At 44.7% G+C, this 144,179-nt stretch overlaps 1 protein-coding gene and 1 non-coding gene across 2 annotated transcripts; one reads left to right on the plus strand and one right to left on the minus strand.

The window, feature by feature from the left end:
• Positions 1-19,617: 19,617 nt before the first annotated feature.
• Positions 19,618-116,700, plus strand: Nup205 (nuclear pore complex protein Nup205). The gene is made up of 7 exons (XM_080285835.1): positions 19,618-19,700; positions 47,279-47,468; positions 54,551-54,638; positions 60,250-60,423; positions 92,793-97,544; positions 103,550-103,867; positions 115,560-116,700. The coding sequence occupies exons 1-7, from the start codon at positions 19,688-19,690 to the stop codon at positions 115,740-115,742; spliced, it is 5,718 nt and encodes a 1,905-aa protein (XP_080141961.1). The 5' UTR covers positions 19,618-19,687; the 3' UTR covers positions 115,743-116,700.
• Positions 61,650-61,768, minus strand: LOC145417046 (5S ribosomal RNA). Its single transcript, XR_013900390.1, has one exon. It is a non-coding gene; the product is annotated as a 5S ribosomal RNA (ribosomal RNA).
• Positions 116,701-144,179: the final 27,479 nt, after the last annotated feature.

Genomic DNA, 144,179 nt, shown 5'->3' on the forward strand with positions numbered 1-144,179 from the left:
TCGAGGTCCTTTAGTAAGTTTGTAAGTGTGGAGGATGTAAGTGGTGGATTATTAACCCATGGGAATGAAGTAAGGACCAGATGGAAAGAAATTTTGAAAGCCTGATGAATGGGAATTGAGAGAGCAAAGCAGCTGTAAACATGATTGGTTTTGCGGGTGTGGAGAGTAGGAGTGCAGTGCCAGGAAACGTGACACCCGCACAGGTGACGGGTGCTGTGAAGCGGCTGAAAAATAGGAAAGCAGTTGGGGTTGATGAGGCATATGCAAAGATGATTAAGTGTAGTGGAAAGCGTGGAATGAAGTACTTGTTGGAGATGGATGGCATGGATGAGTGAAACTGTGCCAGCAGAGTGGAAAAAAGTTGTGATTGTACCCCTGTGCAGAAATAATGATGAGCGAAGTGAGTGCGAGAATTATCGTGGCATAAGTTTATTGAGTGTGGCAAAGGCTATGAGGTGTTTATGACATTCATGGATCTGGAAAACCATGCGACAAAGTGGACAGAAAATGATTGTGGAAAGTTTTGCGCATGTACGGTGTAGATAGTAAGCTGCTAGGTGCCGTCAGGAGTTTTTATGATGGTAGTGAAGCTTTGTGTAGGAGTAAATGGGCATCTAAGTGAATGGTTCACGATCGGTGTGAGTGTGCGACAAAGTTGCGTGATGTCCACTTGGTTGTTCAATATATAGATGAGGTGATGAGAGAAGTAAAAACACGAGTAATGGAGAGAAGGATGGCGTTAGTAATGAATGGTGATGGATGGAATATCCCAAATTTGTTGTATGCTGACGATGCAGTACTACTTGCATATATCGGACAAGAACTTGGTAGACTATACGGTAGTCGCGGTGCACAACTCTGGGGGTATCACACGGTACCTGAAACCATGGTTTGCCGACGGAACGCGTTCCTAGTTTGCTGTAACCAGGCACAGACCCATCACACACGTTCCTCGAAGTCAGCGGACGGTCGGCAAAAATGTAAACAAAGCATACCGGAGTCTGTCCCATATTTATATCTATGGTCGTCCCACCGTCTCACACGAGTCGCACGTATCAGACGCAACATGGCTTGAATTTGCTGAGGGAAGAGTGATTGCTGCATTGGCTCTTGCAGTGGTGACACTTAAGAAAGAAGCGGCGGCAGCCAAAACCACGAGAAGGCGGCTGTGGAGCCGCATTCTCGTGACAAGGGAATGGCCTTGTTTTTTCAATACGGGCAATTTCAGCAGCCCTTTTCCATACTGTCTGCTCAGATGCCATCGTATCTTCAGTGCTGAATGAACGGCGAGATACATACAATACGTCTCTTTTACCCAGCGTGGTGTGCTGTATTCGCTCCTCAATGTAAACCACTGAATTATCGACATCGTTATTTCACCCGTGCACGATATAAAAAGTTATTTAAGCTTTTATAATAAATAGTATATATAATGGAAAGTAAGAGACACTCTAGGAGGGAATTATAACTTTTAAAAAATAAAATACTGCAGTATAGCCTCCAAGTTCTCCATTCAGCTCGCTCTGCTATGAGAGAAAACGTTTTGTACCGGATCTCGTCGGCAGGAATGGATCTGGACTGAATCCAGTTTTGCCGATGAAATCCTCGGCGGCTACCACGGCTTCGTGGGCGGCTACCACGATTTCTTCGGCAAACCATGATTTCAGGTACCGTGTGATACCCCTGAGGTCATCATCGCACCCTGGCAACCTACCATTCAAAAATGCGTCCGATTTCCTATTATATTATTCTTGAATCATATTATTATTCACGAATATATTATACACAAATCAGTTGCTTCTCATGTTATACATGAAATGGGACGCTCTTTTAAATGGTAGGTTGCCAGGGTACAATACTGACAACCTCGGAGTCGTGCGCCCTGAGCATAGTGCATTTTGCTGATAAGCATCGTGCCTTGAGCGTAAATGTAGAAAGGAGTAACGTGATGGTTAATCCCCTGTCACACATACGTGACTCAAGGGCCAACCCCAGCGCGACTCAAGGTCTTGTCCTCCCGACTGGCCCCGAATATGCTTTGCTCATGACTGCCTAACGACAGTGTCAGGACTGCCTCACGACCGGTCGTGACATCCTCAAGAACGCGACAAGATCACGAGGCAACCGCGAGGAGATGGAGCTACGGGTCTTCAAATTTGAAATTTAACGAATTTTTGTCATACCCAACCGTCACACAACCGCAAGACGACTGCATGATGCATTTGGGGAATGCACCCCTACCCCCTTTGTGACCCCCCAGGCCCCCCCGCGACCCCCCGCCGACCCCCCCACGACCGACCCATGGGGCGGGGCATCACACCTGAACCACCAATGACACCCAGCATGGGGCGGGGCATCATACGTAGACCACCAATGACACCCAGCATGGGGTGGGGCATCAAAGCTAGACCACCAATGACACCCAGCATGGGGTGGGGCATCAAAGCTGGACCACCAATGACACCCAGCATATCACCATGGATCTCTCCTGTGTCTAGTCAGTTGTTGAGGAACACGCAGTCATAACGTTTTTTTTGTCGGTGACAGCATCACGACATGCAACTACCGCATCACGACGCATCCGATTGAGCTGAGACTGCTTCACCACCAACGTACGACACTCCCGACTGTAATACAACTGTGACCCGACTGTTGGCAAGTCGTGAGGCGGCCACGATTTTTTAACGCATGCGTTAAAAATTCGTGAGGCTTAAGGAGTCGTCCCAGCGGCTCATGACCACCCTCAAGAGTCTGGGCTTTGTCGGAGAATCAAGGGACGACCGATGACAAAAGCCGTTACGACCTTGAATTGCGCTGCGGTCAGGCCTTGAGTCACTTATGTGTAACAGGGGCTTTACTGAGAGAGAAGGTGACTCCCAGTGTGATGTTACAATGAATGGAGAGTGTAATGCTAGGTGTTTTGGGGTCGGCTTCCTGTCCCTGTAACGCCTAGTGTGTAGCTGGGTTCTCATTCTAGACCGGAGCTTAGACAAATAGGAGAGAGGCAGGACACAAAAACTCAAGGCAACAACCTTACATGTTTATTACTAAATTCTACAGTGGAATGAGTAGATGTCACGAATACAGATACACTAGACAATTATAATTCTTAGGCCTAGGTATGGGTTATTAGTATCGTACAGGATACTACTCAGGTCAAGGTCGGGTAGGGTGAATAGCACTTAGGGCAGAGGTTTATACATTATTATTGCAGGAAGTCCAGGTTAGATGTTTGTGCAGTGGGTGGCGCTATTTCACTGTTGGTAACTATTTCTCTAACACTGGGGTCTGGGTATGATCTTAGCTTGATGCGGCGTTACTGTAGTCCGTCTATTTTATGAAGAGTGTTTGGGCGTTGTCCCTCATGGGGAGTCCCCGTCCCACAGTGTTGCCATACTTTGTACTGGGCAACTTAATCGGATTAGAGAAAAGGCACAAATGACAACTCTCCCTCCCAGGACACCACTCTCTCTCTCTCTCTCTCTCAGCATATAGAAATTGTATTTTTTGTATATTTCTTTCTATAAAAAGTCTATACGGTTTTATGAATTATTAAAATTTGGGGAGAAGCCTCCTGACTGACTGTCTCTCTCTCTAACACTATTCTTATTATGACTGTGATTTTCTCCTTAAAGTAAGATGTTTTATTTGTGGTTTATAATTTCCATTTATTTTCCACACCATTTCTGAGGTTGAGGAAAAGCCTCCTGACTGTCTTGTTGCGCTCCTATTCAATTTCCACCACATTCCCTCCCTCCCTCCCTCCGTCTTGCCTATCCCTTATCTCCGGCCCTCCAACATCCCTCCTCGCTGTCTGCCTATCCCCCTTATCTCCATTCCCTTTCCCTCCTCTCTCTCTCTCTGTTTCTGTCTGTCTGTCAACATTATGTTTTTCTTATGAATGTGATACTTTCCTTAAAGTATGATGTTTTATTTGTTCTTTATAATTTTTATTTTTTCCCCACCACCTTTGAAGTAAAAGTCAAGGCGCGTTTTTTTTTTTTTAGAGGTTTTCCCCAGGAGGCCTAATCAACAGCTTTTGAGGGAACAAGTATAGGTCCTCTGTTTGCCTTCTCTTCTAAAAAAATATTTATTTACGTTGTAAATAAGATCGTTTTCTCTACTGTGGAGCACACGAGAGCGAGTAGCAGGAGTAAGAGCATCCATCTCAGGTGGCGGCCAGAGTGGAAATGACCTGGATTAACACGGTCACTCTACCCTTACAGGCCTGGCAACGTTGGAAAGCAACGTTGCCAAGTGTTGTGGTATTTATGAAAAGTCATTGTTATTATTAGAAAAGAGACATTTATAACATATAGCCTTATTAGAGAGTTAAATATATATATATATATATATATATATATATATATATATATATATATATATATATATATACTGTAAATAAACTTCAATTAGAAGTAGTAAATGGCTGACATGAGACAAAGAGGTGTGCACATTTGGCAGAGAGGCGGCCGAGGAAATTCCCAAGAGGGACAACGCCTAAACGCGCTTCATAAATAAAATACCCGCCACCGCCGGACCGACCACCCCGCCACCCCCCACCTTGCCACCAAGCCGCTGCCTCACCACCACCCCAGGAGGACACCACGGAGGGCCGGATCATCGAGAGGCCGACCCAGAGCAAGAAGGGGGCCGGGGCTCCCCTGTCCTGAGCCCCTCTTTCACCCAACCGGTCCGACGGAAGCTACGCCGGGAAAAGACACGACCCTGCAGTCGGGGCAGCCTTCACCAGGTTCAGGGTGGGACTGAGCCAGATTCAGTCCCAGACAACACCGCGGTAACGGCCACTGTATGTGCTGCAGAGGGAGCGGCCACTGTACGCCCCTCAGTTGTTTCCCCCTGTAGCACCGCCACAATGGCCACTGTACGTGTGGTGGAAAGAGCAGCCACTGTACGCCTTTCAGCTACAGCCACATCTGGAGACGGCCTCGGAGTGTTAGCTATTGAGCGCACTCTGACTGGCAAAGGAAGGAGGAGTGGAACCTCGACAACGGCCACTGTATGCCCCTCATCCACTACCTCCTCCTACAGGAGTAACACTGCGGTAACGGCCACTGTATGTGCCGGGGAAGGAGCGGCCACTGTACGCCCTTCAATTACTTCCCGTTGGGCAGGCAGACCCGCGGTAACGGCCACTGTACGTGCCGGGGAGGGAGCGGCCACTGTAAGCCTCTCATCTACCTCTTCCTTCTTCGGGAGCAGCACTGCCACAACGGCCCCTGTACGTGTGGGGGAAGGAGCGGCCACTGTACGCCCTTCAGCTGTGGACCTTAGGAATTGCGGAACTGCCACAATGGCCACTGTATGTCTGGGAGAAGGAGCAGCCACTGTATGCTCTTCATCTGCGATTCCTGGGGTCCTCCCGGAGAAGGAGGTCCCTTGTGCGGCCGGCCTTTCACCTCTCGGCTGCGTGGGACGCCCTTTGCTTACTCCTTCCAGGTGTGGTTCCCCGGAGGTGCTGCCGGAGTGGTGGCATGGTCCTGTATCGGTCCTGTCGCCTACCCCTGGTCGGTCCCGATCCCTGATGGACGCCCAACGGAAGAGGTGCCGCAGTCTACCCCTGACGGCACCCCACCCTACAGGCAGCTGCAGTATCCGGGCTCCCAGGCCGGACCGGCAGGCCCCAGAGCCAGGCCACTTGGGCTCCACTCCCCCACGGCCCTCCGCCCGGAGTAACAGGCGACAGGCCCGCCTCCTGCAGCTGTTCGGCCCCAGTCCCGAGGGCCGCCCTTCATGTCGAGGCCCCCAGATCGGAGGGCCTCCCTGCATCCCACCGACGAGGCTCCAGCACAAGGGCCTCTCAGGTCGAGGCCCCCAGACGGGAGAGCCTCCCTGCACATCCCTGACGAAGAAGGCCCAGGCAGTGACACCCCTGTGGGTGGTGCACTGTCTCCTACAGGAGGGTTTCCCAGTAGAGCCCCCTCCCACGCCCGGGTGCCTCCTCTGTTAAGCTTAGGAAACAAGGGCAAGTAATGATCTCAACGCATCTCGTGTGTCTTAAAAACCACAGAGACGGGAGTGAACAGTGACAGTGAAAGAGTGAGACCAGAATAATATAAGTGACACACAGTGAGACGAATATCCAGGCAAAACAGAAAAGACTAGTGAACACGGGCACAGAGACGTACAGAAAGCATGGGTCAAAACCAGGAGTGTGCTAAGAAAAAACAAAAGCCTGTGAACACTGTCCCCGCGACTAAGTGACTATCCCAAGTGTCGCAACTCACACCCTGACAAGTTATAGTAACCGTCACTCTCTCGACCCCTGGCCTTTTTTACTCCTAGTGCATCTGGTTTAGACTATTAAATGCTAGTTCTGCCTATAGCCATAATACGGGTATTGTGTATTTATAACTCACCATCGGTATATAACTGAGAATACCCACTCTCTGCCTGTGCTGTGTGTGTACACCTTGTATTGAGAAGCTAACTCTGTAAACCTGTCTAAATCATATCCTGTAACTCTTTGTTTCTATATTGTAACAGTGTATTGAACTAAGACAATAGATGTGTTAAGGTGTACTTCCTAGTTTTTATGCCCTGTTCCTTTGTGGGTGCTTTATTTCCGGTCTGGAAAGAGGACCTCGCTCAGTCGTGGGCGTTTTTAGGACGAGGAGTCAGACTAAAAACATCCCGCATAACAATAAAATAGACAGACCATAGATGGTAGCGTATTCACTGTAATAGACCCGTATTTCACTGTTTGGCCGTGTTCACGGTTTCACTGCTGTTTTTATGGACTCCACCACTTTTATATTTTCACTGGTGTTTTCTCGCACTGACTACATTTAGATGGTTAATTCACTACTCTGCCTTCTTGTCACTAAGTCACAGACACTGCTTTCACTGTCACTCCTTTTCCGGTCTGGGCGTCGTGGCAGTCAGGTATAAGGGTAGCGGAAGTGGTCCAGTCTCCCTACTGATGGGACTGGGTACCAGCGGGGGCCTCTGTGTTCAGGGACCACGGGATCATGCATAGGAGCGTCCTCTCTCGTCCGGGGCTGCGGGTGGCGAAGGGCCCCGTGCTTTCAGGGCATGGGGCAGGAGTACGGCCCTTGGGGCTGGGGCCGAATAACTGCCTGAACTTCACTCTCAGGCACCTGATGGAGGACGAAGATCTCTGGCGTCTGGGTGTAGGTAGGTCCCACCTGGGAGTCCTGGGGGTGGTCTGGAGGTCTCGAGGGCTGTGGTCCCTGGTGTTTGGAGACGCTGTCAGGAGGGGGGCTGCTGCGTCGGCCTACGTTGGGGTCCCTCAGGTGGGACCTCTCTGGATCCGGCTGCTGGGAGAAGAGCCCGGTGAAAGTCACGGGGCCTCTCCAGTACTCCTCCAGGTTGGGAGCTCTCTCTTGGTCATAGGTTGATGAGCAGGAGTCAGCACCTGATGGAGGAGCTGCTACTGGCCGTCTCCTGCCATTCGGCCTGGCTACTGGCCGTCTCCTGATTCCCACGGGAGTGGCTACAGACCGTCTCCTGCAGGAGGATTGAGTGGCTACAGGCCGTCTTTTGAGGGGCACCTTCAGAGCGGTTACAGGCTGTCTCCTGACAAAGGTGGGAGCGGCTACAGACCATCTCCTGTTTGCCTCCAGAGCGGCTACAGGCCTTCTCCTGTAGGGGGATCAAGCTGCTACAGGCCGTCTCATTGGGGGCACTTTCAGAGCGGCTACAGGCCGTCTCATTGGGGACACCTTCAGAGTGGCTACAGGCTGTCTCCTGATTCCCTTGAGAGTGGCTACAGCCGTCTCCTGCAGGGGGGTTGAGCAGCTACAGGTCGTCTCATTAGGGGCACCTTCAGAGCGGCTACAGGCCGTCTCCTGACAAAGGCGGGAGTGGCTACAGGCCATCTCCTGTTTTCCTCCAGAGCGGCTGCAGGCCGTCTCCTGTAGGAGGGTTGAGTGGCAACTGGCTGTCTCAGGGGTGCCGACTGAAGCTGGAGTAACAGCTCCACCCCGATGTTGGCTGGGGATGGCTCACCCGGAAGGTAGTCTTGTATTCCTGCTATGGTGGCAGCGAACAAGCTCCAGGTCATAGGGGCGTGAGGCCCGGGTGGATTTATGTCATTGTTGTCCTGAGTCCCAGTGCGCTGTCGGTGCTCCTCTGTGGGATCCTTCTGGGGGTGTTAGGTTGCCCTCTGTGGCACTATACTGCATTTTGCCACCGTTTGCTGGGAAAAAGTCACGTCCCTGTGACTGGAGGTGGTAAACTTTGGTGGTGTAGGCGTGGTAGACTGGTTGTAGGTGTTGGAGGAAGGTGTGCCAGGCTGTGGTGGCTAAGTTCTCGTCTAGCTGTTCATCACAGGTGATGAAGGTGGATGGGTCGGTGGAGCGGAAGAGTCATAGGAGGTGGTGAGGTCCTCGGACTCGTTGTTTTCGTCCAAAGGGCGGTGCCCATACGGCTTGTCGAATCCTCATGGCGCTAGGTGTTATCTTCCATGCAGGGCTGTGCTGAATGCTGGAGATGGACGGTGAGTGTGGGGTTTTATGCCGGAGTAATGTGACGCAGCATCTCTGGGGAGTGTAGGTGGCCGGGATTTGGGCTTGGTGTATCATGAGTGTGAGATGATTTAGGGGAGGGTTAGGTGTGTGATTTTGCGGCGAGGTGGGTGGGGTGGGGGAGTGGGTGTATTGGGTGGGTGGGCAGGAAAGGTGGCCTGAGTGTGTGATGGCTGTTGTAAGGGTGGGTGTGGGCGGTGATGTCGGTGTGCGGTGTCGGTGCGCATGTGAGGTGCAGGGGGCGCACGAGGGCGGCTGTGGGGTGGTAGGAGTGTGGGTGGCACAGCGCGGGGCGTGGGGTGTGAGGTTAGTGGGTGGTGGTGTCGTAGGGGCGTGGGTGGTGCAGGTGGAGTTAGTGGCAGGGGACAGGGCAGGCAGGGTCGAGGGGGCGTGTGCGGGCGGCAGGCCGGGAGAAGCAGTGGCAGTGGTGGGTGATGGCTGGGGCAGGGGTGTGGTAAGCGGAGGAGGTGCTGGGGTGTGGGCAGGACATGCGGTGCTGGTTGTGGGAGAGGAGGCAGCGGGTGGCGAGGTGGTGGGGGAGTGGCAGGGAGTTGGTGGTGTCAGTGGGTTGTCAGGTGAGGTGTGATGCAGCGTGACGGGAGGTGAGGTGGAGGCAGCAGGGGAGGGGGAGGGAGAGAGAGATGGTGAAGGGGAGATGTAGCAGTCATAGGAGGTAGAGGGAAGTGGCGTGGGGGTAGTGGGTGGGGCGAGGTGCAGGGCTGGGGCGGTGGAGGCAGGAGCGTGAAAAGGGCGTACATGCCAGTTTCAGAGAGTGCGGAGAGTGCCGTGGTACTCGACGATCACCTGATAGGGGTTAGGGACGCGGATGATGGTGTGGGGCCCCGTGAAGTGTGGCGCGAGCTTGTGGGAGGTGGGGAGCACAGTGTCGCCCCGCTTGTAGGGGTTGGAGGCGGTGTTGGGGCAGAGGTCCAGGTTATATTGGAGGTGGGTTAGCCAACGTTTGAGATGGTGTAATGGGTCCGATGTGGGGGTTGAAGTGGGGGGTTGCAAATGCTGCCGAAGGGGCAGTAGGAGGGGTGTTTCCCCAAACACTCGTTCATATGGTGAAATTCCGTCCTCTTGGGGGCAGGAGTTGATGCCCCATTGCACGATTTTTACATGGGCAGGCCAGTCGCCATCTTTGGTGGCATCTATCCAGGTGCAGAGTTGATTCATCAGCATACGATGGCTTCACTCACATATGGCATATCCTTGGGGCCAGTAAGGGGACGAATGTGAGATGTTATAGCTAAATATGTGGCCAGCTCCTACCAGATCTTACTGGTGAACTCGGGTGCATTATCTGAGTGGATCGCTTGTAGGATACCGAAGTACGGGAATACATGCCGAATCAGGGCTTCAGCCACTGCGACAGCGTGTGTTCCTTCGCTGGGCAGACTACAACGAATTTGGAGTATGTGTCGACGAATGGGATCACATACCTGTAGCCTGATTTCAGGGGTAAGGGTCCCACTATGTCAATCGCCAATAGCTGCCAAGCTTTGTGGGCAGTAATATGGCCTGATGGACCAGCAGTATAGGTGTTGTCTTTACCGAGGGCGCATGCTCGGCAGGATTGCATAATCTCCTTGGCGAGAGTGGAGGGATTGGGCATCAAGGAGGTGTCGTTAAAGACCTGCAGGAGTTTTTTCATGCCCAGGTGAATGCCGTTGTGGGTGTGCAGGTGGCGGAGGGCGGCGGAGGGGGCTAGGATGATATGCCCGGATGGGGTAAGCAGGTGGCTGCCCTGGCAATATAGTTTATTGAAAAAGTGCTGGGGGATCCAGGGGGGTCGCTCCTTGCGATGCCACTGCTGGAGGAGATCTGGTTCCGGCTGGGCAGCATTGATGGGAAGCCAAGAGAGACAGCGTCTGCGTTAGTGTGGAGTTTGCCGGGGTGGTACAAGATTTCATAGTTGAACTCCTCCAGGGTTTCGTGCCATCGGATGAGCTGTGCATTGTGGGTGTCAGACTGCCGCAGCCACTGGAGGGACTGGTGATCAGTGACAATGGTAACTTGGGTCCCTGATAGATACGCCTGGAAGTGCTCAAGTGCCCAGATGATGCCCAGGCACTCCCTCTTGGTGGCAGCATAATTTTTCTCTGCCTGATTGAGGGTACGGCTGGCACAGGCGATGATGTGCTCACGGCCCTCTTGGACTTGTGCCAGTACAGCACCGATCGCAATTAGGGAAACGTCCGTGTAGAGCCAGAATGGGAGGGCATAATCGGGAAAGGCCACGATGGGGGCGGAAACGAGCTTTACCTTAAGTTGTTGGAAGGCGGCTCATCTCTCGTCCATCCAGATGAATGGTTCTCCCTTACGGGTCAGGTCGTGGAGTGGCTTGGCAATGTGGGCGAACCCCTTCACAAAACAGTGGTAATAGGACGTCAGGCCGAGGAAGGCTCGAATCCCATGAACGTCTTGTGGTGAGGGTATGTCCACGATGGTGCTGAGTTTGTCTGGGTCTGGAGATATGCCAGCCTGGGAGATGACGTGCCCCAGGAATGAGACGGTTCTGGCAGCCAGGACACACTTGGTGGGCCAGAGTTTGGGGCCTGCCTGTCAGATCCTGGTGAAAACCCGGCGGAGGCGCCACAGGTGGTTGGCCCAGGTCTAGCTGAAGACTATGACATCATCTATATGCGAGACAGATCTCCCATGTGAGGCGGCTGAGGATGGATTCCATTAATCTGGAGAAGGTGGCGGGGGTGTTACAGAGGCCAAAGGGCAAAACTAAATTCATGTTTCCCATTGCTGGTCGAGAAGGCAGTTTTCCCTCTGTCCTCCGGGCACACCGGAACCTTCCAATATCCTGACTGAAGGTCAAGGGTAGAAAACCAGAAGGCGTCGTATAGGGAATCCAGGGAGTCGTCTATGCGCGGGAGTGGAGTGGCGTCCTTGGTGGTCACGTCATTAAGCCGGTGGTAATCGACACAGAACGGCATTGTGCCATCCTTTTTCTTCGCAAGGACGATGGGGGAGGACCAGGGGCTGGTGGAGGGGGAGATGACTCCGACTTCGATCATCTCCGGTACCTGGCGGTCTTCTTCCCACTGTTTGGGTTTCTTCCGCCGGGATGGCTGTTGGATTGGTGGGCCCGTCGTATGAATCTCGTGAGCCAAGTAGGTGGTGTGTCAAATGTCGGCGGGTCCTGCTGCAAACAGATCCTGGAAATTCAGGAGGCGGTGGCGGAGGGTGTCTGATTGGTGAGTGGAGGGATGGTCAGAGATGGGGGCAGCGGGGTGGGGGAGCAGGAGGGGGAGGGGACGCAAGGCTCAGCTTCATCTTTCCGATTATGAGCCCTTTAGGAAGGGTGAAGGGCGAGGGGACAAGGTTGGCAATCCGGACTGCCTTGTGATGAGGGGAAAGGAAGGTTGGGGACAGAAGGCAGGCCGAGAGGGTTCCGGGTGGCAGGAGTGGGGAGAATAGGGCAGAGGTGCCTGAGGGCCGATTGAGGGGCACCCAGGCTTCATGATGGGGGGGAATGGTGACGGCGGAGGAAATGGTGGCAGGAAAAGAGGGGGGGAAGGGGAGGGAGGTTGGGGGGGAGGAAGGAGGGGGGGCATAGAGTCTTCTGGCCGGGGCCGTGGCGTGCAGGTGCACACGGCCTGACGGGGAGGGGAGGTCGGGTGATTTTCGAAACTGGAGCTGTCTGTTGTGGCAATCGATGGTGGCTCCTAACTTCTGCAACAGGTCCAACCTCAGGTATCCATCGTAATTGCGGCAGGAAGAGCTGAATATTATGAACTTATGCTGGGTTGACACAGCTGATGGGTGTCGATGCGCAGGGCCCGTGTTTCCCACGGATTGGCAGGGGGCCATCCCCCGCGTCCACAAGGTGAGTAGCCATTGAGAATAACGAGCCAAAGGTCGATTTGTGACGGGAGAAGTAGTGGCTATGCAGGCAGGATCTGGCCGCTCCCGTATCGACCAGGAGTCTGGCTTTCACCCCGTTTAGCTTTATCTTGTGGTAAACTGGTGGGCGGTATTTGGGGGAAGTGGCCCCAGCCACTGTGGGAAGGGGGCAGTCCTAAAAATCCAAGTGTCAGGGCCTCCTTCTTCTTCCTCCGGCTCCTGTTCCCTGGGTTAGGTCTGCTCCGCGGGTGCAGGTTCGTCCTCTGTTACCTCATTCTCTAGAGAGGAAACTGTACGTTGGCCTGGGGGGGTGGTTTTCCATCGGGCAGCTTTCAATTGATCTCTCATATCGTGCAGTGGGCACCTGAAGCTGCAATCGGAGAACTTCCATGGATTCACTAGGATGAGGCTGGGGTTCTGCCTGTGGCTGGGGCGCCGGTGGGTGGGGTGTGCCCTCGGCGGACTGGGTGCTGGGGTGGGGCGGACGTGGCTTGACTGGGGGAGCCGGAATATTCGTGGGAAACTTTTTTACCACGTTGATTTGCTGGGGTGTAGGTCAGGAGGCAGCGTATCAGTAGGACATCCTTATCCATGTCTCCGGTCGGGTCATGGATTGTAAAGTGCTCCTTGACCATGCTGGGGAGCACTCTCAGAAGGGTATTAAAGGTGTGTTGCTCCTGGGTTTCATCATCTGCCTCTGGGTAGGCAGCAGTGACCAGGCGTCTGGTCTGGATTAGAGTATCATCCAAGTTGCCATCGAAAGTTAAGCTATCCAGTTGGGATAGTGCCACCACTTTACCTCGTGATGGGGTGATGAATCACGAGTTTCATGAAATTCTGCCAAGTGAGCCCCCAGAACAATCTTGGGTGCTATATAAGCTGCCGCTTTGCCCAGTAGCGGGAGTGTGACTGCAATTTTCTGTTTGTCATCCTCGAAACCGATATCCAGCAAAGGTTTAATAACTGCCAGGTATGTGTGCACATTATACTGTTTGGGGTCAAATTTAGGTAATTGCACATGTGGTTTGGTTGCCATTTTGCCGGTATTTCCTGATTACCTCTCTCGTATGCTCGGGTTAAGAACCAACGCTGTCCACCAGTGTAGTGCTATATAGGTGTTTTGGGGTCGGCTTCCCGTCCCTCTAACACCTAGTGTGTATCTGGGTTCTCTTTCTAGACCGGAGCTTAGACAAATAGGAGAGAGGCAGGACACAAAAACTCAAGGCAACAACCTTATGTGTGTATTGCTAACTTCTACAATAGAACGAGTAGATGTCACGAATACAGATACAGTAGACAATTATAATTCTTAGGCCTAGATATGGGTTATCGCGCAGGATACTACTTTGGTCAAGGTCGGGTAGGGTGAATAGCTCTTAGGGCAGAGGTTTATATATTATTATTGCAGATTCAGGTTAGATATTTGTGGAGTGGGTGGCACTATTTAATTATTGGTAAACTATTACTTTAACACTGGGGTCTGGGTATGATCTTAGCGTGATGCGGCGTTACTAGATGGTAGCGTATTCACTGTCATTGACCTGTATTTCACTGTTTGGCCGTGTTCACGGTTTCACTGCTGTTTTTATGTACTCCACCACTTTTATTTTGTCACTGGTGTTTTCTCGCACTGACTACCTTTATAGGGTTAATTCACTGCTCTGCCTTCATGTCACTAAGTCACGGATACCGTGCTTTCACTGTCACTCCTTTCGGGTCTGGGCATCGTGGCGGTCAGGTACAAGAGCGGCGGAAGTGGTCCAGTCTCCCTACTGATGGGGCTGGGTACCAGCGGGGGCCTCTGTGTTCAGGGTCCACGGGATCACACGTAGGGGCGTCCTCTCTCGTCCGGGGCTGCAGGTGGTGAAGGGCCCCGTGTTTTCGGGGCTTGGGGCGGGAGTACGGCCCTCGGGGCTGGGGCCGAATAACTGCCTGAACTTCACGCTCAGGTGGCTGATGAAGGACAAAGATATCTGGCGTCTGGGTGTAGGGAGGTCCTGCCCAGGGGTCCTGGGGGCGGTCTGGAGGTCCCGAGGGCTGTGGTTCCCGATGTTCGGAGATGCCGTTGGGAGGGGGGCTGCTGTGTTGGTCTACATCGGGGTCCGTCAGGTGGGTCCTCTCTGGATCCGGTTGCAGGGAGAAGAGCCCGGTGGAAGTCACAGTGCCTTTCCAGTACTCCTCCAGGCTGGGAGCTCCCTCCGGATCGTAGGTTGATGAGCAGGAGTCAGCACCTGATGGAGGAGCGGCTACCAACCGTCTCCTGTTGTAGGGCCCGGCTACTGGCCGTGGCCTTCTAGGGGCATGGCTGCAGGCCGTCGCTAAGGCTCGGTTACTGGCTGTGGCCTGGGGAGAGGAGCGGCTACAAGGCGACTCAGGGGCACTTCAAAGCGGTTACCGGCATCTCCTGACAAAGGCAGGAGCGGCTACAGGCCATCTCCTGATTTCTTCGGGAGTGGCTACAGGCTGTCTCCTGCAGGAGGGTTGAGTGGCTACAGGCCGTCTCTCGAGGGTCACCTTTAGAGCAGCTACAGGCCATCTGACGTAGGCAGGAGCGACTACAGGCTGTCTTCTGTAGGAGGGTCGAGCGGCTACAGGCTGTCTCCTGATGAAGGCGGGAGCGGCTACAGGCCGTCTCCTGCAGGAGAGTTGAGTAGCTACAGGCTGTCTCATTAGGGGCACCTTCAGAGCGGCTAAAGGCCATCTCCTGACGAAGGCGGGAGCGGCTACAGGCCATCTCCTGTATTCCTCCAGAGCGGCTGCAGACCGTCTCCTGTAGGAGGGTTGAGCGGCTACCGGCTGTCTAAGGGATGCTGACTGGAGCTGGAGTAACAGCTCCACCCAGAAGGTAGTCTTGTATTCCTGCCATGGTGGCAGCGGGAAAGCTCCGGGTCATAGGGGCGTGTGGCCCGGGCGGACTTATGTCGTTGTCGCCCTGAGTCCCGGTGTGCTGTCGGTGCTACTCTGTGGGCTCCTTCTGGGGGTGTTAGGTCGCCCTCTGTGGCACTATACTGCATTTTAGAGACTAGAATTGGTGAGAGAGTTCAAATACCTGGGTAATGTGATAGAAAAGGGAGGAAAATGAGCATAAGAAGTGGAAAGTAGAGTGACAAGGAAGGAAAGTAGCTTGTGCTATGAAGGCCTTGACAAGAAACAGAAGCTTGACTGTTGCAGCTGCACTAGGCTTACATGAAGGAGAGTTAGTGCCAACTTTAACATATGGATGTGAAACTACGGTGTGGCATAAAAATGAAAAGTCAAGAGTGAGAGGAGTGGAGACGGTACTGCCGAGGAGTTTATATGGAGTACAGAGAGTGGATAGGATATGAAATAATGTGATTCGTGAAAGATTTGTGTTATGCTGGGTGTTTTTAGTCCGACCTCTCATCCTAAAAACGCCTGCGACCGATCGGGGTCCTCTTCCTGGACCGGAAGTAAAGCACTCACAAAGGAACAGGGCAAAAAAAACTCGGCAGTATACCTTAGCACATCTATTGTCTTACTTCAAACTCCTTATAATACAAGAACAAAGGTACACTGGATAGAGAGTGGACAGGGTGACAGCATTGTTATGACAGGCATAATGTGCCCACGAGCACAGTAATGATGTCAGGGGCAAAATACAATCACATCAACATACATAGATATTACAAGTCACTAGGGCACAATGTAGGTGTTGGAGCTAAGGCACAATTGTCATTTAATATGCTCTACAGGATGTACTATAAGTGGCCCAAGTGGGTGGAGTGAAGTGCCAGGTTGGTCAGTATTACTATACACATTACATGGGCACGCTGTCTGTACCCAAGACGCGGCACACGGGATTGTCACTTAGCCGTGGCAACACTGTTTACTGGTTCTGTCTTTACTGGCTGGTCTTAGTTAATCTCGGGGCGCCACTGATACGTCTCCCTGGTTCCGTAGGGCTGGGGTATAGGCACAGTACTTTGGTATATCACATTCGCCTCTATTCGTGTTCACTGACCATAGGTTTCTGCCCTCATGTTTATATGCACTGATCATCACTTTCTAGTATGTTATTACTGTTTCACTGTCACATTCACTTAGTTCCTGACACCACTTGAGAGGTAGGAGACGTCGTCACTAGGTCGCTTTATCCTGGGGTTAGAGGAGGTGGCACCCGGGCGTAGGAGGGGGCCCCTCGGGAGAGCTCTCCTGCAGGAGACAATGCACAGCTCTCGGGGGCGTCACTGCCCGGGCGTGTTTCGTAGCTGGGGTGCAGGGAGGCCCTTCCGTCCGGGGGCCTCGATCTGATGGGTGGCCCTTGGGACTGGGGCCAAACAGCTTCAGGAGCCGGGCCTGCCACCTCTTACTCCGGGTGGAGGGGCGATGAGGAGTGGGGCCTGAGCGGTCCTGCCTTGGGGTCTGCTGGCTGGCCCTGGGAGGCTTGGTGCTGTGGTCGCCTGCAGAGTGGGGTGCTGTCAGGAACAGACTGTGGCACCTCTTTTGTGGGGCGTCCGTCAGGGGCCAGCGTCGTCCATGGGTCGGCTGCAGGGCAGGATCAGGACCTTGCCACCACTCCTGGAACGGCAGCACCTCCGGGGAGCCACACCTGGAGGGAGAGAACAAAGGGTGTCCCACGCATCCGAGAGGTAATGAGCCAGCCGTGCAAGGGACCTTCCCCTCCAGGAGAACCCTCGAGACTGCAGACGAAGGGCTTACGGTGGCTGCTCCTTTTCCAACATGTACAGAGGCCGTTGTTGCGGTTCCACAGTCTCTAAGGGCAGCAGCAGAAGGACGTACGGTGGCTGTTCCTTCCCCGGTATGTACAGTGGCCATTACTGCGGTGCTGCAGGAGCAGCACCGCAGGAGGAAGAGGCAGATGAGGGATGTACAGTGGCCATTCCCTCCCCGACACATATCGTGGCCGTTGTTGCGGCTCTGCCTGCCCATCGGGGAGTAGCTGAGGGGCGTACGGTGGCCGCTCTCTCCCCAGTACATACGGTGGCCTTTACCGTGGAGCTACTCCCATAGGAGGAGGAGGAGGTGGATGAGGGACATACGGTGGCCGTTCCCTCCCCGACACGTACGGTGGCCGTTGTCGCGGTTCCACTCCTGCCTTTGCCAGTCGATGTGTGCTCAATAGCTAGCACACCGAGGCGGTCTCCAGATGTGGCTGTTGCTGAGGGGCGTACGTTGGCCGCTCCCTCCTCGGTACGTACGGTGGCCGTTACCGCGGTGTTGCGTGGAACTGTATCTGGAGCAGTCCCACCCCGATCCTGGTGAGGGCTGCTTCGTCCGTGAGGTCGTCTCTCATTCCTGCGTTGTCGCAGTTGGATAGGTTGAGGGGAAGAGGGACTCAAGGTAGAGGCGCCCCGGCCCCCTTCTCGCTCTGGGCCAGTCTCGCACTGACCTGGCCCGCCATGGTGTCCTCCTGGGTTGGGGGCAGGGCTGCGGCTCCGCAGCAGGGTGGGGGGTGGCGGGGTGGGGGGCCCGGCGGCGGAGGCGCGTATTTTAATTTGGAGTTATAATTCCGATTTAATTCGTAGTCGTCGCCGAGCTATTGTAACAATGTATCCTATTGATTTGTAGGGATTTTACGAAAGGAAACAATGTTCGTTGTACTTGTCGTAGATTGCAGGAGAAAGATAAAGATGAGTCTGGGGTTTGATTGCAGTTTTTCTTCAAAGGGAATAACTCAAGAGTAGAACTGAGGGGAGTAATAGTGAATATCTCACACGAGCTATACTGAGGTGAGAGCGGTTCCCGCGCGCTCCTTGCCTCGATCGATCCTCCATTCTCTACTAAACCCCTTCTGACCTGTCTATTTCATTACTCCTGTAATTCAAGGTGGTGTTCTATCGCCTTTACTATTTATATTGGTCATTGATTACATTATGAAACGCGTTGGAACAGAAACCGGTGCAGGTATACTTTGGGGAGAGAACAGGAAACTTTTGGATTTAGATTATGCGGATGATATAGTTTTGATTTGTGATGGGCCAGAAGAGATGCAGAGAGTGTTGGACTGTTTGGTGAGTGAAGGTCGCAAGGTGGGTTTGGTTATTAATTGTGGAAAAATTGAAATAATCAATATGAATATGGAAAATGCGCAGGAATGTGTAATTGAAGGTATGGTTGTAAAGCAAGTTGATAGGTTTAAATATTTAGGTACTTATTTAGCCAAGGATGGTTCTTTGAACTTTGAATTCCAGGAAAGGTTAAAGAAGGCTAATCAGGCAATGGGAATGCTTAAAAATATTTGGAATAATAACAATTTCTCTGTGCATACAAAAATCAAAATTTATAAGGTAATGGTTAGGAGTATCTTAATTTATGGACACGAGTCTTGGTACAGCACAGTGACTATGGAAAATAAATTCTTGGTGTTTGAAAATAAAGCACTTAGAAGAATATTAGGAGTTAAGTGGTGGGAAAGGATACCAAATAGTAGAATTAGAGAAATAACGGGAGTGCAGCCGATCGATGAATATGCTAGATTCTCACGATGGAAGTGGCTAGGACATGTGTATAGGAGACAGGGAATAGTACGAGGTACACCAGGGTGGGTGGCACTTGGTAGGAGAGGTAGAGGAAGGCCAAAAGAGACGTGGGTGAGGACAATGAGACGGGAAGCTGGAGATGAGTGTTGGGGAGATCTTGAGGAGTTAGCACAAGATAGGATGTGGTGGTGTGAGTTCATCGAGGCCCTATGCATCCCCGAGGGTGCCACAGGAAATGATTGATTGATTGATTGATTGTATGTGACTGGTTGCGTCACGTGTAAGGGCACGAGTGTGTGGAACCTTCCCAAGCCTGGGGAGTCTCACTAACTCCCATAAATACTTATCGTCCTGCTAAGTAATCGTCATGTACCTGTACCCTACTTGATGAGTTTGTTACAGTGTTGGTGCCTGGTTAATACATTTTGTTAACACACCCCTCACTCTCCCAGGTTGAGCTTTCCATTATCCCCAGTGTGAGTAGCAAACTACATCACACTAAAGCGCTACACAGCTAACTGGCTGTCAAACCTAAAGCGCTACACACTAGCAAGTAACGCTGAAGTAAATCGCTACAGACTATTCCCCGGTATTTTACTGGTGATTAGGCACATTTTAGATGTGACGTGCCACATTGGCCACCCCCCTTTGGCCACGCCACCAGTTTCGTGAACAGTACAATATTCTGCGACATTTTTGCTAGGTGAACGATGTTTGTTATATGGCACTGGCAACACTACACACATGCGCCAGGCGGCTGTCTTTTGGTTGTTTACAAATTACTTCACGTTGGTTTGGTCTTCCCGCCGCCGCTACCATACCTAAAATATTACCGAAAAATGCCCATGTGAAGCAATAATGGGATCCACAAGTATGTGTTTAATTGCTATGAAGTGCTTTTAATAATTCAGTAAGGACTTGTTGGTGTTTTATTTGTGGTGCATATTTTGCAAACAAGAAAGACCGACGTGATTGCATAGGATTCAAGTTTTGTTTATTGGGTCATGTGCTTACCTGTAAAATATGTAAGAACATTGACTCGAGCTGATGGGTGGTATGATGTGGTTAAGTACGGATGTGTATGCCTGTGAAGTGGAGTCAGGATACTTTGCATGGAGTGTGGGTGTGTGTGTTGAGGCAGCGCGAGGTGGCGGGCCACTGCAAATGGACAAACTGCGGTTTCATACAGCCATGGAATCTTGAAATTTCCTTTTGACAGTATACTCATCTCACCTTGTACTGCCGCATTTACCGAATACTTAATTGTCAGAAATTCACTTTTTAGTACACTAGATAAGGAGTGGGAGTTGTTCAGCTCATAGCTCTGGCTGTTATTGAATCTACGGCCACACAAGATTAAATTAGGTTAGGTCAGGTTAAGTTAGATTAAATTAGGTTAGGTTACATTAGTTTAAGTTACATGCAATGAGAGACATAGAAGCAGGAGTAAACCCTTTCACCCATGCTTCCTACACCCAGCCCCCATTCCTTATCTGCTTAGTACTAAAAAGTGCATTTGTGATGATTAAGTATTTAGTAAAAACAGCAGTAGAAGGTGAGTTAGCCACTTTTGTTGTCAGTGAGTTGGGTGTAAGTACGAAATTATACCACCTATCTGTGATTGTGATTGGCGGAAGTAAATCGCGTGTAACTCGTTTATTACCAATTTGCGAGAGAAATGCCATAGAAGAAAAGGTTCTTAGAATGACCAATTCTACTAGAAAATGTTAATGAAAAGTCGAAAATCGGATGAGGGCAACGTGTAAAATTTGACCAGATGTGTATACTGTGAAAAAGGAAATTTCAGGATACCTTGGTTGTATGAAACAGCAATTTGACCCTGCAACTCCCTCTCAGAAAATGTTGTCCTGCCCACTGAGTCTGTTCCAGTGACCTATTGGACTGGTCAGGAATATATATTGGCTGGCCTGCTGGTGATTGGTCAGACAAGAGCTAGCATTGTATGCAGCTGTTTTTGCTGCTTATTAGGGAGTGATATGGTACCGGTATATTTGATGAACAATCACAACTTGATACTACTGAACTGCGGTAACAGATGCACAGGAATGTACACATGGAGCAGGGGGAACCAGAAAAGTGTGGCTGATTTTGTGTTGGTCAACAAGGAAATGTACAAATGGTTCCAAAGCATGAGGATAGATGAAATGCAAGAAGTTGATATTACAGACCATGACTTAATACAGATCCAACTGCAACTTGACCAAAACAACACCAAACTTCAGAAAAAGGGAATGAAGAGAATGGATAACAGAAAAACTACCGTACTACTTCTTCCTTAGCCTTTATCATTCTTTTTCTGTGCCTGCCCTCCTCTCTTCCTATTTCTCCCATCTTTCCTGTCACTTCTTATTGCTTTTCTTTCCTTTACAGGTGGCTTTACATTGAATGACAAGCCAAATGGTTTCCTGTAAGCCAAGAAACCATTTACAACGCTGGGTGGTAACCATATAACCAAACCCTACGTGCTTCCTACATGTCAGCAAGTGGGTTGGTGGAGGGTTAGTGCCCCTCCCCGTAAAACAAATAACTCAAAGTTAAATGGCCACCCCTTACAGGATTATGGCGTTTGACAATAAATAGATAGAATAGACATAATGAAAGTGACGCAACTATAGTCGTTCTATTTTATGAAGGCAGTTTGGGTGGGGCTCTCTGGGACCTCAGTCTGTTAGCTCTGTTGTCACATCGTCGCCACACACGTGCTCTCTCTCTCTCTCTCTCTCTCTCTGATATTTATATTAACTAATACTAATTGTATTTTCTTTATTTTCTCTCTTGTTTTCGACTTTTTTTCCACACCGCCCCTGAGGTCTATAGGTGCGTTTTTTTTTATATAGCTTCCATGGCGGGAGACTGACCGAGTATGACCCGCTCACGCAGGGCTGTCCCTCGTGTCACTACCTGACAACGTCTCAAAGGCAACTCTGACAAGTCTTATGAGATTTATACCATACTATAGCTTTTTTATTGAATTACATCTATACAGTGTGTTTAAAATTCATTTATAAGTAGTTACTAGCTTAAAATAGGAGAGTGAGAGAGAGGTGAACACAAATAATTACACGTGTGTCGGCGGCGATGTGACAACAGAGCTAACAGTGTGAGGTCCCAAATCGCACCACCCAAACTGCCTTCATAAAATAGAACGACTGTAGTGACAACAACGAAAGCAGTGGCAGACAAGGTACTCAGAAGAAAACCCAGAAAAAAGGAAATTAAAGAAGCAGCAACAGCTAATGGTAACAGAGAAACCATGGATGAATGAGACTATTAGAGATGCAATAGAGAAAAGAAAAGAATTCAGCGGGCGAAAGATGAATTGCAAGACAGAAGATGAAAGAAATACATATGAGATACTGTATGAAAACAGAGAAAGACACACAAATATTAATAAAAGAGGAATTATACAAACATGAAGTTAACAGCAGATATTAAAGATAGCAAGAATAAGAGTAAAACACTCTGGGAAAACTGCAATAAACTAATGGGGAAACAAATGAAGAAAACAGAAGATATATTCCTATACAACAATGATGGAGTACAACTACGGGAAGCAGAAACACGAGAAGAACTAGTAAAATATTGGAGTCAGATATATAACAAGCATGATAACATCACTGAAATAGCCTATGAAGTGAGGGAACAAACAACAATGTGGTAAAGCCTCACTTTAATGGACTAACTGGGACAGCAGCACAAACTCTTGATTTGTGATATGGTGCTTAAAGAACAAGTGATGAAAAAGAGGACTTATGTACCTAGGAGGAAAATATGGAAGCTGAAAAACCAAGTAGTAAGGGATACCTTCTATAGAGAGTTGAGGAGAGTGGTGGCTGAACAGGGAGCTGTAGACAGAGGCTTTAATGAACAGTACAGAGCCCTCAAGAACAATTTCTTGAGAGTTAGTGATGTAACATGTGGTTGGACAAGAGGACCACCAAGACATAAAGTAACTTGGTGGTGGGATGAGGGTGTAGAAGCTGCAGTTAAGGAGAAAAGAAGGCTTTTCCGGGAATGGAAGAAGGGTGGTAGCAAAGAGGAATATTTGGCTGCCAAGAATAGGGCTAGAAGAGAGGTATACAGGGCTAAGTCTGAGTCACAGAGACTATTACTTGATAACCTAAATCATGGGGAAAGGAAAAATATGATATTTAGGGTGGTAGGTCAAGTGAAGAGGGATAATCGGGATATTATAGGTGAGCAGTGTGTGAAGAATGATGAAGGAAGGGTAGTGGTGAACAGTGAGGATATTAAAGATGGATGGAGAGAGCATTATAACCGGTTGTTGAATGATGAGTTTGACTGGGACAGGGAAGGTTTGGAGCCAGCAGATCCAGTGTCTGGCCCTTGGCCTTTGATTGATACTGCTACTGTGAGTGAGGCAATAGGCAGGATGAAGGTGGGGAAGGCAGCAGGTGTGCCTGGGTTGACTGCCGAAATGTTGAAGGCCTCAGGCGATATAGGGGTGAGTTTAGTCACTGACTTGATAAATAGGATTATTTATGAGTGTGTTGTCCCAGATGATTGGCTGAAGAGTGTAATTGTAAATGTGTATAAAGGGAAGGGTGATGCCCTGGAAAGAGGAAATTATAGAGGTACCTGTATATAGCTTTTAGATCAGATAATGAAGGTAATGGAGAGAGTTTTAGAAGGTATGATTAGAGAAAGAGTGAATATTGATGAGAAGCAGTTTGGGTTTATGCCAGGTAGGGGGACCACTGTTGCTATATTCATTGTTCGACAGCTTCAGGAAAAGTATATCGGTAGGAGAAGGGATCTTTATTTTGTTTTTGTTGATTTGGAAAAGGCCTTTGACAGAGTCCCTAGAGACGTGGTGAAGTGGGCAATGAGAAAGCTTGGCTTGGAGGAGTGGCGGTTAGGGTGGTTATGGCTATGTATGTGGGTGCTCACACCCAGGTAAGAGTGAATGGAGATTTGAGTGATGAGTTTTCCATGAATGTTGGTGTGCATCAGGGGTCAGTCGTGAGTTCCATGTTGTTTATCATGGTACTTGAAGCCCTTTCACGTGACTTTAGAAACGGACTCCCGTGGGAGTTGTTGTATGCTGATGATTTGGTGTTGATTGCAGAGAACGAAAGGGAGGTGGAGGAAAAGTTTAGGAAGTGGAGAGATGGTATGGGGCACAAGGGTTTAAGGGTAAATGCAGATAAAACAAAAGTGATGATATCTAGGGTTGGTGGTGGTACTGTCAAAGACGAGGGAGAGTGGCCATGTGCAGTTCGCCACAAGGGCGTGGGAAGTAATTCCAACTTGTGCGGTGTGTGTGATAAATGGGTGCATAAGCGATGTAGTGGTATCAGAGGTAGACTGCGAGATAATGCTGATTTTATGTGTACCTCTTGTCGAGGTGAGCAGGTGGAGATTGTCAGACGTGAAAGGATTGAACTTGCTGGTGAATCTCTTGAGTGTGTGGAAGAGTTTTGTTATTTGGGAGATATGTTGTGTGCTGGAGGTGGGGCTGGAGCTAGCTCTGTGGCTAGGGTGAGAAGTGGTTGGAAGAAGTTCAGGGAGCTCTTGCCTCTCCTGACATTGAGAGGGCTCTCCCTACGTGCTAAGGAGTCTTTGTATGCAGCATGTGTTAGGAGTGTAATGCTGTATGGTAGTGAGACCTGGGCAGTGAAGGAGGAAGATATTCGCCGGCTCAGACGTGCAGAAATGACAATGATTAGGTGGATGTGCAGTGCATCCCTGCGTCCAAGGCCTGGAGGGGCTGGGTTTACGATGAAAGAGTTGAGAGGTAGGATGGGACTGGAGTGTATTGGTGTTGTGATGAGGAGAGGTAGATTGAGATGGTTTGGACGTGTGGAGAGGATGGGGGATGATAATTGGGTGAGGAAGGTGAGAAGTGTTAATATTGGGGGTGGGGTTATGAGGGGTAGACCGAGAAAGACATGGGACGAGGTCATTAAGTGTGACCTCAGGGTTAAGGGACTGAACAGGGAGGCTGCAATAGATTGTGCAGCGTGGAGAGGCGCCATTAGGTGACCAAGGCCGACACATGCAAACATGTTGGAGCCTTTAAAAACAAAAATGAAAACTGGACTTCCCCCAGCTAACCTGGACTTTTTCTGATATATCAGACATTAGTCTGGATCGCACCAACAGTTTTAAAACTGTTTTCACTGTACTGTATTATACATTCACCAGAATAATCAAATGGTATAATGTAATAATTCTGTGGTTGGTGGGGGCGCATACCACCCACTCACTCAATGTAGTGCTGCTCTCGGGTCCCTGCCCCGTCCTCTTTTCCTTCCTTCTTTCCATCCTTCTTCTTCAGTCTCTCTTTCAGTCTTTCTCCTTCCTTCTGTCTATGGGTGACTCTACACTGAGTGACAAGCCAAATGGTTTCCTGTACACCAGGAATCCATTTACAACGGTGTGCGGTAACCATATGACCAAATTATGGCACCTGGTGGTTTAGCAGGCACCTAAGGTGCTCCGGTTAGATTGAGCCAGTGCAGGTTTATACCCAAGGAGTGGTTGGGGTTTAATGCACACAAAATGCTACTCGTCTGAGTGAGGCTGGTCACTCATCTGACATGTCAGGACCAACTTGCCTAGCCCTGGGCTTCTACACTTCTCATGGGGAAACAGTGGTTTAAATGATGAATGAATGACTGTTGTTCTGTACAATTATAAACATATCTTTTATTTACCGTACCTTATTGTTGTGAACATAGCTGAAGTGGTCAGGCAGGCCGGACTGCTTCTGGCTTCATCAGACTTTTTCTGATACATAAGAATTTAGTCCAGTGGCTCCTTGATTCTGATAAAAGTGAATTCGTGTCTTTTGAAGTCTGTTATATTGAGGTTTTACTGTACATAGAAGCTCTGGAAGGTTACGATAACAAAATAAGAATGAGAATACAGGCAAACCCCGATTTACAATACCGGTACTCCTAGATGTGATACCTCGGAATAGTGATGGGGGTAAAAATTCCACCTAACCCTGCCTGTTGTAGGCCTACCCCTGGTTTTGAGATGAGTTTTGATTATTTTTTACCGATTTTGATGATATTTTAGACTTACATTTTGTGTATAGTTTGATTTATGAGCTGTTTTTAGATGTAGATTAATGTTTTAGTCATAGGTGGAGTGAACACAGTCATTTGGGGTCAGTCTATCTATCTATCTATTGCCAGACGCCTCAGTCCTGTTCGGGGTGGCCACAAACAAATCGCCTCCACGTCGCCCTGTCCCCCGCCATTTCACTGCACGGTCCCAACTCACACCCCCCTCTCTCATATACCTCTCCACCCCATCCCTCCATCTCATCCTCGGCCTCCCCCTCCCTCTTCCCCCCTCCACCTCACTCACATACACTATCTTCGTCAGTCTTTCACCCTCCCTCCTCTCCACATGGTCAAACCACCTCAGTGTATTCCTCCTAACGCTTCCTATCACATCCACATCCACATCACAACGCTCCTTTATATCCTCATTTGTCAGCCTATCTCTCCATGTGATTCCACAGGCTCCTCTTATATAACTCATTTCCACTGCTCTCACTCTTGACTTGTGTCCATCCAGCAACATCCAAGCTTCACTTCCATACATTAGAGTTGGTATCACAATACTGTCATGTAGTAACTTTTTCACTTCCATGCTCACTTCCCTGCTTCATATCACTGCTTTCAAGGAACCAGCAACCTTTCTTCCCTGCTGTACCCTTTCAAGCACTTCACCCTCCAAACCTCCATCCTTATTCATCACACTACCCAAGTACTTAACATACTCACATTTGCCAATTCCTCACCATCCAACTTTGCTGTACATTCACTGACTTCACCTCTCTCAAATACCATCACTTTACTCTTCCCTACATTCACCTTTAGATACCATTTCTTACACACTATCCCAGACTCATCCACCAAGCTTTGCAGCTCTCCTTCGTCTTCACTCAACAACACAGTATCATCTGCAAACAACAGTACAGGGAGTTTCCAAACACTACCCTCTCTCACCAGGGCCACTCCAACATCCACTACCCTGCCTTGTACCTCTTTTATAACCCCATCCATGTACAGATTGAACAACCATGGAGACATGAAACATCCCTGCTTCAACCCAACCTTCAAAGAGAAAAATTCACTCAGTTCACCATCCACACACACTGCAGCCTTAGCACCATCATACATACTCTTCACAGCATTCAGCAACTTCCCATCGACTCCATATGTTCTTAATACTTTCCACAATCCTTGTCTATCCACCCTGTCATATGCTTTCTCCAAATCCATGAAGGCCGCATACAACTTCTTTCGCTTCTCTAGAAACGTTTCCACTAAAGATCTGAGAATGAATATCTGATCTACACAACCTCTTCCCTTCCTAAAGCCTCCCTGTTCTTCTCCAACTAATTCCCCTGTTCTTTCTCTAACTCTGTCAGTAAGTATCCTACCATACACTTTTCCTATTATACTAAGAAGACAGATGCCCCTATGATTACCACACACTTCTTTTTCCCCTTTTCCTTTGTACAATGGAATAAATATATCTGACTTCCAATCCTCCGGGACTCTACCTTCCTCCCAGGCCAATCTGCACATCTTCCACATCCATTCTACTACTATCTCTCCCCCATGCTTCAGCATTTCACTACACACTGCATCAATTCCTGGGGCTTTCCCCAATTAAACTTTCTTCATTGCTTCCACAACTTCTATCCTACTGATTTCTTCCTGTCTTCTCACCTCCCTCCTTCTCCCAGCCATTCCCCAGCCACTTATACTCGCATTACTTCCATCCTCCACGTTCAACAATTCCTTAAAGTGTTCTCTCCATCTGCTCACTTTTTCTCCCTTCTCCACTAGTAATCTATCATTTTTATCATTCACTCCCTTGCTAACTTCACTTCCACCCTGTCTTACTCTTTTACCCTCTTTCCAGAACATTATCTTACAGTCCCTCCTCTTTACACTCAAGTTCCTTCCAAATTCCTCATCCACTTTCTTCTTACTCTCTCTTACTAATCTTTTCACCTCTCTCTTTCTACATATAACTCTCTCTTCCGCCTCTCAACTTCTTCCACGCCCCTATTTCTCATCCATTCATTGTATGCTTTCTTCTTTTGTGCCACAACCTGTCTCACCTCTTCATTCCACCACGCTGTTCCTTGCACACCTCTCCGTCTTTTCTTCATCCCACACACCACATCACATGCTGCACATATTTCTTCTGTAAATATCCTGCACACACCTTCCACGTCCCCCATCTGCTCCAGTTCATATTTGCCCAATCGTTCCTCCACTTCTCTCTTATACTCTGCCTTTTTCTCATCCTCTTGTAACCTTTCCACTCTCCTTACAAATACTCCTTCTTCCCATCCTTCCCTTCTTCTATTTCTCCATCCTAATTGGATCTTGATTCTGGCCACCACCAAGTAATGGTCAGAAAGTCCACTCCCCCAACCTCTATAAGCTCTTGCATCCATTACACATTTTCACATCCTTTCATCCACACATACATAATCAGTCATTGTCTTCCATTCATTCAGTTCACCACCCACCCTTCTCATCACTCGCCATGTATACCTGTGGATCATTTTTTGCCTGAAGAGGGTATTGGCTATCACCAACCCTCTCCCAGCACAAATGTCCACTAACGCACTGCCATTCTCATCTGTCTCAGCAGGCACACCCCACTCACCAACTATTCCATCCACCTTCACATTCCCTACTTTACCATTCATATCACCGATCAAAAACACTCTCTCATTCCTTCCAAACTTTTCCATGCACACTTCCACATTTGTTCCGAACTCTTCTCTCTCTCTGCTTGCACGATCTTGCGTTGGCACGTGTACATGCACAATTGCCCACATTTGTATTCCAACTTTCAATCTTATCCACACAATCCTTGACCCAACTGATCCATGCTCTCTTATGCTCTTCTTCCATCTTTTACTCACAACTATACATACTCCTTCCTTTGCCCTCGCATTCTCACCTACTCCTGCACATATACCCCATCTATACTCCCATTCTTTCATACTCTCACCTCTCCAATTCGTTTCATTTATTCCACATACATCAACTTTCGCACCCTCAAGCACCTGAACAATCTCTCTCTCTTTCACCTCATCATTCACTCCCCTTACATTCCACATTCCGATTACCATGTCCTTTGTCCTTGATCGTCATCTTGTAGTCAGTCCCTGTCAGAGGCTTACTGTTTGTCTTTTTAGTTAGTTGTTTTCCGGGGAGGGGCACTAACCCTCCGCCTGCCCTTTTATTCGCCTTTTACAACAAGCAGGGATACTGGGGGAGTATTCTTGAAAAAAAAACCCTACCCCCAGGGAGTACATATCAAAAAAGTGTAACAAGTTAATGATTGGCAAAACCTTTAGGAAAAATTTGGCGCTGCCTTCCGTACTTTAACCCTTTAACCGCGGGCATTGTTTTGGCCTGACTGTCCTCTCCCGCGGGGGTTTCAGCCAAATGTAAACAAACCTTTAAACCTTAATAACTCTGCACAGAATAAAGCTAGAGAAAAAAATAAGGTACCATTAGAAAGTACTAACCTTCAGCTTTCCATTGATGTAGGTTTCATGACTCTGTTGACTTTCACAGGACGGGCAGTGCCGTTAGAAGTGAGGGGTGTAAAATCACTATTTTTCGCTCACACACCATTACCTTCGCTCATACACCATTACCAAATGCCAACCTCATTCTGATAATAATACTATAAACATATATGAACACTGCACATACGATAAACACCCACTCTGTGTTCACTGAGGCAGGTAAAAGGCACTGTAATTACCCGCACTTCACTGCCACATCAGTGGTGTTGTAATCACTATTTTTCGCTCACACACCATTACCAAATGCCAACCTCATTCTGATAATAATACTATAAACATATATGAACACTGCACATACAATAAACACCCACTCTGTGTTCACTGAGGCAGGTAAAAGGCACTGTAATTGCCCGCACTTCACTGCCATATCAGCGGTGTTGTAATCACTATTTTTCGCTCACACACCATTACCAAATGCCAACCTCATTCTGATAATAATACTATAAACATATATGAACACTGCACATACAATAACCACCCACTCTGTGTTCACTAAGGCAGGTAAAAGGCACTGTAATTGCCCGCACTTCACTATCACATCAGCAGTGTTGTCACTCACACAACTGGACAGATACTGATGCGTGTTTGGTCCGGGGTGGGGTGGGGGGCCCAGGGGGTGGGAGGTGGGGCCCCAGGGGGGGGAAGAGGGAGATGGAGGTTGGCTGGAGTGAAAGAACTTAATAGCTACTCTCCCTTGAAACAGTTGGCTCATGGAAAAAACGCGGGGTATTCAAAATATTCACAAACATTCGAGAATGACACCCGAGGTTTGGTCCAGTTTTTGCAGTGTCATTCTGGAATGACACCCGCGGTTAAAGGGTTAAGGCACAGATATAATGACCTTGACTGAAACAGAAATCAATAAGCCGCAACAAATAGAAAATGGAGTATATGGACAGATACTAGGACTTCTGAAATATGCACCAACTTGCACCCAGCAAGGAGAAGTTGGATCTTCATTCTTGAAAACCAGGGTAATGGAGAATAAGCTGTAGTTCATCAGAGACATTGAAAAAGGAAATAACCAACTCATGAAATCCATACTAAGAGAAATGAGGGAAGATGAAATGAATAAATGGATGCGAGCAGCCAACACGTACTGTATATGGAAGAATTAAAACTAAAATACAGAAACATTGTGAGATAGGAAAAAAGAAATTGAAAGAAAAAACACGACAGTGAGATAATGCAATGTGTTATAAGGAGCTGGAGTCCAAGTCAAGCTTGACATGGTACAAAGGATGGAAGAAACAAATAGAAGAAGATCCATTATATGGTAACAGATCAGCATCCATCATTTTGTACAAAACAGAACCCAACACATTACCACTAAAGGACTGAAGAAGACATGAAAATGGAGATACTGGTTGTGTACTCTGCGGAGCAGAAGAGAACGTGGAACACTTCTTACTATGGTGTGAAGCACTTCAGGAACCATTCATTGAAGACAAGAGCAGCATCATAGGGAGATACTTGTTTAATGAGGAAAAACTGCCGGAAAAGGAAGAGCTACCTGGTATGGTATACAATAATACCGATTGTGGAGACTGAGGGAAAGAAAAGTCAAAGAGCTCAGCACAAATAACAAATAACAATTTAGAAATAATTAATAAGGAATAGTATCAAAAGCACAAATCCAAAAATTTTAACTAAAATTTAAAGTTTAGGAGGCGCCATTGTAAAGGTCATTCCTTCGAACAATGTCACATCACGTCGCATATATCTGTTTATGTCTAGACATACTGGAATCAGAATACACTTTTGATCACCCTGCTCCATGAACCCCTCCCCCATATACCAGTCTCAAACAGACACTGGGCACCAATCATGAAACTGGATTTTGGTGGATTGCCATCCTGCTTTGGACCCTACCTCACCCCATCCTTAGGTGGGATAAAGAGGTCTGGATGATGATGATGATGAGTGGAAAAATATTTTAGAATTACTATCTGTCTATCTATCTATTGCCAGATGCCTTAATCCCTTATACAGGGTGGCCACAAACAAATCACCTCCATGTCACCCTGTCCCCTGCCATTTCACCACCCTGCTCCTAATTCACCCCCCTGCTCCTAATTCACCCCCCCCCTCTCTCTTATACCTCTCCACTCCATCCCTCCATCTCATCCTTGGCCTTCCACTCCCTGTCTCCCCCTTCACCTCACTCACATACACTCTCCTTGTCAGTCTCTCACTCTCCAATCTCTCCACATGGCCAAACCACCTCAGTTTGTTTCTCCTAATGCTTCCTATCACATCCACATCCACACCACAATGCTTCTTCACATCCTCATTTGTCAGTCTCTCTCTTCATGTGACTCCACAGGCTCCTCTCAAATAACTCATTTCCACTGCTCTCACTCTTGACTTGTGTCCCTCCAACAACGTCCAAGCTTCACTTCCATACGTCAGTGTTGGTATCACAGTACTGTCATGTAATAACTTTTTCACTTCCATGTTCCACGTGTTCTCTCCATCTGCTCACTTTTTCTCCCTTCTCCACCAGTAATCTACCATTTTTATCTTTCACTCCCCTGCTAACTTCACTTCCACCTTGTCTTACTCTTTTCACCTCTCTCCAGAACATTTTCTTACAGTCCCTCCACTTTACACTCAAATTCCTTCCAAATTCCTCATCCACCCTCTTCTTACTCTCTCTTACTAATCTTTTCACCTCTTTCTTTCTTTCTACATATAACTCTCTCTTCCGCCTCTCAACTTCTTCCACGCCCCTGTTTCTCATCCATTCATTGTATGCTTTCTTCTTTTGTGCCACAGCCTGTTTCACCTCTTCAGTCCACCACGCTGTTCCTTGCACCCCCCTCCGTCTTCTCTTCCTTCCACACACCACATCACATGCTGCATATATTTCTTCTGTAAATATCTTACACACACCTTCCACGTCTCCCATCTGGTCCAATTCATATTTGCCCAATCGTTCCTCCACTTCTCTCTTATACTCTGCCTTTTTCTCATCCTCTTGTAAGCTTTCCACTCTTTTTGCAACTACTCCTTCCTCTCGTCTTTCCCTTCTCCTATTCCTCCATCTTACTTGCATTCTAATTCTGGCCACCACCAAGTAGTGGTCAGAAAGTCCACTCCCCCAACCTCTATACACTCTTGCATCCTTTACACATCTTCGTATCCTTTCATCCACACACACACAATCAATCATTGCCTTCCTTTCATTCAGTTCACCACCCACCCTTCTCATTACTCGCCATGTATACCTGTGGATCATTTTATGCCTGAAGAGGGTATTGGCTATCACCAACCTCCTCCCAGCACAAATGTCCACTAATGCACTGCCATTCTCATCTATCTCAGCAGGCACACCCCACTCACCAACTATTCCATCCACCTTCACATTCCCAACTTTACCATTCATATCACCAGTCAAAAACACTCTCTCATTCCTTCCAGACTTTTCCATGCACACTTCTACATTTGTCCAGAACTCTTCTCTTACTCTTCTAGCACGATCTTGCGTTGGCGCATACACACACACAATCGCCCACGTTTGTATTCCAACTTTCAGCTTTACCCACACAATCCTTGACCCAACTGATCCATACTGTCTTATGCTCCTCTTCCATCTTTTACTCACAACTATACATACTCCTTCCTTTGCCCTCTCATTCTCACGTACTCCTGCACGGTTTTATGAATTATTAGAATTTGAGGAAAAACCTCCTGCCTGTCTGTTTGTCTGCCTCTTTCTCTCTCTCTCTCTCTGCATAAGAAATCAACATTTTACGGAGATTTATTTCTATAAAAAGTCTATACGGTTCTATAAAAAGTCTATACGAGTAGCAGGAGTAGGAACTTCCATTTTTGATGGCGATCAGAGATGAAGTGACCTGCGGATTGACACCTGACCCTTCCTCACTGACTCACCTACAAACATGACAGCGTTGGAAAGCAACGTTGCCAAGTGTTGTGATATTTATAAAAAGTCATTGTTATTATTAAAAACAACAGACATTTCTTACACTATATAGCCTTATTAGAGAATTATATACATATATACGGTACTGTAAATAAATTTCATTTAGAAGTAGTAAATAGCTGACATGAGATAGAGAGGTGTGTATTGGTTGGTATAGATTCGGCAGCGCCACGGGTCAGGGAATTCCCTTGAGGGACAACGCCCTAATGATCTTGATATTTTGGTAAGACTATAATTCCTCTCTTATTTCCCTAAAGGCCGGTTCACACGAGCTGAATCGCGGCCGTTTTCTTCGCCGATTTGCGGCGGAAAAATGCCGATTTTCGGCATTTTTCCCGGAAAGGTGTTCACACGTACGGGGACTGAGTGGCAGGAACGCGGCAACAGTGTTTACAAACAAAGATGGACCGCCGTACTCGTACCAGGTGTGCAGCCCTTGCACTTGCACTTTCTCTACTTCAAGATAAGCCGTCACGCATCTGGACTCGTCCGTGGCTGTCTAGGAGAAAAGAAGAGAGTGTGTATTACAGGCTGGTGAGGGAGCTCAGCTTGGAGGATCCCCAAACTTTAAATGAGTGGATCCGTCTTAACAAGACCCAGTACGACCACTTGCTGGGGCTTGTGACACCCTTCATTAAAAAACAAAATATGCAGATGAGGGAAACTGTGATTGCTGGAGAACGGCAGGCATGATGAATAAACTTGTGTTGTCCACGCGTGATGAAGTCGAAATGGTGATACTGTAAACACACAAAGATGTCGAATTCGTCTTCGTTCCCAGAGCTTTGTCTTGTTCGGTGCTTCCATTTTAATCGGCCCGGCAACTTTCTCCCGATTCCGGCGAAAAAAGACCGACATGTCGGTCTCTTCATACCGGCGAAAAAAGTTGCCGGAATTTCTACCGGGAAGCAAATTCCGGCAAAAAACTGCCGCGATTTTGCTCGTGTGAACCGGCCATAACTCTGTCATTAAGTATCCTACCATATACTTTTCCTATTACACCGAGAAGGCAAATGCCCCTGTGATTACCACACACTTCCTTTTCCCCTTTCCCTTTGTACAAGGGAATAATTATACCTGACTTCCAATCATCCGGGACTCTACCTTCCTCCCAGGCCAATCTGCACATCTTCCACATCCATTGCACTACTGTCTCTCCCCCATGCTTCAGCATTTCACCACACACTCCATCAATTCCTGGGGCTTTCCCCATTTTGACTTTCTTCAGCTCATCCACAACTTCCATCCTACTGATTCCTTCCTGTCTTCTCATCTCCCTCCTTCTCCCAGCCATTCCCCAGCCACTTATACTGTACTTGCATTACTTTCATTCTCTATGTTCAACATTTCATTAACCCCTAAAGCGTGGGTCATCACGTTTGCGACGCTCGCCAAAAAGGACATAACAGCGGATCATCGCGTTTGCGATTCGAGTTAATTTTGAATAAACGCGGGCAAGGATGTTCCAGCTGGTATTGTCTATCAGTACCACCACCCTTTAGCTACAATTAGCATACTTTACCTTTGTACTACTGACCTCCGTTGTTGCCAAGTATCGCATTTTTCCCCCCTCCTCCCCCCACCACGGCCCGGCCAGTCTGGCTGTGATACATGGCAGTGCTTTGACTGCTCAGAACTGTAAATCTGCGCTCTCCTCTCACAAGCAGTTTATGCTAATAGGAAACGCTTGTTTCCCCAGTTGTCACACTAGCTTTTTTTCGCACGGTTTGCCCCTGTTTAGCGTCAGTTTACTGCAGGCTTTCAAAGTGACATTATGGCGAGTTCTAGCTCTTCCGAGTCAGTGCGAGCGGCCGACAGGAACGAGAATAAAGTGAAGGGCGTAAGGTAGAATAAAAAGCGCGCTGCGGTGATCTTTTGGGAAGTAATATGATTGAAAATAATGTAGTATACGTGTTTTTAGCTGTGAAAACGGAAATGTTTGTTGAGTGACGGGAAGACCGCCGCCGCGCTGCATGTCGGCCGTACGCTTCGTTGATTTTAGCCTTATTTTCAGTGCTTATTGTACAAATACGGATTCCAAACTACCTGTACATTGTAGTATAAAGTTTACTGTGACAGAATGAGGCTGTGGTAGAGGGGAAACCGGGTTGCTGGAGGTGTGAAAGTGAAGATTTTGTTACCCAACTTTGCAAGTCTCCACAAGTCCTTGGGTAGTCCATGAAAGCTCAACACCTGTCTCTGGAGAAAGCTGAATGTAAGTACTATCTGCCATACCAATTATAATGTTCTAGGATTAATCTCTGATTTTTGGCTAATATTTTCCTACAGGTACTCAGACCGCGATACAACCCCGCCACCCGGGGGGGGGTTGGCTGTCCATTGGCCGCGTTTTAGGGGTTAAAGTGTTCTCTCCATCAGCTTATTTTTCTCCCTTCTCAGCCAGCAGTCTGCCATTTTTATCTTTCACTCCCCTACTAACTTCATTGCCACCCTGTCTGACTCTCTTTATTTCTTTCCAGGACATTTTCTTACATTCCCTCCACTTTGCACTCAAGTTCCTTCCAAATTCCTCATCCACTCTCTTCTTACTCTCTCTTACTGATCTTTTCACCTCTCTCTTCCATCTCTCAACTTCTTCCACACCCCTATTTCTCATCCATTCATTATATGCTTTCTTCTTTTGTGCCACAGCCTGTCTCACCTCTTCATTCCACCATGCTGTTCGTTGCACCCCCTTTCGTCTTCTCTTCACCCCACACACCACCTCACATGCTGCGCATATTTCCTCTGTGAATGTCTTGCACACACCTTCCACGTCCCCCATCTGCTCCAATTCATATTTACCCAATCGTTCCTCCACTTCTCTCTTATATTCTGCCTTTTTCTCATCCTTTTGCAACCTTTCCACTCTCCTTACATCTACGCCTTCCTCCCGTCCTTGCCTTCTTCTCTTTCTCCATTTTACTTAGACTTAAATTCTGACCACCACCAAGTGGTGGTCAGAAAGTCCACTCCCTCAACCTCTGTTTGCTCTTGCATCCATTACACATCTTCGCATCCTTTCATCCACACACACATTGCCTTCCTTTCATTCAATTCACCATCCACCCTTCTCATCACTTGCCATGTATACGGTACCTGTGGATCATTTTGTGCCTGAAGAGGGTATTGGCTATCACCAACCCCCTCCCCCCACAAACGTCCACTAAAGCACTGCCATTCTCATCTATCTCAGCAGGCACACCCCACTCACCAACTACTCCATCCACCTTCACATTCCCTACTTTACCATTCATATCACCAATCAAAAACATTATCTCATTCCATACAAACTTTTCCATTCACACTTCCACATTTGTCCAGAACTCTTCTCTCACTCTGCTTGCATGATCTTGCATTGGTGCATACATGCCCACAATTGCCCACAGTTGTAGTCCAACTTTTAGTCTCACCCACACAACCCTTGAACCAACTGATCCATACTCTCTTATATTCTCCTTCCATCTGTTACCCACAACAATACACACTCCTTCTTTTGCCCTCTCATTCTCACCTACTCCTGCACATATCCCTCATCCATACTCCCATTCTCTCACACTCTCACCTCCCTTTTTAGTTCCAGTTAATCCACATACATCCACTTTCGCACCCTTAAGCACCTGGACAATCTCTCTCTCTTTCACCTCATCATTTGCTTCCCTTATATTCCAGTTTGCCATCCGTGTCATGTCCTTTGTACTGTTCTTAGTTGTCATCTTTTGGTCAGTCCTGGTCTGAGGCTTCTTGTTCTTATTTTTAGTTAGTTGTTTTCCGGGGAGGGGCACTAACCCTCTGCCAACCCACTAGCTGTCACACAAGGAACATGTGTTGGTTGGTTATAAGGTTACCACCCAGTGTTGTAAATGAATCCCTGGTTTACAGGAAATCATTTGGTTTGCCACTGGATATAGAGCTACCTCCAAAACAGAGTACCACTACACTAAGTGGGTGGATGATGGGCGCCCTCACCTACTCTGTCCCTGAAATAGTAATGGAACAAAACAGATTATTATTATTATGTGGGTGTGATAGAAAAGCTTTAGGAGAAACACACTGAGCTGGTTTGGCCATGTGAAGAGAATGGAGAGAGAGACTAACAAGGAGAGTGTATGTGAATGAGGGGGAGGGGAGAAGGAGGGTAAGACCAAGGATGAGATTGAATGGATAAGTATGAGAGAGGATGATGTGAGTTGGGGGAAGGCAGCAAAATAGTAGAGGACAAGTTGTCATAGAGGTGATTTGTTTGTGGCCACCTCTTATCAGATTGAGGCATCTGGACATAGATGAATTAATAGATTATGATGATGATTATTATTATTATTGTTATTATTACTGTAGTAGTATTATTAATGGTGAAACTGCAGCAGAGATCCCATGGATAAAATTTACATATGTATTTTTCTCAGTAAACAGTAAGGGAATTATCATTGTGAATACTTTAAAAAGTTAAGGAAAGGCATAATTTTGAGGGTATCACCTATAAACTATGGTAAATGGCCACCCGCCACGTTGGACTCGTAGTTGTTTCGGCTCCATGGTCAGTCTGTCACTAATTGGTTCCTACAAACTTTTGTTTTTAGCCCAGGATCCCACAAATTATTCCTTCCAAGAAAGAAAAAAAAAAAATAGAGAGAGCCAAATTCAAGATGCGTTCATTTTGAGATGCCAGGACACACTACGTTTGAAAGGCTGGAGATCATAGGAAGTAGGAAATACAGACAAAGGGAGACAGTTCCAGAGCTGACCTGTTGCATAAATGAAAGACTGGGAGTAACGGTTAACTCTTGCATTAGAGAATTGGACAGAAAAGGGATGAGAGTTTGTTGCTAGACGGGTGCTATGTGCCTGTCGTAGAGGTGGAGGGATGCAAGCAGACAGTTCAGAGGAGCAGTGACTATTGAAGTAGTGATGAAAAAGAGATAAAGATGCAGCAGTGCGGTGAAGCGACAGAGGTTGAAGGGAGCCAGTGAGAGGAGGAGAGTTAATGAGGTGAAAAGCCTTTTACTCCACCCTTTTGACATAACCTACTCAAATTAATCTAGTCCAACCAAACCTAACCTAGCAGACCAGAATTATTTGAGAATGCATGAGTTTCAGACAGCTTAACCTAACCAAACCTGACAATTTAATCTAACCTGATCTGAAAGATTTGGAGACGAATGAGTTTTGGGTCTGATTCAACCCATTGACCACTGTGGGACACCACCACTGATGTCAATAAATCTGATTTCATGCTCTTGAGTAACATGTTATTTTTGCAGAATTAGGGTGTCATGAATGATTTATAAAATCTTTAGTAACATAAATACTGTATTCCACAGAATCTGGATGTCATACATGAATTTACAATTATGAAAGATAATCCATGTCAAAAATTGCCATGGAAATCAAGACAGGAGCAGTGTAAAACACAATAGGCTTAATCTCCACGTTTGTCATATATTGTATCTCTGTGTGTTGCTGTATGTCTTAGTCTTATAAAAGGTGGCCACAAACAAATTGCCTCCACATCACTGTCCTCTACCATTTGGGTGCCCTCCCTCCAGCTGACACCCCCTCTTTCACACATCGCTCCATTCCATCCCTCCATCTCATCCTTGGTCTCCCCCTCCTCCTCACTCACTTTCACTTATCTAGTCTGTCTGTCAGTGTTCATGCACTTCACATGGCCAAACCATCTCAAAGTAGCTGTTTCTCTTAGCACTTTCATTCACATCCACATCAATACCACAATGCACCCTAACCTCCTCATTGTCTCTGTCTGTCCTTTTAACTCCACATCATTGTCATTATTTTTTGTTAACTATTTAGGAGAATTCATGGCTACTGTTCAAGATGCAGTATTGAAGTGTATGATATGTAAAGCACATAAACATGTAAATCAAGGAATAGGCCTGTCAGAAAAGCAAATTTCACTCAGTATATATTGCTATATTTATTCCAGTTTTATTTAATTTTGTTAAAGTTTTTTTTCCTTAGACTTGTCAAATATTTTAAAGCTTCAGCAAGGATGAGGTAGTACAGTACAGAGGATAGGGTGCAAAGATAGTAGTATCAGAGAGATGTGGATGTGAGGTGGAGAAATGGCAGCCAAATAGAAAAAGGACAGAGTGACATGGAGGCAGTTTGTTTGTGGCCACCTTTTATAGGATTAATGGTTCTTGCTATAGATGGATAGATTCACTGTACAGAACTTAATATCTGTGCAGGTCGTCCCTGCTATAACGATGAGATGTGTTTGGGAAAAGCTGTTGTTGAGCCAGGATGTTGTTAAATAGGGACATTATAACACAGAAAGTATAGGGATGCCTTTGGGAGCTGTTGGGTTCCCCTCCCCTCAACCAAGTACAAAACCCACCAAAATGAGTCCAAAAACAAGTTTCTAGCTCGCCTAAAGCCCTCAAATAACTGTTAAACAAGCTAAACTATTGTAAGCCTAAAAGCAGTTTATAACTCACCCAGACCCAAAAATAAAGTCTGAAAATCATCAAAAATAAGCCTGGAAAAAAATCAGACTTAGTAAACTATACCCCAGAATTTTTTTTTTTTTTTTTTTTTTTTTTTTTTTTTAATGTGTCTGACTCTGGGCATAGGCTTCACAGCCTGCTATCAAGGCCCAGCAGTCCTCCTACATACCATACACCTCTACATGTCACCACTTCGGCGCTAACACCCACTGTCCATATTGAATACATGCTAGGGCTGTCTCATACAGGACTTGGTGTGTTGGTATTAGCGGGGGTATTTTTACGACATGTCGGCGGGTCTTCTGGTAGATCAGTAAAGCCTGATTTAATGAAATTCAAATCCTTAAACTGTTCCCTGCCCCAGCCGGGATTCGAACCTGGGTCCGTGAGGACTGCAGGCCACCTCTCTACCGGTTTACCCCACCCGTCACTAAAACACTTTAATCTAAGTCAAAAAAAAAGTTTATAAATCAGCCTAAACACAAAATTTAAGTTAAAATACAGGTATCATCAAAGTTCGTTAAAAAAACAAAACCCATTGATAACTGGGGACTGGCCATTGATAAGTGGGGAAGGGTGTTAATTTTTTCACATTGCTAAGGCGGAGTATCGTATAATGATGGATCATATGGCAGAGATAACCTGTCTTGATCTTTTATTCAAGACTGTTGTGAGACTCAGTCCAACATAAATGAAATCTTTCAGTGATTCATTTACCTATCGCTGACACCTTAATCCCATAAGGGGTGGCAGTAAGCAGATTGCCTCCATGTCACTGTCTTTAGCCATCAGGCTGCCCTCTCTCGAATTCACACTCCCTCTTTTGTATTGCCCTTCATGTCATCCTTGGGCCCCCTGGATTTAGTTTTTATCCAAGGTGAGGCTCTTGTTACAGATATCATTACACTATCTATCTATCTATTGCCAGACGCCTCAATCCCGTTTGGGGTGGCCACAAACAAATCGCCTCCAAGTCGCCCTGTCCCCCGCCATTTCACTCCCCTGCTCCCAACTCACACACCCCTCTCTCATATACCTCTCCACCCCATCTCTCCATCTCATCCTCGGCCTCCCCCTCCCTCTTTCCCCCTCCACCTCACTCACATACACTCTCTTCGTCAGTCTTTGACCCTCCATCCTCTCCACATGGCCAAACCACCTCAGTGTGTTCCTCATAACGCTTCCTATCACATCCACATCAACACCACAACGCTCCTTTATATCCTCATTCTTCAGCCTGTCTCTCCATGTGACTCCACAGGCTCCTCTTAAATAACTCATTTCCACGGCTCTCACTCTTGACTTGTGTCCTTCCAACAACGTCCAAGCTTCACTTCCGTACGTTAGAGTTGGTATCACAATACTGTCATGTAGTAACTTTTTCACTTCCATGCTCACTTCCCTGTTTCTTATCACTGCTTTCAAAGAACCAGCAACCTTTCTACCCTGCTGTACCCTTTCAAGCACTTCACCCTCCAAACCTCCATCCATACTCATCACACTACCCAAGTACTTAAACGTACTCACATTTTCCAATTCCTCACCATCCAACCTCACTGTACATTCACTGACTTCACCTCTCTCAAAGACCATCACTTTACTCTTCCCTACATTCACCTTTAGATTCCGTTTCTTACACACTCTCCCAAACTCATCCACCAAGCCTTGCAGCTCCCCTTCGTCTTCACTCAACAACACGGTATCATCTGCAAACAACAGTACAGGGAGTTTCCAAACACTATCCTCTCTCACCAGGGCCACTCCAACATCCACTACCCTACCTTGTACCTCTTTTATTACCCCATCCATGTACAGATTGAACAACCATGGAGACATGACACATCCCTGTTTCAACCCAACTTTCAAAGAGAAAAATTCACTTAGTTCACCAGCCACACGCACTGCAGCCTTCGCACCATCGTACATACTCTTCACAGCATTCAACAACTTCCCATCTACTCCATGTATTCTTAACACTTTCCACAATCCTAGTCTATCCACCCTGTCATATGCTTTCTCCAAATCATTACACATTACAGTATTATTATTATTTTTTTTTTCCCACAAGTTTCGAGCAGCTACTGAGAAGTGATTAGCTAATATTGGCACTTGGCATTGTGTCCAGTCCATAGAAAACATCAGGTGTACAATGGCCAGCCTGAGTAACCTATGGATATATACAGTATTTCTTAAAAGGGAACATGGCATCATTTGATTTAAGAGTCATTCCTTGCAAATGTCAACTTTTAGTGTCAGTCTCAGAATTGATTAAAAATATATAAATTACAGTACATATCATTTTAAAGCATTAGCATTGAAGTTGTTGAAAAGATTAGTAAGAGAGAGTAAGAAGAGAGTGGATGAGGAATTTGGAAGGAATTTGAGTGTAAAGTGGAGGGACTGTAAGAAAATGTTCTGGAAAGAGGTGAAAAGAGTAAGACAGGGTGGAAGTGGAGTTAGCAGGGGAGTGAAAGATAAAAATGGTAGATTACTAGTGGAGAAGGGAGAAAAAGTGAGCAGATGGAGAGAACACTTTAAGGAATTGCTGAACGTGGAGGATGGAAGTAATGCGAGTATAAGTGGCTGGGGAATGGCTGGAAGAAGGAGGGAGGTGAGAAGACAGGAAGAAATCAGTAGGATAGAAGTTGTGGAAGCAATGAAGAAAGTTAAATCAGGGAAAGCCCCAGGAATTGATGGAGTGTGTGGTGAAATGCTGAAGCATGGGGGAGAGATAGTAGTAGAATGGATGTGGAAGATGTGCAGATTGGCCTGGGAGGAAGGTAGAGTCCCGGAGGATTGGAAGTCAGGTATAATTATTCCCTTGTACAAAGGAAAAGGGGAAAAAGAAGTGTGTGGTAATCATAGGGGCATTTGTCTTCTTAGTATAATAGGAAAAGTATATGGTAGGATACTTATTGACAGAGTTAGAGAAAGAACAGAGAAATTAGTTGGAGAAGAACAGGGAGGATTTAGGAAGGGAAGAGGTTGTGTAGATCAGATATTCATTCTCAGATCTTTAGTGGAAAAGTTTCTAGAGAAGGGAAAGAAGTTGTATGCGGCTTTCATGGATTTGGAGAAAGCATATGACAGGGTGGATAGAGTAGGATTGTGGAAAGTGTTAAGAATATATGGAATAGATGGGAAGTTGTTGAATGCTGTGAAGAGTATGTACGATGGTGCGAAGGTTGCAGTGCGTGTGGATGGGGAACTAAGTGAATTTTTCTCTTTGAAAGTTGGGTTGAAACAGGGATGTGTCATGTCTCCATGGTTGTTCAATCTGTACATGGATGGGGTAATAAAAGAGGTACAAGGTAGGGTAGTGGATGTTGGAGTGGCCCTGGTGAGAGAGGATAGTGTTTGGAAACTCCCTGTACTGTTGTTTGCAGATGATACTGTGTTGTTGAGTGAAGACGAAGGGGAGCTGCAAGGCTTGGTGGATGAGTTTGAGAGAGTGTGTAAGAAACGGAATCTAAAGGTGAATGTAGGGAAGAGTAAAGTGATGGTCTTTGAGAGAGGTGAAGTCAGTGAATGTACAGCGAGGTTGGATGGTGAGGAATTGGAAAATGTGAGTACGTTTAAGTACTTGGGTAGTGTGATGAGTAAGGATGGAGGTTTGGAGGGTGAAGTGCTTGAAAGGGTACAGCAGGGAAGAAAGGTTGCTGGTTCTTTGAAAGCAGTGATAAGAAACAGGGAAGTGAGCATGGAAGTGAAAAAGTTACTACATGACAGTATTGTGATACCAACTCTAACGTACGGAAGTGAAGCTTGGACGTTGTTGGAAGGACACAAGTCAAGAGTGAGAGCCGTGGAAATGAGTTATTTAAGAGGAGCCTGTGGAGTCACATGGAGAGACAGGCTGACGAATGAGGATATAAAGGAGCGTTGTGGTGCTGATGTGGATGTGATAGGAAGCGTTATGAGGAACACACTGAGGTGGTTTGGCCATGTGGAGAGGATGGAGGGTGAAAGACTGACGAAGAGAGTGTATGTGAGTGAGGTGGAGGGGGAAAGAGGGAGGGGGAGGCCGAGGATGAGATGGAGAGATGGGGTGGAGAGGTATATGAGAGAGGGGGGTGTGAGTTGGGAGCAGGGGAGTGAAATGGCGGGGGACAGGGCGACTTGGAGGCGATTTGTTTGTGGCCACCCCAAACGGGATTGAGGCGTCTGGCAATAGATAGATAGATAGACATTGAGTTTTATTAATCTGGGCAGAAAAAGTTTCTAAACTTCCACTGAGAGCAAGGCATTAAAAAATGTCGTACAGTGTTTATCTATCAATCTGTTTTATTAATCTGGGCAGAAAAAGTTTCTAAACTTCCACTGAGAGCAAGGCATTAAAAAATGTCGTACAGTGTTTATCTATCAATCTGTTGCCAGACGCCTTAATCCCTTATACGGAGTGGCCACAAACAAATCACCTCCATGTCACCCTGTCCCCCGCCATTTCACTGCCCTTCTCCCAATTCACACCCCCCTCTCTCATATACCTCTCCACTCCATCCCTCCATCTCATCCCTGGCCTTCCCCTCCCTCTCTCCCCATCCACCTCACTCACATACACTCTCCTTGTCAGTCTCTCACTCTCCATTCTCTCCACATGGCCAAACCACCTCAGTGTGTTTCTCCTAATGCTTCCTATCACATCCACATCCATACCACAACACTCCTTCACATCCTCATTTGTCAGTCTCTCTCTCCATGTGACTCCACAGGCTCCTCTCAAATAACTCATTTCGACTGCTCTCACTCTTGACTTGTGTCCCTCCAACAACATCCAAGCTTCACTTCCATATGCCAGAATTGGATCACAATGCTGTCATGTAATAACTTTTTCACTTCCATGCTCACTTTCCTGTTTCTTATCACTGTCTTCAAGGAACCAGCAACCTTTCTTCCTTGTTGTACCCTTTCAAGCACATCACCCTCCAAACTTCTATCCTTACTCATTACACTACCCAAGTACAGTACTTAAACATACTCACATTTTCCATTTTCTCATCATCCAGCCTCACTGTACATTCACTGACTTTACCTCTCTCGAAGACCATAACTTTACTCTTCCCTACATTTACCTTTATATTCCGTTCTTACACACTCTCCCAAACTCATCCACCAAGCCTTCCAGCTTCCCTTCTTCTTCACTTAACAACACAGTATCATCTGCAAACAACAGTACAGGGAGTTTCCAAACACTGCCCTCTCTCATTAGGGCCACTCCAATATCCACTGCCCTACCTTGTATCTCTTTTATAACCCCATCCATATACAGATTGAACAACCATGGAGACATGACACATCCCTGTTTCATGCCAACCTTCAAATAGAAAAAGTCACTCAGTTCACTATCCACACTCACTGCAGCCTTAGCATTCTCATACATACTCTTCACAGCATCAACAACTTCCCATCCACTCCATATATTCTCAGTACTTTCCACAATCCTTGTCTATCCACCCTGTCAAATGCCTTCTCCAAATCCATGAAGGCTGCATACAACTTCTTTCCCTTCTCTAGAAACTTTTCCACTAAAGATCTAAGAATGAATATCTGATCTACACAACCACTTCCTTTCCTAGAGCCTCCCTGTTCTTCTCCAACTAATTCCTCTGTTACTTCCCTAACTCTGTCAATAAGTATCCTACCATATACTTTTTCTGTTACACTAAGAAGACAAATGCCCTTATGGTTACCACACACTTCTTTTTTCCCTTTCCCTTTGTACAAGGGAATAATTATACCTGACTTCCAATCCTCCGGAACACTGCCTTCCTCCCAGGCCAATCTGCACATCTTCCACATCCATTCTACTACTATCTCTTCCCCATGCTTCAGCATTTCACCACACACTGCATCAATTCCTGGGGCTTTCCCCATTTTGACTTTCTTCATTGCTTCTACAATTTCCATCCTACTGATTTCTTCCTGTCTTCTCACCTCCCTCCTTCTCCCAACCAATTCCCTGCCACTTATACTCGGATTACTTTCATTCTCTGTGTTCAACAGTTCATTAAATTGTTCTCTCCATCTGCTGACTTTTTCTCCCTTCTCAACTAGTAATCTACCATTTTTATCTTTCACTCCCCTACTAACTTCATTGCCACCCAGTCTGACTCTCTTTACCTCTTTCCAGAACATTTTCTTACATTCCCTCCACTTTACACTCAAATTCCTTCCAAATTCCTCAACCCCTCTCTTCTTACTTTCTCATACTAATCTTTCCACCTCTCTCTTCCTTTCTACATATAACTCTCTCTTCCGCCTCTCAACTTCTTCCACGCCCCTGTTTCTCATCCATTCATTATATGCTTTTTTCTTTTGTGCCACAATGTCACTGAAGAAAAATTCATGTCAAAATTTGTGATTTTCTTATCATCATTGACCTGAGTATATTTTTGTCAGGAATGCTGTCATTGGCTTTACTGAAATAACATCTGTTTGAGTTGTAATTGTCACAATAATTGTTTACATATATTTTGTGGTCAGACTGTGGCACAACTTTGAAGTGGTAGTAAGGTATGTGACATTTTTTTAACATTATTCCCATACACAGCTTATGAATTGGAGAAAATTAACGTAACTTTATATTATAAATAGGCATCCTAGTACCTTACCAATGTAGCCCTGTGATGTCTTGTAAGAGACTCTGGTAAGCCATATGCTCCATCACACACATTACGTGCATAGCGTGAGGAACGTTACTAGAAAAAGATGTAACATTTCTCATGAACAACTTCAAACAGGAAATTGCTGCAGTTACACTGAATTTGGGGAGAGAGGGGTGAGTACGGTGGGAGGGCAGCGTGGGTTGATGTGATGGATGGCATTGTTGGGTGAGCAGGGTGGGTGGGTGACCATGGTTAGTAGGCAAGATGGGTCGTTGGAATGTTTGGGTCACCAGGGTGTGTGGTGACATAGTGGGTCCCCAGGGTGGCTGAGAAGATTGTGTGGGTGGTTGGGTTGGTGGGTTGGATGGGTGTGTGGGTTTAGGGTGGGTGAATGTATTGTGTGGCATTGTTAGATGGGCTTGGTGGGTGGCATTCGTGGGTGGACAGGGTGAATGGCTGAGATCAGTGTGCTTGGTGGGCCACACAGGTGGGTGGGAAGAGTGAGTGTTGGATGAGTTGAGTGAACAGGTGGATATGTGGCTCCCCACATGACAAGGCAGGAGTGGTACCAGATCAGCTGTACATTTAATCCTTGTTTTGTTGTCAGACTATGGGCATCGATGGTTGCACTGACAGAAAAAGATGATTCTATAGCTCTAAATCCTTTCCACAGCAATTATTTGTGACCAGAATCATATTCTAGTGCTAATGAATTGTTATAACTTAGCGTGAAAGATGAAGAGGTGGCAGTTTTAGGCCGAGTTGAAGGATTATTGCTAACCATTGTTTAATTTTCAGATAAAGGACTATGGGCGTCAATGGTTGCACTGGACCAGGCAGTGCAGCGTGCAGTGGAGACAAGTGCTGCAGGAGGAGGTGGCACTCCGGAGGCACTGGAGGCGGCACACACCCTGGAGGTGGTCCTGCAGCGCAACCGATCTGCCTTCCTATCTCTGCTGCGTAACCCACCCAAGAGTGCATCAGAGAGGTAATACATATTCGTTGACTTCATCATGTGCTTGTTGTTTTGGCCGAAGACTCCCATTAGACCACAGAGCAATGGTCATTCAATCAGACTCTCCCAGAGATCTCGTATTGTTGTGACAGTCAGGGGCATGAGGTGAGTAAGTACAGTGCCACTGAAGGAGACAGTACTCCATAGGCACTGTAGGCTGCACTTACATTTATAGGTTTTAGGCTTATCTGGATGTGAACTCAGTGGACTGCATGTTGAAAGTCACTCCATGCACCATCCTGATTTCGTGGGGTAGGGGGGGAAGGAGGAAGTTGAGGGGTATTTGTACTACATATAATTGATCTGTCTTTCTGTCACTGCTTCATAACTCACCCAAGAGTGCTTCAGAAAGGCATGGTAGCTAATAGATATTCACTGACTTCATCCTGCCTATATTGATTTGGCCTCAGTCTCATCTGGACGTAAATGTAGTAAACGTCAGGCTGAAAGTCACCCTTCTCCTACAGTCCACCTTCTTCCTTTTGGGGGATATGGAGTGAGCCAATGGATGTTTATATAACTGGACTGGTGAGTCATCAGATTATAGTGATGCAACCATCTTGTCATTCCTGTCCATTAGTTTTTATTTATTTATTTTTTAAAAATAACCATCTATCTATCTATCTATTACCAGACGCCTCAATCCCGTTTGGGGTGGCCACAAACAAATCGCCTCCAAGTCGCCCTGTCCCCCGCCATTTCACTCCCCTGCTCCCAACTCACACCCCCCTCTCTCATAAACCTCTCCACCCCATCTCTCCATCTCATCCTCGGCCTCCCCCTCCCTCTTTCCCCCTCCACCTCACTCACATACACTCTCTTCGTCAGTCTTTGACCCTCCATCCTCTCCACATGGCCAAACCACCTCAGTGTGTTCCTCATAACGCTTCCTATCACATCCACATCAACACCACAACGCTCCTTTATATCCTCATTCTTCAGCCTGTCTCTCCATGTGACTCCACAGGCTCCTCTTAAATAACTCATTTCCACGGCTCTCACTCTTGACTTGTGTCCTTCCAACAACGTCCAAGCTTCACTTCCGTACGTTAGAGTTGGTATCACAATACTGTCATGTAGTAACTTTTTCACTTCCATGCTCACTTCCCTGTTTCTTATCACTGCTTTCAAAGAACCAGCAGCCTTTCTTCCCTGCTGTACCCTTTCAAGCACTTCACCCTCCAAACCTCCATCCTTACTCATCACACTACCCAAGCACTTAAACGTACTCACATTTTCCAATTCCTCACCATCCAACCTCGCTGTACATTCACTGACTTCACCTCTCTCAAAGACCATCACTTTACTCTTCCCTACATTCACCTTTAGATTCCGTTCCTTGCACACTCTCTCAAACTCATCCACCAAGCCTTGCAGCTCCCCTTCGTCTTCACTCAACAACACGGTATCATCTGCAAACAACAGTACAGGGAGTTTCCAAACACTATCCTCTCTCACCAGGGCCACTCCAACATCCACTACCCTACCTTGTACCTCTTTTATTACCCCATCCATGTACAGATTGAACAACCATGGAGACATGACACATCCCTGTTTCAACCCAACTTTCAAAGAGAAAAATTCACTTAGTTCACCATCCACACGCACTGCAGCCTTCGCACCATCGTACATACTCTTCACAGCATTCAACAACTTCCCATCTATTCCATATATTCTTAACACTTTCCACAATCCTAGTCTATCCACCCTGTCATATGCTTTCTCCAAATCCATGAAAGCCGCATACAACTTCTTTCCCTTCTCTAGAAACTTTTCCACTAAAGATCTGAGAATGAATATCTGATCTACACAACCTCTTCCCTTCCTAAAGCCTCCCTGTTCTTCTCCAACTAATTTCTCTGTTCTTTCTCTAACTCTGTCAATAAGTATCCTACCATACACTTTTCCTATTATACTAAGAAGACAAATGCCCCTATGATTACCACACACTTCTTTTTCCCCTTTTCCTTTGTACAAGGGAATAATTATACCTGACTTCCAATTCTCCGGGACTCTACCTTCCTCCCAGGCCAATCTGCACATCTTCCACATCCATTCTACTACTATCTCTCCCCCATGCTTCAGCATTTCACCACACACTCCATCAATTCCTGGGGCTTTCCCTGATTTAACTTTCTTCATTGCTTCCACAACTTCTATCCTACTGATTTCTTCCTGTCTTCTCACCTCCCTCCTTCTTCCAGCCATTCCCCAGCCACTTATACTCGCATTACTTCCATCCTCCACGTTCAACAATTCCTTAAAGTGTTCTCTCCATCTGCTCACTTTTTCTCCCTTCTCCACTAGTAATCTACCATTTTTATCTTTCACTCCCCTGCTAATATAATGTCATGTCATGTCATTTAAGTGAAAAATTTGGCATGGTCCTAAATTTTTAAGTTATCAATATTAGCTGACATAATTTTAATGACAGTATGTTGCGAGGAGAGTAGAAAGGTTACAAGAGGATGAGAAAAAGGCAGAGTATAAGAGAGAAGTGGAGGAACGATTGGGCAAATATGAAGTGGAGCAGATGGGGGATGTGGAAGGTGTGTGCAGGATATTTACAGAAGAAATATGTGCAGCATGTGATGTGGTGTGTGGGAGGAAGAGAAGACGGAGGGGGGTGCAGGGAACAGCGTGGTGGACTGAAGAGGTGAGACAGGCTGTGGCATAAAAGAAGAAAGCATACAATGAATGGATGAGAAATAGGGGCGTGGAAGAAGTTGAGAGGCGGAAGAGAGAGTTATATGTAGAAAGAAAGAGAGAGGTGAAAAGATTAGTAAGAGAGAGTAAGAAGAAAGTGGATGAGGAATTTGGAAGGAATTTGAGTGTAAAATGGAGGGACTGTAAGAAAATTTTCTGGAAAGAGGTGAAGAGAGTAAGACAGGGTGAAAGTGAGGTTAGCAGGGGAGTGAAAGATAAAAATGGTAGATTACTAGTGGAGAAGGGAGAAAAAGTGAGCAGATGGAGAGAACACTTTAAGGAATTGTTGAACATAGAGGATGGAAGTAATGTGAGTATAAGTGGCTGGGAGAAGGAGGGAGGTGAGAAGACAGGAAGAAATCAGTAGGATAGAAGTTGTGGAAGCAGTGAAGAAAGTTAAATTGGCGAAAGCCCCGGGAATTGATGCAGTGTGTGGTGAAATGCTGAAGCATGGGGGAGAGATAGTAGTAGAATGGATGTGGAAGATGTGCAGATTGGCCTGGGAGGAAGGTAGAGTCCCGGAGAATTGGAAGTCAGGTATAATTATTCCCTTGTACAAAGGAAAAGGGGAAAAAGCAGTGTGTGGTAATCATAGGGGCATTTGTCTTCTTAGTATAATAGGAAAAGTGTACGGTAGGATACTTATTGACAGAGTTAGAGAAAGAACAGAGGAATTAGTTGGAGAAGAACAGGGAGGCTTTAGGAAGGGGAGAGGTCGTGTAGATCAGATATTCATTCTTAGATCTTTAGTGGAAAAGTTTCTAGAGAAGGGAAAGAAGTTGTATGCGGCCTTCATGGATTTGGAGAAAACATATGACAGGGTGGATAGATAAGGATTGTGGAAAGTATTAAAAATATATGGAGTAGATGGGAAGCTGTTGAATGCTGTGAAGAGTATGTATAATGGTGCTAAGGCTGCAGTGCGTGTGGATGGTGAACTAGTGAATTTTTCTCTTTGAAGGTTGGGTTGAAACAGGGATGTGTCGTGTCTCCATGGTTGTTCAATCTGTACATGGATGGGGTAATAAAAGAGGTAGAAGGTAGGGTAGTGGATGTTGGAGTGGCCCTGGTGAGAGAGGGTAGTGTTTGGAAACTCCCTGTACTGTTGTTTGCAGACGATACTGTGTTGTTGAGTGAAAACAAAGGGGAGCTGCAAGGCTTGGTGGATGAGTTTGGGAGAGTGTGTAAGAAACGGAATCTAAAGGTGAACTTAGGGAAGAGTAAAGTGATGGTCTTTGAGAGAGGTGAAGTCAGTGAATGTACAGCGAGGTTGGATGGTGAGGAATTGGAAAATGTGGGTACGTTTAAGTACTTGGGTAGTGTGACGAGTAAGGATGGAGGTTTGGAGGGTGAAGTGCTTGAAAGGGTACAGCAGGGAAGAAAAGTTGCTGGTTCTTTGAAAGCAGTGATAAGAAACAGGGAAGTGAGCATGGAAGTGAAAAAGTTACTACATGACAGTATTGTGATACCAACTCTAACGTATGGAAGTGAAGCTTGGACGTTGTTGGAAGGACACAAGTCAAGAGTGAGAGCCGTGGAAATGAGTTATTTAAGAGGAGCCTGTGGAGTCACATGGAGAGACAGGCTGACGAATGAGGATATAAAGGAGCGTTGTGGTGTGGATGTGGATGTGATAGGAAGCGTTATGAGGAACACACTGAGGTGGTTTGGCCACGTGGAGAGGATGGAGGGTGAAAGACTGATGAAGAGAGTGTATGTGAGTGAGGTGGAGGGGGGGAAGAGGGAGGGGGAGGCCGAGGATGAGATGGAGGGATGAGGTTGAGAGGTATATGAGAGAGGGGGGTGTGAGTTGGGAGCGGGGCAGTGAAATGGCGGGGGACAGGGCGACATGGAGGCGATTTGTTTGTGGCCACCCCAAACAGGATTGAGGCGTCTGGCCATAGATAGATAGATAGATGTTATCTGTCTATCTGTAAGCCAAATGCCTTAATCCTATAAGGGGTCTGCACAGAAAAAATGCCTCCATGTCGCCCTGTCCCCTGATATTTTGCTGCCCCCCCCCCCCCCAAACTTACACCCTACTCTTTCATATACCTCTCCACTCCATCACTCAATGTAATCCTCGGTCTCTCCCTCCCTCTGCCCCCGTCCACCTCACTCACATACACTCTCCATGTCAGTGTGTCAATCTCCGTTCTCTCCACATGGCCAAAGCACTTCACTGTATTTCTCCTAGCTCTTTCTATCACATCCATACCACAGCATTCCTTCACTTCCTCATCTGTCAGTCTGTCTCCCTGCAACTGCACATGCTCCTCCCTAGTATATCACTTCCATTACTCATCGTCTTGACTTGTGTCATTCCATCAAGGCCCAGTTTTGTTTCCAGAAGTTAGACTGGGTATCACAATACAGTACTATCACGGAGTGACCTTTTTACTTCCGTGCTCACTTCCCTGCCTCTTATCACTGATTTCAAAGAAGCAGCAACCTCTCTTCCCTGTTGTACCCATTCAAGCACTTCATCCTCTAAGTTTCCATCCTTACTCATCACACTACCCAGGTACTAAAATGCACACACATTTTCCATTTCTTTACAATCCAACCTCCCTGTGCATTCAGTGACTTCATGTCTTTCGAAGACCGCAACTTTATTCTTCCCTACATTCACTTTTAGAGTCCGTTTTGTACAAACTCTCCCAAGTGCACTCAGTAAGCCTTGCATTTCTCCTTAATCTTCACTTAACAATACAGTATCATCTGTGAACGGCAGAACAGAAAGTTTCCAAACACTGCCCTCCCTTTAGGGCCACTCCAACATCCACTGCCTTACCCTGTATCTGTTTTGCAGCTCCATCCATATAGAAATTGAATCCACTGCCTTACCCTGTATCTGTTTTGCAGCTCCATCCATATAGAAATTGAATAGTCATTGAGACATGACATATCCCTGTTCATTGTTTAGATAAAAAAAACTCACTTAGTTCACCATCCACACACACTGCAGATATAGTGCCCGCATACGTACTTTTCATGTCATTCAACAACTTCTCATTCGTCCCGTCTATTTTTAATATTTTCCACATTCCTTGTCTATTCATCCTGTCATATGCTTTCTCCAAATCCATGAAGACTGCATACAACTAAACATCTTGGGATGAATATCTGATCTACACAGTGTCTTCTCTTCCTGAAACCTCCCTGCTCATCTCCTACCAATTCCTTTATTATTTCCCTTAAGAAGACAAATGTCCCTGCAATTGCTACACTCTTTCCCCTTTTCTGTTGTACAAGGGAATAATTATGCTTGACATCCTTTCCTCTGGGACTCTACCTTCCATCAAGTCCAGTCTGCATATCTTCCCTATCTTGTATTACCATCCCTCCCCTGTGCTTCAGCATTTCACCACACTCATTAGTTCCTGGGGCTTTCCCCATTTTGACTTTCTTCATTGCTTCCCCTATTTCCATCCAACTGATCTCTTCCTCCCTTCTCATCTCCCTCCTTCTCCCAGCCATTCTCCAGCCACATATACTCGCATAACCTTCATTCTCTATGTTTAACAAGTCCTAAAGTGTTCTCTCCATCTGCTCATTTCCTCTCCCCCTCCTCTCTGTGCCAGCAGTCTGTCTTTTTTATATACCGTACTTAGGTTATTATAACAACCTAAACTTGCCATCTTTCCATCTTAAGTGCTGAATTGTAACATAGATAATACCAAAATATAATCTGTCTCTCTATCTATCTATCACCCGATGCCCTAATCCCACAAAGGGTGGCCACAGACAAAACACCTCCAAGTCGCTCTGTCACCCACCATTTGACTGCCTTACCCCCAACTCAATCCCCCCTCCCTCATATACCTCTCAGCTCCATCCCTTCACCTATCCTTGGTGTTCTCCTCCATCTCCCTCCCTCCACCTCACCTACATACACCCTATTAGTCAGTCTTTCATTCTCCATTCTCTCCACATGTCCAAACCACCATTTCTCCTAATTTTCTCAACCACATCCACATCCACCCCACAACTTTCCTTCACTTCTTCATTCATCAACCTGTCCCTCCATGTCACTCCACATGCTCCTCTCAAGTAACTCATTTCCACTGCTCTCACTCTTGACTTGTTCCCCTTTAGCAAGGTCCCCTGCCTTGCTTCCATACATCAGGATAGGGATCACAATACTATCATGCAGTGACTTCTTAACTTCCATGTGCACCTCACTGTTTCTCATCACTGCTTTCAGTGTTTGTCACAAAAAAATGTAGAAAGGATGTAGTCATAGTATTGACTTTATCTGCCAAAGAGCTGTGTTAAATAAGCTGCAAAAGGACAAAAATCTAGTTGAATTTAAGGTGAAAAAACTATAACGGTGATGTCTTTCACAGGTCAACCCTACAGCGTGCAGTGAATGAGGCAGTTACGCTACCTGGTCACACCACACCAACCAAGCTGTCAGAGGCATTTGTTAAGGAGGTAATGGAAATAGGCCCATATTGTCATGCACATGTCTCTTCCTCCAACCGAGAACTAAAGAAAATAAAAATATAGCATGAAATCAACTTCCAACTTAGCGAATCTAAAATCAAAATAATAAAGTCAAGCTGTATATATGTTTGTGTCTGTCCATTTGTTCATTTATTTTTTGAGAATGGTAATAGATTTTGACCTGATTCATTTGCATTGGGTTGGGGTGATGCCCTGACCTAGTGCAAAGTTGTCAGAGATTGCAGCACACAAAAATATGAGTCTTGCAAATTTTTTCGGGCATTCACTAGTACTTGTATAAATGTCAAACCTGTGAATTATATGATGGAAATTTGTATCATTTGGTAATGAATTGAGGCCTGTCTGATTTGGATTCGTGCTGTGGCTGGGTAGTGGAAGAGACTTTGTGCATGACCTTCTTATACACTTGTTTGCCAGATAGGCAGCAAATTGGTTTATTTGTCCATTTTATTATTATTATGATAATAACAGTAATCCCTCAATTACCCAGACGTGCATTATCCGGACCTGTTCAATATCCAGATACTGGATCTTGGCTCTATTAAACCATTATCTGAATTTACTTGCTATTATCCTGATGTTAAAGTCCCTGAGAAGTTCAACCGGCCAGCTGACATGTTCAAACATTTGGTATTGTGGCTGCTGGGCGCAAGCCATGAGTGGAAAATTGGCCGTAACCCACAACCAGAGCTAAAATGTCCATCTGCCCATATACTGAATTGTCAAAGGCACACGTCGGTCTGATCACTCCCAGCGAACCTCCAGCACCTGTGTAATACGACTGCAACCCACCAGTGGTGTTTAAACATCCACACGCATCCCCACCGAATGTCCAAAGTCGCGTGGCCACTGGGCAAAGTCCTTCCCAACTGCCACCATGCATTGAACACAGGCCACAAGCCATGAGTAAATGTTCATTGACAATGGTCGTCCGCTTCTGTACCGAACGTCCAGAGTTGCCCGGTCACCGGGGGTTTTGTTTCTGAATGACCACCACATGGTCATAAGTCATGAGTAAATGTACAGTAAAAGTGCTCATCCATCTCTTGACAGAAGGGTGAAAATCCTGCCTGCAGTCTCACTCCATTCCCTCCTCCGTACCCTCCTGCCTCCCCCCTCAATCCCTCCCCTCCTTTGTGCTGATAGCACTGACTTGTGAGTTCTTAATTTTTTTGTGATTTATTCGAATACTATTGGTTGTATCAAAATTCCAAAGTGACCACGAGAAAGTTCATGAATTCTGCATCTAGACATGTACCTAACTCTTGGAAGATGCTGGCAAAATTTTGCACTAGGAAGGTGGGAAGTTTTATGAAGGTAAGTTTCACTCAGACATTATGTATTCTCACTGCATTTCTGTACTTGTATTCATCATTTTTTATGTTTTTATTAGCTTGTCTTATAGTATAAACATCAGCAAAAGTGATGATATACCATTTATACCAATTTAACCAATTTCTGGTGGTATATTTGGCCTTGGAATTTTTTTGTGGCCTGGGAGCAGTTATCACTGGTGTCAGATAACTGATTTTCCAACCATCCTGAGTTGTTTTGTTGATGTTTATTATTTATGCATTGTTTCCTTGGAATAGAGGCCCACCAAGACATAAAGTAACTTTGTGGTGGGATGAGGGTGTAGAAGCTGCAGTTAAGGAGAAAAGAAGGCTTTTCCAGGATGGAAGAAAGGTGGTAACAAGGAGTAATACTAGCCAAGCGTAGGGCTAGAAGAGAGGTATACAGGGTGAAGTCTGAGTCACAGAGACTTTTACTTGATAACCTAAATCATGGGAAAAGGAAAAACATTATATTTAAGGTGGCAAATCAGATGAAGAGGGATAATTGGGATATTATAGGTGAGCAGTATGTGAAGAATGATGATGGAAGGGTAGTGGTGAACAGTGGGGATATTAAAGATGCATGGAAAGAGCATTATAACCAGTTGTTGAATGAGGAGTTTGACTGGGATAGGGAAGGATTGAAGCCAGCAGATCCAGTGTTTGGCCCTTGGCCTTTGATTGATGCTGCTACTGTGAGTGAGGCAATAGGCAGGATGCAGGTGGGGAAGGCGGCAGGTGTGTCGGGATTGACTGCTGGAATGTTGAAGGCTTCAGGAGATATAGGGGTGAGGTTAGTCACTGTCCTGAAAAATATGATTATATATGAGCGTGTTGTCCCAGATGATTGTTGAAAAGCGTAATTGTAAATGTGTATAAAGGGAAGGGTGATGCCCAGTAAAGAGGAAATTATGGAGGTATAAAGCTCTTAGATCAGATAATGAAGGTAATGGAGAGAATTCTAGAAGGTATGGTTACAGAAAGAGTGAATATTGATGAGATGCAGATAGGGTTTATGCCAAGCAGGGGGACCACTGATGCCATATTCATTGCTCGACAGCTTCAGGAAAAATATATTGGGAAGAAAAGGGATCTGTATTTTGTTTTTGTTGATTTGGAAAAGGCCTTTGACAGAGTCCCTAGAGAGGTGATGAAGTGGGCAATGAGAAAGCTTGACTTGGAGGAGTGGCTGGTTAGGGTGGTTATGGCCATGTAAGTGGGTGCTCTCATCCAGGTAAGAGTAAATGGAGATTTGAGTGATGAGTTTTCTGTGAACATTGGTGTGCATCAGGGGTCAGTTTTGAGTCCCATGTTGTTTATCATGGTACTTGAAGCCCTCTCATGTGACTTCAGAAACGGACTCCCGTGGAAGATGTTCTATGCTGATGATTTGGTGTTGATTGCAGAGAACAAAAGGGAGGCAGAGGAAATATTTAGGAAGTGGAGAGATGGTATGGGGCACAAGGGCTTAAACGTAAATGCAGATAAAACAAAAGTGATTATATCTAGGGTTGGTGGTGGTACTGTTAAAGATGAGGGAGAGTGGCCATGTGCAGTTTGCCACAAGGGCTTGGGAAGTAATTCCATCTTATGTAGTGTTTGTGATAAATGGGTGCACAAGAGATGTGGTATCAGAGGTAGACCGTGAGATACGAGTAATGCTGATTTTATGTGTGCTGTGTGTCGAGGAGAGCAGCTGGAGATTGCCAGCCGTGAAAGGATTGAACTTGCTGATGAGTCTCTTGAGTGTGTGGGAGTCTCTTGATTGTGTGGAAGAGTTTTGTTATTTGGGAGACATGTTGTGTGCTGGAGGTGTGGCTAGGGTGAGAAGTGGTTGGAAGAAGTTCAGGGAGCTGTTGCCTCTCCTAACACTGAGAGGACTCTTCCTATGTGCTAATGGATCTTTGTATGCAGCATGTGTTAGGAGTGTAATGTTGTATGGTAGTGAAACCTGGGCAGTAAAGGAAGAGGATATTCGCAGGCTCAGATGTACAGAAATGACAATGGTTAGGTGGATGTGCTGTGTGTCCCTGCATGTAAGGCCTGGGGGGGCTGGGTTTACGATGGATGAGTTGCGTGGTAGGATGGGACTGTAATGTATTGGTGTTGTGGTGAGGAGAGGTAGATTGAGATGATTTGGGCATGTGGAGAAGATGGGGGATGATAATTGGGTGAGGAAGGTGAGAAGTGTTAATATTAGGGGTGGGGTTGTGAGGGGTAGACCGAGAAAGACGTGGGACGAGGTCATTAACCCGCCCCATCCCGACATTTTCTGGGCAGTGGTACGCCCCGGTCCCGACATTTTTGCCCCCCCCCCCCTTTTCCTCAAACATCCGCTTTTGGTGAGAAACATCGAAAATTCATAGAGAAATCGCTCACCTGAGGTTTAAAATACTCGATCTAGGTATGAGTACCTCCTTACCTGACTGGGTTTTCTAACAGGCTGGCACCAAAGAAAACGAGTTCTATGAGAGGGTAACTATTTTATCCACTCATAAACAGTATTTATTTATTTACTTGGTACGAATTTATATGTAGTACAAGAGTATATTGGTTTTCAAACAGTAATATAGGCATTATAAGCATTGTTTCACTCACTAACTCATCACTATTCATGACCTTTTTTTTCCACATTACCTGGTCATCATTTCTGACTGTTTCTTCCTCTAATGCTATGTAAACTTTGTCCTCCACATTGTCATCAATTGGGGAATCACTCTGGCCCTGAATGTCTTTATTGGCCAGGTCACTGGTAACAGATGAATTGCCGAGACAGTGGTGTGCAGGGGGGGGGGGGGGTTATGCGGTGTAAGGCATTGTCCCTGCTTGGCATTTTGTAGAGGAATAGAGGAAGGTGTCCCGTGTATACATGCCAAAAATCACTCGCGAAAATTGAAAATTGTGCAAATTAGGGACCTTGCAATGTTGCCGCATTAATTCACGTCTCTGGGATATGAGTGCACATCATGTGAGGACGTGAATTTACGTCTCCGGGACGTGGCGGGTTAAGTGTGTCCTCAGTGTCAAAAATGAGTTTAGCATTAATATGGATAATCCTATGTGCATTTTGATGTCTGAATATGGCAGATTGACCTGAAAATAATGCCAGAATTAGGAGGGGTACTGTTCATACAGTAGTGAATAGGTAGGGTGTTTTGGGGATTTTTTTTTTTTTCATGGTTTTCTTGGTGTTTAGCATTACTTTGGATATTCCTATGTGTTTTTTGATGTCTAAATATGGCAGATTGACCTGAAAACAGTGCCAAAATTAGGAGGGGTACTGTACATGCAGAAGTGTATAGGTAGGGTGTTTTGGGGGTTTCATTGTTTTTTTTTTGCCTGGCTTTCTTGGTGTTTAGCATTACTTTCAACATTCCCATGTGTGTTTTGATGTCTAAATATTTTTGAATGACCAGAAAACACTGCCAAAGTAAGCAGAGGTACTGTACAAATAGGTTAAGTATAGGTTGGAGGTTGGGTATAGGTAGGGTCTGGGTATAGTAGGGGGGATATTGTTCATTATCTGGACATTGCCACTACCCAGACATGCCTTTGGCTCTGTTATGTTGGATAATTGAGGGATTATTGTTGTATTGTTTTGTTTATTATGTAAATATTATGAATGAATGAATGAAACATATAATGTTTTACACATTTTTTTTTTTTTTTTTTTTTAATGGTACATTCATAGTAAAGTACAGATCTGTTGCCATTTAAAGTTGCAATGCTGTTTATAAAGGTGATGTGCTATTTTGCCCCTGTTTACAGAACTGGAACTGGAGAGGGACATCATGTGGTGGCACTAATACAGTCAGCCAGGCCTTATGTCCCTGAACTCCCTCCCTATCATTCAAAAGGAAGGTGGTGAACTGCAGAAGGACAGCATCAGCTTGCATTACACCGGGTTCATGTTTCAGATGAACCTGAGGCTCCAACTCTCACCACTTGTAATGGGGGTTAATCTTACTTTCTGGATCCTACTGCACCTCATTCTTGGGTGGGAAAAGGGTGTTGCTGATGATAGTGGCAGTGGCGATGGTGGTTGAGTTGGTGGTGGTGGTGGTGATAAGGGCCTGGAGAGCAAGAAAAAGCCTGATAGAAGAAGACATTTACCAAAAAGTTGGCCAGTTCAGTTGAGTAGTCTCTCTCTCTCTCTCTCTCTCAGGTGGGAAAAGAGAATGATGATGTTAAAGGTAAGAATAATAACAAGGATGTTGATATTGATGATGATATATCTGTTGCAGGTCACCATAATCTCTGACATGTTCAACCTGAGTGAGATGTCAGTGATGTCACTACTGAGGTCAGCAGAGGAGGAGGCCACACTGTACCCTGGAGTACCCCGGGGCTTGATTGCCGTGCTTTTCTACTATGATAGTCGTGTGTGTCTTGCCAACGCCCTCAAGACATTGGTGCAAGTAATATGAAGTGCATATTTTTGAAGATTAAATGTGTAGAGGTAGATTGTTTGATTGATTATAGTAAAAAGATCATGGCAGTGGCTGAATCAGTAGAGAAGTGGCCTACATTCTTAATGGGCCCAGGTTCGTATCCCAGGTGGGGCAGGGAACAGTTGAAGGATTTGAATTTCATAAAAGCAGATTTTACTGATCTACCTGAAGACCAGATGATGTCGTAAAAATAACCCCGCTAATAGCAATACACCAGTCCTGTATTAGAAAGTCCTAGCATGTATTCAATATGTATGGTGGGTGTTAGTGCTGAAGTGATAACAGGTGGAGGTGAATGGTATGTAGGAGAACTACTGGGTCTTGGAGGTGGACTGTGAAGCTCATGTCTGGAGTCTCACACACACACACACACACACACACACACACACACACACTTGATAAATGTGGATATGGAGACAGGACAACACGAGCATTGCTCAATTCCTGTATACTACAAATAGGTAAATACACACAAACACACACACACACACACACACACCAACCCCGGACCAGATGGAATCTCTTCCTAGGTACTGAAAGAATGCAGAGAACAACTGGCGGATAAGATTCACAATTGTGTATTCTCTGGAAGAAGGGAAAGTGCCTCGGGAATGGAAGAGGGCCAATGTGGTACCAGTTTATAAGGGAGGAAACAAGGAAGAACCCCTGAATTATAGACCAGTGTCCCTGACCAGCGTAGTTCCAAAATTGTGCGAGAGAATCCTGAAACACAAATGGATAAAATATCTGGAGATGAACATATTGGCTGAGATCCAGTTTGGATTCAGAAGTGGAAGGTCGTGTGTTTCCAACTTGTTGAGCTTTTACTCGAGCAATTGACAGCTGGGTGGATTGTGTGTATCTAGATTTGGAGAAAGCCTTTGACAAGGTACCCCACAGGCGACTAATGTGGAAATTGGAACACATAGGAGGACTGAAGGGAAACGTCCTGGAGTGGATGAGAGACTCCTTGAGAGACACAAATGAGGACAGTAATAAAGGACAAGATGTCCGGATGGAGAGAAGTAACAAGTGGAGTCCCACCGGGCTCGGTGTTAGCGCCAGTAATGTTCCTCATCATTGCCAGACACCATGTATCCCAAACGGGGTGGCCAAGGGCTTAGAGTTAATCGTTTTACAGGGAGGGGCACTAATCCTCCACCAACCCCACTTGACACGTAGGGAGAACGTTATGCCAACAGCATCTGGTGTTCCCAGGTGGTCACCCATCCAAGTACTAACCAGACCCAATGTTGCTTAACTTCGCTGATCGGACGGGAAGCGGTGTACTCAACGTGGTATGGCCGTTGGCAGTAATGTTCTTGATTTATGTAAATGATATGGTAGATGGAATGAACAGTTATGCAAGTCTGTTTTGCTGATGATGCAAAGATCTTGAGGAGAGTAGAAGTCGAGGAAGACTGTAAATTGCTGCAGGAAGACCTGAATAGGATCCAAGATTGGAGCCAGATGTGGGAAATTAAATTTAACGCTAAAAAATTTAAAATATTGGGAATGGATAAGAGTGCCAAGAGGCCATCACTGAATTACATGATGGGTAATGAACCAATAAAAAAAGTGAGAGAAGAGAAAGATTTGGGAGTGCTGGTCCAGGATAGTTTGTCACCGGAAAAACACGTGAACAAGATAGAGAGACGTACAATCTCTTGACTAACATACGAATGGCATTCCATTACATGGATGAGGAGATGAAAAAATTGATAGTGGCCATGATCTGCCCCAGGTTGGAATATGCGGCAGTAGTGTGGTCCCCACACAAGAAGAAAGATATAAATAAGATCGAGAGAATACAAAGAACAGCAACCAAGATGGTCCCCAGCCTGGCAGATCTGTCTTACACAGAGAAGCTGGAAAAGCTGGACCTGCCTTCCCTAGAAGAAAGGAGAGAGAGGGGCGACATGATTGCAGTGTTCAGGGCCTTGATAGGACTAGGTAAAATTGATAAAAATGATCTGTTTGTATAGGATGGGAGAGTAACAAGAGGACACGGAATGAAACTGACAAAGCTAAGTTGTTTGAAGGATATCAAGAAATATAGCTTTCCATATAGATGCACAGACCTGTGGAACAGCCTGGACAAAGAGATTGTCGAGCCTAAAAACTTAAATGAGTTCTAAGCAAAATTTGACTTAATGAGAAACAGAGATGGGACCTCACGAGCGTGGCTCATTTCCTGTATATCACAGCTAGGTAAATACATCTACATAAATATACACACACACACACACATTATGTGATTATGTTAATGAGTGTGTGAGTGGTGGTCCCAATGGACAGTTAAAAAAAAAAAACATGGTTTCGGTCATAAGAAGAACAAGACACAGTGAAAATAGAACATCTCCATGTGGTTGATTCATGGTGGAAAGGGACAGTGCATTGTTTATAGTTGGCGAGAAAGAGTTTGAGGGCTTTTCTGAAGAGGATGTGGCAGATGGAAGTATTAAGTTGAACCAAACAATAATGGCAGGTGTAGAGAAAACAGCAGAGAGGAATGTCCAGGAGATAAAAAAGGTCTGTCTATCTATCTATTGCCAGACGCCTCAATCCCGTTTGGGGTGGCCACAAACAAATCGCCTCCAAGTCGCCCTGTCCCCTGCCATTTCACTGCCCTGCTCCCAACTCACACCCCCCTCTCTCATATACCTCTCCACCCCATCCCTCCATCTCATCCTCGGCCTCCCCCTCCCTCTTCCCCCCTCCACCTCACTCACATACACTCTCTTCGTCAGTCTTTCACCCTCCATCCTCTCCACATGGCCAAACCACCTCAATGTGTTCCTCATAACGCTTCCTATCACATCCACATCCACACCACAATGCTCCATTATATCCTCATTCGTCAGCCTGTCTCTCCAGGTGACTCCACAGGCTCGTCTTAAATAACTCATTTCCACTGCTGTCACTCTTGACTTGTGTCCTTCCAACAATGTCCAAGCTTCACTTCCGTACGTTAGAGTTGGTATCACAATACTGTCATGTAGTAACTTTTTCACTTCCATGCTCACTTCCCTGTTTCTTATCAATGCTTTCAAGGAACCAGGAACCTTTCTTCCCTGCTGTACCCTTTCAAGCACTTCACCCTCCAAAACTCCATCCTTACTCATCACACTACCCAAATACCTAAACGTACTCACATTTTCCAATTCCTCACCATCCACCCTTGCTGTACATTCACTAACTTCACCTCTCTCAAAGACCATCACTTTACTCTTCCCTACATTCACCTTTAGATTCCGTTTCTTACACACTCTCTCAAACTCATCCACCAAGCCTTGCAGCTCCCCTTCGTCTTCACTCAACAACACAGTATCATCTGCAAACAACAGTACAGGGAGTTTCCAAACACTATCCTCTCTCACCAGGGCCACTCCAACATCCACTACCCTACCTTGTACCTCTTTTATTACCCCATCCATGTACAGATTGAACAACCATGGAGACATGACACATCCCTGTTTCAAACCAACTTTCAAAGAGAAAAATTCACTTAGTTCACCATCCACACGCACTGCAGCCTTCGCACCATCGTACATACTCTTCACAGCATTCAACAACTTCCCATCTACTCCATATATTCTTAACACTTTCCACAATCCTTGTCTATCCACCCTGTCATATGCTTTCTCCAAATCCATGAAAGCTGCATACAACTTCTTTCCCTTCTCTAGAAACTTTTCCACTAAAGATCTAAGAATGAATATCTGATCTACACAACCTCTTCCCTTCCTAAAGCCTCCCTGTTCTTCTCCAACTAATTTCTCTGTTCTTTCTCTAACTCTGTCTATAAGTATCCTACCATACACTTTTCCTATTATACTAAGAAGACAAATGCCCCTATGATTACCACACACTTCTTTTTCCCCTTTTCCTTTGTACAAGGGAATAATTATACCTGACTTCCAATCCTCCGGGACTCTACCTTCCTCCCAGGCCAATCTGCACATCTTCCACATCCATTCTACTACTATCTCTCCCCCATGCTTCAGCATTTCACCACACACTCTATCAATTCCAAGGTATGGGCAGTAATTAAAGAGTTACAGGAACGGACTGTAGAGCAGGAAAACAAGATCAAAAGTCTGGAAAATAAACTGAAAAAATTTTTTTACACATAGTGACAAACAAGAAAGAGAAGTTCTTATCTATCTATTGCCAGACGCCTCAATCCCGTTTGGGGTGGCCACAAACAAATTACCTCCACGTCGTCCTGTCCCCTGCCATTTCACTGCCCTGCTCCCAACTCATACCCCCCTCTCTCATATACCTCTCCACCCCATCCCTCCATCTCATCCTTGGCCTCCCCCTCCCTCTTCCCTCCTCCGCCTCACTTACATACACTCTCTTCGTCAGTCTTTCACCCTCCATTGTCTCCACATGGCCAAACCACCTCAGTGTGTTCCTCATAACACTTCCTATTACATCCACATCCACACCACAACACTCCTTTATATCCTCATTCGTCAGCCTGTCTCTCCATGTAACTCCACAGGCTGCTCTTAACCCTTTAACCGCGGGCATTGTTTTGCCCCGACTGGCCTCTCCCGCGGGGGTTCCAGCCAAAATGTAAACAAACTTTAAACCTTTATAACTCTGCACAGAATAAATCTAGAGCGAAAAATAAGGTACCATTAGAAAGTACTAACTTTCGGCTTTGCAATGATGTAGGTTTCATGATTTTGCTGACTATCACTGGATGGGCAGTGCCATTAGAAGTGAGCGATCTAAAATCACTATTTTTCGCTCACACACCTTTACCTTCGCTCACACACCATTACCAAATGCCAACCTCATTCTGATAATAATACTATAAACATATATGAACACTGCACATACGATAAACACCCACTCTGTGTTCGCTGAGGCAGGTAAAAGGCACTGTAATTGCCTGCACATCACTGCCACATCAGCGGTGTTGTAATCACTATTTTTCGCTCACACTCCATTACCAAATGCCAACTTCATTCTGATAATAATACTATAAACATATATGAACACTGCACATACGATAAACACTCACTCTGTGTTCACTGAGGCAGGTAAAAGGCACTGTAATTGCCCGCACTTGACTGCCACATCAGCGGTGTTGTCACTCACACAGCTGGACAGATACTGATGCATGTTGGTTAGGGGTGGGGTGGAGGGCCCGGGGAGTGGGAGGTGGGGGCCCGGGGGGTGGGAGGAGGGAGGTGGGGGTCGGCTGGAGTGAAAGAACTTAATAGCTACTCTCCCTGGAAACAATTGGCGCACGGAAAAAACGCGCGGTATTCAAAATATTCACAAACTTTCGAGAATGACATCCGCGGTTTGGTCCAGTTTTTGCAATGTCATTCTGGGATGACACCCGCGGTTAAAGGGTTAAGTAACTCATTTCCACTGCTCTCACTTGACTTGTGTCCATCCAACAAAGTCCAAGCTTCACTTCTGTACGTTAGAGTTGGTATCACAATACTGTCATGTAGTAACTTTTTCACTTCCATGCTCACTTCCCTGTTTCTTATCACTGCTTTCAAAGAACCAGCAACCTTTCTTCCCTGCTGTACCCTTTCAAGCACTTCACCCTCCAAACCTCCATCCTTACTCATCACACTACCCAAGTACTTAAACGTTACTGAATTAAAAGTGAGCAGTGAATCAGCCTCAAATGAAATAAAACAGCTTAAGAGGGAGAATAAGAGGTTGGAAGAAGAAAGAGACAGGATGAAAAGCAAACTAGATGAGTATGAATCCAAATCAAGAATACAGGACGAGCACATTAAAGAAATCAAGGAGCAACATAAGTGGTGGAAGAAATTTCAGGAGGAGGGAAATGTAAATTTGAAAGATATAGAACAACAAAGCAAGGAAAAAGTGGAGAGGGAAGTGGTTAGGGTGCTGAGAAGTAGAGAATCTTTAGTTAGGGATATAGCAGTTAAGAAAAAATGTGTAATTATTTCAGGAGTTAAAGAAAAATGTATGACAATAAGATCAGAAAGAAAAAGAGAAGAACTGAGTAAGATTAAAGAAATAATATGAGTAGTCATGGAGGAAAACAACGAAGCTCAAGAAGAGATTGAAGAGGTATTTAGGTTAGGAACGTACGAGGAAGGAGGGGCAAGGCCATTGAAGGTAAAGTTTAAGTCTCAGGCAACAGTAAACAAAATCATCTCAGAACATGGAAATTACCAGACAAGGAAGGGTTAAAAAATGTTAGGATAAGGAGAGATGCAAATGAGGAAGAAAGAGCTAAAATAAAGGAGTTAGTAAAGGAAGCAAAGGTAAAAAACGAACAGAGAACAGAGGAAGAGAAGACAGTATTTTATTGGAGAGTCATGGATCAGAAATTAAAGAAGTGGTACCGGCAGAAAGAAGGAGAAAAGAGGGCATAAAAAAACATCAAAAATAATGTGAAGGTGGCACATACTAATGTTGATGGTTTAATATCGGCAAGGCTAGAAATCAACGATTTTTTGAGGATACATGAACCTGATGTTATGTACTTTGTAGAGACCAAATTAAGAGAAGGTACTGATGTTCATATGGGAGATGGTAAATACAAACTGTGGAGAAGAGACAGAAAAGAAAAAATGGGAGGAGTGATGATAGCAGTGAAGAACAACATAAATGTAGATAACTTGGAAATGGGAGAAGGCAGAGCTGAAGTGATAAATATGAAATTAGAAACTGGAGAGAATAGCGAGGGAGATATGGCAGTAGTGTATGTTCCCCCTAAGACAAGAGCATGGAGTGATGATGAATACCAGGAAATGTTGTCAGACATGGCTAGTTATTTACAGAAAATGATTGAGAAAAGTAACAATATAATTTTAATGAGTGACTTCAATTGGTGAACTGGGAGGAATGGGACTCAGGAGGCAGCAAAGATTCATGGGGCACTATATTATTAAATATAACAATGAACAATGTGGTGACACAATGGGTCAAAGAAGAGACACAGTTCTGAGGTGAGGACACACCAGCAAGACTAGACTTACTGTTTACCAAAGAACCCCATGTAATAGAATCCTTGCAATATCTGTGTCCTGTTGGAAAAAGTGAGCATTTGGTCATTAAGTTCCAGATGATAACAGGGAATGTGGAGCCAAGAGACAAGCTTTATAGGCAGGGAAGATACAACTTTGGGAAACAAATTTTACAGGATTGAGAAAATTTTTCAAAAATGCAGATTGGACAAAATTCAGAGAAACGAGAGATACAGAGGAAGTGGGATATTTTTCTAGGCCTCTATAATTTGGGAGTGGAAAAATTTGTGCCTAGAGTAAGGGGGAAATCTATCTATCTATATACCTAGGCTGCTTCCCCCAAGGAAAGGGAGGTAGCCGAGACAGGACGACTCACTCTCCATTTACTCATCCATTCAAACACATTTATTCGCATCTTAGCCCCAAAGGGGAGAACGGACAGATCCTCACTGCATCACAACGCACAAGGGTCAACTGCGCAATGCAATCAGTGACATCCACAGCAGGGCCCGACAGCAGAACTGGTTTACCCCTGCCACATCATAACAGACCCATCCCCTTACCCGCACCTGACCTGACTAGCTGATCAGACCAAAAGCGGGAGAATATCCCCTCAGGGCTGCGTCATCACTTATTCATTCACAATTTCTCTCCATTTATTTCTGTCACGCACAGCCACTCTTCCTTGCTCAACAGACATCCCTCTCTCATCCAGCGCTCTCTTCACACTGTCCATCCATCCTATTCGTGGTCTTCCTCTCAGTCTTACACCTCTCACATCAGATCTAGTTATCTTTTTCACCAATCGCTCATTATCCATTCTCTCCATATGCCCAAACCATTGCAACACCCTCTGCTCAACTCTACCAGCCATCTCCCGAACAACTCCAGTTCTCCTTCGCACTTCATCATTTCGCACTCGATCCATACGCGTCACTCCACACATACTCCTCAGACATCTCATCTCCATTACATTCAAACTTTTCCTCTCTGCTACACCCATATTCCATGTTTCAGCCCCATATAATGCAGTCGGTACCACAACACCCTCATACAGCCTTCTCTTACATCCATTCTAAGCGAACGACATTTAAACACTTTTTTTCATTCCTCCCAGCACCTTTCCTACTTCATTTATTCTAAACTTCACTTCTGCATCTATTCTTCCATCCACAGCAACATGTGACCCTAGATATTTAAAACAATCTACCTCCTCAAGCAACTCACCATTCAAAACTATATTCATCCCCCTACCATCTATCAACCTCGTACACTTCATCACTTTACTCTTATTCTCATTTACTTTCAATTTCCTCCTTTCACACACCCTTCCAAACTCCTCTACCAACTGTCTCAATCTCTCCTCTGAATCAGTCACCAGTGCAGTATCATCTGCAAACAGCAGCTGCTTCAGATTCCACTCTCCTCCATCAACATTTACCAGACTCAGACCTCCACCTAAAACTCTTGCATTCACCTCCCTTACAACACCATCCATGTAAATATTAAACAACCAAGGCGACATCACACATCCCTGTCGCAGCCCCACTCTCACGGGAAACCAATCACTCACAGCATTTCCCACTCTTACACACGCTCTACTATTTACATAAAAACTTTTCACCCCTTTTAGTAACCTACCATCAAGTCCATACAATCTTAAAACAGTCCACAAAGCCTCCCTATCAATTCTATCATACGCTTTCTCTAAATCCATAAATGCCCAAAACACATCCTTGCCTTTCGCTAAATACTTTTCACACACTTGTCTCACAGCAAACACCTGATCAACGCATCCCCTCCCTCTCCTAAAGCCACACTGCTCATCACTAATCACTCCCTCTGTACCCTCTCTAACTCTCATAATTAACACTCTACCATACACTTTACCTACAACACTCAACAGACTTATACCCCTAAAGCTAGTACATTCATACTTATCACCCTTGCCTTTATACAACGGGACCACACAAGCACTTGCCTAGTCAACTGGCACCATACCTTTCTCAAAGCACACATTCAATAATCTTACTAACCAGTCAACAATATTCACTCCACCACCCTTCAGGCATTCCACAGCACACCCATCCATACCTGCAGCTTTCCCTGTTTTCATCTCCTTTACTGCCTTCTCCACTTCCTCCTTCGTGATCAAAGAATCATTCAACTCTCCCAACACATTTATTCCTTGCACCCTTCTATCTGCCACAATCTCAGCCACCCTTTCCTCCTCTACATTTAACAATCTTTCAAAATACTCTGCCCATCTCTTCCTTACTGCATCCATCTCAATTAACATCCTTCCATCCTCTGCTTTTACTCGTTCTTCCTTCCCAGACTCTCCCTTTCGCACCCTTTTCACCTCCTTCCAAAACATTTTCTTATTCTGTTGAAAATTCTCTGTCAGCCGCCTACCCCACCTCTCATCTGCTGCCACTTTAGCATCACGCACAGCCCTTCTCGCTCTATTCCTCTTTTCCTTATACCTTTCATATGACATCTCATCCTTCCTCTGCAGCCACACTTCATATGCACGTCTCTTCTCAGCCACAGCCATACTTACTTCCTCGCACCACCATTCACTTCCTTTTCTTACACCACCACCCACATGTCTCACACCACACACCTCTTCTGCATGCCCCACCACAGCACTCTTAAACAACTGCCATTCCTCCTCCACGCTGCCATTTTCCCGATCTTTCACTGCGTTCCACTCATCTCTCAATTTCTCCTGATACTCTATCTTTTTCTCTCTTTTATCCAACTCACTCACTTTCAAAACCTCCCTGCCACACCTAACCCTCCTAGCTCTCACCCATCTCTTACCTACTCTTAACTTTCCCTCCACCAGGTAGTGGTCAGGGGGAAATAAAACAGGAAAAAGGAGTGGTTTAATAATTAAGAAGGTGTATGATAGCATAAAAAGAGAGAGACACGGCGTGGAACAATTGGAGAAAGAGAGGCAACAACAGAACAAAGGAAGAATATAAAAGAACTAGAAATGAATACACAAGAATACATAGAAAGGAAGAAAGGAATTTTGAAAAAGGTATGATAGATAAATGTAAGGATGAACCCAAACTGTTTTATAGATTTGTCAGTGGCAACCTGAAACAAAAGGAAGGAATCACCAAACTGAAAGTAGAAGGAGAGGTCTATAAAGATGTGGCAATGCAAGCAGTAATAATGAACAAATGTTTCCAATCAGTTTTCACTAATGAAAAGGAGTTTGTGGAAGGGGAGGGAGTGACTAGAAATGTAGTGATAAAAGATATAAAAGTGGAAGTACAGGAACTGTATAAATTACTGGAAACCCAAGATGTAAGGAAAGCCCCAGAACCAGATGGAATCTCTAATTGGGTACTGAAGGAATGCAGAGAACAACTGGCGGATAAGATTGACGTTTTAATTGTGTGGTCTCTGGAAGAGGGGAAAGTGTTTCAAGCATGGAAGAGGGCAAATGTGGTACTAATTTATAAGGGAGGAAACAGGGAAGAACCCCTGAATTATAGACCAGTGTCCCTAACCAGCATGGTTGCAAAATTGTGCGAAAGAATTCTGAAAGATAGATGGATAAAATATCTGGAGGAGATGAATATTTTGGCTGATAGCCAGTGTGGATTTAGAAGTGGAAGGTCATGTGTTTCCAACTTGTTAAGTATTTACTCAAGAGCGATTGACGTGCTACAGGAGAGAGATGGTTGGGTGGACTGTGTGTACTTAGATTTGGAGAAGGTCTTCGACAAGGTACACCATAGAGAGACTAATGTGGAAACTAGAGCATGTAGGAGGACTGAAGGGGAACCTGCTGTATTGGATGAGAGACTTTTTGAGAGACAGACAAATGAGGACAGTAATTAAGGATAGGATGTCTGGTGGAGTCCCACAGGGCTTGGTGTTGGCGCCAGTAATATTCCTTATTTATGTAAATGATATGGTAGATGGAGTGAACAGTTATGCAAGTCTGTTTGCTGATGATGCAAAGATCTTGAGGAAGGTAGAGGTTGAGGAGGATTGTAAAATGCTGCAGGAGGATCTGGATAGGATACACGATTGGAGCCGGATGTGGGATATGAAATTTAATGCAAAGAAATGTAAAATATTGGAAATGGTTAAAAGTACCAAGAGGCCATCATTGAATTATTTGATGGTTAACGAACCAGTCACAAAAGCGAGAGAAGAGAAAGATTTGGGAGTGCTGGTCCAGGACAGTTTGTCACCTGAAAAACACATTAACAAGGCAGTTAGAGAGACGTATAAACTCCTGACTAATATAAGAGTAGCTTTTCATTATATGGATGAGATGATGAAAAAATTGATAGTGGCCATGATTCACCCCAGGTTAGAAAATGGAGCAGTAGTGTGGTCCCCACACAAAAAGAAAGAAATAAACAAGATTGAGAGAATACAAAGAACAGCAGCCAAAATGGTCCCCAGTCTGGCGGATCTGTCGTACAGAGAGAAGCTGGAAAAGCTGGATTTTGCCTTCCTTAGAAGAAAGAAGAGAGGCGACATGATTGCAGTGTTCAGAACCATGGTGTGAGTAGATAAAATTGACAAAGAAGATCTGTTTTTTGGGATAAGAGAGTAACAAGAGGACACGGAATGAAACTGAAGAAACCAAGCTGCTTGAAGGATATCAAGAAATATAATTTTCCTAATAGATGTATAGGCTTGTGGAATAGCCTGGACAAAGAGATCGTCCAGTCTAAAAACTTAAACGAGTTTAAAGCTAAGTTTGACTTACTGAGAAACAGAGATGGAATCCCACGAGCGTAGCTCATTTCCTGTATATCACAGTTAGGTAAATACAATTAGGTAAATACACACATTTGTATACAGTATATATACACTCAAACCTTGAGTACCGTGGGCAATAGGGACTGGAAAAGGACCGTGGTACTCAAATCTGCGTCACTCAGACAATATGTTTACATGTATAATGGTACAGTGTGTTCTGGCACTTTCCAAAATTCTCACTTTTACCCCTTCTTACCACCTAACCCCATGTAAATTACCCCCACTTGCACCCACCATCAGGTAAAACATTGAAAAAGATATAACTGCAGTAATCCCTCCAATATCCGACGTAATAAAGCCATAGGCGGGTCCGGATATTGGGCCCCAGCTTATGGACTTGTACTTATGGACCCTAACTCAGGGAAACACCTATACAACTCCCTCTGGACATGCATTGCACCTATTTAAGACCTAAATCACACCAATAAGGGACATAAAAGACTGAAATAAATGCAAAGACCCATAAAATGAGGTTTTAGAGGTGAGTTTATACAATATTAAACATGCTGGGTACTTACGAGTCCCTGGCTCCTGGACTGGTTTGAACCGCCAGTTTGCAGTCCACAGTTAATCCTCTGCACTCTAAATTCTAATTTCTTAACACTGCACAACACTGTAAGTTCCCGTGTGTTATAGTGGCGAGGTATTGCAGTTTATTCACTGTTTATTCACAAAAAAACAGGCACCTGTGGCTTGCACTGCTATGAGCATCTGCTCTCGATTGGAGTTTGGCTGTGACTGTTGATGATGGCGGGGTAACAGAGTTGCCAGATCGCAACGGCCACATTACCATTCTCCTCAGCTTTCATTACCAAATTTAACTTTTCATTACCAAATTTGTAAAGCTAGCATTTATTGTTCACTAATTATATATACAAGTGGAAATACATGTAATCACTCTCCTTATAATTAACAGCATGTTGATTATTTTCATGCTATGTAGGGTAGCAGATTAATCAGAGAGAGCAAACAATCCACCATCTCCATCCTGTTTATCCTCATACATGTGAAAAATCCAATTGGTAATGCATTATTCTGATTCATTACCAAACGAATTTTTCATTGCCAAATTGGCCCACACTTTGTAATGAAAAATACCAAATGGCAGCCCTGACAGGGGAGGGGGGAGGGGGAGGAAGGAAGGGGTGAAGGGACCATGGTGTAACAGCTCTTAGGTGCCAGGCGGCAATTTCAAATTACTGGTGGGAAAAAAGTCAGATTTTTTCGAATTTTTTTGTGGTTTTTGGCCCATTTTGGGAATATTGGATCCCAGGATGATTATGTCCGGTTAGTGGGGATGTTTGGATATTTGAGGGATTACTGTATTGTAATTAAAAACATCAGTGGTATTAAAAATACTGTAGCATTAACAAAAGAAGTTGGGCTGGGTACCATTTTCTTGATACGTAGCTTCCTTGTATTTTCTTAACGTCCCCCCCCCCCAATGTTGTTGTCAAATTTTCGCCTTCTCTCATATGATGTGGCCTTCAAGGAGAGACCTTAGGCCTTATGGTTAGACGAAAATTTATGGGTCTGGCAGTTTTAGGGGACGAAATAGATCGAAAATTTGTGCTAACCAGAAAAAATTACCTTCATCTGTGAGTTAATGTTCAGTTTCACATTCTTCGTTTGATATCGCGCTACCCAACACATTTCGGACAGACTAAGCATATGGCTAAATTGCTCAATCAGTCCGAAATTTGTTGGGTAGAGTGATACCGAACATAGAATGTGAAGTGGAAAGCTAACTCACAAGAACACATGGATGAAAGAGTACTTTTTTTCTGGTTTGCAAACACTTTCGTTCCATTTCGTCCCCTAAAACTGACAGACCCATAAATTTTAGCCTAACCATACAGCCTAATGTCTCTCCCAAAGGCCACGTGATACGAGAGCAGGCAAAACTTTGACAGCGTTATTGGTGGGGGGTGGAGGGAGAGTGCTGGGAAGCTATATATCAACACAAAGGTACCCAGTCCGACTTTTGTTTTGTTAATGCTGTTTTTAATTCTACTGATGTTCCTAATTACAATAGTTATACCTCTTTCACTGTTTTACATGATGGTGTGTATAAGTGGGGGAAGCTAATTTATGTGGGGTAAGGTGGTCTATCTATCTATCTATTGCAAGATGCCTCAATCCCGTTCGGGTTGGCCACAAACAAATTGCCTCCACGTCTTTCTGTCCCTCCCCATTTCACTGCCCTGCTCCCAACTCACACCCCCCTCTGTCATATACCTCTTCACCCCATCCCTTCAGCTTATCCTCGGCCTCCCCCTCCCTCTCCTCCCCTCCACCTTACTCACATACACTCTCTTCGTCAGTCTTTCACGCTCCATCCTCTCCACATGGCCAAACCTCCTCAGTGTATTCCTCCTAATGCATCCTATCACATCCACATCCACACCACAACTCTCTTTTATATCCTCAATTGTCAGCCTGTCTCTCCATGTGACTCCACAGGCTCCTCTTAAATAACTCATTTCCACTGCTGTCACTCTTGACTTGTGTCCTTCCAACAACGTCCAAGCTTCACTTCCATACGTTAGAGTTGGTATCACAATACTGTCATGTAGTAACTTTTTCACTTCCATGCTCACTTCTCTGTTTCTTATCACTGCTTTCAAGGAGCCAGCAACCTTTCTTCCTTGCTGTACCCTTTCAAGCACTTCACCTTCCAAACCTCCATCTTTACTCATCACACTACCCAAGTACTTAACCGTACCCACATTTTCCAATTCCTCACCATCCAACCTCGCTGTACATTCACCGACTTCACCTCTCTCAAAGACCATCACTTTACTCTCCCTACATTCACTTTTAGATTCCGTTTCTTACACACTCTCCCAAACTCATCAATCAAGCCCTGCAGCTCCCCTTCATCTTCACTCAAGAACACAGTATCATCTGCAAACAACAGTACAGGGAGTTTCCAAACACTACGCTTTCTCACCAGGGCCACTCCAACATCCACTACCCTACCTTGTTCCTCTTTTATTACCCCATCCATGTACAGATTGAACAACCATGGACACATGACACATCCCTGTTTCAACCCAACCTTCAAAGAGAAAAATTCACTCAGTTCTCCATATACACGCACTGCAGCCTTAGCACCATCATACATACTCTTCACAGCATTCAACAACTTCCCATCTACTCCATATATTCTTAATACTTCCCACAATCCTTGTCTATCCACCCTGTCATATGCTTTCTCGAAATCCATGAAAGCCGCATACAACTTCTTTCCCTTCTCTAGAAACGTTTCCACTAAAAATCTAAGAATGAATATCTGATCTACACAACTGCTTCCCTTCCTAAAGCCTCCCTATTCTTCTCCAACTAATTCCTCTGTTGTTTCTCTAACTCTGTCAATAAGTATCCTACCATACACTTTTCCTATTATACTGAGAAGACAGTTGCCCCTATGATTACCACACACTTCTTTTTCCCTTTTTCCTTTGTACAAGGGAATAATTATACTTGACTTCCAATCCTCTGGGACTCTACCTTCCTCCCAGGCCAATCTGCACATCTTCCACATCCATTCTACTACTATCTCTCCCCCATGCATCAGCATTTCACCACACACTCCATAAATTCCTGGGGCTTTCCCCATTTTAACTTTCTTCATTGCTTCCACAACTTCTATCCTACTGATTTCTTCCTGTCTTCTCACCTCCCTCCTTCTCCCAGCCATTCCCCAGCCACTAATATTTGCATTAATTCCATCCTCTATGTTCAACAATTCCTTAAAGTATTCTCTCCATCTGCTCACTTTTCTCCCTTCTCCACTAATAATCTACCATTTTTATCTTTCACTCCCCTTCTAACTTCACTTCCGCCCTGTCTTACTTTCTTCACCTCTTTCCAGAACATTTTCTTACAGTCCCTCCATTTTACACTCAAATTCCTTCCAAATTCCTCATCCACTTTCTTCTTACTCTCTCTTACTAATCTTTTCACCTCTCCCTTTCTTTCTACATATAACTCATTCTTCCGCCTCTCAACTTCTTCCACACCCCTATTTCTCATCCATTCATTGTATGCTTTCTTCTTTTGTGTCACAGCCTGTCTCACCTCATCATTCCACCACGCTGTTCCTTGCACCCCCCTCCGTCTTCTCTTCCTCCCACACACCACATCACATGCTGCACATATTTCTTCTGTGAATATCCTGCACACACCTTCCACGTCCCCGATCTGCTCCAATTCATATTTGCCCAATCGTTCCTCCACTTCTCTCTTATATTCTGCCTTTTTCTCATCCTTTTGTAACCTTTCCACTGTCCTTGCAAGAAAGGGTAAAAGTTAGTTAGTTTTCTTTCTCTGATGCTCCACATAACGCCCTATTAGCTTCAGGACAACATATAAACTTTCGCAGCGGCCAGGTTCATATCACTTCCTATGCACGATCTTTATCTTCTCCCAGTCCTTCCAAATCGTTATGATGTTGCTCTCATTCATGCCATGCTTTTTTGCTATTTTGGTAAACGTACGCGTCACTTAAAGCAGTAGAAGGGCCTTACCAATTCAATTCATATTCTTCCAGTTTGTTTTCTGTATTTTTCTGACTATTCTCAGCCTAGTAAAGTACCTTTTCCTGCCAAAAATTTCCCACTTTTTATCATTATGTTCCTTAAGCCGTACCTGTGATTGTCTTCTATCTATTTATCTATTGCCAGACGCCTTAATCCCGTTTGGGGTGGCCACAAACAAATTGCCTCCAAGTCACCCTGTCCCCTGCCATTTCACTGCCCTGCTCCCAACTCACACCCCCCTCTCTCATATACCTCTCCACCCCATCCCTCCATCTCATCCTCGGCCTCCTCCTCCCTCTTCCCCCCTCCACCTCACTCACATACACTCTCTTCGTCAGTCTTTGACCCTCCATCCTCTCCACATGGCCAAACCACCTCAGTGTGTTCCTCATAACGCTTCCTATCACATCCACATCCACACCACAACGCTCCTTTATATCCTCATTCGTCACCCTGTCTCTCCATGTGACTCCACAGGCTCCTCTTAAATAACTCATTTCCACTGCTCTCACTCTTGACTTGTGTCCTTCCAACAACATCCAAGCTTCACTTCCATACGTTAGAGTTGGTATCACAATACTGTCATGTAGTAACTTTTTCACTTCCATGCTCACTTCCCTGTTTCTTATCACTGCTTTCAAAGAACCAGCAACCTTTCTTCCCAGCTGTACCCTTTCAAGCACTTCACCTTCCAAACCTTCATCCTTACTCATCACACTACCCAAGTACTTAAACGTACTCACATTTTCCAATTCCTCACCATCCAACCTCGCTGTCCATTCACTGACTTCACCTCTCTCAAAGACCATCACTTTACTCTTCCCTACATTCACCTTTAGATTCCGTTTCTTACACACTCTCCCAAACTCATCCACTAAACCTTGCAGCTCCCCTTCGTCTTCACTCAACAACACAGTATCATCTGCAAACAACAGTACAGGGAGTTTCCAAACACTATCCTCTCTCACCAGGGCCACTCCAACATCCACTACCCTACCTTGTACCTCTTTTATTACCCCATCCATGTACAGATTGAACAACCATGGCGACATGACACATCCCTGTTTCAACCCAACCTTCAAAGAGAAAAATTCACTCAGTTCACCATCCACACGCACTGCAGCCTTTGCACCATCGTACATACTCTTCACAGCATTCAACAACTTCCCATCTACTCCATATATTCTTAACACTTTCCACAATCCTTGTCTATCCACCCTGTCATATGCTTTCTCGAAATCCATGAAAGCCGCATACAACTTCTTTCCCTTCTCTAGAAACTTTTCCACTAAAGATCTAAGAATGAATATATGATCTACACAACCTCTTCCCTTCCTAAAGCCTCCCTGTTCTTCTCCAACTAATTTCTCTGTTCTTTCTCTAACTCTGTCAATAAGTATCCTACCATACACTTTTCCTATTATACTAAGAAGACAGATGCCCCTATGATTACCACACACTTCTTTTTCCCCTTTTCCTTTGTACAAGGGAATAATTATACCTGACTTCCAATCCTCTGGGACTCTACCTTCCTCCCAGGCCAATCTGCACATCTTCCACATCCATTCTACTACTGTCTCTCCCCCATGCTTCAGCATTTCACCACACACTCCATCAATTCCTGGGGCTTTCCCCGATTTAACTTTCTTCATTGCTTCCACAACTTCTATCCTACTGATTTCTTCCTGTCTTCTCACCTCTCTCCTTCTCCCAGCCATTCCCCAGCCACTTATACTCGCATTACTTCCATCCTCTATGTTCAACAATTCTTTAAAGTGTTCTCTCCATCTGCTCACTTTTTCTCCCTTCTCCACTAGTAATCTACCATTTTTATCTTTCACTCCCCTGCTAACTTCACTTCCACCCTGTCTTACTTTTTTCACCTCTTTCCAGAGCATTTTCTTACATTCCCTCCGCTTTACACTCAAATTCCTTCCAAATTCCTCATCCACTCTCTTCTTACTCTCTCTTACTAATCTTTTCACCTCTCTCTGTCTTAATGTACATAAAGGTGATTTTTGTCTCCCGACTTCCCAACTAGATGCTTGGTTAGGGTCGGTTAGGTTAGGTTAAATTATTAGGTATAGTTAAGCTAGGTTAGGTAAAATTTAGTTAACCACTTATGTAAGGACAGGCCCTTTGGCCGTAACCCTGAGAAGTCAAATGAGTTGACACAGCTAAAAACAACATCTAGCATGAAATGTTTATGTACCACCCAGAAGTGATCCAAGAAATATAAGACTATCAGGAAGAAGAGTGAAGAATGTGGAACTAAATGCTATGTTTCGAGAGGACATGGATGGAAGTTTTTTTTTTTTTTTTAAGCAAAGATTTTCGTTCAGTTTCGTCCCGAAAAAGTCAGTGAGATGCAAGAAAGGACTTGATAGCCATATGCTCAGTTGGTCCGAAATGTGTTGGGAAGCACGAAATCGAACGAAAAATGTGGAACTGGACACTAATTTAGGAGAACGCATGAATGAAAATATTTTTTTTCTCATTAGCAAACATTTTTGTTCAATTTCTTCCCTTAAAACTGTGAAACCCATTATGAGTGTTGTGCAGAACGAGGTGAGGTGTGAGAAAGGATTGATAACCTTATGCTCAGTTGAAAATGTGTTGGGAAGCACGAAATCGAACGAAGAATGTGGAACTGGACGCTAACTTAGGAGAACACATGGATAAAAGAGTAACTTTTTCTTCAATTAGCAAGCATTTTCATTCCATGTATTTATTTTTTTTCTGATTAGCATACATTTTCGTTCCATTTCTCCCCCCGAAATTGCGAAACCCATAAATTTTGTCAAACCATTAGGGCTTGAGTGTGCCCAGGAAGCATATTTCCATTCTGTATGCGTATTCATCTCACCACTGGGAACCCTCAGTCAGGAACTATGCTCGCCCAGTCGTTTCAAAACTAACCATTGGTTTTTCTCAAAAATATGCTTAGTGTGTTTCTCAGGCAAAATTTTCTCATCAACCTCACCTAACCTAACCCACTAGGGCTACTTTGCTGAGGTGGCTGGCTGTGGTATTGAGATAAATACCCATGCAGAATGGAAATATGCACCCAGAAAAGATAGCCAGAGTTTAGAGGGTGATAACATCGCGCGTGACTTTCAGATCTCGTCGTCAGGCCAGCTGACTTCCCGCGTGAGCTCAAGTTTTTCCGCATGTTGACATGACTTGTCTCATTATGCTGAGTGCGTTAGAACAAAAACGTGTTACTCAACCACGTGTTACTCAAGAATTCGAGTGTGTATGTATATATATATATATATATATATATACAGGTATACAGTAATCTTTTCATTATCTGATGTAATAGAGCCAAATACATATCCGGAAATTGGGCCTGTCCGGGCAGTGGGTCCCTCCCTCCTGGACTGGTACTTATGGACCCTAACTCAGCCTAACTCAGAAAAACACCTCTATAACTCCCTACCAGACATGCATAGCACCTATTTAAGGCCCTATTCACACAGATAAGGGACATTAAAGAGTGAAATAAATGCAAAGGAACCAGAGAATGAGGTTTTAAAGGTGAGTATGGAAAATACAGTACAGTACACTATTTAGCATCATTCTGGGTACTTACAGCAATTCCGTGGCCATCGCAATGAATAACACGTGTCCTCTCAGACTCTGACAGTAATAAGGTGCACCTGAAGCACCTACAGTAATCCAACGTTGCACTGCACTGTGTCATCTGCACTCTGATTTCTAATTTCTTAGCACTGTGCATTCTTTTCTCATCTGTGCTCGGCTGTACTTGACTCTCATCTCTGTTGCACTCTGCACCTAAATCTTTGCACTCTTATTTCAAATTTCTTAACACTGCAGATTCTTTTCTTACTTGCACTTTATTGTAACTTAACTTGAGAGAGTGTTGCACTCTGGACTTAAGTCTTTGCACTCAGAATTCTAATTTCTTAACACTGCGCTTTGTTCTTAACACTGCACAACACTGTAGATTCCCGTGTGGTCTAGTGGCGAGTTTTTGTTGTTTATTCACTGTCAGAGTCTGAGAGTAGGTGCTGCAGGTGGCTGAGGGGCTGGTCGCTGGGATGTGGTGATGGACTACCCACTGCAGACGACTCTGAAGAGAGGCGCAAACTCACGTCCAGTGGCGACTCCACCGTGGTTGATGTGCTGGGCTATGGCTTGGAGGTTGAAGGCCTGTCTTGGGGAGGCAGTGGTGTGGAGCCAGGGCTGGGCACGGGGTGGGTCACGGGTCTGAAAAAACTGTCAGTGGTTGATTGACATATGGAACGATGATTCTGGCGATTGATGAAGTGCTGCCTGAAAGTGCGCACTTCCTCCACAAGTCCCAAGGACCCCATCTCCCTGTCGCAGTCCGGGTGTTCTTGGTAGTCGAGAACGAATGCGACGTGTTCGTGGAGTGCGCTCAGCTTGGGGATGGCTGGAGTAGTGTCACGCTGAGAGGAGTCCACGTCATCATTGCTGTCCATGTTGGAATCTTCAACCTGGGTACTTGTACCTGCAACTGAAGATGCGATCTCGATATCAGACATGATCTGATACCCAGGATTGCCCTCGTCATCATCCAACCACTCACGCACTTCATCCACATCAACATCGTCGTCAGCCGCACGAAGATGTGGATGGAAGTCATCCATGTCAATACCTAAAAAATTGCGCGCCACATCGGCTCCGAGAAGCAGAGGAGACCAGTCATTTTCCAGAGTCTTAGAAGCAGACGAGACCAGCCATTATCCAGAGTCTTGACAAAGACTTCCTTCCATGCACTGGCCCAGTTATAGATGGCAGACTTGATGTTGTAGCGGCGAAGGTTTTCCAAAGTCCTGTCCCTCCCTGTGCTCGTCCTCATCCTCGAGAACAACCATCACCTTGTCCAGGAACTTCCGACAGTACAGCCTCTTCATTGCCACAATCACTCCTTGGTCCTTTGGTTGGATGAGAGCAGTTGTATCAGGTGGCAAAAACATGCACCTAATGAGGCCATTCTTAGCCACAAACTCCTTGTTGGATAGATGCACAGGTGCATTGTCCAGTGAAGGAGAGCCTTTACCTGGCCATGTGGGATTGCCAGTGTGTTTGTCTGGTAGTGGATGACCACCTTGACGAAGTGGCAGTAAAACCAGTCTTTGAAGATCTTGGCTGTGAACCAAGCCATCACAGATTGGTACAAAACGACAGGAAGGACATCCATCACTCCATGAAGACACGAAGGCTGCTTTTTACGGCCAACAATAATGGACTTGAGCCGGTGCATGCCGTTAGCATTGGCACAACACAAAGCAAATATCTGTTGCTTGCAAAGCTTGCAGCCAGGTACATGCTTCTCCGTCTCCTCGGCTTGAGTGTTTGTTGGCATTGAGTGATAGAATAGACCAGTTTCGTCAGCGTTGTAGACTTGACCGAGAGTGAGACCCTCCCTTTTGATCAAGCCCTTCATCTTCTGCCAAAACTTCTCTACTCCATCCTTGTTGGCATCCAGGGCTTTGCCATGGGCCTTACAGTTGGTAAGGCCATGCCGTAACTTGAAAGCGAAGAGCCAACCCTTGGATGCTTTGAAGTCTGGGATGTCGTGTAACCTTGCAAACTCCTCAACAGCAGCCTTCAGCTCCGTACCATGCACCAGCACACCAGCAACATGTTGTTGATGATACCAAATCAGCATGGAGCGGTTGATTTCTGCAAACCGGGGAATGAACATAACCTTCCTCTCCACATTGCGATTGGTCTTCGATGCGAAGTCAGCCATGTACTGGGTAAGTTTGTCCTGGGATCTCTTTATATCAAACAATATAGAGTGGGCCAGGTTGAATTCACAGAGGATGCGTGATGTCGACCATCCTGTGTCCACCTTGTCCAATATCTCCCTCTTCTTCAGAGTCAGAACCACTCGTTTCCTCGTCTTGGGCGGCGGGGCCATCTTCACACACACAAAGAAGAGGCAGGAGAGGAAGAGCAGAGCCTGCAGGAGGTAGGACACTACCACAAAAGCATGTACATGAGCGGCCATGGTGAGGAGCGTGCACTCATGATGACGGACAGGCGGGAAATGGGGAGGAGGCAGCGTTGCCCTGCAGGACGTTGGCGGAACTATGCGGCAAAACACAGCTGGTCCACGCCACGCACCAAATTCAAATTATGGGGGGGGGGGGATTGTTTTTTTTTTTTTTGGGGGGGGGGGGGGGGGGGGGGGCAATTTTGGGGTTACGAAATCCCAGGCCCAAAATGTCTGGGTAGTGGGGAGTCCAGATAGTGAGCATCTGGATAGTAGAGGGGTTACTTTATATATATATATACAGTATATATATACAGTACCCTCGCGTCCAACACGGTAATATTGTCATGCATGGGTCACGTGTTGGACCAAAAATGTGTTGGACTAACAAGAGAGCTTATGGGGAAAAATGAAGTATATCAGCAACCCTAGGAAAAGTCACCCTAAATACCTACCATATACCTATACATTTATCGGTACTACTGTAATTATAATAAATGGTGCTGTGCTATGAATGATAACTAACCTTTTAGGATAGTGTTGGTGGGCTTGCTGGGAATGGAAGGTGGTATCCAAGCCTGTAGGTAGTCCTACTGGGTCCCCGGAGGATGGCTGCTGGCGTCACTAGCGGGTAATGGCTGTTGCACCTCCCTCATAAATCCTTCAAAATCACACTCAGAATCACTATCTTCGTCACAGCCATGGAAGGTCCTGCTTCTGCCTGTCCTAGCACTCTGTAATCCTCGGCAAAGTGCATGCTTCTCACACTGTTGCCAGAGCCCCGTCTCGTGACTGTGAAAAGTGATCACTGTCGCTGACTCGGTAGAGAATAAGGAGAAGCAACTTTGTTTATAAACTGGTACGCACGCCGATGAGAAGGGTTTCAAAACGATTGATATTTATTCTAAAATATTAATATGTATTCAGTGTCAGGCTAAATGTTCAGTGCTGTAGTATGATACATTCTCTGTCGAGTTGCCTGAGTTTTGGTCACACTGTTTTGCCTGTCGTATCCTCGGCAAACCTGGTATGAAGTGCCGTGTGATAGCCTTCGGCTGCCAGGATCTTGTCTTGGTTTTTTATTATGATCCTCACGTTGGCTTCATTCATGTCGTAGGCCTTGGCAATGTCAACTTTCCTCTCCCCCTTCTTCTTTCTCTCGATGCTTTCTAGCTTGGTGGCCTGAGGGAGGTGCCGACACTTCATGGGGTTCTCAGAAGGCTTCCTAGGCATCGTGAACAGGGTAAAATGCAGTAACAAGAGCAGAAAATGCAGCAAGAAAAAAGCACCTTCCAATGCAATTATGCGACTGAGTGGCGCTGTGGCGGGAGAAATGTAAACAAAACATCACGTGACACCAGAAGCGTTTTTAATTGGGCGGCATCACGATCACGTCACGATAGTGGGCGGGGAAGGCTACTTGATCAGAAGTTTTTCATTGGCTATCATCATCATGGGAATGTCCAGTATGGCCGTGTTGGACCGGGGGTGATCGTGCTAGAGTGAACTCTGCGGATTTCGCCCACTTCTCGGAGCTCTGTGTGTGTTATGCTAACACACTTGTGTTGCAGTAATTAAATCGTATTAAATAATACTAATTATTTGCTCTCCGTGCTGGACCTGAATCGTGCTGGACTAACGCGTGTTGGACGCGAGGGTACTATATATATATATATATATATTATACATAAATATATATATATATATATATATATATATATATATATATATATATATATTATACATAAATATATATATATATATATATATATATATACATATATTTATATAAACACACACACACACACACACACACACATATGCAGTATATACACACACACAGTATTCTCCCCCTTATCCGCTGGGGATACGTTCCAAGACCTCCAATGGTTGGCTGAAACTCGTGGATAGTACCGAACCCTCTACAGTACTATATATACTATTAACCCCAGAAAGGCGGTAGTCCACATTTGCTGTCCAAGGGTACTAGGGCCAGAAAGACAGGTGTCTGCATATGCGGCCATGCCCCACCCACCCCACCCCCTTACCACCACACCCACACACCACCTGCTGCCACCCCCCCTCACCCTCCCACCCCAACCCCCCTGCCCTCCCCCCATGACACCCCCACCTCCCAACTTCCCCCCACCGTCCTCCCAGTATCCCTCACCGTCCCCTACCACTCCTAACCCCACCCTTCTCACCCCACCCCAATCCCCCATGCCCCCCACAACCCCCAATCCCCCCAGCCACTCCCCCGCCACCTCCCACTCCCACCACCATCCCCCCACCACCCACCTCTCCCTATCCCCCACACCCACCAAACCAAACCACCCCTCCAACCCCCACCACCACCCCCACTCTTTTCCCCCCACACCCCTCCCCATCCCCCACCTACCACCCCAACTCTCATCCCCCCACCCCCACCCTACCCCCACCCCCTATCCCCCACTTCCCCCAAGCACCCAGTCCCCATCCCTGCACCACCCCACAACAACCACACCCTGCACACCTCCCCCCAACAAATCCCCTACCATATCGCACCCGCCGATTATGCCCTCCTGAGCGTATGTCAAAACATTCCGATGTCCGTCTTTTAGGGTTTAAAGGAAGCATTTTATGGCTTCTCTTTGGCATATCAGAAATGCCAGCATCAATGCTTTTGCTTTTGAGGGCTATTATTAAGTAAAATAAGGGTTACTTCAACGTAAGCACTGCGGGACTGTGACAGTTGATCTGATAACCGAGACGGCTGTTAAGTGACTAATGGGCGGGTAGCGTATACAGTATCTTTGTACACGTGTAGAAAAATGAGCTTACCACTCATCCAGTTATTATTGGTCATATTCATAGCAAAGTAGTGCTCAGCAGTCATGAATAGCAAACACCTTTGTGTTTAATAATGAAATGATAAGCTTATGCATTATGACATTCAGTTTATTTTGGTGAACTGCTGCACTGTCATGATGTATGGTGAGGTGTGGAGGGGTTGCTATGGTAACCATGCAAATGCCTCGCCTGCAAAACAAAGACAGTGTTGTTCACAGACAGCGTTGTAATTTATGAGTTGTTTTATTTTCTCACTAGTACTGAAAATTACTGTGTTTTAGAATCTGTTAAAGCAAAATTTGTCCATACAGTAATCATCAGCAGTGAAATATTTTGATAAATTTCAAATAAAACTATGCTACGTGGCAACAGGTGGCTGGTAGTGGTGGTGACTGAGTTGAGCACCCATACCTTGCCTTGGGTAGGGTTAGGCCAGGTCTGCTGAAAGGTTCACTAACCCTCTGCAACTGATAAAATAACAGTACTGTACAGCATGGATATGCTGGACAAAGGGATAAGTCATGTCCTGGGCGGGACGGAGTGGGATGGCATGAGGTTTCATCATGCCATTCAGAACAGTGTGCAGTTTAATACTTATGACCTGTATTTCCGGAATTTTCCATTTAATATTTTTGGACCGCAGTTGACCACTGGTAACTGAAACCGTGGATAGGATTTCCATGGATAAGGGGGACCACTGTGTGTATGATATATGTATATTTATGTATGTATGTATTTATATAAAACAGTATGATCAATAAAAACATCCAGTATTTAAACCTATAAAAGTATTAAGAACGCACCATAAGAATATGATGTAGTAAGTATGGAGGAGCCTGTGACAAAGGTATTGCATCCCTATACAGTACTGACTTGATAGTCCTTGAGTTTACGCTGATAGGTAATATGAGGTGTATGTGTTATGCTCCTGAGGTTTGTCAAGGTCCCATGGGCTTGATTGGTGAGTGTATGAGTGTATTTATGTGATATCACTGCTGAGGTCAGGAGAGGAGGAGGCAACACTGCCCCCCCCCCCTTCCCCCCCCACTATAATAGTCGTGTGTGTCTTGCTAACACCCTCAAGACATTTCATTTGTTTCATTTATAAAGGCTCCAGCATACTTGCATGTGTTGGCCTTGGTCGTCTGATAGTGGCTGTCTGTGCTGCTTTATTGCTGGCAGCCTCCCTATTCAGTCCCTTATCCCTGATGTCACACTCAATGACCTCGTCCCAGGTCTTTTTCAGTCTGCCGCTCACAGCCCTACCCCAAACATTAATGCTTCTCACTTTCTGCACCCAATTGTCATCCCCCATCCTGTCCACATGCACAAACCATCTCAATCTACCTGTCCTCATCACAACATCAATATTGTACACCCCAGTCCCATCCTACCTCCTAACTCTTCCGTCGTAAACCTAGTCCCCCCAGGCCTTGCATTCAAGGATGCACTGCACATCCACATAATCATTGTCATTTAAGTATGTTTGAGCCTGCAAAATCCTCTTCCTTTATTGGCCAGCTCTCACTACCATACAGCATTACTTTTTTAACATGCTGCATACAATGATCCCATAACATGGAGAGAGAGTTCTCTCTCAGTGTCAGTATAGGCAACAGCTCCCTGAACTTCTTCCAACCACTCCTCACTCTAGCCACCCTCACCTCCAGCACATAACATGTCTCCCAAATAACAAAACTCCTCCACGCACTTGAGAGACTCACCTGCATTATCGGTCCTTTCATGCCTGACAATTTTAAACGTGCTCTCCCTGACACACTTCACACATGAAATCAACATTATCTTGCAGTCTGTCTGTAATACCACTACATCTTTTATGCATCCACTTATCACAGACACTACACAGGATGGGATTACTTCCCATGCCCTTGTGGTAAACTACACATGGCCACTCTCCCTCTTCTTTGACAGTGCCTCCACCAACCCTAGATACGACCACCTTTGTTTTATCACCATTTATTCTCAAGCCCTTGTGCCCCATACCATCTCTCCACTTCGTATATCTTTCCTCTGTCTCCCTTTCATTCTCCGCGATCAACACCAAATCATCGACATACAACATCTTCCACAGAGTCCATTTCTGAAGTCACATGAGATGATGTCAAGCACTGTGATAAACAAGGGGCTCAAGACTGACCCGTGATGCACACCTACATTCACAGAAAATTCATCACTCAAATCTCCATTCACCCTTACCTGGGTGCGAGCACCCACATACATAGTCATTACCACTTTAACCAGCCACTCCATGATCCCAAGCTTTCTCATTGCCCGCTTTACCATCTCCCTAAGGACTCTGTCAAAGGCCTTCTCCAAATCATCACAAACAAAGTACAGGTCCCTTTTTCTTTCCTATATAGTATTTTTCCAGAAGCTGTCGAATAATGAATATGGCATCATTGCTTCATTTGCATGGCATAAACCCAAACTACATCTCATCAGTATTCACTCTTTCTCTAATCATACCTCCTAGAACTCTCTCCATTACCTTCTTTATCTGGTCTGAAAGTTTTATGCCTCTATAATTTCCTCATTCCAGGGCATCATCCTTCCCCATGTACACATTTACAGTCACACACTTCAGCCAGTCACCTGGGAGGCCTTCAGCATTTAAGCAGTCAGCCCAGACACACCTGCTGCCTTCCTGACATGTGTCCTGCCTATTACGTTCCTCAAAGGAGCAGCATCAGTGAAAGGCCAAGGGCTAAACACCAGCTCAGGAGACTCCAAAGCTACCCTGTTCCAGCCAAACTCCTCATTCAGCAAACAGTTATAATGCACCCCAGGTGACTTTAATAACCTGACTGTTCACCACTACCTTTCCTTCATCATTCATCACACACTGTTGACCTATGATATCCCTCTTTTCCTTCTTCATCTGATTTGCCACCTTAAGTATATTTCTTCCTTTCCACACTATTTAAGTTATCAAATAAAAGTCTCTGAGACTCAGATTATGCTCTGTAAACCACTTCTAGCCGTACGCTTGGCAGCCAAGTATTACTCTTTGTTACCTCCATTTTTCCATTCCCAGGAAAGCCTTCTTTTCTCCCTAACTGCAGCTTCTATGCCTTCATCTCACCACCAAGTTACTTTATGTCTTCAGGGGGCCCCTTCTCCATCCACACACTGAATCAGTAACTCTCAGGAGATTGTTCTTGAGAGCTCTGTACTGTTCATTAACACTTCTGTCAATGGCTCCCTGTTCAGCCATCACCCTACTCATCTTGCTGTAGGAGGCATCCCTCACTGATTGTTTTTTCAGCTTCCATATTTTCCTCTTAGGGGCATAGGTCCTCATTTTCATCACTCGCTCCTTTAGCACCATGTCACATTTCAACAACTTGTTTTGCTGCACACACTCCTCGTTCCCTATAACTTTAACATCCCTCACCAGCCTCCTATCAACCCTTCTGACCATGAAATAATCCATCTGGCTGCTGTTTCCTCCAGACCCATATGTAATCAATTTACCCTTTTCCTGAAATGTGTGTTGCACACAATCATGTTCATTGTCTCCCCAAACTTGAGTGTCCTCTTCCACATTTCTACTACCATATGCACATCCTCCATGTACCCTTCTTATCCTTCAGCTGCTTCACCTACATGACCATTTAAGTCCCCTCTCAAAACTACAATCTCATCATCCCCCATTCCACTTACCACACATATTAAGTCATCTTAGAATATATCATTTTCTTCATCATCCAAGCCAGCCTGTGCTGATATGAATGAAATTGAGAACCTACCAAACAAAATTTTCACTACTGTAATCATTTCACTCCCTCCTATTACATTCATGACATATTCCACCCATTTTTCCTTAACCAACACACCCACACCACTGTATCCATCTGTCCTTCCCTGCCAAAATATCTTGTACCGACAATCCCTCTCGGCAGTCATTCTGGCTGATCCTCCCCTCTATCTAACTTCCTGCACCATCCACCCACCTCCTACACATTGCCTCAACCACCTCCTCTGCACTACCCTTCAAACTGCCCATATTCCAAGATGCCACTCTGATCCCTTAGGGTGATTTAGTATCAGGCTTCTACTTCACATTTCTTGTTAAATTCATTAGAATTAATTAGGGGGAGAGATAGACCACCCACACAATCCCAAGACCAAGCATGGGACCTGGGACCCACACCCCACCAGCTGTGACCAGTGGCTGTGACAGTGGCCTTGGAGCACTCTTCCAGCACAGCTACAGGGACACCCCCAAAGCATGCCTTGGCACTGTACCTTCCTCTTAGTATACACTCACTGATAGGGCAGCTTCCTGGAGCTCTACTCCCCAGGTTTGTGCCCCCACTCTGTTGGTATAGGTAATATCCTCTGTAAGTACTGTAGGTTGGAGGGACAGCAACCTCATGGCAGAGGATAGAGTGAAATGGAGTTATTTAATTTAGCCTCCTCCTTTTGGGATTAAGGTATCTGACTGTAGTCTGATAGACAGAAAGTCTTAGGGAAGATACGTTTGAGGGAAGGCTTTCTGATGGTGGAGGGGTTGATGAGATGGAGGTGATTCATTTGTGGTCAGCCAATCTGATAATAAGGCATTAGGCTCTAGATAGATGTATGGGTTCACTTTACACCGTCAGAAGTACCCCGAGATGGTTTGGTCATGTGGAGAGAATGGAAAATGAGAGACTGAGTAGAAGAGTGTATATTAGTGCAGTAGAGAGGGAGAGGGAGACCAAGGATGGGGTGGAGAAGTATATGTCTGAGGATGGTGTGAGTTGGACAGAGGGCAGGTAGATGGCAGAGGACAGGGTGACATGGAGGTGACTCATTTATGGCCACCCCTTACAAGCTTCAGGAGTCTGGTGATGATAGGCCTTCAGGTGATTTGCTTTAACAATGGATATACCTCTTTGAGTGAAGGGGTTATTGAAGATTGTACGTAGCCCCTCCAGCTGGAAGTCTCTCCATACATACTGTCTATCTATCTATCTATAGCCCGACGCCCTAATCCCGCAAAGGGTGGCCGCAGACAAAACGCCTCCAAGTCACTCTGTCACCCACCAATTGACTACCCTCCCCCCAACTCACCCCCCCCTCCCTCATATACCTCTCAACTCCATCCCTCCACCTCATCCTCGGTCTACTCCCTCTCCCTCCCTCCACCTCACCTACATACACCCTCTTAGTCAGTCTTTCATTCTCCATTCTCTCCACATGTCCAAACCACCTCAGTGTATTTCTCCTAAACTTTTCAACCACATCCACATCTACCCCACAACGTTCCTTCACTTCTTCATTCGTCAACCTGTCCCTCCACGTCACTCCACATGCTCCTCTCAAGTAACTCATTTCCACTGCTCTCACTCTTGACTTGTTCCCCTCTTGCAAGGTCCACGCCTCACTTCCATACGTCAGGGTAGGGATCACAATACCATCATGCAGTGACTTCTTAACTTCCATACTCACCTCCCTATTTCTCATCACGGCTTTCAGTGTACCAACGACCTTCCTTCCCTGCTGTACCCTTTCACGTACTTCATCCCCCAAAGTTCCATCCTTACTCATCACACTACCCAAGTACTTGAATGCACTCACATTCTCCATATCCTCTCCATCCAACCTCACTGCACACTCTGTGACTTCATTCCTCTCAAACACCATAACTTTACTTTTGTTTACATTAACTTTCAGCTTCCTCCTCCTACACACTGTCCCAAATTCATTCACCAAACCTTGCAACTCCCATTCATCTTCTCTCAACAATACTGTATCATCAGCAAACAGCAACACCGGAAGCTTCCAAATCTCACCCTCATTCATTAGGGCCAGCCCCACATCCACTGCCCTACCTTGCATCTCCTTTACAACCCCATCCATATATATATTAAACAGCCATGGAGACATCACACACCCCTGTTTCAGTCCCACATTGAGATCAAAGAACTCACTCAGCTCACCATCCACTCGCACCGGAGCCCTAGCTCCGTCGTACATACTCTTCACAGCACTCAACAATTTCCCCTCCACTCCATATATTCTTAATACCTTCCACATACCTTGCCTATCTATTCTGTCATAAGCTTTCTCCAAGTCCATGAAGGCAGCATACACTTTCCTTCCCTTCTCTAGATACTTCTCCACTAAACATCTTAGAACAAATATCTGATCTACACACCCTTTTCCCTTCCTAAATCCCCCTTGTTCTTCTCCAACTAGCTCCTCTGTCATATGGCTAACCCTATCAATGACTATTCTACCATATATTTTACCAGTCACACTAAGAAGGCAAATACCCCTATGGTTACCACATACTTCTCTCTCCCCTTTTCCTTTGTACAGAGGAACAATTATACCTGATTTCCAGTCCTCTGGAACCCTTCCCTCTTCCCAAGCCAATCTACACAACTTCCATATCCACTCCACAACAATCTCACCCCCATACCTAAGCATTTCACCACACACTGTACATACATAATAATGACGCCATAGTTCCTGGTAAGGAATCCTCATACTGGGGTTGGCCATGGTGCAGCTGATGTTGTTTGTGAACTGGAAGTTAAACCAGTTGCTAAAACCAGCTAATTAGTTCCCAGCAGTGGCTGGAACTCTTGGGAAAAAAGACATTTGAGATGTGTAATAAGATTTTTAACAGTAGGTGAGTCTCAGCTTGAACTTTGTCTTTGTATACAGGGACTCAGAAGAAATAACACTGAGTGACTGTACTTGTGGCTGAATGTTTCCTGCCTGAGGGTAATGGTTGGGTGGCTAGTTACCAGGCTTGTAGCTACATTTCATTCTTACAGTAGTACCTCCCAAATTCTCTCTCTCTCTCCCTCTCTCTCTCTCCAAAAAAAATAATAATAATAAAAAAGAAATAAAGGTAATATATTTATACAATCTCCTGGCAGCTTCATTCAGCTTCCGTGTTAGACGTAGCCCTCATAAATAAGAATTTTATTCAAACTTCATTAACCATTTCACTACAAGAGATGTTTCTTAATTTGTATAAAGTTGTGTAGTGTCAGCCAAATTAAAATGAAGTACAGTATACTTGCTAATGAAGGCTACATGTAACCCTTTCCAGTTTGAAAGAGTCTTCAAGAGTATATGAACTAGTCTGTTGGTGGTTAGAATAAGGTGTACAGTGGGTCATTGGGTTCAAGGTTTTAAGTACAATACAGTATAATATTTCCTTTCCAGGCTCGTCCCGGTCTCTCCTGGGTCCTGCTTCCTGATAATGAAGAGCTGGCACAGAGTATTGCCCGGTACCTGGACCCGGTATTGGGTATTGGACTGGTGGACCGCATACTGGAGCTGATACCGAGCATGGACATCACCCAGGAGATACAATTACTGCAGCAGAATCGTGCACTGGGAGACCCCAAGCATAGGAGACTGGTGTTGGAGAAGTTCAGTGCTGTGCGTGGACTGTTAGCAGACACGCTTTTTTGCTGGGCTGCACAAACACCGCTTAAGAAGGATGAGTGTCGGCGTTTGCTTAACTATCTGACCAAAGTTAAGCTAACAGAGACTAGTGATGGTTCCCTTGATCCTGTAAATCTTGCTTTATTAATGGCACTCTTGTATAGTTTGGAGGCTGGACATTTACTGAACTGTGAGGATATGACTGAAGCCCTTGCACAGTTCCCCATTACAAGTGATAGAACTTTTGTACAGGATATTCATAAAGAAATAAGGTCTGACCAGGCATGGGAAACTCCAGGACTAAAGGCAATTGTGCAGTTGGCCTGGACAGTAAGCTTAGCCAACCTAAGGCAAGTGGCTGTCGCTACACAGTTGGCAGACATTGATGCCATATTAGAAGAGGATGATGCTGTATTAGATGAGGCACTGAAAGGTAAAGTATTCTCCTTTGTTCAGAATTCCATATTGACCAAAAAGAACACCCCCTTGGATACATTTTATTGTCAACGCCTACACGCCATTCTCTCAGACTTTATCATAAACTCTCCAGAACGTGTTAAGGCAATGAAAAACCGGGCTGACGAAAACTCTAGATTGATTACGGCCAATTTGCGTGAAAGTCTGCAGCCCCCAACAAACCTAGATCAGCCTTTTGAGGAGCTATTGACTTGCCTTGCAGCCCTATACCGAGATGGACAGTGTGGGGAAATGGTTGAAGATTTTTGGTGCCCTAGTGAAATTCTCCCAACTACCTCTCAGCCATATCGCAGTCAGGGAACTAGACAGATGCAGCTCTTCAAGTTTGTTCGGCTACCTGGTGACTACCTACCGCCATCCCTGTTTGTGCCTTATATAAACCTTCTAACTAGTCTAGCAACCACACCACGATCAGCACAATATGTCTACAACTTCCTGCGCATGAATAGCCAGCCACTGTCGCAGGGCAGCAACCTAGCATGGGAGCATTTCATGACAGCTCTAACTCAGTATTATAACAACCTACGAGTTGAGGAACCAGGGGCCATGGACACAATGTACCGAGCAAGGGGTACTCCAAGAGGAATCACCCCCCAGGAGGTACAGGGATTACTAGCAGTACTTCAGCTGATGGCAACTGTAGCCGGGCAGGATGAGCTACCCCGAGTGGCCTTGTGTGAGAATACTGCTTGGGCACCACTATATGTATGTACAGGACTTCTAACATGTGCTGTCCCTTTGGTACTTAAAGTAGAGTTGATTAATACCTTAGCTGCCTTCAGTACCACACCAACTTTAGCACAGAAGGTGTGGGAGCTTGTGGAGGGAGCAGGATTGATTCCTCTGCATGAAGGAGTGGCCGGGTACAAACCTCGTGGACTACTGGTGGATATCGAAGAGGTAGAGTCCAGCAGAGAGGAATTTCCACTGACGAGAGCTGTAGTAAGACTTCTCACACAGCTTGTGACTGCCGGTATCCCCCCCATGCTAGGTGCTGCTACCAGACCTCCAGGTTTTCGGCCCTATCTAGACTTGGTTCGAGATCGTATTTTCCTCCGCCACCACTCACGGACTTACCGAGATCCTGGTGAACGCTGGGCCATTGCACGAGGCTGCTTGCACCTCCTCCATCAATTGTTGACCCAACATTTGCGTACACCATCATCATCTGCTGATCAGAGTGCCATCCAGCCCCCAGGACACTCAATTTTGCTAGACCTTGTTCAGGATTCACTGCTTCAGAAGCAGGTATTGTCAGTACTGCATGATGGTGTACAGATACTAGAGCAGCACAAGGAAGTACCAGGGCAGAAAGACCTTCATGCTTCTCTGCTGTTAGTGTTACAGTTGCTACTGGCTGCACAGGAGCAACAACACCTAGTTCTTGGACAGTCAAGCAAACCAGAGGTGGTGTTGGGGGTGGAACGATTGTTGATGGGTGTCAACATCCACTCTGGTGTCAGCGATCACCTTCTTAACATCATTCGCCTAGTAGGTCATCATCAGGAATTACCCAATCATGCTGCTTTAGCCTGCTGTCTGCTTGCAAACTCCGCCGCAAGACCCAGCTCTCAGTCCCACTTACTGTCGCTCATCACTGCCTCGACAACAACAGCAACATCAGTGAGGCACAGTTTTGTTGAAGTTATAGACCATGCAGCATTAGCCATTCAAGAACATCTGGATGCTGCCCATGCTGCCCTCAATCTTCTTCTTAAATTCCTACAACTCCCAGCCCCTAATTTGGCACATTTCCTCCTGGGATACACTGCTGAAGATAGCACCAGCCTGAGGTCAGATTTGCTTGATGCCGGAGCAAGGGGTTATCCAAGAACTGCCTTGCATGCCACCTTAGCTGCCTTGCCATCCTGCCCTCCCAGCCTGGCTGAGGTGGCTTACCGCCTCCTTTACCAACTATGTAGCACAGGGGAGACATCAGCTGCAACATTAAGGTACTTGCGGTCTTCGAGGGACTTGCTGTATCGTACGGTTGCAACGATGGGGCCCCCACACAATGACTCAAGGCTGCGATTGCTGTGCCAGGGATGGGTGTTGCGCTGTGTAGCTTTAGAACTGCGCTACCATGCGAGCCACCAACAGCGATCGCAGCTTGCACGGATGATCCACCTACTCGTTGCAGGGGCTGAATTACCCCAACAGGAACCTTTAGATGTCTCACAGGGCTGGATTGGAGGAATGGCAGGGGGCAGGGGGCCACTTCTAACACTCCTAGATGCAGTGGACCTAAGTGTAGACTCACCCCCACCTTTGCAATGTGAGTATCTGCCTCGAGCTGCTGAACTTATCACCAGCTGTGAAAGTCCAGCACCTGAAGGTCCTGTAGTCAACCTGAAGCTCCTTCACCAGCAGTTAACAACATTGATTCAGGAAGGGAGTGCAGGGGCATCACTAGCCCAGAGGGATCCCTTGCAGGAGGAGCTGGAGATGGTGATGGGCCATGCACTGCTCCTAAACCAATCCCGTGCACTTCTTCACGCCCACAGGCACTTCTTGGAGGGTTGGCGACAAGTGGTGGAAGTGGTGGTGGCAGTGACACCACCAGATTTAATTGACACTCCTACACACCATACATTCCTACATACACTCACCCATGACCTGACTCGGAGGCTACTTGATGACTCGGCCCTCCCAGCACTCACTACACAGCTTGTATCATCCCTTTTAATGCTAGTTACCACCCTGCGAACTCTACATGCCAGGCCTGGAGCTCCTCGCCACCACCCTCAGTATGTGTCACTCCTTGATGGAACCACAGGAACTGGCCAGGTGGAGTTCCCATCATCGCTTCAGCTGGTTCTGCGAGGCCTTGTGGAGTGTGTGGCCAAATTCAGGCAATGTGGCCAAGGGGTAAGGGCATCCACCTATGCAGCCCTTCTGAACTACCTACAGATTCGGGCCAGTGGAGATGATAGCACAGAGGAAGAGGAGTTAGCTGGAACCTCTGCTCTGCTTCTGGCCCCTCGGGAAACTCAGGAGGAACAGTTTCATCGGGAAAACTATGAAGTGGTGAGAGAGGAGCTGCCTCAGTTAGTAGACGTCCTGGCAATTGAGTCTGGAGGGGGTCATCACGTATGTCAGGTCTTGGCTCTAACTTGTCTCAGTGCCCTAGCAGCCTTAGAGCAGCGGGCAGCCCCCCTAACAGGTGAATCCCTCCTCCTGTCCCACCTCACTGACCACGGGCACCTACGTCGCCTGCTAGATGACCTCAGAGCAGATGACCGGCAGTTACTGGCCCTTCTAACTGCTGATGATGATGATTTACGGCCGTTATACGTGTATGAGGCTCGGATGTCCTTACTAGCTCGAGTAGCCCTCTCGTCCAATGGTGCACGTCTTCTCCTTCAAGCTGGCCTTACGACCCGTCTCTCGGAAATGGCTGCACTGGATTACCGGCCGACACAGCTGGCCATTCAGACAACCAGTGCCGATGATTTCCTACCAAGTGCAGTGCAGCGCTATCGCAGTGTACTGGCTGCGGCACTCAGAGTTTACTTGGCCATCCTAACTTCCCTGGGTACTGAAAATTACTCAGCCACTGCACATCTTCTTAGGTTCCTGGCAGCCCACAGTGAGGCATTTGCAGTTGGCCTTTGTGTGCCGGCATCTCCATCTCTACCAGCACTTGAAGAGGTGGCGTTGCTATCTGCCGCAGTAGCTGGAGCTGCAGCGCCAGGCCCCATCACACCCACAGACCCCTCTCAGCTGGAGTCCGGTGCCCAGGCCACTCGATTGCAGCAGCTCTTGCTTGCACTACTGCCCCATGTCCTGCCACAAAGCCGTCTGTCTGCTGCTCTTGAAACTTTACCAGAAAACGAAGAAGGTGTGAATGTTCGTGAGCTTGCACGCACGGCCACCCTCACCACCTTAACCAGTGTTCTAAACTACGCCACAGCTCGCCTGATTCACGGGGGGAGTGCTGTGAGGGATGTCACCCTAGTATTTCGCCCCTCCATGGACACCAGCCACAGTGCCACTGGTGCGGTGGGCCGGCCACTGTCACTGGCAGTGCTGGTCGAGTGTGCAAGCCAGGTGAGTGAAAAACAAACTTTTGTATGAATCAGTCATTTGTTTTGCATATTGTTGTGTATCCAACCTTGTCTGAACCCAGTGGACTGCAGGCTGAAGTTGCCCTTATTTGTAGTCCACCATCCTGGTTTCATGGGAATGGGAGGGAATTAAGGAACGTTTGTATAACCACATAGGGCAACCACCCAGCCAGATTGGTGCCACCACGTGAAGGTGTCCCTGTCCAGCACCACTCTTGCATGGGGCTATATTAATAGTCTCAGTAACACTTAACTCTTATCTTTTGTAGATTTTTTTCTTTCCAGTATTTACTAGTTTAATTTTGGATTGTTTAGTAGCTCTGTGAGGGAAGACAAATCAGCGGCGGTAGTTGCATCTCTGGCTCATCTGAATGTGAACCTAGTGGATTGCAGGCTGAAGTTGCCCTTCTTCTACAGTCTTCCATCCTGCTTTTGAAGGATAGGGAGGAGATTGGGAGTAATAGGCTATTCCACCCTCCGAATATCAGTGCAGCCACATGAAAGAATCCGTTTCCAGCATCAAGACATAGGTATTAACAAGTGTCAGACTATTCTGTTTCTTTCTATCTGTTTGAGGTCAGGCTACAAGTGACCATCTACAGCCTTTGGAAGGGAACCAGCTAGCCAAACCTATTCTTTGTTCCACTTCATTAGCATTCCAGTCTGTCCACTCAGTTTCACCTGGTGCTGGAGAGAGGAACCTTTGCTTTACAAATATCCCTTAACTACTTCCTATCCCTCAAATGGAGCTTTGTGAACTGCAGGATAAAAGTAACTTCAGCCTGCAGTCTTCTGGGCTTACATTCATATGAACTTGGGTTTCAGTTAGTACTGCTATTACTGCTGCTGGTGCAATCACTATTGTGTTATCTACCTTATCTCTGTCTACAGCTAGACGCCTCAGTCTTGTAAGGGGTGGCCACAAACAAATTGCCTCCACGTCACCCTGTCCCCTGCCATTTTGCTACCCTCCCCCCAACCCACCCACCCCAATCTCATATACCTCTTCTCCACCCCTCCATCTCCTCCTCCCTCAGCCCCCTCCACCTCACTCACATACCTCTCCTCATTAGTCTCTCACTCTCTGTCCTCTCTAAGTGGCCAAACCACCTAAGTATAGATTTCCTAATGATTTCTGTCACATGCTCATCCACACCACAGCACTTCGTCATTCCTCATTTGTCAGTCTTTCTCTCCATTTAACTCTACATGCTCCTCTTAGGTAACTCATTTCCACTGCTCTTACTCTTGACTTGTGTCCTTCTAACAGAGTCCAAGCTTTTCATCCATACGTTTAAGTGAATATCTTGACTTGTGTCCGTCTAACAGACTCTAAGCTTTTCCTCCATACGTTTAAGTGAATATCACAGTAATCGCTTCATTATCCGGACGCTCTGCTTCCGGACGTGCTCTGTAACCGAACGTTAGACCTTGGCTCTATTATTTCTCTATCTGGATTTCTTTGTCCTTATCCAAACATAAAATTTTTGACATCACTGGTTGGGCAGCCTACAAATTTTAAAAATTGGGTGGACGGTTGGCAAGCCTCTCTGGCCATGTGTGGGTAATAGACCGCAACCCACCAGTTGAGCAAAAATGGCTGTCCGCCTCTTCGTCGAATGGCCAAAGTCCCTTGGCTGCCCAGATCACTTGGTTGCTACCAGTCGCGCGCGAGTAATGCAGACCCTTACCTACCGGCTGAGCGAAAATAGCTGTTTGCCCCTTCACGGAACTGTTAAAGTACCCCCAGCTGCCCAGAGCACTTGGACGTTTGTGGGCATGTGCGGCCGTCTGCCTCCTTACCAAATGGTCAAAGTCGCCTGGCCGGTCGGATATCTTGGACGCTGCGTGATGCCATGATGTACGGGGATCCAGTGTTGCTGCCGCATGGCAACATTTGCCTGGCTGAGTGAAATTAACCGGTGTGATTATAGGTCAGTTTGGCGTTTTTTACTTGTGTGCTCACAGGAGCATTGTGGTGTGGATGTGGATGCGATAGGAAGCATTAGGAGAAACACACTGAGGTGATTTGGCCATGTGGAGAGGATGGAGAGTGAGAGACTGACTAGGAGAGTGAATGTGAATGAGTTGGAGGGGGAGAGAGGGAGGGGAAGGCCAAGGTTGAGATGGAGGGATGAAGAGGAGAGGTATATGAGGGAGGTGGGTGTGAATTGGGAGCAGGGCAGTGAAATGGCGTGGGATAGGGTGAAGTGGAGGTGATTTGTTTGTGGCCACCCCATAAAAGGGATTAAGGTGTCTGGCAATAGATAGATAGATAGATAGTGCTCATAGCCAAGCGTGGGTTGAGACATGGCAGCACTGTCTTCATGTGCTGTACCAGCCCTCAGTTTCTGTCCTTGTCTCTCTCAAGTGTGAATGTGCTTGGCTGAGTTGTAACCATGGCAGCTTCCATTGTTGCATTTGTGGTGGTTCCTTACCTTCTTCAGGCCTTGATTTTCCTGTGCGGCATTCTCGTGTGTGTGATGATGGCCACACCACCACCTGAGAAATGAAAAAGGAAGGTTTTGACTCTGGAGAAGAAGCATGAGATATTGAGCAAGGTTGATGAGGGTTGGGCCACTTCACGCATTTTATGGGAGTATGATCTGGCCTGTTCAGCCTTGTTTGATATCAAGAAATCACGGTCCAAGCTGCCTCAGTAACGATGCCACTGGGAAGGACGACAGGAAGGTGATGTCTCAGCCCTGCCACGCCGCCATCGACCAGTTGACCTTGCTTTGGTTCCGCCAACAGTGGGGTGCCATCATGCATGTACATGGGACTGAGTTGAAGGCGGCAGCCAAAAAGTTTGCATGCCTTCACAACGTGCACGACTTCAAGGCATCTGAAGGTTGGCTTTTCCGGTTCAAACTTTGACATGGACTTACTGGCCGTAAGACACATGGTGAGGCTTTGGACGCGACAGGGGAGGATGTTGAGCTGTTTCGCCAGAAAGTGCAGCGCCTGATCGAGGATGAGGGCCTTGCTTTCGGTCAAAAGTACAGTGCTGGCTAAACTGGCCTTTTCTGCTGCTCCTTGCCCACCAACACCCTGGCAGAAGAGAGGAAGAAGACTGTGCCTGGTCGGAAGTTGTCCAAATGGCATGTCTTGGTGTTGTGCTGCGCCAATGCTAACAGGATGCATCGCCTCAAGCCCGTTATTGTTGGACATGCAAAATAGCTACATTGTTCCATGGGTTGGTGGATAGCCTGCCTGTTGTGTGGTACCATTCTGTGATGGCCTGGTTTACCTGTAGGATCTTCAGAGATTGGTTCCACAGACACTTTGTCAAGGAGGTTATCCGTTATCAAACAGAGGAACTTGGTATCCTTCACGACCAGGCAAAGGCATTCCTGATCGTTGACAATGTCCCTGCGCATCCGTCTGAGAAGGAATTGGTTGCTGGTAACGGTCATATCAGATGCATGTTTCTGCCACCTAACATGACTCATTCAACCAATGGACCAAGGTGTTATCAGGGCAGAGAAGAGACTGTACCATCGGAGGCTCCTCAGCGAGGTGATGGTGGTGCTAGAGGACGTGGAAGGGATCGACAGATGTGGGGGCAGACCTTGGAAAATCTTCGCCGTTACAGCATCAAGTCTGTGTTGTTCAACTGGGTGAATGCTTGGAAGGAAGTCTCCTTCAAACCCCTTGAAAGTGCTTGGTCACGTCTCCTTCTGGAATACAAGTCCTCGCACAACTTTGAAGGATTTGACTTGGACAATTTCCACCTTCATCTACATTCGGCAGGTGAGGATGTGGGTGTCGATGACACGAGGGAGTGATTGAACGATGACGACAGGGATCCTTGTTATCAGACATTGTCAGATAAGGAGATCACCGCTGCTGTCTCAGTGGGGCTGACAGAGGACAGAAATGAGGACGAGGACGAGGACCCTGACTCTCTGCACCCTGCCACTCCATCATTCTCTCGTCTTGGTGCGCTCCGTGCTAGCATAGAGCAGGTGCTCGGATATGCCAAACACCCGCACTGTGACAGGGAGTTGGTGCCACTGAAACTGGTGATGGATCTGTCGGCGGTCAGGGACGCTGTCATCCTCTGTCAGAGTCGTCGCACCTGTTGTCAGACCAAGATCAACTCCTTTTTCAAGCATGCCATCCCCATGTATGCAAGCCTGTTCTCCCCATCACCACCACCACCTTGTCCCCAGTCTTCACTCTCGGACCCACAACCAAGCACATCGACAGCCACTGAGTCGCTCTCAGACATGAGCTTGCGGCTGTCTTCAGAGTCTCCTGAGGTGGGTAGGCTTCCATTACCTCGCCGCTTGTCTCCACTCATTGCCCACCTCCAGTGGATGGAGGAGGAGGTGTTTGACATTTGTTAAGTGCTTTTGTTAGCCACTAGACCACGTGGGATTACTGTACATCAGCTGGAGGCTAGCGGGTTACGATGCGTGTCCACTGTTCACTGGGTGGTAAGTACTCTTATTTTTATTGTTTGTGCATTGTTTTCATAGTGTCTAGCATTATATTTGATATTCCCATATGTGTTTTGATGTCTAAATAGTTGAAAGGCTGAAGAACACTACCACAGTTAGGAGGGGTACTGTACATATAGGTTGGACATAGGTAGGTATTGGTAAGTAGGATATTGCTCTTTATCCGGATTTCATCCATATCCACATATACCGATGGCTTTGTTACGTCTGATAATCGAGGGAATACTGTACTACCATGCAGTGAATTTTTTACTTCCATGCTCTCTTCCCTATTCCATATCACTGCTTTCAAAAACCAGCAACCTTTCTTCCCTGTTGTACCTTTTAAAGCACTTCATCTACCAAACTTCTGTCCTTACCCGTCACTCTACCCAAGTACTTAAATGCACTCACATTTTCCATGTCCTTACCATCCAGCCTCAATGTACATTCACTGACTTCATTTCTCTCAATGACCACAACTTCACTCTTCTGAACATTTACCTTTTCTTACACACTCTCCCAAAGTCATTCATCAAGTCTTCCAATTCCCCTTCATCCTCATTTAACATGACAGTATCATCTGCAAACAAAAGAACATTATTAATTTTAGTATCCATCCATTCATCCATCATCTGTTCTAGTCCAGTGTTGCCCCATGAGGAGCGTAGAAGCCCGGGGCTAGGTAAGTTGGTCATGACATTTAAGATGAGAGTGACCAGCCACACTCATCCCTGAGTGGCATTATTTGAGCATTAAACCCCAACCACCCCGTGGATATAAATCTTCTCCAGCTCAATCTGATTGGAGTGCCTTAATTACCCACTAAACCACCAGGTGCCATAGTTTGGTTATATGGTTACCACCTAGTATAGGAAATGGTTTCCTGGTTTACAGGAAACCACTTGGCTTGTCACTCGGTGTAGAGTTACCCATAGGCTGAAGGAAGAGGAAAGAATGAAGGAAAGAAAGACAGCAGAGGAAGGAAGGAAAGGAAGAGAGGAAATGGCAGGCACTCAAAGCAGCACTACATTGAGTGAGTGGATGGTGAGTGCCCCCACATATTATTGTTTATGGTAGATGGGGGGACTCACCGTCCACTCAGTGTAGTGCTGCTCTTGGATGACTGCCTTTCCCTCTCTTCCTTTCCTTTCTTCCTCTTTCATCCTTCTTTCCTTCTTTCATTCCTCTTCCTTCTGTTTACGGGTTACTTGATACTGAGTGACAAGCCAAATAATATCCTGTACACCAGGAAACCATTTACTAAGCTGGGTAGTAACCATATAACCAAATTATGGCGCCTGGTGGTTTAGTGGGTAATTAAGGTGCTCCAATCGGATTGAGCCGGTGTAGGTTTATATTCAAGGGGTGGTTGGAGCTTATTGCTTACATGATGCCTCTCAGGGATGAGTGAGGCTGATCCCTCTCAGCTTAAATGTCAGGACCAACTTGCCTAGCCCTGGGCTTCTACGAACCTCATGGGGCAATACAGTATAGGATTCGATGATGATGATGATGATTATCATTGTTTCGTGTATTCCAGGTATCTCAACATTTTGATGTGGCACGCACTGCCTGTCAAGCTGCCAGTGCCCACCTACAAGCCTTAGAGGGTAACCAACCAGTGGAGCACCTTCGTCAGTATGTCAGCAGTGCCTTGGCTGACTCAGCAAGCCCAGCAGCTGTTCGTAAACTGGCTGAGGAACATCTGAGTCAAGTGGTTAGCATGCATAGACGACAGGAGCAGCTGGCTGTGCATGCAGCAGAATCAGCCACTTTTTTATTGTGGAAACACCTGGAGTATTTTATGTGTCATGCACCAACAACACCAGGACAGCAGGATGACCCTTCTGGACGAGAGGTGTGTAATGATAACAAAAGTGGATATGAAGGTGTTCTCTACTTTCTCATATTTTCCCTTAGCATTGGAAAACAGCCTTTAAAAAAAAAAAAAAAATTAGTCATGCATGGCAAAGGCTTTTAAAAACAATTGTAAGTGTAGTGTAAATAGTATTACAGGTAACTCGCACGGAACACGTGGGTTTCGTTCCTACCGTGCCGTGTTAGGTGCGAAATCGCGTATATTTAAACTACTCCGTATTTTGCTCCCTAGACCCCCCAAATGTGTTGTTTTGCTGTTATCTGTCACTGGTAATCACTAGAAAGCACTTTAAGTGGTTAGAAGGTTTATTTAATGTTATAACTCACAAATACAGTACTCCAGAGCAAAACTTCAACACACAAATACTGTACGTAAACACAAGGAAACATTCCGACGCCGATCATAGGTAATCATATAAATCAGGTTAACTGGTACCAGTGCTTTAACTTACAAGTACATACCAGAACAGTACATATTTAACTTAGAAATGCAGTATTGTGATATCAAATGATTTCAGTGCATAATCTGTTAAGAATGGCTGGAAAAAAAAAAAAAAAGTTATGAATACATTTTCACCTTTTTGATATATATTTATGGTAGTTTCGAGTTATTTTTTACGTTATCGTTGTGCCCATGCTTGGAAAAGGGAGCGAAAGAGTTGAATTTTCAGTCCTAAATGAGAAAACTGCACGTCCTCCAAGGCTAGACTCTGCCACGGGAGAATAAAGTGGAGGGTCAGTCCGATTAGCAATAAGGAAGTTGTGTCACAACTTTAGCTCCCACACCACGAGAATGGCTAAAAATAGAATCGTAATGCAGTTTCAGAACTAACAATAAGTCTAATTATTACGAATACAGATACAAAGCAGAAATAAATACGTTTACAGACGGGGAAAACGTACTTCTTCCGTAATAACATGTTCATCTTTCTCGATCATTTTACGTTCATCTTTATCATTTTACCTTGTTATTTTCGCAATATATATTGCTGTCTCGTAAACAGGGTGGTTGTTTGTGTTTTGCAAGGGAGGAAAAAGATTGTATTTTCTGTCTGGGTCGAGATAATGGGTGTACCTATGCGTGGTTAGGCATGGCCACGAGCGAAAAAATCGAACATCCACTCATCACGATAGCAGGTGGTGAACTGACAGATGATACATGAGAGGGTGAAGTCAAGGTCAGTCTCATGTCCCAGATTTTTGTTCACTTCCCGAAAGTTTATTCACAGTTTTCTACAAGTTGCATTGCATCAAATGATCCAAACCATTACAGCAAACCTGAGCAAATAGGTAAAGATACCAAGACAAAAATGTATTTTTCTTTTATTATAAGTCTTTAACGAACAAACAAAAAAGGCAATATTCCGACGCCGATCATGGGTGATCATATAAATCAGGTTAACTGGTTACAAGGCTTTATTTAATGCTTTAATTGCTTACAAGTACATACCAGAACAGTAAATATTTAACTTACAAATACATTACTGTAGAAAAAGCAGTACAGTAAGAGTTTAACGAACAAACAAAAAGGCAAATATTCCGATGCCGATCATGGGTAATCATATAATTCGGGTTAACTGGTTACAAGGCTTTATTTAATGATTTAACTTTATTTAAGTGCTTACAAGTACAGTACATACGAGAACAGTAAATATTTAACTTACAAATACTGTACAGTATTGTGGAAAAAACGAACAAATAAAAAAGGCAATATTCTGACGCCTATCAGGTAAACTGGTTATAAGACTTTATTTCTTGCTTTAACGTTATTTAATAGTAATTTAAGTTGCACATAAACTTACCAGAACAGTACAGTACTGTAAATATTTAACTTACAAATACTGTGCTACTGTTCTCGGGAATGTCTCACTCACTGAATAATTTCCCGCCTAGATCGTCACGTAATCAAAACAAACCGCGCGCTGCGGTGACGTTCGAGGATTTGATCTTTCAAAGGCCTCTCCTGCGTTAATTTGTAGTTTTCATAATGGTTTTTTAATCTTACGTTGTCATGTGGGGTTGGTGGAGGATTAGTGCCCCTCCCTGTAAAACAATTAACTCTAAGCCATTGGCCACCCCGTCTGGGATACATGGCGTCTGGCAATGAATGAACGTTGTCTTATATGTATCCCAGCCCTTACCATGTATAATTGCGAGCGCGTTCCGTGAGATCGTGTTCCGTGCGAGTTACCTGTATTTTGTAATGCTTAAAAAAAGAAAAACCCACACACACATACGTTAAGAGTTAGTTGACCCCAGGCAGTGGCAGCTAAATTAGAGAAGGAGAGAATTATTATAGTATAAATGTTGTGGTAGGTTGGGGCGCCCATCATCCACCCACTTAGTGTAGTGGTACAATAAAAGTCCTATTATTCGGCAGCTGATTGTTCGGTAGATCCGACATTTCGGCAGTTTTGAGAAATAGTCCCATTTACGAAAATCATTGATTGTTCGGCAGATGTCCGGAATCATCTCGGCAGTCTAGGAAGTGTTATCTGTGGCTTGTAGGCCTAATGTTTCATTACACTTCTGTATGTTCACTAATTTCTATATTTTTATTCGGATTCAGGTATAGTACTGTATTGATTACAATATTGCACAGTATCATACACTACAGTAACCACCCCCACCAAATTAGCGAGGGTTACGTTCCAAGCCCCCACGCTAATTCTTGAAATTCTTTCATTCTTGATGCCTTCCTGAAAATGACACCGGTAATTACGTAGCCCATGAACCACTGACACTGTAATGCATTACCCATAAATAAATGTTGCTTGTGAAATCAGTTTCCCCATTGTTTTTAGCTGTACGGCTGTGACAGCTCTAGTATTTTTATTCCTCAGCATAATGGTGGAAGGGCCTGTCCTGTTTAACTGAACCTAACCTAACCGAGTTTAACTGTACCTTATAATTTAACCAAACCTAACCTAACCTAAAGTCAGAAAAATACTTAAAAATAAACTGGAGGAATATGAATTGCTAAGGTCTTTCAGATGAAAGTTAAACGTACATTTAGTGCTCATTCTTTTGTTTGTTTTTGTGCTTAACATGAAAGAGAGAGCATTGATGCAAACAGTAATATATCCGATTAATCCTTTAATAACCTCCGGCACTGAACAACCTTTTACAGTACCGATGTCAGTGATGTTAAGTTAGTGTGAGCTATAAAGAAAACTGAACAGTTATGGGGAGGGAATGAAGGTCAGTGGTATGTTTATATGACTACGCTATGATTCCAAGCAGTTAGGCGGTCGGTTAATTTCAGATGTTTTTGCCCATTTGGTAAATACACCGTAACTTTATCAATCTTTCCGTGACTCATAGCGAATCATAGCATGGGTTTAGGAAGCTAAATAACACATTGCTAGGTGAGCCAGACGATTATCTTCCCATCTTTAAGAAAAATAAATTGATTTCAGAAGAATGGAAGAACTTTACTTACTCAGAAAGGGATTTAATTTCTTCCATTTTCTTATAAGATGTGAAGATAATCGTCTGGCACACCTAGAAATGTGTTATTTAGCTCCCTAAACCCATGCTATGATTCGCTATGATTGACTGGAGAATTGATAAAGTTACGGTGCATTTACCAAATTGGCGAAAACATCTGAGATTAACTGACCCCCTGACTGCTTGGAATCGTAGCATAGAGTCGTGTAAACATACCAGTGACCTTCGTTCCATTCCCATAATTGTTCACAGTTTTTCCATAGCTCACTAACTTGACATCGGTACTTTAAAGGGTTGTTCAATGTCGGAGGTTATTAAGGGGTTCATGGAATACATTACTGTTTCCATCAGTACTCTCCTTTCACATGTAAAAAAAAAAACGAACAAAAGAGTGAGTGCTAAATGTAATTTATGACTTTCATCAGAAAGACCTTACCAGTTCAGATCCCTTTATTTTATGCAATTTTCCGACTATTTTATTTTGTTTGGAAAAAGTACTGTATACAGTACTCACTCCAAACATATTTGTAATAATATAAGTAGTGATGAGTTCACCAATACAAGTGATGTACTGAGCTGGTAGGTAATATTCCGTATCATTTCGGCCATCCAGGAAGTGTTATCTGACTTGTAGGCCTACTGTGTCATTACCCTTGTGTATGTTCACTAATATATATATATATATTTCAGATTCAGGTATAGTACTGTATTGATTGCAGTATTGTACAGTATACAGTACTCTCTCCAAACACAGTTGTAATACCATACCATAAGTGGTGATAAGTGTTCACCAATATATTTAAGGTACTGAGAGGGTAGGTTTTTGATTATTCGGCAAATCTAATTTCTCGGCATCATCCTGGTCCCATAGATGCCGAATAATGGGACTTGTACTGTACTCTGTTTTTTAGGGTATCTCTACATTGAGTGGCAAGTCTGATGATTTCCTGTAAACCAGGAAACCATTTGCAGTGCTGGGTGGTAACCTCATAACCAATTGACACATATTCCCTACGTGACAGCAAGTAGGTTGGCGGAGGGTGAGTCCCCCTCCATGGAAAACAACCAACTAAAAATACGAACAAGAAGCCTCCGGACCAGGACTGACCAAAAGATGACGACTAAGGACCAAACAAAGGACATGATACGGATGGCAGTGTGGAATGTAAGGGGTGCAAATGATAGGTGAAAGAGAGAGATAGTCCAGGTGCTTGAGGGTGCAAAAGTGGATGTATGTGGATTAACTGAAGCTAAATGGTGAGATGAGAATGTGAGAGAATGGGAATATGGATGGGGTGTATGTGCAGGAGTAGGTGAGAATGAGAGGGCAAAGGAAGGAGTGTGTATTGTTGTGAGTAACAGATGATAGGAGAATATAAGAGAGTATGAATCAGTTGGCTCAAGGATTCTGTGGGTAAGGTTGAAAGTTGGACTATAAATGTGGATGATTGTGTGCGTATGCGCCAGTGCAAGATCATGCAAGCAGAGTGAGAGAAGAGTTCTGGACAATCATGGAAGTGTGCCTGGGAAAGTTTGAAAGGAATGAGAGAGTGTTTTTGACTGGTGATATGAATGATAAAGTAGGGAACGTGAAGGTGGTCAGAGTAGTTGGTGGGTGAGGTGTGGCTGCTTGGATAGATGAGAATGGCAGTGCTTTAGTGGACTTTTGTGCCGAGAGGAGGTTAGTGATAGCCAATACCTTCTTCAGGCACAAAATGATCCACAGGTACACATGGCAAGTGATGAGAAGGGTGGGTGGTGAACTGAATGAAAGGAAGGCAATGATTGATTATGTGTGTGGATGAAAGGATGCGAAGGTGTGTAATGAATGCAAGAGCATATAGTGGTTGGGGAAGTGGGCTTAAGTGTTGGTCAGAATCAAGGTCCAAGTAAAATGGAGAAATAGAAGAAGGGAAGGACGAGAGGACGGAGTAGATGCAAGGAGAGTGGAAAGGTTATAAGAGGATGAGAAAAAGGCAGAATATGAGAGAGAAGTGGAGGAGCAATTGGGTAAATATGGATTGGAGCAGATGGAGGACGTGGAAGGTGTGTGCAAGATATTTACAGAAGAAATATGTGCAGTACGTGAGGTGGTGTGTGGGGTGAAGAGAAGACGAAAAGGGATGCAAGGAACAGCATGGTGGAATGAAGAGGTGAGACAAGCTGTGGCACAAAAGAAAAAAGCATACAATGAATGGAGGAGAAATAGGGGCGTGGAAGAAGTTGAGAGACAGAAGAGGGAGATATTTAGAGAGGAAGAGAGAGGTGAAAAGATTAGTAAGGAAGAGTAAGAAAAGAGTGGATGATGAATTTGGAAGGAATTGGAGTGTAAAGTGGAGGGACTGTAGGAAAATGTTCTGGAAAGAGGTAAAGAGAGTTAGACAGGATGGCAATGAAGTTAGTCAAGGAGTGAAAGATAAAAACGGTAGATTACTAGTGGAGAAGGGAGAAAAAGTAAGCAGATGGAGAGTACACTTTAACCCCTTACCCGCGGGGATAGCTGCACCGCGCTATGCCCCTCCCGCAGGGATAGCAGTGAAAGATAAATTAGCTACTTGCAGGTCAATGAAAGTATCACTTTTCCCATTTTTTATATATATTTTTTAGTAAGAGAATAGGTCATAAGGGACATTTAAATGGTAATGAACAGGGAAAATTAGCAACCAAGTGCATGTGGGGTGTTGCCAGGTGATAAATTAACTACTTCATGGTCAGTGACAGTATCAATTAGCCGTTTCCCTTTTTTTAATATATTTTTTAGTATGATAATTGGGCATAGGGCACATGTCAATGGAAAAAGCAAATGGAAAAAAACCGGCCAGGAGTTGCGTTGCACAGCAAGACTGTAGCTAGGCGGGGGAGGGGTTAAGGGAGGGGAGGTGGGAAGGCGAGGCAAACACAGAAAAATGGCTGAATTTGTAACACTGGATGTGAGTACTAGCTGTATTAGCAGCGCTGCCTATAGCTACACACTGGCTGTACTGATAGGTGTTACAGGACTGCACTTGAAAGCCTGGGCGATTTAAAAATTCCCTGGATCACAGAAGTGACTCCCCGTGGTATGGTACATATGTAACAAGCGTCACGGTAGCAACGGCCCGCGAGTAAGGGAATAATGAATTGTTGAACATAGAGAATGAAAGTAATGCGAGTATAAGTGGTTGGGGAATGGCTGGGAGAAGGAGCAATGTGAGAAGAGAGGAAGAAATCAGTAGGATGTACATTGTAGATGCAATGAAGAAAGTCAGAATGGGGAAAGCCCCAGGAATTGATGGAGTGTGTGGTGAAATGCTGAAGCATGGAGGAGAGATAGTAGTAGAATGGATGTGGAAGATGTGCAGGTTGGTTTGAGAGGAAGGTAGAGTCCCAGAGGATTGGAAGTCAGGTATAATTGTTCCCTTGTACAAAGGAAAAGGGGAAAAAGAAGTGTGTGGTAATCATAGGGGCATTTGTCTTCTTAATGTATTAGGAAAAGTATATGGTGGGATATGTATTGACAGAGTTAGGGAAATAACAGAGGAGTTAGTTGGAGAAGAACAGTGAGGTTGTAGGAAGGGAAGAGGCAGTGTAGATCAGATATTCATTCTTAGATCTTTAGTGGAAAAGCTTCTAGAGAAGGGAAAGAAATTGTATGCAGCCTTCATGGATTTGGAGAAAGCACATGACAGGGTGGATAGACAAGGATTGTGGAAAGTACAGTAAAAGTCCTATTATTCGGCAGCTGATTGTTCGGTAGATCCGACATTTCGGCAGTTTTGAGAAATAGTCCCATTTACGAAAATCATTGATTGTTCGGCAGATGTCCGGAATCATCTCGGCAGTCCAGGAAGTGTTATCTGTGGCTTGTAGGCCTAATGTTTCATTACACTTCTGTATGTTCACTAATTTCTATATTTTTATTCAGATTCAGGTATAGTACTGTATTGATTACAATATTGCACAGTATCATACAGTACAGTAACCCCCCCCCACCAAATTAGTGAGGGTTACATTCCAAGCCCCCACGCTAATTCTTGAAATTCTTTCATTCTTGATGCCTTCCTGAAAATGACATTTACCAGTAATTGCGTAGCCCATGAACCACTGACACTGTAATGCATCACCCATAAATAAATGTTGCTTGTTAAATCAGTTTCCCCGTTGTTTTTAGCTGTACGGCTGTGACAGCTTTAGTATTTTTATTCCTCAACATAATGGTGGAAGGGCCTGTCCTGTTTAACTGAACCTAACCTAACCGAGTTTAACTGTACCTTATAATTTAACCAAACCTAACCTAACCTAACCTAAAGTCAGAAAAATACTTAAAAATAAACTGGAGGAATATGAATTGCTAAGGTCTTTCAGATGAAAGTTAAACTTACATTTAGCGCTCATTCTTTTGTTCGTTTTTGTGTTTAATGTGAAAGAGAGAGTATTGTTGCAAACAGTAATATATCCCATTAACCCCTTAATAACCTCCAGCATTGAACAACCCTTTACAGTACCAATGTCAGTGATGGAAAGTTAGTGTGTGCTCTAAAGAAAACTGAGCAATTATGGGAAGGGAATGAAGGTCACAGGTATTTTTACACGACTCTACGCTACGATTCCAAGCAGTCAGGCTGTCGGTTAATCTCAGATGTTTTCGCCCATTTGGTAAATCCATCGTAACTTTATCAATTTTTCCGTGACTCATAGCGATATCATAGTATGGGTTTAGGAAGCTAAATAACATTGCTAGGTGAGCCAGATGATTATCTTCACATCTTTAAGAAAAATACTGTAATTTGATTTCAGAAGAATGGAAGAAACTTTACCTACTCAAAGAGGGATTAAATTTCTTCCATTTTCTTAAAGATGTGAAGATAATCATCTGGCGCACCTAGCAATGTGTTATTTAGCTTCCTAAACCCATGCTGTGATTCCCTATGAGTCACAGGAGAAATTACAAAGTTACAATGTATTTACCAAATGGGCGAAAACATCTGAGATTAACCGACCCCCTGACTGCTTGGAATCGTAACGTAGAGTTGTGTAAACATACCAGTGACCTTCGTTCCCTTCCCATAATTGTTCACAGTTTTTTCATAGCTCACTAACTTGACATCATTGACATCAGTACTGTAAAGGGTTGTTCAATGCCAGAGGTTATTAAGGGGTTAAGGGAATACATTACTGTTTGCATCAATACTCGCCCTTTCACATGTAAACAAAAAAACGAACAAAAGAATGAGTGCTAAATATACGTTTAACTTTCATCAGGCAGACCTTATCAATTCATATTCCTTCACTTTATTTTATGTAATTTTCCGACTATTTTATTTTGTGTTTGGAAAAAGTACTGTATACAGTACTCACTCCAAACATATTTGTAATAATATAAGTAGTGATGAGTTCACCAATACAAGTGATGTACTGAGCTGGTAAGTAATATTCCGTATCATTTCAGCCATCCAGGAAGTGTATCTGACTTGTAGGCCTACTGTGTCATTACACTTGTCTGTGTTCACTAATTTATATATATATATATTTCAGGTTCACGTATAGCACTGTATTGATTGCAGTATTGTACAGTATACAGTACTCTCTTCAAACACAGTTGTAATACCATAAGTGGGGATGACAGTGTTCACCAATATATTTAAGGAACTGAGTGGGTAGGTTTTTGATTATTCAGCAAATCCAATTTCTCGGCATCATCCCGGTCCCATAGATGCCGAATAATAGGACTTTTACTGTATTGAGAATATGTGGAGTAGATGGGAAGATGTTGAATGCTGTGATGAGTTTGTATGAGGGGACTAAGGCTGCAGTGCGTGTGGATAGTGAAGTGAGGTTAGGCTGAAACAGGGATGTGTCTTGTCTCCATGGTTGTTCAGTCTGTATATGGATGGGGTTATAAAAGAGGTACAAGGTAGGGCAGTGGATGTTGGAGTGGCCCTAATGAAAGAGGGCAGTGTTTGGAAACTCCCTGTACTGTTGTTTGCAGATGATATTGTGTTGTTAAGTGAAGACAAAGGGGAGCTGCAAAGCTTGGTGGATGAGGTTGGGAGAGTGTGTAAGAAACGGAATCTAAAGATGAATGTAGGGAAGAGTAAAGTGATGGTCTTTGAGAGAGGTGAAGTCAGTGAATGTACAGTGAGGTTGGACGAGGAGGAAATAGAAAATGTGAGTACGTTTAAGTACTTGGGTAGTGTGATGAGTAAGGATGGAAGTTTGGAGGGTGAAGTGCTTGAAAGGGTACAACAAGAAAGAAAGGTTGCTGGTTCCTTGAAAGCAGTGATAAGAAACAGGGAAGTGAGCATGGAAGTGAAAAAGTTACTACATGACAGTATTGTGATACCACCTCTAACTTATGGAAGTGAAGCTTGGACGTTGTTGGAGGGATACAAGTCAAGAGTGAGAGCAGTGGAAATGAGTTATTAGAGAGGAACCTGTGGAGTCACATGGAGAGACAGACTGACAAATGAGGACGTAAAGAAGCATTGTGGTATGGAGGTGGATGTGATAGGAAGCGTTAGGAGAAACACATTGAGGTGGCTTGGCCATGTGTAGAGGATAGAGATTGACAGACTGATGAAGAGAGTGTATGTAAGTGAGGTGGAGGGGGAAGCCAAGGATGAGATGGAGGGATGGAGTGGAGAGGTATATGAGGGTGGGGGTTGTGAGCTGGGAGCAAGGCAGTGAAATGGCTGGTGACATGGAGGCAATTTGTTGGTGGCCACCCTGTATGGGATTAACGCGTTTGGCAATAGATAGACAGATAGATAAATGTTGTCCTTAGTGCTTGAGTCTGGTCATGCCTGGCCCAGCGGACCCATCAACTGCAGGTAAGCACCTGCCCTTATGGGGTTGTCCCATAGGTTTCCAACACCTTTTATGTTTTGTCAGTGTCACAGTGCTCTGTTATGTGTGGTATGTTGTGTAGTCTTGTTATTCTACAAGCAGGGTATGTGTCATCTGTCATTCCATCCATCCATCCATCTATCATCCAGTCCTAAGTTGCCCCATGAGGAGCGTAGGAGCCCGGGGCTAGGCAAGTTGGTCCTGACATTAAAGATGAGAGTGACCAGCCTCACTCATCCCTGAGTGGCATTACATGAGCAATAAACATCAACCACCCTTTGGATATAAACCTATGCAGACTCAGTTCGATTGGAGTGCTTTAATTACCCACTAAACCACCAGGCACCATAATTTGGTTATATGGTCACCACCCAACGTAGTAAATGGTTTCCTGGTGTACTGGAAACCATTTGGCTTGTCACTTAGTGTAGAGTCACCCACAGGCAGAAGGAAGAGGAAAGAAAGACAGAAGAGGGAGTGTAAAGTCACCTGTAGGCAGAAGGAAGAGGAAAGAATGAAGGAAAGACAGAAGAGGATGGAAGCAAGAGGGGAAAGGGCAGACACCCAAAGCAGAACTACATTGTGTGAGTGGATGGTGAGTGCTCCCCTCCTCCCCTCTGTCTGAATCTGTGATTCCATCCAACCCAAATCAAAGCTGGTAACTGAGGAGGGCTGGGCAATGTGCTGTTCTAAGCCTGTGGTTCTTAACTTGGGGGTAATTACTGTACCCTTAAGGGGGTAATTTTTCCCTTTTAAAGGGTTAATATTGGTAAAACATTGACCTTTCTGGATGAAATTTGGTAAAGAATAAACTATTCTATAGAGTGACCACACAAGATCCTAATGCCAGTTGCAACTACTTACTGCTGTGAAGTGGGTTTTTCTGCAATGCTATAAGAAAAAAAAAAAATCAGGATGCTTGTGGACTATGACACGATGTTTATTGCCTCCAACTGAGCCACACACAGAGAAACTGATTAAAGAAATAACTTTTCATCCATCGCACCAGTAGTTTAACCTAGTGTATGTTCTGCGGAAAACATGATTTAATGTAGTTGAAAAGCATACACTGTCTTCTTTCTGTAGCTTGTATAATCACTTGGAAATACATTATCAGCACAGCACCAATATGTTTTTCTACTTTTTCTCCCGGTTTAAGTAGGATGGGGTAGTAACACCCTATTTTGGGATGCCAGTAGGTAACCTGGTGAAAAGGTTAAGAAACACAGCTCTAAGCCTAGTTAAGTGAACCTGATCAGCTCTGTATAAAGATACTGTACATCCAATGGGTGGATGGCAGGAGAGTTGCTTACAGTATGTGTCTCACAATGGCATGTCCACTGTGGCATTGACAAAACTTGCCCATACAGAATGATGCCAATTTTTTGTCATTACAGGTTGGCATCCCTCGCACCCTGACGGCTACAGAAGTTGAAAATCTTCGGAAGCAGGCATGGTCAGCTCTACAGGATGTGTTGCCTCGCCTACAGAAGGTTCATGATCAGTACTCAGCAGACACTGGCCATGTGGCATTCCTGGCGGCTGCAATTACGAGGGTGCGAAGGCTGCTGGTACACTAACACACCTTGGTACAGTACAAACACTGAAATCGGAAATGCTTGGGTCCATAGGCTTTAGGAAAAATTGAATATCATGGAAATTGGATGTTCAGAGTTGGGAAGCTGTACTATAATACAGGGTGGCTTATGTATGACACTCATTTTCCTCTTCCCTGGTGATTTCTTGTGTGATATGGGGGCAGCACAGTCACCATTATCAGTGGCTGTCGTGCATCATTTATTCTTTTCTTACTCCCACTGCCACACCAACACTAGCAGACTAAGCCAGTGCGACACATAAGATATTCCTGGATGAATCTAAGTGAAGCACTGTTTACAAACCACCCTTTATGTCACATTGTTCCCCATTTATAAACTTGGTTGGTTTCCAGAGTTGGTTCATAAATTGAAATGTCTGAGTCCAGAGTTGCTGGACTGGGCTATATATATACAAATCACTTGTGAACATTGTGAACACTGATAGAAGCTGACATACTATTGTTTTTCCAATTGCCTCCAGTAAAATTTTATATATAGAAACCATAGTACTTTAACACAGTAGTTTGTAGATTTCTTTGAGAAAATAATGCAATAAATTCTTCCCAAATAAGTTTGAATTTCTGAAAAATTGTAACATGAAAGTCAGTAAGCAGGGGCCAACTGTATATCATGACTGGTTTATAATAAGTGTGTAAAGACAGACATATGTGGATGTCAAGGAGTGTAATGTTGATGTGGATGTGTTGGTAAGCATTAGAAGTACCTTGAGATGGTTTGGCCATGTAGAGAAAGTGGAGAATGAGAGACTGATTTGGATATTGTATGTGAGAAGTGGAGAAGGGACAGACAAGAGGATGTGATGGGATGGGGTGGAGTGGTATGTAAGAGAGGGGTGTGTGAGTTGTAGAGATGGCAGTGTGATGGCAGAGGACAGGTTGAGATGGAAGTGAATTGACTGTGGCCACCCCTTCCATGATTAAGGAGTTTGGCAAATGATTTGATGGACATTGTGCCACAAGTTTTTGTTTAGTTTAGGTTAATTAGTGGTGTGAATAGGATCAACTATAAAATATTCTCGCTTACACTGTAATCAGTTTGTTTTCATCTGACAGAACTAGGCCACTCTTAAAGCTTGAATACTAGGTTGTGACTAAAATTTGAAGAGCCATAGTCATGAGATAGGAGTGAGTCTCCTATGATGCTAGTCTAATTAGCCCTCCAGTCTGACAACATATGGTCATTAGCAGGGCTGGGGTCAATTCATTTTTGTCAGTTCAATTCAGGATAAAATATGAATTAATCAATTCCAGTTCAATTGAATTCATTCATAAAAAAAGAAATCTTTAACCCGTCCTGTACCCACTTATTTATTCCCCCCCCCCCAAAAAAAAAAAAAAAAAAAAAAAGACAAATTTTCGACTTGTATTTCCCCTTCCCCCTCAAACCTCCACTTTTTATGAGAAACATCAAAAATTCAGAGAGAAAGTGCTCACCTGAAGTTAAAAATGCCGTAAACAGGTGAGAAGCCCTCATCTGGTACCGCTTTCTGTGAAGGCGCGCTCCGTAAAAGACTCTTCCTATTCGAGGGAAACTTAACCAAAACCACTCAGACCAGGTAAATATTTATTTATTTGGTACAAATTTATATGTAGTACAAGAGTATATTGGTTTTCACACAATAATATAGGTGATATAAGCGTTGTTCACTCACTAAACACATCAACATACCGCACCTACTGTACCTTGGCGACGTTACCTTCTCATCACTTCTGCTCATTACTAACTCTGCTGCCACGTAATTTTTGTCCTCCATGTCAGGAATCACTTTCGCCTTGAATTTCATTGTCGGAGAGACCTTGGTGCTACATGTTTTTACTGGCCAGGTCACTGCTAACAGGTGAGTTGCCGAGAAAATGGTGTGTGTGTGGGGGGGGGGGTTACACAGGGTAAAGCAGTGTCGCCGCCTGGCTGGGGGTAGAGGAAGGTCTTGCCAAAAATCTCCCGTGAAACTTGAAAAATGTGCAAACAACGGGTCTTTCAATTGCAAAACGTACGATATATGTTGTGGGGACAGCGTGAAAAAATGTTGCGATGTGCATCGTATGTCGTGGGGACGGGGCGGGTTAATTCCAATTCAGTTCAGTTCATTATGGTCGATATTTCATTCAGTTAAAATGTTTTCAATTCAAAATCAGTTTTAATCATCCCAGTATCATTAATCTAACGGAAAGAAATAAAAATGAGGTTTCAAATTAACATCTTTATTTATTATTGGAAATGCTCAGCTACACAAACCATTTACATTCTTTACCAACTAAAAGTTCAAATTGTGTAATTCTTTTTATTAGTAAACAAAACAAGAATGAGTCCAAGTTACTGAGGACTGCAGCTGATATCATAAGTTGTTCAAATGTTTCATCCTAGACTGCACCTGTCTGGCCTGAAGACCTTGCCATCAATGGAGTTTATATCAATTCCAGTTCAGTTCAATTAATTTTGTTTTTATATTTTTCTCAGTTCCAGTTCAGTTCCAATTCACAGTTTTTTTTTAATCAGTTCCAATTCAATTCATAATTGACCCCAACCCTGGGAATGAAAAGAAGGATGATGGACTGCCAGAGGAGGGCAGCTTCAGTCTGCAGTCTACAGAGTTCACATTCCCATGAGTAGGGTTGCTGACAGGGTTGTTATGATTTGAATCATGTGATTTAAATCAATTTAAATCAGTGTTTGAGAGGAATGAAGTCACAGAGTGTGCAGTGAGGTTGGATGGTGAGGATATGGAGAATGTGAGTGCATTCAAGTACTTGGGTAGTGTGATGAGTAAGGATGGAACTTTGGGGGATGAAGTACGTGAAAGGGTACAGCAGGGAAGAAAGGTTGTTGGTACACTGAAAGCAGTTATGAGAAATAGGGAGGTGAGTATGGAAGTTAAGAAGTCACTGCATGATGGTATTGTGATCCCTACCCTGACGTATGGAAGCGAGGCGTGGACATTGCAAGAGGGGAACAAGTCAAGAGTGAGAGCAGTGGAAATGAGTTACTTGAGAGGAGCATGTGGAGTAACGTGGAGGGACAGGTTGACGAATGAAGAAGTGAAGGAACGTTGTGGGGTAGATGTGGATGTGGTTGAAAAGATTAGGAGAAATACACTGAGGTGGTTTGGACATGTGGAGAGAATGGAGAATGAAAGACTGACTAAGAGGGTGTATGTAGGTGAGGTGGAGGGAGGGAGAGGGAGGGGTAGACCGAGGATGAGGTGGATGGATGGAGTTGAGAGGTATATGAGGGAGGGGGGGGTGAGTTGGGGGGAGGGGAGTCAAATGGTGGGTGACAGAGTGACTTGGAGGCGTTTTGTCTGCTGCCACCCTTTGCGGGATTAGGGCGTCAGGCTATAGATAGATAGATAGATAGAATATAATCATGATTTAAATCAAGATGGATTATATAAATATAGTAAAAATGAAAGAGAGAGAGAATGTGATGGATGTCACTCAGCCAAATTGCAGAACTTCTGCCTGTCAGAATTCTTTCATTCCCTGAACTGCATCTTTCTGGAACTTGCTTCTCCAGAGTTATTTCCCTCCAAACTTCAACCTACAACTGTTCAAGTCCAACTGGTACAGATATTTTATGAATGAAGGACACCAGTAATCTGGTGTATGGATTATTTATTTTTTTTTATTTCATTTGTTTTTCCTTCCTCTCTTTTGTAAAAAAAAAAATTAAAAAAAAAAAAAGGTGTGTATTGTACAGATGCATCAAGTCTGCTTGGCCTGTACTCTTCCTGTACTGATCTTGATCAAGTGAGACACCAGTGATTGCCTTTTGTTACAAGGCAAATATTAAAAAACAGAGGAGAGAAGGCTCCTTGATAATATATGTGGTTATACTCAGTGTTAACATATGACTAAACTCTTCTTTGAGTACACAGTGACGTGATTCAGTCTAATGATATGATCCTACTTTGACAAAATATAAAAGACAAGTTGGCAACTTTCTTCAGCATCTGACAGTGTGAGTAACCTCGCCCACACCAACAAGTGCTGCCTGGGGTGCACTGCCTTACTGCCACTTCCCTTTCACATTATTATTTTCAGTTTTGTAAGTCTGTTTATTTGAACAATGGTATATAATCATGCCTAATGGATGCATTGCAGCAAGTGGCAGGAAAAAAGACCCAGTGTGATACTCTTGTGACAGAATTCCTAAAGGCAAAAACAGGGTTGGAGAAAAAAAAAATCATAGGTTTTTAAGAATCTGATGTAAATTTTAAAAAATCCAGTTAAAAAAAAAAAAAAAAAAAATGAATTTTTCCAACCTTGGTTGCTGCTACTACTGCTGCCACTACCTGCAATTAACAGTTCTTTGTACAAGTTGACTCTAACTGATAGGTGAAATGAAGTGATCATTGTCGATTTTTATGCCTGTGAGGTGGTCAGGATTCTGGGGGCTTGAATGATAGCATGGCCCATTTAATTGGGCTGACTATAGTTTGTCTCTGTATCAGTTTTTTCCCTGCTCTCTGGACTGTACCTCACCTAATCCTGGGTGAGAAAAGGTGTGTGGATGATGATGGCAATGTACGGCTAAGTGATCTGACACTGACTATATTTTGATTACTTCACAAGGATTGATGAGTCATGCCCATGGCATGTGTAAATAGTTTTCTTTTTTTTTTTTCTTTCTTTTTTATTGTTGTATGTTGGTCTTTGAGTAAAACTATGTGTTATGTGCTGTTTATATTCTCTAAGTGAAATACTTGAACTTCTTAACTTTGATAACATGTTTTGTTTGTAGGTCTTGCTGCTGTACCATTTATTCTCTAACCTGGCATAAAACTGTCATCACTCCATCTTCTGTGCTCACATGTAGCAAAAAATAAACACTTGACTGTAATGTTAGCCATGGACAAGTGCTATGGAAGGGATGTAGGGCCATACAGCCGTGTCTTTTTCTGTCACTGAGCTCTGTGAAATATGGTGCAGAAGGATAAAAATCTAGGCCAGGTTGAGGTGAAATGAGTATTGCTGACCATTGTATTTGACTTTGGAGAGATTTTCGAGCTGCAGGCATTAGTGTCCATGAACTCTTTCACTATAAGATTCTTTCTCTCTCTCTCTCTCTTTGTGGGTTTACAGTAGAAATTACATGATATTTGTACAGGGTGATTCGCTACACTGAGGCCCCAGAATAACTCCAGCGTATCTGTTATTAATGAATGGATTTACAAGTATATGAAACCCTGTACTCACAAACTTCAGTCTATATCAGTTACAGGTTCCCCCTCATATTTGTGGGGGTTAGGGGACACTGACTCCCGTGAATAGTGGACGCTTCCCCCAGAAAATGCCTCTGCAGTATTAAGTTGCCCCTGTAAGCCCCTGAATATCATTTAAGGGACATGAAACCAGTATAAAGCCTCACAAACATATACTGTAGTACACTATGCAATACCTTAATAAAAGAAAAGTTATTAATAGGTGTGGTTATAAGGGTAATTTTGTCCCAGATGACTGCCACAGATTCCTGCTGCAGTGTGCACAAAGACCTTTAAAACCATTTCTGGTACATGAAAACAGCATAAAATATCAAATATATACTGGACTACTGGACTGTATATTAAACTGTAATAAGGAAAAAGTTTTTAATGGGTATAATTATAAAAGGAGTAAATTATGTAGCTGGTGACCTCCATGGACTGGGCATACAGGAATGGGAAGAGACCTACACCGCAAATCATCCTCATTCCTAAATTCCTATCTGCAAAAATTTTTCACAAGGACTGACCCACAAATTTGCGGGGCCGTGAATGGCGGGGCCGCGAGTCATGGGGGTCACCTGTATATATCCATCCATCATCCAATCCAGTCACCCCATGAGGAGCGTTGGAGCAAGTTGGTCCTGACATTTAAGATGAGAGTGACCAGCCCACTCATCCCTGAGTCACCACAAGCATCCCTTGGATGTAAACCTACACAGGCTCAATCCGATTGGAGTGCTTTAATTACCCCCGTAAACCACCAGGTGCCATAATAATTTGGTTACATGTTTACTACCCAGTGTAGTAAATGGTTTCCTGGTGTACAGGAAACAATTTGGCTTGTCAGTCAGTGTACAGTCACCCATAGGCAGAAGGAAGAGGAAAGAGCAAAGGTAAGAAAGACAGAGGGGGGAGCGTAAAGTAACCTGTAGGCAGAAGGAAGAGGAAAGAATGAAGGAAAAAAAGACAGAAGAGGAAGGAAGAGAGGAAAGGGCAGACACCCAAAGCAGCACTACGTCGAGTGAGTGGATGGTGAGCACCTCCACCTACCACTGTTTGTAAAACCTCTGACATATAAATTTAAAAAATCATTTGCTAAAAATGAAAATGCTATTCTTTCACCGCTACAGCATTGACTGGCCGTTAGTTGGTCAGCTACACTGATCCAGGGATTGTACCATCTTTGATAATTGATCAGAATTTTGCCATTCCTGTGGATAAGTTGTACTAAAAATTTTGTAGCATGGAGCAGTTTAATTATGTTTAAACACCAAGTCCACTTTCAGAACTTGGTGTACTTTTGGTTAAACTGTAATGAAGTGAAGAAACTTGGTACCAGATTTCACTTAGTTCAATAACCTCTTCCGCATAGCGGACCTCATAATTATGAGGTACAGTGAAGGTCTACACACGCCATGCTGCAAGCCTCATAGGAGTTACAGTGTACATTGGTTATAAAACACTGACTCAGGGAAGGTAAATTGCATTACAAAGAATCAGCACTGCAGAGGTTAATGATGAAAATATTGATATTGTTTTAGGGACTCAGAGTAGTAAATCACTCTGTATCTCTTCCTTAGCAATTTCTTCTTGTATGTTAAGGAATCAAGCCACATCAGAACATTATTAAAGTAATATTGTATGGAAGAATAGGGTGTAATATGCTAAATAAATTTGCTTAGGAACAGTTGCTGTGAAGTCTCCAGTGCCACCTAGAATACAGCTCTCAAAGTGAATACTGTATGGTCACCTGGTTGTTGTTGATCAACCCTGGTCTGTCAGGCTGAGCAGACCCATCAACCATAGGCAATTAACTGTCCCTGCAGGGCCTTCCATGCAGTGAACCAATGTTCCCTTGCAGTTGACAGCGTCTTCTTAAGCGAGGCTTGGGGAAAAGTGTGGAGGTTTGGTTCGTGGATGGACACTTCACCTGTCTATCTCCATCCAATTAGCAGGGACACCATAGCAGACTGAACATCACCCTGTTATTTGGTTGTATGGCTACCACCCAGCATTGTGAATGGTTTGCCGGGTTACAGGAAACTATAAGGCTTGTCACTCAGTGTAGAGCCACCTGAAGTGGAAAGAAGAGTAATAAAAAGAGGCAGAATGGAAAGGAAGACATAGAAAGAGGACAGACACAGAAAAAGAATGACAAAGGTAACGAAGTAGTAGTCAGCAGTACATTGAGTGGACAGTGGTCACCACCACCTACCACCAAGTCATCTGGTATGGTCAGTTTGTTTTCATGTGGTGGAACTTGACCAGTTCTACAAAACAAGTAGGGAGTCAAAGTTACGTGAAATTTGATGAGCCTTAGTTATGAGATAGGAATGAGTCTCTGTGGTTGCTATTCAAATTTATCTTTCGGTCTGACTGCACCTAGCCATCAGCTGAGCTTAAAGGGGTTAAGGATATTTGTCAGGTGTAGTAAGATGTAGAAAGTATAACGTATCACCACCCTGAAGAGTTTAAGACAATTGTCTCATTTATTGCCAATAATCAGAAAAAATTTTGGTTCAGAATGCAGTAATTTTTAGGGCAGTAATTGGGCATTCCACATTTTATGCTGTACTCGGTTTGTGTTCACCTCATAGAACTGGCCCACTCTCACTACATCACTGCCAAGTCATGGTTATATAAAGTTTGTTGAGAGGTATATGGTAGAAATGAGTCTCCTTGGTCACCAAATTGACTTTCCAGTCTAGCTACATTTGGCCATCAACTGAGCTGAAAGGGACGGGATCTTTGTCAGGTTAAAACAAACACACTATAGTTTATTTTCTGTATTTGCCATTTAGATATCAGTAGACCAGTATATACTGTATAAGATATTTTCCACTGTATAAAGCAAAACTTCTTACTAATTTAAACTGATAACAAATGTTCATGAGGAACTTGTGTGTTTGTATAGTTTAAATGCTTTTGTTTATAGTTTTTGTATTATTTCCCCTTTTAAACCCAGAATATTGTAAAAGCGTTGCTGCTGAGAAGGATGATTAACACTTTCAGCCTCATGAGTGCATCTGTGTGTATTTACCTATTTGTATTTACCTATTTGTAGTATACAGGAATTGAGCAATGCTCGTGTTGTCCTGTCTCCATATCCACATTTATCAAGTCTACCTTTACACACATGAATGTTTTTCTCATGCACCACCTCTTTGTCTGAGTCGTTCTAAATATTTAAGAATATACCTAATTGTGATATAACGGAATGTACTATGCTCGTGGGTTTCCGTCGCTGTTTCTCAATAAGTCGAATTTAACTTTAAACTCGTTTAAGTTTTTAGACTGGACGATCTCTTTGTCCAGGCTATTCCATAAGTCTATACTTCTGTAAGGAAAGCTATATTTCTTGATATCCTTCAAGCAGCTTGACTTTTTCAATTTCATTCCATGTCCTCTTGTTGCTCTCTTATCCCATACAAACAGATCTTCTTTGTCAATTTTATCTACTCCCACCATGGTCCTGAACACCGCAATCATGTCTCCCCTCTTTCTCCTTTCCTCTAACGAAGGCAAATTCAGTTTTTCCAGCCTCTCTCTGTATGACAGGTCTGTCAGACTGGGGACCATCTTGGTTGCTGTTCTTTATATTCTCTCAATCTTGTTTATATCTTTCTTTTTGTGTGGGGACCACACTACCGCTGCATATTCTAACCTGGGGCGGATCATGGCCACTATCAATTTTTTCATCATTTCCTCATCCATATAATGAAATGCTACTCTTATGTTAGTCAAGAGCTTATAAGTCTCTCCAACTATCTTGTTAATGTGCTTTTCTGGTGACAAACTATCTTGGACCAGCACTCCCAAATCTTTCTCTTCTCTCCTTTTTGTGATTAATTCAAAATAATTCAGTGATGGTCTCCTGGTACTTTTACCCATTTCCAATATTTTACATTTCTTTACATTAAATTTCATTTCCCACGTCCGGCTCCAATTGTGTATCCTATCCAAATCCTCCTGCAGTATTTTACAATCCTCCTCAACCTCTATCTTCCTCAAGATCTTTACATCATCAGCAAACAGACTCGCATAACTGTTCACTCCATCTACCATATCATTTACGTAAATCAGGAACATTACTGGCGCCAACACTGAGCCTTGAGGGACTCCACTTGTTACTTCCCTCCATCCAGACATCTTTTCCTTTATTACTGTCCTCATTTGTCTGTCTCTCAAAAAGTCTCTCATCCATTCCAGAAGTTTCCCCTTTAGTCCTCCTATATATTCTAGTTTCCACATTAGTCTCTTATGAGGTACCTTGTCAAAGGCCTTCTCTAAGTCTAAGTACACACAATCCACCCAACCATCTCTCTCCTGTACCACATCAATCGCCTTGAGTAAAAGCTCAACAAGTTTGAAACACATGACCTTCCACTTCTGAATCCAAACTGACATTCAGCCAAAATATTCATCTCTTCCAGATATTTTATCCATCTGTCTTTCAGGATTCTTTCACACAATTTTGCGACCATGCTGGTTAGAGACACTGGTCTATAATTCAGGGGTTCTTCCCTGTTTCCTCCCTTGTAAATTGGTACCACATTTGCCCTCTTCCATTCTTTTGGCACTTTCCCCTCTTCCAGTGAGCATACAATTAAGCTGTGAATTTTATCCGCCAGTTGTTCTCTGCATTCCTTCAGTACCCAATTAGAAATTCCTTCAGGTCCTGGGGCTTTCCTTACATCTTGAGTTTCCAGTAATTTATACACTTCCTGCACCTCCACTTTTATATCTTTCATCACCGGAACATTTCTAATCACTCCCTCCCCTTCCACAAGCTCCTTTTCTTTAGTGAAAACTGACTGGAAACGTTTGTTCATTATTTCTGCTTGCATTGCCGCATCCTTAAAGACCTCTCCATCTACTTTCAGCTTGGTGATTCCTTCCTTTTGTTTCAGTTTGCCATTAACAAATCTATAAAACAGTTTGGGTTCATCCTTGCATTTGTCAATTATACCTTTTTCAAAATTCCTTTCTTCTTCCCTACGTATTCTTGTGTATTCGTTTCTTGTTCTTTTATATTCTTCCTTTGTTCTGTCGTTACCTCTCTTTCTCCAATTGTTCCACGCCTTATCTCTCTCTTTTTTGGCTATCATACACCTTCTATTAAACCACTCCTTTTTCCTGTTTTCTTTCCCTCTTACTCTTGGTACAAATTTTTCACTCCCAAATTATAGAGGTCTAGAAAGATATCCCACTTCCTCTGTATCTCTCTTGTTTCTCTGAATTTTCTCCAATCCGCATTTTCAAAAAAGTTTCTCAATCCTGTAAAATTTGCTTTGCCAAAGTTGTATCTTCCCTGTCTATGAAGCTCGTCTCTTGGCTCAACGTTTCCTATTAACATCTGGAACTCAATGACCACGTGATCACTTTTTCCCAAAGGACAGAGATATTCCAATGATTCTATTACATCGGGTTCTTTGGTGAACAGTAAATCTAACCTTGCTGGTGTGTCCTCACCTCGAAACCGTGTCTCTTCTTTGACCCACTGCGTCATCACATTATTCATTATTATATTTAATAACATAGTACCCCACGAATCCCTCGCCGCCTCCCGAGTACCATTCCTCCCAGTTCACCTCTTTACAATTAAAGTCACCCACCAAAATTATATTATTGCTTTTCTCAATTATTTTTTGCAAGTAGCTAGCCATATCTGACAACATCTCATGGTATTCGTCATCCTTCCATGCTCTAGTCTTTGGGGGAACATACACTACCGCCATGTCTCTCTTAACATTCTCTCCAGTTTCTAATTTCATATATATCACTTCAGCCCTGCCTTCTCCCATTTCCACAGTATCTACATTTATGTTGTTCTTCACTGCTATCATCACTCCTCCTCCCTTTTTTTCTTTTCTGTCTTTTCTCCACAGTTTGTATTTACCATCTCCCAAATGAACATCAATATCTTCTCTTAATTTGGTCTCTACAAAGCACATGACATCAGGTTCATGTTCTCTCAAGAAATCATTAATTTCGATCCTTGTCGATATGAAACCATCAACATTAGTATATATCACCTTCAAATTATTTTTGACATTATTAATACCCTCTTCTCTCCTACTCTCTGTCCATTACCACTTCCTCAACTTCTGATCTTTCACAACCATCCCCCCTAGTTTCCTTCACTTCTATTTCCTTAAATACCATTTCCTTACTTTCATATCCAATACTCTCCAAAAAAAAGTATTACGTTCTTCCTCTGTCCTCTTAGCATTTTTTTCCTTTACTTCTTCCTTTAATGATTTTAAAACTTCTCTTTCTTCTTCATTCAGATCTTTTCTTATTATAATATTTTACATACCCGCCTCTTTGCTTAATTTCCAGGTCACTTTAAGTATCTCATTTATTACACTTTCTGATGTAAACTTGACTCTCATTGGTCTTGTTTCCCCTTTCTTGTAAGGCCCTATCCTCCTTACTTCCTCAATTTCTTTTACCCACTTGTCTCCTTCGGGGTCAATCTTGCCTAATATACCTCTCACCAGGTTCATGTCTCTCTCGAGTCTTGCGAACCTAACCTTTTCTTCCTCTTCCCTGTTTCCAAATACTACCACACATCTGTTCCTTTCTACAGTTTCTCTCACTATTTTCTCTTTTTTCTTCAGTATTTTCACTACATTTTCTTCCATTTCTTTCTTGTTCATTTCCCTTTCTTCCTGGATGATCTCTCTTAAGCTGACCACTTCTTTCTGTTCTTCTTCTACGTGTGCCCACTTTGCCTTGTGTTCTTCTAGTACATTACTCACCTTCTCCGTTTTATTAGTACTCTCTTCAAGTTTCCTCCTCAGTTCAACATTTTCCCTCTTCAAATTCTTAATCTCTTCATTGGCTGTTTCGTTGGACTGGATTAGACTCTGTATGGTGGTTTCCGTATTTCCTGACACATCCTTTATCACTAGATTCTCTACTTTTTTTTCGAGTTCACTAATCCTCATAATTAAAGTTTTCACCAGGTCCATGACATTGGTATTAGCATCAAATCCTTGAAATTCCATTCCCTCATTGTTTACATTTTCGGCCATCTTTAACGTACCGGTAAAGTACCTAAACAGCTGTTACCGAATAAGCCACAAACATTCATGTATACTATTGCCAACAAATCTTTACATTTTTGGTAGTCTACCAACTTTCATTATTTTAAATTTAAAGAAAGACCCTAGGAGACAGGACAGACAAAATTCCTGGAACTACTCAAGGTTAGGAGCGATGCCTGGGACGACCTCTCTCTCCGGCGGTTCGTGTGTGTGTGTGTGTGTGAAAGTCATGAATGGTGAATACAGCTTGTGTGGCCATTTCATTGGGCACGCATTTGATTGGTTCCCTATGCAGTACAGTATATCTATTGCCAGATGCCTTAATTTTGTATGGGGTGGCCACAAACAAATCTCCTCCATTTTGCCTTGTCCTCTGTCATTTGGCTGCCCTCCCTTCAACTCACACCCCTTTCTCTCATATATCTCTCCACTTGGCTGACAAGGAGTAGGCTGTAGCACCAGCCAGTCAGAATGATACACTCAGGAGAATGGAAATGCTGGTGATAGGGAGAGCTGGAGCTGCTGTTTCACTGGGTACCACAATGTCTGAACATCCCCCTTTGCTGACCTTTTCTGTGTAACACTAACATGGAGAGTAGACCAGCATAATCTCCCATACACTGTCCTCTAACTATCTCATGCACAACCCTAAATGCGCTTTACATACTTTCACACAATGTACCCCACTACGTCACAAGGGTTGATGCCAGCAAGGGCATGTGGCCAGAAAACTTTGCCCATTAACTAGTGGTGGACATACTGAGGGAAGGTGTGACGAGGGCTCTGCCAGCATAGATTTTGAGGCCAGGATGGGATGGGGTGAGGACCTGTGCTAGTGGGTATAGGGCATTATGGTTCCCAGGCTGCCGCTTCTGCCCAATAGAGAGGGGCCCGAACCTGGGAGTAATGTCCTAGGAGGCAACCCTAACAATGGGTGTGATTTGGCAGTTACAGTGTCAAGTAGTGCTTGGAGGGTGTCTCTGTAGCTGTCCTGGCACGATGCCCCAAGGCCACTACCATGCTGCGGGTCCCAGGTCCCATGCCTGGATTTGGGACTGCAGGTGGGTGGGGCCTGTGGTTTGTCTCTCACTTTATTTTTACCAATTATGGCAGAAAAGGAGAAAATTCAAAGCAAGCCTGAGGAAACTAAATCATCCAAGGGGATCAGAGTGGCATAATGGAATGTGGGTAGTTTGAGGGGTAGGGCAGGGAAAGTGGTTGAGGCATTGAGTAGGAGATGGGTGGATGTATGTGTCCAGGAGGTTAGATACAGAGGTGGATCACCCAGAATGATTGCCAGGAGGGATTGTCGGTACAAGATAATTTGGCAGGATATGGCAGATGGATATGGTGGTGTGGGTGTGTTTGTTAAGGAGGAATGGGTGGAATTTTGTGATTAATGTAATGCGAGTGAATGAAAGGATAATAGTAATGTAAATTTTGTTCAGTGGGGTCACATTTCTGTTTAGACTGGCATATGCTCCACAAGCTGGATTGGATGATTTAGAAGATGATAGATTCTGGGATGACTTAATATGTGTGGTCAGTGGTTTGGGAGATGACTGAAGTTGTCATTATGGGAGGGGATTAAAATGGTCATGTAGGTGAAGCAGCTCAAGGACACGAGGGGATGCATGGGGAATGTGCATATTGTACAAGAAATGAGGAAGAAGGCAATGAACATGATTGTGTGCAACACACATTTTAGGAAATGAGAGAGTAGGTTGATTACTTACGAGTCTGGGGGAAATAGCAACCAGATAGACTATTTCATGGTCTGGAGGGTTGATAGGAGGTTGGTGAGGGATGTTAAAGTTATAGGGAACGAGGAGTGTGTGCAGCAACACAAGCTATTGTTATGTGACATGGTGCAAAAGGAGCGGGCAATGAAAATGAGGACCTATGCAACTAGGAGGAAAATATGGAAGCTGAAAAACCAAGCAGTAAGGGATACCTTCTATAGCAAGATGAGTAGGGTGGTGGCTGAACAGGGAGCCGTTGACAGAAGTGTTAAAGAACAGAACAGAGCTCCTAAGAACAATGTCCTGAGAGTTACTGAGTCTGTGTAGCTGGACAATGGTCCCCCAAAAAGAAAACATAAAGTAATTTGGTGATGGGGTGAGGGTATAGAAGGTGCAGTTAAGGAGAAAAGAAGGCTTTGCTGGGAATGGAAAAAGGGAGGTAACAAAGAGCAATACCTGGCTGTCAAGCACAGGGCTAGAAAAGAGGTTTACAGAGATATCATAGGTGAGCAGTGTGTGAAGAATGATGAAGGAAAGGTAGTGGTGAACTGTGAGGTTCTTAAAGACGCCTGGAGAGAGCGTTATAACCGATTGTTGAATGGGGAATTTGACTGGAACAAGGTAGGTTTGGAGTCTCCAGGTCTGTTATTTGGGTCTTGGTCTTTGATTGATGCTGCTACTGTAAGCAAGGCAATGCAGAATATAGGTGGGGAAGGCAGCAGGCATGTCTGGGTTGAATTCTGAAGTGCTGAAAGCCTCAGGAGATACAGAAGTGGGGTTCCTTACTGACTTGATAAATACCATCATATATGAGTGTGTTGTCCCAGATGATTGGTTGAAGAATATAACTGTATATGTGTTCAAGAGGAAGGGTGATGCCCTGGCAAGAGGAATTATATGAGCATAAAGCTTTTGGACCAGATAATGGACGTAGTGGAGAGAGTTCTAGAAGATATGATTAAAGAAATAGTGAATATTGATGAGATGCAGTTTGGGTTGATGCTAGGCAAAGGGACCTCTGATACCATATTCATTGTTTGACAGCTTCAGGAAAAATATACAGTACTTCAGAGAAAGGGGATCTGTATTTTGTTTTTGTTGATTCGGAGAAGTCCTTTGACAGAGTCCCTATGGAGGTGGCGAAGCGGGCAATGAGGGAGCCTGGGGTTGAGGAGTGGCTGGTTAGGGCTATGTATGTGGGTGCTTGCACCCAGGTAAAGGTGAATGGAGATTTGAGTGATGAGTATTCCATGAATGTTGGTGTGCATCAGAGGTCAGTCTTGAGCCCTTTGTTGGTTATCATGGTACTTGAAACCCTCTCATGTGACTTCAGAAAGGGACTCCCCTGGGAGATGTTGTATGCCAAGGGTTTAGTGTTGACTGTAGAGAATGAAAGGGAGGTGGAGGACAGATTTAGGAAGAGGATAGATGGTATGGAGGACAAGGGCTTAAGAGTAAATGCAGAGAAAACCAAAGTGATGGTATCTAGGGCCAGTGGTGATACTGTCAAAGAAGAGGGAGAGTGGCCATATGTGATTTGCCACAGGATGTGGGAAGTAATTCCATCTTGTGCAGTGTCTGTGATAGGTGGGTATAGTAGTAGAATGGATGTGGAAGATGTGCAGATTGGCCTGGGAGGAAGGTAGAGTCCTGGAGGATTCAAAGTCAGGTATAATTATTCCCTTGTACAAGGGAAAAGGGGAAAAAGAAGTGTGTGTAATCATAGGGGCATTTGTCTTCTTAGTATAATAGAAAAAGTGTATGGTAGGATACTTACTGACAGAGTTAGAGAAAGAACAGAGGAATTAGTTGGAGAAGAACAGGGAGGCTTTAGGAAGGGAAGAGGTTGTGTAGATCAGATATTCATTCTTAAATCTTTAGTGGAAAAGTTTCTAGAGAAGGGAAAGAAGTTGTATGCGGCTTTCATGGATTTGGGGAAAGCATATGACAGGGTGGATAGACAAGGATTGTGGAAAGTGTTAAGAATATATGGAGCAGATGGGAAGTTGTTGAATGCTGTGAAGAGTATGTACGATGGTGCAAAGGCTGCAGTGCGTGTGGATGGTGAACTGAGTGAATTTTTCTCTTCGAAAGTTGGGTTGAAACAGGGATGTGTCATGTCTCCATAGTTGTTCAATTTGTACATGGATGGGGTAATAAAAGAGGTACAACGTAGGGTAGTGGATGTTGGAGTGGCCCTGGTGAGAGTGGATAGTGTTTGGAAACTCCCTGTACTGTTGTTTGCAGATGATACAGTGTTGTTGAGTGAAGACGAAGGGGAGCTGCAAGGGTTGGTGGATGAGTCTGGGAGAGTGTGTAAGAAACGGAATCTAAAGGTGAATGTAGGGAGGAGTAAAGTGATGGTCTTTGAGAGGGGTGAAGTCAGTGAATGTACAGCGAGGTTGGATGGTGAGGAATTGGAAAATGTGAGTTCGTTTAAGTACTTGGGTAGTGTGATGAGTAAGAATGGAGGTTTGGAGGGTGAAGTGCTTGAAAGGGTACAGCAGGGAAGAAAGGTTGCTGGTTCTTTGAAAACAGTGATAAGAAACAGGGAAGTGAGCATGGAAGTGAAGAAGTTACTACATGACAGTATTGTGATACCAACTCTAACGTACGGAAGTGAAGCTTGGACGTTGTTGGAAGGACACAAGTCAAGAGTGAAAGCAGTGGAAATGAGTTATTTAAGAGGAGCCTGTGGAGTCACATGGAGAGACAGGCTGATGAATGAGGATATAAAGGAGTGTTGTGGTGTGGATGTGGATGTGATAGGAAGCGTTATGAGGAACACACTGAGGTGGTTTGGCCATGTGGAGAGGATGGAGGGTGAAAGACTGACGAAGAGAGTGTATGTGAGTGAGGTGGAGGGGGGAAGAGGGAGGGGGAGGCCGAGGATGAGATGGAGGGATGGGGTGGAGAGGTATATGAGAGAGGGGGGTGTGAGTTGGGAGCAGGGCAGTGAAATGGCGGGGGACAAGGCGACTTGGAGGCGATTTGTTTGTGGCCACCCCAAACTGGATTGAGGCGTCTGGCAATAGATAGATAGATAGATAGTATTAGATGCAGACTGCAAGATAATGTTGATTTCATGTGTGTCGGGGAGAGCACTTTGAGGCTGTCAGGTGTGAAAGTATTGATCTTGTTGGTGAGTCTCATGTGTGTGTGTGTGTGTGTGTGTGTGTGTGTGGAAGAGTGTTGTTATTTGGGAGACGTTATGTGATGGAGGTGGGGCTGGAGTTAGCTCTGTGGCTAGAGCGAGGAATGGCTCGCGGTCTTTGGTTCCTTCTTCCTCTCATATAAAAAAAAAAAAAAGCTATCATGAAGGGGATGCGAGGGAAAGGCTTACAGTGATACATGGAGCTGCGTGGCGTGGCTGGTTGCACGTAGGAGGACTGTTGGGGCTTTGGGACAAGATTTTAGAGAGAAAGAGAGAGAGAGAGAGAGAGAGAGGGGGGGGGGGTGAAGAGAGTTGTTGCCTCTCCTGACATTGAGAAGGCAATCTGTCTGTGCTAAGATATCATTGTATGTGGTATGTGTTTGGAGTGTAATGCTGGGCAGTAAAGGAAGAGGATATTTGCAGACTCAAACATACATAAATGACAATGATTAGGTGGATGTGCAGTGCATCTTGAGTGTGAGGCCTGTGGGGGCTAGGTTTACGATGGAAGAGTTGAAAGGTAAGATGGGACTGGAGTGAATTGGTGTTGTGCTGAGGTGAGGTAGAATGAGATGGTTTTTGCATGTGGAAAGGATGGGGGATGGTAATTGGGTGCAGAAAGTGAGAAGTGTTAACGTTAGTGGTAGGGTTGCAAGAGGTAGACTGAAAAAGACCCGAGACAAGGTCATTGAGTGTAACCTCAGAGATAAAGGACTGAATAGGGAAGCTGCCAGAAATCGAGCAGCATGGAGAGCTGCCTAGGCTGACACATGCAAACATGTTGGAGCCTTTAAAAACAAAACAAAATGAAATGAACAATTCATTCCTCCATCTCATCCTTGACCTCCCCCTCCTCCACCACACATACACTCCTCTAGCCAAAGTCTATTTCTTCATCCTCTACATGGCCAAACCAGCTCAGAATATTTCTCTTAACGCTTTCAGTCACTTTAACATCAACACCACAATGCTCCTTTATTTCCTCATTTGTCTGTCTGCTCATGTAACTCGGCATGCTACTCTCAAATAACTCATTATTTCTCTCATTATTGTATTCTATAGCATTCTTTTCTTTTCCTGGCTATGTGTTCCATATCCCACTTTCAGGTGGGAAAAAAGAGGCAGGATGATGATTAGGATGATTAAGGGCAAAATATGCAGTGCTTGTAATGCTGCAGCTTTCAATATTTATGTTTCAAAAACTGTGTTCTTATGGGAATACACAGCAGACACGAATTTAGGGAGGTGTGGTAGGCATTTGCCCCCCCCTCCACCCCTGATATTCAACAGACCAGTTTCCTACTAGCTAGTAATACAGGCTAAAATCTGAGTCTCAGAAACTTTTACTGGGTGGCCTTACTAGTACAAAAAGTAGCAATGTAGTATTTACAGTGGTAAAATAGATGACAAGAGAAAACAGGGATACCACAAGTGAGTAGTGTGTAAAGAATGGTGAAGGATGGGTAGTGGTGGACAGAGAGGATATTGAGGATGCCTGGAGAGAGCATTGTAAGCTGTTGCTGAATGAGGAGTTTTTGGAGTCAGCGGATCCAATTTTTGGCCCTTGTCCTTTGACTGATTCTTCTAATGCCAGCAAGACAATATACAGGATGCAGTCGGGGAAGGCAGCAGGTGTACTGCCGAAATGATGAAGGCCTCAGGAGATATAGGAGTGGGTTTAGTTACTGATTTGGTAAATCTGATTACTGGTATATAGAGTGTGTTGTCCCAGATGACTGGCTGAATAGTGTGACTGTAAATGCGTACAAGGGGAAGAGAGATGCCCTAGAGATAGGAAATTATAGAGGCATAATACTTTTGCATCAGATGATGAAGGTAATGGAGAAAGTCCTGGAAGGTATGATATGGTAAAGAATGAGTACTGATAAGATGCAGGACCACTGATGTCATATTCATTATCTGACAGCTTCAGGAAAAATGCAAAAGAAAAAAAGAGAGCTGCATTCTGTTTTTGTTGAGTTGGAGAAGGCCTTTGACATCAGGGAGGTAGGGAAGTGGGTGATGAGAAAGCTTGGGATCGAAGAATGGCTGGTTAGAGTGGTTATGGTAATGTTTGAGGGTGCTTGCACTCAGGTGAGAGTGAACGGGGTTTGAGTAATGAGATTTACATGAATATTCGTGTGCATCAGGGATCCTGAAACCCTCATATGACTTTAGAACTGGACTCTCATGGGAAATGTTGTATGCTGTTAACACAGTGTGTTTTGCGGAAAATGAAAGGGAGGCAAAGGAAAGATTTAGGAAGTGGAGAGCTGGAATGGGGTACTGTAAGAGGGTTCGAGAGTAAATGCAGATAAAATAAAAGTGATGATATCTAGGGCTGGTGACAGTACTATTAGAGCAGAGGGAATGTGGCCATGTACAGTTAGTTACAAGGGTGTGGGAAGTAACTCCATCTTGTGCAAGGTTTGTGACAAATGGGTGAATATTGGATGTAGTGATGTCAGAGGTGGGCTGCAAAATAATGCTGGTTTCATGTGTCTGGGGTATAGGGAGGAGCATGTAGCAAATGAGAGGCAAGAAAGGCTTGATCTCGCTTGGAGAGTCTCTTGAGTGTGCTGAGGAGTTTTGTTGTTTGGGGGACATGTTATGTGCTGGAGGTGGAGCTGTGACTAGCCCTATGGCTAAGGTAGGGTAAGGCATGGTTGGAAAAAATTCAGGGAGCTGTTACCTTTCCTGAAATTTAGAGGGCTCTCCATGTTAACTTGCTAAGGCATCCTTGCATACAGCATGTGTTAGGTTTTAAGTTGAGGGATACCTGGGGTCTATTGCTCTGCTCACATAACACCACTCGGGTAAACGAAGCTGGTTGCTCTTGCCTTAAATGTTGGGGATGTGTATCCTTGCCCTGGGCCCCCACACTCCTTGGTATGGCAAAAAATGACTGATAGGCCTACTTAGTATGCTTTTACACCAATAAACATATCAGCTAGTCAGTCATAAAAGATTTTAATGATCAGAAGTTATAGTTTAAAAAACTATGGCCATGTAAGTTCATCTGGAATGTTAGCACAATGGACTGCAGTCATAAGTTGCCCATCTGCAACCCACCATACTCCTTTTAGAGGACAAGGTAGGAGTTGAGGGACGTTTATATAACCAGAAAGTGAAGCTGCCCAATTATACTGGTGTCACTATATGAAGGTGTTCCCTAAGCACTATGTTAATAAGAAAACTATAGAAGATTTCAATCAAATATTAGGGATAGAGTCCTTAAAAAAAAAAAATTGTGAGGGAGATAGATAAAGTAGAAGACTTAAGAAAAATTTTAAATATGTGGTAGAGTTCTTATGTGTGAGAGAGTGGGAGTATGGCTTGGGAATATGAGTGGGAGTGCTGGGAATGAGAGAGCAAAGGATGGTATATATACTGTTGTAAGAAGAAATGGAAGAGAATATAAAGAGAGTATGAATCACATGGTTCAAGGATTGTGTGGGTAAGATTGAAAGTTGGAATACAAGTGTGGGCAATTGTGTGTGTATATGAGCTGACAGAAGACCATGCAAGCAGAGTGAAAGAAGACTTCTGGGTCAATGTGGATGCACGCATGGGAAAGTTTGGGAGGAGTGAGAGGGTGTTCTTGATTGAAGATATGAATGGAAAACTAGGGAATGTGAAGATGGCTGGAGTAGTTGGTGAGTGGGATGTGCCTGCAAAAGTTGATGGGAATGGTAGTGCTCTAGCGAACATCCGTGTGGGGAAGGGGTTGGTGATAGGGTCACAGTACCCTCTTTGGGCACAAAATGATCCAAAGGTATACGTGGCAAGTGATGAGAAGGATGAGTGGTGAGCTTGATAAATGAAAGGCAATGACTGATTATGTGTGTGTGAATGAGAGAATAAGATATGTGCTAGATACAAGAGCATACAGAGGATGGGGATGTGGACTCTGACCACTGATTAGCAGTGGTGAGAGTCAAGGTACAAATGTGCTGAATGAAGAGAAGGAGAAAAGGGCAGGAGGAAGCAGTCAGTTCAAAGAGGGTAGAAACGTTGCAAAAAAAAAAAAAAAAAAAAAAAAAAGACAATATACGAGAGAAGTGGAGGTGTGATTGGGTAAATATGATTTGGAGCAGACGGAGCATGTGGAAGATGCATGCAAGTTATTCACAGAAGAAATCTGTGCAGCATGTGAGGTGGTGTGTTGGGTGAAAAAGAAGACAAAAGAGGTGCAAGGAACAGCATGATGGAATGAGAAGGTGAGGCAAGTTGTGGTGCAAAAGAAGAGATTGTATAGTGAAAGGATTGGAAACAGAGGCATGGAGGAAGTTGACAGAAGAAGTTATATGTAAAGAGGAGGAGAGAGGTGAAAAGATTTGTTAGAGAGAGTAAGAAGAGAGTGGATGAGGAGCTTGGAAGGATTTTGAGTATAAAATGGAGGAAATGTAAGAAAACATACTGGAAGGAGGTTAAGAGAGTAAGACAGGGTGGTATGGAAGTTAGTAGGGGAGTAAAAGAAAAAAAAATGGTAGATTGCTCGTGGAGAGGGGAGAAAAAGTGAGTAGAAGGAGAGAACACTTTAAGGAATTGTTAAGCACAGAATGAAAGTGACGCCAGTATAAGTGGCTGGGGAATGGGTGGGAGAAGAAGATAAATGAGAAGAAAGGAAGAGATCAGAAAGTCAAAATGAGGAAAGCCCCAGGAAAAAATGATGGAGTGTGTGAAGAAATACTGAAGAAGTGGAAGTCATATGCAAGTGATGTGGAAGATGTGCAGATTGACCTGGAAGGAACGTAGAATCCCAGAGGATTGGATGTCAGGTATAATTATTCCCCTGTATAAAGGAAAAGGGGAAAAAGTAGTGTGTGGTAATCATAGGGGCATTTGTTGTCTCAGTGTAATAGAAAAAGTATATGGTAGGATACTTATTGACATTACCTACCAACAAAGCTCCAGGTCCAGATGGAATTCCGCCAATTGTTTTGAAAAAGTGTTCCCCTGAACTTGCCTCTGTCCTAGCTAAATTATTCAGACTATGCATACGTACTTCTTTATTCCCAAATTCATGGAAAGAAGCCAATATCCACCCAGTTCCGAAGAAAGGAAATTCGTCTGACCCCTCCAATTACAGACCAATAGCTATCACATCTTCTCTTGGTAAGGTATTTGAAACTTTAATTAATAAGCATATTGTTAAACATCTTGAATCCAACAACTTAATTAATGATAGACAATAAGGTTTTCGCCACGAAAGATCCACCATTGACATACTCAATCTCCTAACTCATACCATCCATCAATCAATTGATCTACATGGAGAAACTCATGCAGTAGCTCTTGATATCTCTAAAGCTTTCGACAGAGTATGGCACCGTTCCCTGCTGTCCAAACTCCCTTGCTATGGACTAACGTCTTTTGTTCCTTTGATTTCTTCTTATCTTAGTGACAGGAAAATAAGAGTAAAAGTAGATGATGTATATTCGAATTTCCACTCAATTAACGCCGGCGTGCCGCAGGGATCAGTTCTGGCGCCAACCCTATTTCTGGTTCATATTAATGATCTCTTATCTGTCACTCACAATCCCATTCACTCATATGCAGATGACTCAACACTACATAGTTCATTCACACTCAGACATCCATTTACAAGGTCTAATATCTCTACTTCTCAACTCAGTACAGCCATCTCCATAAATCAAGATCTATCTGCAATCAGTGAATGGGGACAAAACAACCTTGTCTCTTTTAATGCTAGTAAAACTAAATATATACAGTTTACTAATAGACAGATATTGCCAGATTCGTACATTACCTTCAGTGCTACTAATATTCCCATCTCCAAAAGTATTGAAATTCTTGGTGTCTCACTTAACAGTGCCCTCAGCTGGACCTCTCATGTCAGATCACTTGCTAAAACCGCCTCAAAGAAACTTGGATTATTGTACAGAGTCCGTAACTTCTTTGCCGATGAGCAGTTAGCTATAATTTATAAGAGTCATGTGCGCTCTCAGCTTGAATATTGCTCACCCTTGTGGAATGGTTGTGGAGAGGTTGCATTAAGACAACTAGACAAAATTCAGAATAAAGCTGTTAGAATCATTAACAACCCTGCCATTACATATAAACTACCTCCCCTGCAAGTAAGAAGGAATGTTGCCTCCCTTGCATTATTTTACAGATATTTTTTTGGCAAATGCTCAGACGAAGTTGCGTCCATGGTGCCACCTCTCCATGCCTTCCCTCGTGCTACACGGGCATCTGGTAGTGCTCATGACTGGAATGTCACTCATCCATATTGCAGAACTTCTGCCTATCAGAATTCTTTCATTCCCCGAACTGCATCTCTCTGGAACTCGCTTCCCCAAAGTTGTTTTCCTCCAAATTTCAACCTACAACTGTTCAATTCTAACTGTTACAGATATTTTGTTAACAGAGGACACCAGTAATCTGGTGTATGGATAATTTTTTTTTCTCCATTTGTTTTTCCTTCCTCCGTTCTGTTATTAAAAAAAAAAAAAAAAAAAAAAAAAAAGAGTTAGGGGAATGATGAGTTGGTTGGAGAAGAGCAAGGAGGTTTCAGGATGGAAGAGATTTTGTAGATCAGATACTCATCCTATCTACCTATCTATCTATAGCCCGACACCCTAATCCCGCAAAGGGTGGCCGCAGACAAAACGCCTCCAAGTCACTCTGTCACCCACCATTTGACTCCCCTCCCCCCAACTCACCCCCCCCTCCCTCATATACCTCTCAACTCCATCCCTCCACCTCATCCTCGGTCTACCCCTCCCTCTCCCTCCCTCCACCTCACCTACACACACCCTCTTAATCAGTCTTTCATTCTCCATCCTCTCCACTTGTCCAAACCACCTCAGTGTATTTCTCCTAATCTTTTCAACCACATCCACATCTACCCCACAACGTTCCTTCACTTCTTCATTCGTCAACCTGTCCCTCCACGTCACTCCACATGCTCCTCTCAAGTAACTCATTTCCACTGCTCTCACTCTTGACTTGTTCCCCTCTTGCAAGGTCCACGCCTCGCTTCCATACGTCAGGGTAGGGATCACAATACCATCATGCAGTGACTTCTTAACTTCCATACTCACCTCCCTATTTCTCATCACTGCTTTCAGTGTGCCAACAACCTTCCTTCCCTGCTGTACCCTTTCACGTACTTCATCCCCCAAAGTTCCATCCTTACTCATCACACTACCCAAGTACTTGAATGCACTCACATTCTCCATATCCTCACCATCCAACCTCACTGCACACTCTGTGACTTCATTCCTCTCAAACACCATAACTTTACTTTTGTTTACATTAACTTTCAGCTTCCTCCTCCTACACACTGTCCCAAATTCATTCACCAAACCTTGCAACTCCCATTCATCTTCACTCAACAATACTGTATCATCAGCAAACAGCAACACCGGAAGCTTCCAAATCTCATCCTCATTCATTAGGGCCACCCCCACATCCACTGCCCTACCTTGTACCTCCTTTACAACCCCATCCATATATATATTTAACAGCCATGGAGACATTACACACCCCTGTTTCAGTCCCACATTGAGATCAAAGAACTCACTCAGCTCACCATCCACTCGCACAGTAGCCCTAGCTCCCTCGTACATACTCTTCACAGCACTCAACAATTTCCCCTCCAGTCCATATATTCTAAATACCTTTCACATACCTTTCCTATCTATTCTGTCATAAGCTTTCTCCAAGTCCATGAAGGCAGCATACACTTTCCTTCCCTTCTCTAGATACTTCTCCACTAAACATCTTAGAACAAATATCTGATCTACACACCCTTTTCCCTTCCTAAATCCCCCTTGTTCTTCTCCAACTAGCTCCTCTGTCATATGCCTAACCCTTTCAATGAGTATTCTACCATATATTTTACCAGTCACACTAAGAAGGCAAATACCCCTATGGTTACCACATACTTCTCTCTCCCCTTTTCCTTTGTACAGAGGAACAATTATACCTGATTTCCAGTCCTCTGGAACCCTTCCCTCTTCCCAAGCCAATCTACACAACTTCCATATCCACTCCACAACAATCTCACCCCCATACCTAAGCATTTCACCACACACTCCATCAATTCCTGGGGCCTTTCCCAGCTTAATCTTCTTCATCGCTTCCACTACTTCCGACCTACTGATCTCTTCCTCCCTCCTCTCATCTCTTCTTCTCCCAGCCATTCCCCAACCACTTATACTCACACTGCTCTCACTCTCTACATTCAACAAATCCTCAAAGTGCTCCTTCCATCTCCTCAATTTCTCTCTCTTCTCCACCAACAATCTATTATTCCTGTCTTTCACTCCCCTATTCTTTCCCCTTTCACACTGCCTTACTTTCTTTACCTCCTTCCAAAACAATTTCTTACTCTCCCTCCATTTCACACTCAGATTCCTCCCAAACTCTTCATCCACTTTCTTCTTATTCTCCTTCACCAGTCTCTTAACCTCCCTTCTCCTGCTCACATATACCTCTCTCTTCTCTCTCTCATCTTCTCCCCTACCTCTACTCGCTAACCATTCACCATATGCCTTCTTCTTTTGTTCCACAGCTCGTTTCACCTCATCATTCCACCATGCTGTCCCTTGCACACCCTTGCATCTCCTCCTCACTCCACAAACCGCCTCACACGCTGCGCTTATCTCTTCCGTGAATATCTTACATACGTCTTCCACCCCTTCCATCTGCTCTAGCTCATACCTTCCCAATCTTTCTTCCACTATGCTCTTATACTCTGTCCTCTTCTCACTATCTTGCAATTTCTCCACTCTTCTCACAGGAGCTGCTTCCTCCTGTCTTCCCCTTCGCCCCCTCAACCACTTTCTTTGCAGCTCTACCTTAGCCATCACTAAGTGATGGTCCGAGACTCCATTCCCCCACCCTCTCCACACCCTTGCATCCAACACTTGTCTTCTCATTCGCTCATCCACACACACGTAGTCTATCATTGCCTTTCGTTCAACAAGTTCACCATCCATCCTTCTCATTACTCTCCATGTATACCGGTGGATCATCTTATGACGAAAGTAGGTGTTGGCTATTGCCAACCCCTTACCAGCACAGATGTCCACCAAAGCACTACCATTCCCATGTACTTCAGCTGGCACACCCCACTGACCAACCACTCCATCCACTCGTACATTCCCAACTTTGCCATTCATGTCTCCAATCAACAGCACTCTCTCGCTCCTCTCAAACTTGTCCATACATGCTTCTACTCTCGCCCAAAACTCATCTTTCACTCTTGCCACTCGATCCTCTGTTGGAGCATACACACATACAATCGCCCATGCTTGTATACCTACTTTCATCCTCACCCATACAATCCTTGCACCCACTGTTCCATACTCTCTTATATTCTCCTTCCACTTCTTGCTTATCATCAGACATACTCCCTCTCTTGCCCTCTCATTCTCACTGACTCCCGCACATATACCTACACCGTATTCCCATTCTCTCATCCTTTCACCTTTCCATTTAGTTTCAGTCAATCCACATATATCCACTTTTGCATCCTCAAGCACCTGGACAATCTCTCTCTCTTTCACTTCATCATTCACTCCTCTCACATTCCATGTTCCCATCCTCAGAATGTCCTTTGTCCGTTCCTTAGTCGTCAACGTATGGTCCGTCCGGGTCCGAGGCGCTTTATTTGCTTTTTTTTGTTAGTTCTTTTTATGGGGTGGGGCACTAACCCACCACCAACCCCTTTAGTCGCCTCGTACGACAAGCAGGGATACTGGGGGAGTATTCTTGAAACCCCCCTACCCCCAGGGGGTAGGGGGGTTCCATTAAATGCCTCATCCTAAGGCATTTAATGGAGAAGTTTAAAGAGAGGGGAAAGAAATTGTATGCTACATTCATGGATTTGGAGAAAGCATAAGGCAGAGTGGATAGACAAGGAATGTGGAAAATAAAATATATATATATATATAAAGGAATAAATAGGAAGCTGTTGAATACCCTGACAGTATATAATTTTTTTTTTTGTGAGGAAGAAGGAACCAAAGGCCATGAGCCAGCAATAACAGTTCCCTCCAAGAGAAAAACAAAATACAATAGAGAGCCAAATTCAAGATCTGATCATTTCGAGATCCCTGGACACACTGTGTTTGAAAGACTGGAGATCATAGGCAGCAGGAAATACACACAGAGGGAGACAGTTCCAGAGTTGACCTGTTGCATAAATGAAGGACTGGGAGTAATGGTTAACTCTTGCATTAGAGAGTTGGACAGAAAAGGGATGAGAGTTTGCTGGTAGACAGGTGCTACGTGCCCATTGTAGAGGTGGAGGAATGAATGCAGACAGTTCAGAGGAGCAGTGACCATTGAAGTAGCGATAGAAAAGAGATAAAGATGCAACAGTGCGGCGAAGAGACAGAGGTTGAAGGGAGTCAGTAAGAGGAGGAGAGTTAATGAGACAAAAAGCTTTTGACTCCACCCTATTGAGAAGAGCTGTATGTGGGGGGCCTCCCCACACATGAGAGTTGTACTCCACACAGGGGCGGATAAAACCTGTGTATAGAGTCAACAATTGTGCAGGAGTAAAGAAAGAACGGAGTCAGCTTAGCACACCTAATCTCTTGGAAGCAGATTTTCAGTGTGACAGTAACATGGAGAGTAGACCAGCATACTCTCCCAAACATTTCCTCTAACTATCTATGCACTACACCACATGCACTTTACATTTCACACAACGTATCCCACTACGTTACAGGGGTTGGCGCCAGCAAGGGCATGCGGCCAGAAAACTTTGCCCCCGCTACCTAGTGGCGGACTTCTGGGGGGAGGCGTGGTGGGGGTTCCGCCGGCATAGATCATGGGTCCAGGGCGAGATGGGGCTCGGGCCTGTGCTAGAGGGTACAGGGCATTGCAGTTCCCAGGCTGCCGCTTCCGCCCAATGGAGAGGGGCCCGAACCTGGGAGTAGCGCCCCATGAGGCTGCCCTATCAGTGGGTGTATAATGGCGGGATAGTTGCAGTGCCAAGACGCGCTTGGAGGGTGTCCCTGCAGCTGTCCTGGCAGGGTGCCCCGAGGCCACTACCACAGCCACTGGTAAGCTGGTGGGCTAGGGGTCCCGGATCCATTGCCTGGACCTGGGATTGTGCAGTGAGTGGGACCTGTGCTGTGTCTGTCCCCATTTATTAATACTGAAGATGACAAAACAAAAAAGGTTTCAAAGCAAGCCTGAGGACAGTAAATCACCCACGGGGATGAGGGTGGGTTCATGGAATGTGGGAAGTTTGAGGGGAAG

Source organism: Coenobita brevimanus, chromosome 108 (genome assembly GCF_032717465.1).
Source record: "Coenobita brevimanus isolate Jiangsu-jjx chromosome 108, ASM3271746v2, whole genome shotgun sequence".
NCBI lineage: Eukaryota > Metazoa > Arthropoda > Malacostraca > Decapoda > Coenobitidae > Coenobita > Coenobita brevimanus.

Coding starts and splice junctions, on each gene's coding strand:
- Nup205 (XM_080285835.1), top strand. Junction 54,639..60,249: donor CAGAGGCATTTGTTAAGGAG/GTAATGGAAATA, acceptor TATCTGTTGCAG/GTCACCATAATCTCTGACAT. Junction 60,424..92,792: donor CCCTCAAGACATTGGTGCAA/GTAATATGAAGT, acceptor TTTCCTTTCCAG/GCTCGTCCCGGTCTCTCCTG.